The sequence below is a fragment of the Cajanus cajan genome, chromosome 1, assembly GCF_000230855.2.
Source record: "Cajanus cajan strain Asha chromosome 1, NIPB_CcT2T_4, whole genome shotgun sequence".
Taxonomy (NCBI): domain Eukaryota; kingdom Viridiplantae; phylum Streptophyta; class Magnoliopsida; order Fabales; family Fabaceae; genus Cajanus; species Cajanus cajan.
In genome coordinates, this window is record NC_138517.1 from 39651066 (window position 1) to 39795244 (window position 144179).

The window sequence follows — 144179 nt, forward strand, 5'->3', positions numbered from 1 at the left end:
TGTGGGATGAGTGAGGCAATTAACACGCATCACTTATGTCAAATATGGCAACCCTGGCATAGGGTTAATTGCAAGACTTGTGTGGATTGTAATGTGATTGTGGTTCCTCATACTAATGACCAGGGATGGCAAAAATACCCGCACCTGCGGGTATCTGCGGGTAAAATCCGTTACGGATAATAAATGGATAGGCTAATTGGGTACCCGTGGATAATGGGGACGGATAATTTTTTACCCGCTTATAAATGGGGCGGGGGGCGGGTATGATGATATTCATACCCGTGGGTACCCGTTTAATAATATTTCTTAAATATCCTAATTATCCTTGTACCACATAATCCTAAAACTACACTCTCTCATCTTATTTTCTTACAAAAGTGAGGTTGATGAAGTTACCAACATGTATTAAGCATGTTATAGAATTATGTTGGATGTAATTTGATTAATTTTCTAGCTTTGATTGGACCAATAAAATTTATGTATTTTAAGTTGTTTACTTTTGTTTGGAATTATGAGATTGAATTATTGTAGCTTTGTGATGAGACTTTATCTTACTTGTGAGATTGATGTATTTTAAGTTATTAATTATCTTACATTTTTATTATTATTTTAACAAAATTAACGTTAAATACAAGTTTAAAATTAACATTGAATTTTCATTTTTAATATTTCAATGACATTAAATATAAACTTAAAATTATTTGTAATATAATTTTTTTAATTTTTTAAAAAATTTATAAATATCCATGGATATCCGTGGGTATTCAAGAAATTCATGAATACCCACTTAATGGATACCCGCATGGATATGGGGTGGGTATGGGGCCAATTTTCATCTAGCGGGGCGAGGGCGAATTTACTATTACCTGCCCCCATGAGGCCCCATTGTCATCCCTAGATGAGACGAACCTTGGGTAAGTGATGCTACAAGGACGACCGTGCCCCTAGCATGGTATGGGATGAGTGAGGCAATTAACCTGTATCACTTGTGTCAGTTGTGGCGTGACCTTCACATAGTGTTAATTGTAAGATTTATGTGGATTGTGATCGATTGATGTAATTGTGAATTGAGATGTGAAAATGATGAATGATTGATAAATTATGATATATATAAATGCTTGTAAATAACATTTCAAGTTATGATGAATTGATGTTGTGGATTTCCTTGTGTGCTTTATATATAAATGTTTTCTTTTCTCACCGTACTATTTGTGGATGTTTTAGGTGAGGAAGATCCGGCTTTGAGTGACATCTAGAATGTCAGCTGTTGAGTTGCGGGTGTGCTCTGATATTGTGACATCGGGGCAGAAAATTCTAGGATATGGAATTTTTATATGGATTTAGAGTTGTATTTATTATTTTTAAAAATAATTTGTAAACTCTCAAGTTTTACTTTCTAAATTTTATTTTTAATTATTTTGGTTATTTATGAAGGTTTTATGTGAACCCTTTTTACCAACATTGAATATTTTATTCTTTAGTTTATTTACAAGATTTTTTTTATATATGTGTTGGGGAAGTAAGGGTGTCACATAAGGAACTTCTCATAGTCATATACATCAAAATAGGACATAAATCATACCAAGAAGTTATCTAAAACATGAATCCATCATCAATTTTACATATAATGCCTCAAAATCATCCAAAGATCATATTCCTAATTTTACTTCATAGGGTTTCCCATAAGAACTCACAGAGCACTCTAATTCATATCAAAACTTGTCTACTTTTGAAATTAAACACATATTCATACATCACATCCAACAAGGAACACAATAGAATAATCAGAAAGCAAAACAAAAAACTTTCATACGGTGCCTGTTCCTATAGGCATACCTCAAGCAAGGTATTAGGGGCCAATCCTGCTACCCAACAATTATTCGCACACTCCCGAGTGAGGTTTCTCACTCCCCCTTTACAAGGGCAAGCAGAAGATGAAGCTAGAGAAAAATCTGGTTGATCTCCTTCTCTTGGTTCTCCTTGGTCTTCAAAGAGTGTGTCTGCGAGTAGTGCCAGCGTCGGCTATTTATAGATGTTAGAAGTGGCCTGAATAGCCCATTTCAGATCCAGAACGGCCCGTTTCAGATCCAGAACGGCCTGTTCTGGATCCTTTCATCATGTGCTAAATTTGCATCTGAAATGACCCGTTCTTAAACAAGAACGGCCCGTTCTGGAGTTGAGTTTAACTCATAACGGCCATGTTTGGAACAACCCGTTCTTAAACCAGAACAGCTCATTCCTAACCAGGGTTATAGGCCATTTTAGTGGTTTGGAACGCCCCTTACCAATTGGTAACAACTCGTTCCCAACTAGGGTTTATAGGCCCTTTTAGTAGTTTGGAATGGCCCATTCCAGTTTGGGAACGACCTGTTCTAGGTTACTAAAATTCAAAATATTAGGCTTTGAGCTTTCATATAATTTGTGAAAATCGGGATGTTACAACTATAGTAACATTAAAGGTGGAGTTGGAGGCGGTGCTGCTATAAGGATTAGAGGTGGAACTGTGAGAGGAGTTGGAGGTGGCGGTGTCATAATAGATGGGAATTGTAGTGGTATTGGTGGAAGAGTTAGTGGTGGTATCAAATGGGGTGTTAGTGGAGACAACAAAGCAAACATTAGAGGAGAAGTTGATTTTAAAGGAGGACTTGGTGGAGTTGGAAATGGTGTTGCTATAGGGTTTGGAAGTGAATATGGTCGTGACATTAATAAAGGTGCTGGCAAAGTTGGAGGTGCTAGTGTTATAGGACATAGAGTTATTGATGGTGGCATCAAAGGAGGAGTTGGAGGTGAATTGGTGGTGGCATTAGGGGAGGAATTAAAGGCGACAGGGGTGGTGTTGATGGTGACTTTGACTTTGGAGATCATTCATAAATGCATCATGGAAGCGTACACTATAAATAAATCAATGAGTTTCATGATGCTCGTTCATGGATTTGAATGATTTAATGTAGTTTAAATACATAAGTCCTACCTTATTTTATCATGATGTTGTATTTTACATATTCTCTTTAGACTCAAATATAAACAAGAAATATCTTATGGATGGTGGACTTAAATATAAGCAAATATTATACCACATTTAATGTTATCACATCTAAAATACTCTTGATTTAATTGAGATTCTATTTTCAATGACTTTTTATTCTTAATATCAAGTTTTACTAAAGGATAGTATAATAAAAGTAATTATTTTTAATTAAAATTCACAAAATTAAATTATATTAACTAACTTATTTAATTAATGCATAAGTTAGTTTAAAAATATACTTATAATTGAGTTTAGAAAAAGTTTATATTAGTTCTATTATTATTTTCCTATTATCTACATGTAACTAACACTACTAGTTTTGATTTACTCTACATCAACACAAAACGTGTATATCAAAACATTGGAAGTATAAAAGCAAAGCACAACAATAAGTAACAAATACATAAAGTGTTGTGTTTTTTACTTAGGGTTGTTTTCATAAACTTGTTCAAAAACACTTTTAGGAAAAAAAAAATAAGAAGGAAAAATAAAAGAAGTTTCTCCATGATCTAAAATTTGTTTGTGCACAAGCTTATTTTTTGAAACTCTTTGATATTAGTTTCTTCAAACACATTTTTAAGTCATACATAAATTAATTTTAGTTTATGAAAAAACTTATTTAATTTTACCTTTCTATTCTTTTTCTTCTTAAAGTATTTTTGAATAAGTTTATCCAAACATGAGCTTAATACAAATCAATTGAATATGTGAAAGAACTTATAAAATAAAAACTTCAAGCCAAAGAAGACAAGTTCATGAAAATTGTACCTAATTTTATCTAAAATCTAGCTAGGCACCAATTCATAGTGATATACACTTAAAGTACAAATAGTGTATGAAAGCCTTATATAAGGTGATCCGTGAACAACCCTAGTTAACTTCTAAGTAGGAAGGTTTTTTTTTCACTCTTCTTTAGGTGATCCATGGAACCTTTATTGTTCTTAAAATCCTTATAGTGGACTTAAACTCAAGATTCAATTTTTGATTTTCTATTAAGGTGATCTTTTTTCTGATTATTGTTTGATGTACATTGGCACTTAAGGGGCATTGGTTCCTATCAAATCAACAAAGATTGAATAAAATGGATGACACATTTTTTTATAGCTAAAATGCAACTTAGTTGACCATATTTATTAAATATGTTAGCATACTAATGTTAACAGTCCTTAACATGTACCAAATGTTTGGTTATGTGGATGTACTGACATATTAGTTAATCGTCATGTATCTCTTTCTCATTTAAGGATAGACTTTATAAAAGAGGTAGCTTAGGTAAATTAATAGATTGGGAATTATTTGATGTGAATAGGATTGAAAATAAGTCAAACTTAGCCGAGCTTGATTCAACTTGACTAGAATCGGTAATATTTGGTTCAACTCAAAGCTTGACTTAGATTCAACATAAACATTTTTTTCAACTAAAACCTGATTTAATTCAAGTTCGTTAACAATTGTGCTTAATTTTATAGCTCAAATCATATGAACAAAAAGTCAAATTTTCAAATCCTTTATATATATATATATATATACCTAAACACATCAAGATGATCCATGAACCAAAAAGTTAAAGTATACACAACTCAAGTTTGACTCATTTATTTTCCAAGTTTAATTTTCAACTCAAATTAAGCTCATTTTTGTTTATGAACCAAATTTAACGACCTAATTACTGAATTGAGCTTCCAACTATTTCTGAATTGGTTTAGTTCATCATCACTCCTAGATGTGGACTAGAAAGTGATTAAATTTATTGTAGTAAGGAGGAAGGTAGTGTGAAATCTTGTTTACAATATATATATGCTAAACACATGGCACCCTTGTGCATATAAAATATAAATAAAACAATTTATTTTTGCTAATATAAAAAATATCCAAAATACATAATTCTTTATTTACAATTATTCCTTTTAACTAACAGTCCATACATGACAATAGGAGCACCATATTTAAATAAAAAAAATGTCATTACATGTTTATCTAACAAAAGGTATAATGAAGTATTCCACGTACAATAGCTGGTAGAAGAGAAAACAAATTAAACAAAGCATCAGTAAATGAGCTAAGAGCGCATGCTCTAATTAATATGCATAAGCGAAGTGCATGTTTTCCTAGTGATTAATTATATTAATTTTAAATTCTCCAAAAATAATATTTTCTTTAATTATAAATAGTGAAACCGAACACATTTCAAACAAACACATTTGAAAACAAATATATGAAGGAATCCAAAGGTCTAACCTAGATTTAGTTTGAGTTTTTCAACACTATAAAATTTCACTATTAAAATTGTTATCTTATTTATGAAGCTCACAAGTTCACATATTTTATTTTAATGATTAAAATTTTATGAGTAATAATTAGTAGACATCTCTTCACTCTAAGCACCTTATTTAAAATAATTATTTCTTTTCTACCTCGCTCTTCTATCACATCATATTACTTATCATATTTAAACTTTTTTCTTTTATTTGTCTCATTAGATGTAACAAGTTTCTTAGTGTTCACCAATCATTTTTTATTCTAAAGAGCAACTACTCATTAAGTATTTTTTTAATCAGCAACTCTCAATTTGTGAATAAAGTTATTTTGCTTGAGTGTTGTGGTTTCTGAAGAAGCTAGCTAACATCCTTATCATTAGTTTTTTTGTCATTTAAATAACATGAATGTAACAGCCCGATTTTCACAGCTTGTACGAAGGTCTAAAAGCCCAATATGGGTGATTTAGTAGCCCAGAATGGGTCGTTCCCAAACTGGAACGGGCTATTCCAAACTACTAAAATGACCTATTTTTGGTAGCCTAGAACGGGCCGTTCCCAAACTGGAACGGGACGTTCCAAACCACCAAAATGGCTTGAGAACGGGTCGTTCCAAAGTTGAGAACGGGTCGTTCCAAACATGGCCGCTATGGGTTAAAATGTAACCCCAGAAGGGGCCGTTCTAGTTTTAGAACGGGCCGTTCTAGATGTGAAATTTTACACATGACGAAGAGTCTAGAACGGGTCGTTCTGGATTTGAAACGGGTCATTTTGGCCACTCCTGATGCCTATAAATAGAGCATTCTGGCACTCCCAAAAAGCACACTTTTCATTTCTAACTTCTTTTCTTCTACACTCTCTTCCTGAAGACCGAGGGGAGCCTAAAGGAGGAGACCAAATGGGTGGAGAAGAGTTCCTGTGGAATTTTTAATAATTTTATAATTATTTCTGTTTGGAGAATTATTGGTATTATGAGATTCTATATGTTTTTACTATTTGAGTTAAGATTCTACTAAATTGATGATTCTATTAGGTTTTATATTAATTTATAAATATTATTGTTACATTATTTGGTAAAATTGATTATCTAGATATGGAATGTGGTGTGCTGCCTTCGTACAAATGTATACATTATATCTACTGTTTTAATATTGAATTGATAACATGATGTGAGTATGTTGATGTGATATGATTGTGGTTTGTCACACATATGACCAGGGATGAGACGACCCTAGGTAAGTGATGCTACAGGAATGGCGTGCCCCTAGCATAGTGTGGGATGAGTGAGGCAATTAACACGTATCACTTATGTCTAGAGTGGCACGACCTTGAGGTGGCGTGACCATTGGCATAGCGTTAGTTGTAAGATTTGTGATGATTGTGATTGTGATGTGATTGTGGTTCCTCACACATATGACCAGGGATGAGACGACCCTGGGTAAGTGATGCTATAGGGATGGCGTGCCCCTGGCATAGTGTGGGATGAGTGAGGCAATTAACACATATCACTTATGTCTAGAGTGGCATGACCTTGAGGTGGCGTGACCATTGGCATAGTGTTAATTGTTAGATTTGTGATGATTGTGATTGTGATGTGATTATGGTTCCTCACACATATGATCAGGGATGAGACGACCCTAGGTAAGTGATGCTACAGGGATGCCGTACCCTTGGCATAGTGTGGGATGATTGAGGCAATTAATATGTATCACTTATGTCTAGAGTGGCACGACCTTGAGGTGGCGTGACCATTGGCATAGTGTTAATTGCAAGATTTGTGATAGATTGGTATGATTGTGAAATTGTGGTGTGAATATGATGCATGATTGATAGAATTAGAATGTATGGATATGCTTGTAAAGACTTCATTAATTGATGAATTATGATAAGATTATGTTGTATTTTTTCTTTTGTTCTTTACATATAGATGTTTTTCTTTTCTCACCGTATAATTTGTGGATGTTTTAGGTGAGGAAGATCCGGCTATGAGTGACATCTAGAATGCCAACAGTTGAGTTGTGGGTGTGCTCAGATAGTGTGACATCGGGGCAGAGGATCCTAGGATATAAATATTTAGTTGGAGTTGTATCTTTCTTTGAAAAATAAATTTTAAACTATTATGTTTTATTTTTCAAGTTTATTTTCAATTATCTTGAATATTGAGGAACAATTATGAAGGTTTTATGTGAACCCTTTTACCAACATTGAAAATTTTATTCTTTAGTTTATTTACATTGTTACAATATATATGTGTTGGGGTAGTAAGGGTGTCACAATGAACCAAGATTTGAAGCCTTTGGATAAATTGGCACCACTAAACTACAAGAAGTGGAATTCGTCTAAAGGAAATGAGTTGATTTTCTCTACCAAAATAAATTTCATTATAGCTCATAAGTGTAATGTTTTTCTCTCTTAATTATTATTGTGTTTTTGTCATTAGCTAAAATTTTCTCTTGAAAAATATTCCAATTTAATGTGAACAAGCCTTTAAGATGTAGTTTTTTTCCTCTCTTTTAATTCTTATTATTGTCATTAGTTAATTTTGAATTCCTATAATTAGTTTTAGAACTTTATTACATGTGATGAATATATTTTGAGGTAACTTCCAAAGCCAATTCTATACTAAAGATAAAAAATAAATTTCATTTCCTAAAGTCTTAAAATCAATAGTAAGATATTCAAAATTAGTTACTGATAACACTAAAATTCGTATAGAAAATTTAATATAAAAAAAAAACTTTTGAAGCTCGTTCATATGCACTACTAGTTAATTACCATTTTAGATTCATTTACATAAAAATAAATTAAAGAAATATAATTGAAGCATCACAAAGAAAAAGGTATAATTTCCCAATATATAAAGGTTGTTTTCCCATTTTTTTTCTTCACATCTTGCCACTCAATAGCATATAGGTACTCTCTTTGACCAATTTTTTTTTTAAGTTTAGAAGAAGATAAAAGGGATGACATTTTGATTGTCATTTAAGAATATCAAAGAAGAATAAAACAAAAAAAAAATCAAATTAATATGAAAGAAAAATGAGTATGTTAGAAAATTGGGAATAATTATGAAATTCAAAATATTATTAATTCATCCACTTACTTAAGGATAACACTCATTACAATTAGTATACTTAATATATCATAATCTATATTCAATTTCAATAATTCAATCATTAAATTAAAAGTTCTTAATGAATTGATCAATTCATCAAATTTTTGCAAATTATGAAAATTATATAATGTTTCATTATATAGATTAAAATTAACGTATATGATGCTTTGTACATTAATTTGAATTAATTTAATGAAGTATCAAATAGTTTTTTATTTTAAAAAATATTTTATACTTGATTTATTCATTAAGAACTTTTAATTTAATAATAAGTTTGTAGAAATTTCAAGTAAATTACAAGCTATTGAAAGAAGTAACTCTACCAATATTCACATCAAAGAGTTATTCTTGGAATAAGTAAATTTCCCAAGAAAAAAAGTGTAATTTCCTGATATATAAATATGTTGTTTCCTCATTTTTCCTTCACATCTTGCCATTCAATAACATGCAAGTTATCTTTTTGACTCAATTTGTTTGAAGTTTTAGAAGAAGAAAAAGTTATCCAATTTGGATGGTCATTTTAAAATATCAAAGAAGTATATAAGTAAGGAAAAATCAAATTAATATGAGAGATAAGTGAGTATGTTAGAAAATTATATAATAATTACAAAATAAAAAATATTAATTGTATTTTTTTGTCTAAATAATAGCATGAAATAACTTGGAAGATTCTTAAATATTGAGGGACAAGAGGCTAAATAGATGCATGGATAAAGAACCAAAATGTTGAATATAGTAATAAGATTCATAGCTAATTTAACTATAGATATTAAATAATTATTGATTCCTAACATAAGGCAAAAGTAATTAGTTCATTTCAATCGTTGCATAAAGTTCATACTAAGCTTATAAGTTATATGTATTTGTTTTAAAAACTAGTTGCTCATAATGATAAATAACTTTTATAATGTTAATTATTACCTTCCAAATAAACATATAGAAGGATTGTGTGGCTGCTTTACTTTTGATATCTACAGACTTGGCATGGTACCAAAGGATTGATGCTAGAAGAATATGTCCCAAACCCTAACACATTAATGAGAATAAACTTCAAACTTTGTTGAAAGTATTAAACATGTTCCTATTTGTATTGATATAATATAATTTAAAAATTTATGGAGCATCTTAGGCTTTTACTCAAATAATATCACCTGAAAACAATCAATTTTGATACTAATATATTAAGACCATATATAGCTATAAAAGCAAAATATTCTATGCAATAAAGATTATCTTTTGAAGAGAGAAATTTTCTTATTATAGTACACTTGATACATGTTATATATGTGAATTAGTGAAGGAAAACAGTTGCTAAAATTTGATAATTTTTAAACCATTATCTTGAACAAAAAGTAACATGAGATGAAAATAAAGCATATAAATTCAATTCCTAGAAACACATTATTCTATTAAGCACAATTGAAATCTCATGCAAATCTTTTAAACACAACTTATATAAATTGATAAGACACAATAAATAATCTTGAAAAACTATAACTATGGAATAAAATTTTCAAGTTAACACATCACCGTGATTAATTTGCTCCATAGATAGGAAGATGTTGCTCCCATTAGAATAGCAATTCCATAAGCCATTTCAAGAAGTGAAACACAAATCCAAAATACCTGGAAAAAATCATTTTTAAAGAAAAACCCTAGATAGACATGGACACAAGCAAGGTTCTTTAAGATGATATATGAGAAGAACATACATTTTTCTGACCCAAACGCACTGACAAAGTTTGAATGCCAAATTTTTCATCTCCTTCAATGTCAGGTATATCCTTTATGAAAGTCAACAAAAGGTAAATTTTACTTTTGCATCTAGTACATATGCATATTTTAAGAAAATATAAGTTTTTTATCTTTTTACCTTGAACAATGCTATAACTATAGAGAAGAAGCTCATGAATACTATAGCAAAAATCAATGCCCTTGGAAACATAATTGGCCTCTTGAACACATACATCTGCACATTACACACATTAGCAACCAAAAGTATTTGAATTCGTAGAAAAATTGTTTTGTTATACAAGAAACAAAGATGTAGTTACTTGACAATATGTTATTTAAAGTGTAAACTACTACTTTATTATCCAAAAGACTAAAATTCAAGAATAACTTACATTCTAATAATTTATCATGAATTCTCCTAATGCAATCCAAAATCTTGTATACAAGTTTATTGTTGAAATTGTATGCTGAAAAGCTAATGTATAAGCAAAATCACCTGCATGTGAAGAAACAATGCAAGTTGAAACAATATTCCTTTGTCAAAGATAATGTACAAGGTTGTAAGCATTGAAGATCTCTTCCATCTCAATAGAGGCAACTGAAAATTTTCAAAGATACAAATTAATGTAGTCATATTTAAATAAAGTTTCAAAATAGAGGTTTTCAAGCTAAAATTTAAATTATTGAAAAGTTTAGTGTCACATGCTTTTAATTCTTAAACCCTTCCTCTAATACACACAATTTCCTTCCTAAAAGGAAACTTAAGAGTAAATTTATATATTGTATAACATTTATTGCCTAGTATTTTGACTAGAGAGTTACGACATGATTTTCATTAAATTCTAATAAAGCACAACACTAACTCTTATTGATATTGAAATAAATACTTGTAAAATTATCCCAAAAATCATGCCTTAAATAATATGAATGGAAAAATGAAGTTGAAATTTCATTTAAATGAACTCACGTTGATTGAATAAGCAGTTCCTAAAATAAAATGGGAGGAAATAATCCAAAACAATGGTGGTGAACCTGCAATCCATCCAAGCCCAAAACTCTGTAAAAGAGAATAAAACAATAAGTCTTCCTAAACCTTGTCAATGAACTATATTAATGGAAAAATTAGTCCAAAAATCATATTCTATTCATTATTATTCACTATTGTTAAATTATGTTGTGTTATATATAGTTCAATCACTAGGACATTAAAACCATGTGTAACCAAAGTAGTAACTTAAAACTCCATTATAAGAATTTCAATAAATAAGAAATTTATTATTTTGATTAAATATGTTTTGGATAGGATTCAATTTAAATATAACAAATAGTTTGATAACTATTACATTAGACAATTCTAAAAGAGTGTAGACTCTTAAATATGTGACCAACATTTTAGAGAAAAGAAAATGATTGCTAAACAAAGGCAATTCCATAAACTAATGGAAAAATATTTAAATAAAATTATAGCAGATGTATTATGACAAAATTTTATATCACTAAAGCATATACATAAGTAAAGAAACCTTATTGTGTTATGACAATTTTTTTATGTTTCTATTATTTTCTATATTAAAATAAATAATTGTGTAAATAGATATTCATATTTACATGTCCAAATTATTACTAAGTAATTTTGGTCAATAATAAATGAATTGATTGTGCCCTTAAAATTAATAGAAAAAGAAATTACATTAATGATGAGGAAAATAAAATACAAGAAATGCAGTGCATCAAAAATTTTGAAAAAAAAAACAATTTTATATGTAATACCATAATCAAACTTAATGTAACAATAAAGGCACCCATTGCAAAAGAATACCCCCTTGATGGCAATGGAAGATATGACTTGTTTATCTGCAATTAACACAACATGCAATACAAATCAATAAATTTTCTCAACAAATTAAGAGAGTAACTAATAAAAATTTCTTGTTTTCTTGACCATATTCCACAATTTTTTTTGGGATTCTTGATAAACTATGTAAAGTAATTATATTGTATAAAATAATATTTATTTGTAATATTATGTCGATTTTAAATTCTAAATTTTTTTAAAAAAAATAAGTTGAAAATGATGAATTTCAATGTCTATAATGATGAGTTTATAATGCATAAGTATTGAAACCCATTTAAAAGGAAAAACTCATGACAAGTTGATACATAGTAACTCATGTTGGAGTGCTTGTGATGAAAATCTACTTCCCAAGGATCCCTTTGGAAGAAAAAGAACCAAGAAGGGTGAAGAATGATAAAGTTTAGAAGAATTGTAAGGCATTTACCCTTATTTTGTAAGGTACACTACATTTGGAGGCCTATCCTACCTTAAGGACTCTTATTGATTGTTTTACATTTTTTCTCTTCATAGTAGTGATTGTGTAGGATATTTTTGACCATGTATTTTGATCAAGTAGTATAGAAATTTTTATCCTTGCATTTTTCTTTAAGGGTGTAATTAGTAGTTTATGGGAGGTGTAACTAGCCTCGACCAGAGACTTATTTAGGCTTGGAGGGCCCAAACATTTTTCTAGCCCATTAATGTTGGACGTCCACTTGCCTAGGAAAGTGGTTTGGATGTCCAAGCTCAATGAACAAGCCATCCAATCATGTTAAATAAGTTATATGGCCTTGATAGTGACATTTCAACAAACTAGTTAAAGTAATTATTATCTAGTAGTTGTAATAATTAGGTTAGGTAGTTGGAGTTAACTTAAATTAACCTAGGTTATTTTAAAACTAATATTAGCTTAGCTTACTCCATAAGCTTCTAGACAACTAACTAGACTTGTAGAAAGTTAACTAGGGTTGGTTAGCTTAAGTACAAGATAGCTAACCATGGTTACACTTGATCATGGTTAGTCTAGCTTGCACCATAAGCCAACCAAACTCTTATATATAGGATTTCCTTGTATTGGCTTAAATTACTTTGAGTTTTATGTGAATTATATGCATTTTTCCTAATTTTCTCTCTCAAAGCTTGTTTCTCTCCTTGAAACTTGTTCCATTTCTCTTATATCCTCTCTTAAGTGTGGCATCAACCAAGGGGGACTCTTACCCCTTCCATGTGTGTTTGAAGAAGGCTTTTAACACCTTTGGAAGCCTTGGAAAAGCTAAGAGGAGACCAAGAAAGAAAAGATCTGTGCAAGGATCTTAGAGGAGGAACTACATCAATCTAGTTTTTCCAAAGAGACTTCCATCAGCATGTGGGCACAAATACACATGGGTGCAATAGGACAGATCACTCCCTAAGTTGGATCAAATTTTATTGGGAAATTCTTGAATAATTTTTCTCCTATTTAAACTTAAAATATGTGCTATTCAAAAAAGTAGTTTTAACTAATATGCAAAACTAAGTTACATTGGCCAATTCAAAGTGTAAACCAGTGTTATTAAACTCAACGTAGACTTTTCACTTAGACCGGACCAATTAGGAATGTGAACACGTGGATTTAATAGTTGGATTATATATGTGGTTAGCTTGGTGATGACATCATCAAAACAACAAAAAAAAATAATTAAATTAGTGAATCCAATGCCAATCGAACCAACCAAGCTCACATAGGCCTAATGCCCAAAGTGTTGATCTAAATCTCTCCTTTGAAGTGTCATGTTTTTTTTAATTTTTTTAAGCACAAAATACTAAAACATGCAATTTTAAGGGATCGAACCCAAGAACTTCCCATACTTGGGCACTACAATAACCATTATTATTATTTGTTTATAGTGTGATGAAAATAATATATACATACAGACATATATATATATATATATATATATATATATATATATTATACTACTATTCATTATTATACTTTTAAATATTGTTATGTAAACTGATTCATGCGATTTAATTAGTAACAAACTAGTTTGAGTTTAGGATTTAGGGTTTAACGACCTACTATTAAATTTTTTTAAGCACAAAATACAAAAGCAACAATTTCAAGGGACTGAACCCAAGAACTTCACGAGCTTGAGCGCTACAACCAACCATTATTATTATTTGTTTATAGTGTGATAAAAAATTTGTTAAGTCAAAAGATGGTATTGGATCCCTCAAGTTTTGAAGTTCTAATGTTAACAAAAAAAATATTTTTATAAAAGAAAATGTCTTTGAAAAAGGTTATTAGACGAAGTGTAAGACCTAGATGGTCTATAAGATGATGTAAATCAGATAAGCATATAGTCTGTCTCATATACATTAAATGTTCATTATTTATTGAGACTAATGACAAAATTTGTTTTGAATGCTTCGTTCCTTAACAAATCCAACAAGAAAGCCATCTCGGAACTCATAAATTTGTTAAAGAGAAAAATCATGCTTTCTATCAAGACTAATGACAAAGATCTATGAAATCACAGAGAAAAATAAACAAAGTCACCGCTGCAGCTGCACTGCATGGACATTGCTTCTACATGCTCCATTTTGCATGAAAAGATGATAAGTAACTTCCTTGATCAAATAAGGGATATCATTTGGTGAAATGTATTTGATGTTTGTATTAAATGAGTCAACGATTACTTGCCATCGCAAGGAACAACGATGAAGATAGACAAAATAAACTTGTGAATTGGACTCAAAGTATTGCAACAATCATCTTCTCTAAGATACTATATAAAAATATTTGAAGCTCAAGAAAGAAAAAAAAAGAATATACGTAATACAAGAGACTTGTATAGAAACATACACTTTGTAAATTATACTTGTGTACAATATTTATTTTTTCTTGTAAAAGTTCATTGCTTTATATTGGTTGTATAATGTCTAAGAGAAATGAACACAACATTTCTATAATCTTCATAACCATTGTTATAAGGTTGAGCCTGGAGAGCTTATTTGTAACAAAATACTTGTTTTGAGCTTGGAGAGACTTGATTGTAAAAGAATACTTGGTTGCTAAGCCTGGAGAGGCTTGTTGTGAAAATAATATTTGGGTTGAGCCAGAAATGGCTTATTGAAAGAATTCTTATATCTTTGTTGAAAGATTGTGGAATTCAATCTAATTGGATTGAGAAACGAACGTAGTCTCGGTGATTAAGACGAATCAGTATAAAAACGCCTAGTGTTTCGTCTAACCTCTCTTTGCACTCCATCTAACTAGCATTATTACTTCACTATGAAAAACATGCAAGTTTTTAATACATATTATTCAACTCCCTTTTAGTATTTATTTTTTCTCTACAAATATATATATATATATATATATATATATACTCTAATATTCAATATTATTTTTTTAAATATTATGTTATGTAAATTGGTTCATGTGGTTTAGTTAGTGGCCTATTGGTTTGACTAATAACTTACCATCCAATACCTTGATCGAGACGATGATGGATTTGGTTCAGATAACACTAGCTTTAATAAATTTGGGCTTTTTCATAACTCAAAACCAAAAGTCCAAAAAGACAAATATAATCACGTATTAGCATATTGTTCATTCTTGTTAAAAGTTTCATACCTTGTCTATTTCAATGTCAACTAATTGATTCAAGCCATTAACATAAAGGGTAATAGGAAGGATAATTGCCATAGCCTGAAATAAAATGATTCACAAATATTAATAAAATTAGGTAAGGAGGAAAACATCATTCATTAGCCATTTTTAAGCATCAAACAAATTTAAACACCTTCAACAATCCAATAAAAAATGTGAGAGAAATATCAGATGCTTTCTCCACTACAAGGAGAGACATGGAAATTATGTTTATTACCTGCATAAACACAAACAAATTAAAAAAATATTTCAAAAAGATTCACAATATTGCAATTTTTTTCTAAAATTAAAGATAAAGGCTCAAACAAAACAATTGGATTAATATTATTTAAAGATTGATTTCAAAAAATAAAATGTTGACTTAACCGAGGCAATCATTGTGTATGGTCTGCTAAACATGTATAAAGCATCTAAGAAATCTTTGATAGAGCCCCAAAAGTTTTTAGGACTAGGATCTTGATTTTCAGATTCAAATGATTCTGCACGAGTTGCATTCACAACATAACTTCTAGCACAATCTTCACATGTGGATACTCCTTCACTGCCTTTATAACGATTCCTCAAATAAAGTTGCTGATGCCCAATGACGCGATATTCATTTTGAATTTTCTTAATTTTATACCATGAAGCTTTTGTCATGTAAAAACCTAGAATATCAAATGTAGAATGTTAGTACAAATTTCACACAATTTGAATTTTTCTAGACATGTTATTTAACAATGGATATTTATATTTATTTTGAATATCATATTAATGAACTAAAAAATCATTTTAGAATTGTATGAAATTTTGTATATTTGATCTACAAATATAACAATTGAGTCACTTAAATTTGCATTATGCTAAAAGACCTTTGATGTTAAATAGTAAAGAAATCATGAACCCTTTCTTTGTGCAAAATTTTAGACTTTTTAATCTTTAATTTAAACAAAATATACAAAGATGTTTTCTTTCGACTCATGAGATGTATTAAAGGACTACAAAAAAAATATCTGTTAGAATAGTGGATTAAGCCTAACTCAACCCTACAAAACCGGCTTGTAAGGTAAGGGTTGCTTTCCACTTATATACTATTCAATTGCCTAATCTCTAGTCGATGTGGGACTTGGGTCCTAGATCATTAAAAAGGGCCACCCACCATTTATCCACGTACCAAGCCCAATAGTGCTGGACGTGAGGGGGTGTATTGGGAAAAACCCAAGTCCCACATCGACTAGAGATTAGGCAATTGAATAGTATATAAGTGGAAAGCAACCCTTACCTTACAAGCCGGTTTTGTAGGGTTGAGTTAGGCTTAATCCACTATTCTAACAATATCATCAATGGAATGCTAATTTATTCAATAAAGATAATTATTTGATAGGTGAGCCTCACAATTGTTTGGTTCATTGTTGATTGTCTCACCAAAAACACTCATTTTTTTCCTTTCCCTCTCATTTTACTATTGTCAACCTTTTTAGTCACTACTCTATTTAAATTTTTTTTGCCTTCATAGCCTTCCAAAAAAATTTGTTTCCGACCAGGACTGCATTATCCTCAACCACTTCTAACAGGACCTATTTTTTCTCTAGGGCACCACATTTCAATTCTCAACAACCTATCACCAAGAATTAAACTACCTAACTGAAATCATCAATCGCTTACTCTAAGCATACCTCAATTTTTTAACTTGTCAACACCTTCATCATGATTCAACATCCCTCAACTTGCAGAATTTTGGAACAACACGTCATGGAACTCTGTCATCAAAATAAACATCTACTAAGCCTTATATGGTCTTATTCCATTAACGATTATGGATTATGAACCACAACCCAACCATTCAAACTTGGTCTCTAACAATCTACAACAAAAACAAAATATTCTTTGATAGTTAAAAGAAATCCTTCATCGCACATGACAAAGCATGAAGAACCAAGAAAACAAGAAACGATTTCACCTTTCAACCCAATGATTGTGTTTGGCTCCACCCTTAAACCTACCAACAACACTCCATTTTTATTTAACACTCTTAGAAGCTTGTGTGTTGCTTTTATTGTAACATTGTGTTGCATGCTTTATTAATGATTCTAAAATATAATGTTGTTTTATGCTGTCTTAAGTTGTTGTGTTGTGTTTTATGTTTTTTTATGAGAAGGGTTAATGAATCTTTATGAATTAAGGACAAAGTTGACCAAGAATGAAAGAAGTTATATAAGGTTTTAGGAATACATGATAAGTTCCTTTTCCTTAGAAATTTTAGCAAGAAGTTAGATAGAAGGGATTTAGAGCCAAAGAAATTTGATCTTCGTTTTGATTCCACCAAGAGCTTCCTTGTCTCCCCCTGAAGTTGAGATCAAATAGTAGAAGCCAATATTCAAGCTAAGAAAGCCCAAAACCTTAAAGAGATGTTGAACATTAAGAGTCCCTTTGTTCTTCCTTTCTTCCTTGATTCTTCTCTTTTTTGGAAGCAATTGAGGCAAGCAAACCTTGTAGATTAGTTCTTCTTGTATTGTTGCATGTTGATTCTTGTGTTGAGTTTAAGTTTGAGAAATTTTGTTAACGAATGGGGGGTTTCGGGTTGTAGATCCCAACCCAAGGAATTGATGAATCCTTGATAGATACTGCATGCATATGTTATTTGAAGTAGATTATGTGGTTGTGAGGTTTTTTTGTGAGACGCATGTGGTGGATGCATGTTGTGAAGGTTGGAGGAGCTAGAAAGTGTGAGCACTAAGGAGGTGCAACAACTTTCGCCCAAGGATATGGTATGCTCGCCAGACGAGCCATAAAAAATGAAGGCAATTTATCTAAGATCGCATTCTTGCTCAACAATCCTATGAGTCACTCAATAAGAATGAGTGTTCATGGTGAAAACCTTGAAGGCACACTGGGAAACACATGTTTCACTCAATGAAAAGATAGTTTTGTGAGTGGCTTAAGACGGGAGCTTGCCTAATGAAGAGACTCATAGAGATTCCAACTCTCTCGACGAGTTTTGGCTTCTCAACGAGAGGACCACAAAGGGTCCAACTCAACTAGCAAGGCAAAGATGAGCCAATAGGAGCTTATTTCGTTGACAAAAGTAGCTCGCTTAGCAAGAAGCTCAGGTAAGGGTTGGGCACTAAGTGAAACTATGCTCACCTGACGAGACACTTATTTACAAAGTTATGTTTTTATGTTGATTTTAATGGAGATTTTTTCATGTACTTAAGTTGTACATTGATTTTATCTATTATAAATTAGTATATTTTAATCATGAGTTTAAGATAAAAAGGATTTTATGAAGGTATATATTAATAAAGTTGAAAGTTTCTTATAAGGATGAATTATATTAAGGTGATGAGGAGTTGAGGTGTACAATATTGTATTAAATATGTGTTGTTTGAGTTATATTTAGTTGATAATGTATGATGCATGTTTTCTATGTTGTGACTTGAACTTAAAACTAGAGAAGAATTAATTATTTTGTGTGTTGAAAGATCTTATAATGAGGATTTGAGTTGTGGTGCTCTAAAAGCCTAAAGATGAAAACTCTTAAGTGAGAGAATTGATTTATGAAGTGGAGAGTTGTTTGTAAAAGTTGTTTCCTCTAAGTTCTTGTTTATCATAGTATGGAGGCAAGGCCAAGATATACTCATTAAGAAGTGGCCAATAGAGTAAGGCATGGAGTCATAGACTAAAACCCTAACCAAGCACTATAAGGATGCTTAGTATAAAGAGGATAGGCAGCAGGCTAATCCCATTCACATTGAGACTTGGTTTATGCATAACAATGTTGTGATAGACTCACACCCAAGTTTTACTATAATTGACAATTGTACTGGACCTTCCTAGTTTAAGTGGAAAAATTTGATAAACAATTTTTAAGTTGATTACGCCTTTTAAGCCAAACTTGTGTTGTTATGACCTTGAGATGAAAGGTATTCTATATTGTTGGTTTGATAGGATCAAACCACTTAAATTGTTCACTTATATTGTATAAGATCTCATAAGTTGAAATGTGTGATGACACAAAATGATGCTAATTAAGTTGTTTACTATGATGCTAAGGTGTATAAATATGTAAATAAGTTGTTGGATTGTGTTTCTTGTGTTGAAACATGAAATTTAAGTTGTTGTGTTGAATTTTGAGATGTTATGTAGTGAAGTATAGTTAGTTTTTCAACTTTTTAATATATGTTGTTTTTTGTAATACAAGCTTATCTTTGTTTTTTCATATGTTGAACTGTGATGATTATACTTTATATGAGATCAAGTCAAGATTAGGTGGAGTACGAGCTAGGAGTTAGATGGCATTTTGTAGTGATGTTGTTCTAATATAGCTTAATGTAGAGAGCGCTTGACCAACACCTAAAACTTTTGTTTTCAGTTCTTTTTAATTATTGATATTGATATGCCTTGTATATATGTATTCCAAATGACAATAACCCCATAAGGGGTTTTATATTTTAAACCCTTGGGAAGGTTTTGTTTTATTTCCTACACTAATACACATACATATAAAATACTACATGAATATCCAAGAACTGCTTGCATGGGAACCCAAGGCTAGCTAATTTTATGTTTTCCTTTGTTGTTGTATTGTTAAGTGCAGTGATCTACTAAGTCATTACATTTATGGTTCCTTCCAGGTCCTTCGTTGTATCGGTTTCATCATGTAAAATTTATTTTTTCCTACCTCTGCTCACATCCACGTCACCTTTCATGTGTCTATTCTCCATCATTACAATGACATTCCACCATTCAACCCCTTAACCTTTCCCCTTCCTTGTTTTTCCTAGCAACAAGAAGCACTCACCTCACTCTTCCCTCCCTCCCCCCCCCCCCCACCCCACATTCCTAATAACTTACTTAACTCCTTACTACCAACTAAAGCTAATTTTAATGTCTCCCCTCAATCAATCTTAAAGAACGCATCACTAACTATCCTCCACCAAACCTCTAAGCTCCTATCCAACACATTATAACCCTAAGATCAACCCTTAATTCCCACCTCATTTCTTAAAACCAAATCTTAATCCTCTATTACAAACACACCCCTAACCATCTCCAATAAATGCCTCAACTTCAAGTCTCAACCACCTTCTAGAGCATTTCAACAAATTTGATAGCAAAGTCAAAAGTGAAAAGGCGGGTATTGATTAGCCTAATTCCACAATAAACAACCCAACAATAGAGAAATTGAGTAACAGGCCCAAAATAATTTTTAAAAAATTGGGGAAAACACCATTCCAATCCCTAAAAGAGTCTTTTGCTGACACTTTGATCCTTGAAAGCATAAAAATTATAATAAAAAAAAAGTACCAAAAAGTGTAAAACATTACTCACTTTAGTCAAAAATTCAGAGAAAAAAAAACATGTGACTTAAATGACAATATTGACATATATTTAAGGACTAGAATGATAATAAATAGTTACATTTAAGGACTTCAAACAATTAGAAATTTTAAGGACTTATTTAGATTTTTCTTACTTTCAAAGGCTAAAGTGCTAACAACTTACACTTTCAAAGACCTAAATGATGTTTTACCAAAAAATAAAATAAAATAAAATATTTACATGGCTTAAGTGCTTCAAATAAAAGTGATATGAACCAATCTATAGGTGTACCTTTTGAATATTCTCATATGTTATTTTTGCTCCATTAATGAGATATGAAGAATTTCCTATTTTAATTTCTAGTATAACCTTAGTTTAGAGTAACATAATCTACAGTGAGGCACTTAAGACACTAAAGATAATCTCATTAGATCCTTAGAATCACACAATGGCAACTCTCATTCCACCATGTATATCAAAAGGCTAATGTGTGCAGACTCTTTAACTTGTCATAACTCATTTATAATCGATGATTTAGTTATTTAGTATAATTGTCCTTTTATGATGCCATAAGAGTTTTTTTTCACAGGGCATAGTTGCATTTTTCTTTTCTTTTTCTTATTACTTTCTTACAAATAAAATAAATAAATAAAATAAAATAAACACTAAAGATAATATGTGTTATAACCAAGTCTCTTTATCCAGTGATTATAAGGTCTACTTGAGACATAGAGTTGATCATATAATCTCAAGTTTAATTTCTATTTGTGTTAAAATAATGTTTGACTAACAAAAATCATGTCTTGCAAACATATATTAATCTTTTGTTATCAATTTTAACATACTATGTAAATTATATTTATAAAAAAATATAATTTGTGTCAATCTATCAAATAGTGTTAGATGATTTTTCTCTTCATGATATATGATATACTCTACAATCACTTATATTTGTGAAAGTGTAAAACAGATTCCTTTCTTCGATGTCAACTATTACACAAAGACTAATAGAGCAAAAGCCCTTCTTAAGATTCTTTTAACACCGAAGGATTGATAAAAGGTAGGATTGAACAATAGCAGCACAATGAATCATTACAATAATTTTTGTCCAAATGGGTGGATATAATAAACTTACTTGCATTGTAATGTTTGGCGCATTTTTTACTCCTCCCGCAACTTCCAACTGCCAATAGCATATTTCTTTCAGAAAAATGAACAAATCTTAAAATTTCAGAAATAATACACAAAAAATGGACCAATTTTCATGGCTTACCAGCAGTAACGGAAAAGGATACAGGGAAAGACCCAAGATGCATAGAAGCCATTGTCAACGCTACCTTTTTCGGTGTGCTATTGTCGTTCAGTTTCATCAAACACAAGTTACAACAAACTCCTAACTAGGGAGCATCGATCCTATCAATTAAAGTTTGAAATCGCATTATTAATAAATGGTTTAGTTTGTTTCCAAGGCATTGTCCATATATAAGTTTTCACGTCACACCTCATAATGAATTAATTAAATCATACTCCCAAACTCCCAGCATATATCCTTAACTACATTTATAATAGATAGTATTCTCTTTTGTTATTCCATATATTCTTAATCATATATTCTTAATCACATTTATAATAGATGGTATTTTCTTTTATTATCGTAGAAGTATTTTTAATTAAGAACATTAAATAAAGTTGATTTAATTTAAGTTAACTTATATTTCAGTTAAAAAAAATTTATTTTTTCCCATATATAGATTTAGAGAGAATATTGTCATTTTCAATAATGCAATTTAATATAAGTCGATAAATTAACTTGGTTACTATGGATGAGCAAACTTCATTCTAGTCACATGTAATTTGAATGGTTTGAGTCTTAAAATTAGGTTCAATATAATTTTTAGGATGGATTCAGAGTATACTTTTGGATCGTTTCAACTCATCTTTCATTATTTTAAAATGTATATTGTATATTAATAATAATAAAAATAACAGATAATACTTTGTATAACATAACATTATACTTATAAGGACATTATTTATTTTTAAATATATTATAAAATATAATTTAATTTAAGTTTTATATTTTTTTTATTTCATAGTTTAACTATACATATGTTAATGGGTTAAATATTTTTCTAGTCCCTTAAATTTAGGGTAAATTTATTTTAGTCCCTCAAATTTAAAAATGTTATTTTTAATCTTTATAATTTTAAAAAAATTGTTTTAATCCTCAAGTCACCAATAATATATTTGAAAGTGACATATTGAGACAATTTCACATTATCAATTAAATTTAATGTGATATTTTTACTAATAAAGATACTAGTAAGTAATTTTTATGAAATAATATTTGATAAATTCTCTAATAAAATTTATATTTAAAGACTAAAATAAGAGTTTTTAAAATTACATGGATTAAAAAATTAATTTTAAATTTAAGAAATTAAAATAAATTTATCTTAAATTTAAAAAATTAAAAATATATTTAAATCTATATTAATACTGATATATTAAGTTAAAACATCAATTTACTTGGTCTTATGCCGGAGTCGAATTTAAAACATCGGGTTCACCTTGTTTTGTCCTTAGTTCCTATTGCTTACATATGCAACTGAACTATCTATCTTTTATAATATATTCCTTTTGTGCCGTCTTATAATCGTAAACCCATTTTCTTTCGTATTATTTTTACTTACTTCTCTATTTTTTTCCCCATCATAACACTTATTATATTATCATTTTCTATCGAGTACATAAACTTCAAATTTATTGAATAAATATATATTATATATATATAAATATTAAATTTTATATAAAATATTTATAATTTTATGTTTTAAAATGATTTAATGATATATAATAAAAGTATATAATTACATAAAAGCTAAACTTAAAATAAATGTTAATTATCAATTTCATATATCACACTAATAATCATCACAAATATATAATAAAAATTATATATTCATTAATCATAAATTTTACCAAAAGTCCTATGAAATATTTTATAAAAATTATTAAACAAAAATGAATTATGTTACCCATCATCATGTTATCTTTACTTCAATAGAAGCAAACAATGAGAATTTATTTTTAAAATGTTAGAAAGTAAGAGAAAAATAATGTGTATTGACAATAATCAATCTTGTGAAAGTAAATGTTAACACACATGGTACAACTTGATATTATTTTTTTTTCCAAGGTTTACACAATAATGTATGCGAATTTGTGCACTTGAAGATAAAATACTTTAGAGAAAACTAGTGAGAGTTATTTATATAATATGCAAGAACAAAATGAGAAAAAAAAATAGATAAAGAAAATTTATATAAAGATAGTAGTAGAAAAAAAATTTAGTGTGTCTAAAAATTAAATTGTCAACTATTTATAGAATAATCATAGTTTTTTTCATTTGCAAATATTGATAACAAATAGTCTTTAATTTAAAAATAATTATAATAAAATTAATATAAAAATAATAAAGTCATGTGGTTAAAGGTTAACTATTTATAAATTTTAAATTATTAACAAAAAAAAATTATAAAAATAAAATACTCTTAAAATTAAATAAATGGTACTTAAATATTTTATCTAAATAAAAGAAAATATGAAATTTTCCCACAACAAAGACTATGAAAATAAAACTAAAGTATTAATTTAAAATATATCATTATCTACACAATTAAACAGCTAAAACTAAGCAATTATTTTAATTATCTTAACACTAAAATAACTAAAAAGTATAATAGTATACATTAAAAAAGTTTGAAAAGATGAAAAATTTAGGGAGGGTTAAGGCCCCTCAACATTCTTAATAGATCTACCCTAATTTAATGAAAATTATTCTAATTTAATTAGTATTATCATGTTCAAAATCTAGGTAATGTCAAATGAGGCCTTTTAACATGAGGTATTTGAGGTCATGGGTCATCCATGAGGCACTAAAATTATCGGCAATAACAAGTTTTTTAACTTGTTTAAAATTGTAAAATAGTCCTTATATTATATGCAGAGACACTGTAGAGGTGCGGCGGCTGCGGAGGCACGGTGGAAGCGGAGGTGTCATCTCCTTCCACGGTGGTGGCAGTGGAGGCGTGACCTCCTTCATGCGGTAGTAGCGGAGGCGCGGCCTCCTTCGTGTAGTGGCAGCACGGAGGCACGGACTCTTTCAAGCGATGATAGAGCAAGCGCGACTTCGTTCGTGCGGTGGCAGCGGAGGCGTGACCTCCTTCGCACGGTGGCAACATGGAAGCACAGGCTCCTTCGCACGGTGGCAGTGGAAGCGCGACTTCGTTCGAGCGGTGGAAGCTGAGGCGCGATCTCCTTCGCGCTGTGGCAGCGTGGAGGCGTGGGCTCCTTCAAAAGGTGGCAGCGAAAACACGACTTCGTTTACACAGTGGTAGCGGAGGCGTGACCTATTTCTTCACGCGGTGGCAGCGGAGGCGCGGGCTCCTCCTCCTCGATGCCATCGACCTCATGTCCCTCCCCCTCCCTGTTGTCCGCAAAGTTCAACTCTCCTAGGGCCTCTCCTTCGCCTTCTCCACCATCAACTACATCCACTACGACCAAAATCTCACCACCTCCAAATCTGGCCCTCCCCGCCCCTGGATCGCCCTTGACGGCCTTGCCTTCACACTCGCCGACGTCGTCTTCCTCATCCTCACCACCCGCCGTCCAAAATAGTAACCCAAAATAGGGACTAATCTGCAAAATACAAAAATTTTCTTTTCCAAGTTACAGTTAAGAAATCTGAACCCTAGATTATATTATATTATTAAATCTAACGGTTAAAAATAGTGTTTCATCCATGTACCACATTTTATACTGCTTCATTTTAGAATTTTTGTTACTTTTTAGAGGAAGTTTTAGGGACACTACTAAACAGATGTTGATCTAGGTATGTAAGAATTTCTTGATAAATCATGCATGGTAAATAGTCAACACTAGGGATGACAATGGGGCGGGGCGGGTACGGGTTTCATGATACCCGTCCCGTCCCCGCGAGCCAAACTCATCCCCGTACCCGTACCCGTCGGGTATGTGATTTTCATCCCCATCCCCGTCCCCGTCGGGTATCGGGTATACCCGTACCTGTACCCGTACCTGTCAAATTTTTTTATTTTTTATTTTTTTTTAAATATAATATTTTTAAATTATTTTTTTAATTATATTATAATTATAATTAGGTTATTTATTTATCTCATATTATAATAAATAATCACACATAAAAAAATATTAAAATTCTTTAATATAATTAAATTCAAAGTGGGTATTAAATTAAAAATGGAAACGGGGACAGGTACGGGTACGGGTACGGGTACGGGGCGGGTAAGTACATACTCGTACCCGTACCCGTACTCGATTTAATATATCGGGTTTTACTCGTACCCGTACCCGTATCCAGTCAAACCGGGTATTCTCCGTCAAAGTCGAGACGGGTTCAGGTATTACCCGCGGGTACGGGTATATTTGTCATCCCTAGTCAACACCATTCAATACATTAATGCATCCTATGTGAAGGATAATATTTCTTGAATATGCATGATTGAATTATTATGAGAGAGAGTTTTTTCTTTCGACTACTTAACATCAAAAATTCTAACATGAAGCAGTATAAAGAACAATTCTAACATGAAGCAGTGAGTTATGTGCCTCAGTGAGTTATGTGCCTCACTAGTGAGGTTGTAAGTTTTGTGATTTTAAAGTGTAGTGTTAAGTGGTACATAGATGGACTATAATTAGAATCGTTGCATATATGAATGAAAGACTAAAAGGCTACCATACATTTAACATATTAAAAATTAAATATTTATAGTATAAAAGAATTTACATATTTACCCTCTTGTACATTCTCTTGAATTGCACCAACTTGGATGTAGTATATGTATACCTTGCAGGAAATGACTTCACTGGTGAGATTCTAACAAAGATATTATCCTAGAGACTCTTCCTCCACCTCGACATCTCTGACAACCACATCCAAGGCTCATTCCCAAACGAACTCATGAAACTAACCCACTTCCTCATGCTTTGATTATAGAACAATGCCATCTCCAACCACGTCCCTGACATCTTATCCTCCCTTCATAAGCTCAATGAACTCAACATCACCAACAACAAACTCCGTGACCACATTCTCAATTCCATGTTTTGCAAATTTGGCAACAAAAGCTTCTCTAAAAAACACACCTTCCGAGGGTCCACACTGTTACCCAAATGTCGCACCATTGAAACAAAATCAAACACAAACATAGAATACTCTTTCTGCAATCGTTCCAACCAAGCTCATTCCTGCAAACAAGTGACATTTTTGTGACTAACTCTAAGGAAGAAAAGGTTGAGTGCCAACATGTTATGGATTGTGGTGGCGATTTGCACAATGGTGTTGGAGGCGATATTGTAACGATCTGACAGATTTCTACACTTAATATAGCATAGTTATTATGCATAAAAATACATAATTGAGTTCAAGTACTCTAAGGTTCTCATATAATAATTACTTGGTCATTTGTACAAAAAATATATGTATAGAGTGTAAAAAATATAAACAATTTTTGCCAATAAAGTAAAAAAAACATAAATCCTCTTATGCGGTCACATAAAATCCTTGTGCATATATATAATATACATCAACTAACACTATTGTAGTTCAATCACAAGGAAAAGAAAGAGTAAGTTTGTGAAAGAATTAACATAAGCAACTTACAACATATACTTAATTCACGTACAACATCAATTGAAATCATCCACCAACGATTTATAGGAATAATTGAGTAAAATTAATTAACAACTGATCATCACGTAAACAACTCAAAATATATGATAAACAACTAATCAAGTCCAAACACAGGAAAGAAATAGCTAACAATTGAGTAATTATTAAATAGACAATAATAAATGTTAAGCAACTGAACAACGAATGTATTGTCACGCATATCAACTAACGAAGATCTCCTACGATTGAGATGAGTAGTCTAAGTGGCTTGATCTTACCAAATTGCAATAGCTGGTATAAAATCAGAAATAACGACTAGTATAAAATTAGAAACAACATCTTGGTAAGGTGGCCAAATTGATTTCTTAGGTTTTGTCAATTAAACTAGAAAAGTCTAGTACTATTATCAGGATAGAATGGCTTGGATGTGAGTCTATCATGATCTTAGCATGCATAACTAAGTCTCTTATGGGATTAGTCTACCGATTATCCTCCAAATACTACATATCTTTCTAGTAATCAGTTAAGGATTCAATGCTTAACTTCATACCTTATTCAATTGGTCACTTTATATATGTGTGGCTCGACTTGGTTCCCATACAATTCCACATAAAATTTAGAGGAGACAACTCAAAATATCATCATATTCAAGAACCAACTACTCACTAAAGGGTTCTCATTTTAACCTCTCTAAGGATCACAACTTAAAACTCCATCAATGGGCTACTTTAGTTTCTAAAAAAATTTATTCTCCTCTAACTTTTATGTATCTTAGTTGAGACAAGTATCACAACACCACATGTCCAATCTATTATCAACTCAAAATATCATTACACATCATCCTAAATCAATGCATGATGAATCATAATCATAAACAATTTTTTTGTCTAACAAACCACACTCGATGCCAGTCTCTAGGCACTCGATATTATTGAGGTAGAGAGCCTTTGTCTCGCCCACCTCCAATGCCAAACTACTTGTGCCTGATGTGGATAAGGCAAAGAGCCTCTATGTCAATCACGTCTGTCGTGGCTAAACCTACATCCACCATTATTTAGGCAATGCTTCTATCTGATTCACATCCAATGCCACTAAACTTGCACTCGGTGTTGTCAAGGTAAAGAGTCATTGTCTTGGTCACATTTGACGCCTCTCAACACATGCCTAGTGTCGCCAAGTTTGAGAGTTTTTTGAGCAATCACACTGACGCCTCTCATTACCATGTCTGACGTAACCAAATTAGAAAGTTCATTACTAACTCATGTTTGATGCTATCAATCATACGCCCGATGTGATCAGGGAAAAGAACACCTAACTTGAGTTATGTTTGGCGCCATGAAAGCACGCTCAACACCATGATGATTTTTGCACTTTGAAGAATCCTTAAATTAGCTCAAACCTGTAAATTTCACAACCAAACCAACATGCATTCTAAAATTCAATACACATACAACATAAACAACTTTAAACCAACACAAAATTCAACATGCAATCAAGGATTACCAAGAATCATCAAATTCTCCTTTAAAATACCTTAAAGAACCCAAAAAAAACCCAAGTAATTCTATATTTCTTATGAATTCAATCAATACAACCCACACTTGATGTATTTAATCAACAATCATGCAATATAACTCTATAAATCATCAATCATAAACTTTCATTACCACTAGCTCCTTAGAAATCAAGGGAAGGAGGATGAAAATCAAGGTTTTCAGGTTTGTCATATGACTTTCTCAACTCAAGATCTCAGCTCCTAAAGCTTGATCTTAAATCTACCTCTATTACTCAGCTCGGGGAAGAGTTTAAAAAGGTTCTACGGAGATAGTGAGGGAGGAATCTCCCTCGGGTCCTAGAGTCTCTCTTTCTAACTTTTCTATATTTTTCTTAAGAACTAAATTTATGAAGTTCACTTCTTAATAAAAAATTTTATATACCCTTCCTTAAGTTGATCGAACTCAAGTCTAAATGAAACTATATTAGAGTCAACTTAACTCCAAGAGTCCTTTAACTCCCAAAGTTCTAAAAACAACATCAATATTACAACAAAACAACAATTATATAAATATTTCATATAATTATTCGATAAACTCAAAATCAAACAATGTTACATGTGTCATTCGCAGTGGTTTAGGGTTTAGGGTTTAGGGTAGTGGTGACTATTGTGTCTAGAGAGGAGTCTTCAACTCGATTGTAAGGAGCAAGAATGGAAAGAGGAAAAGTGAATATTTTAGTCATTTCAGTCTCTATATTTAGTAAAAACAAAAAATTAAAACATAATATTTTATATTATTAATTTATTAAAATATTGTATGTATGATAAAATTCACAAAAGTTACTCCCTCACTAATGAGGCCTTTTAAGTTACTGCTTCTTGTTATACACGTTCGAAAACAATTAAGACACTTAATTATAAACAAGCCAAAAATTTAGCCCATCACCTCACGCCTTTGCATGATTCTACAATCCAACTAAAAATATTAAAAGAATTCTAATCAAACTCAGATTGCTTAAAATTTAACACATTGAAATAAACATTACAATACAATTTAAATCCTCTATATAAAAATTATAATACTTATTTTGAATAATAACAATTTTAAAAAACAATCATTTTTACAATTTTTTCTTAAACACTTTATCTCTTTATATTATTTTCAAAATATTAATAATTAAATAGAGTAAACCATTAATTTAGTCTCTAAATATCACTCCTTTTCTCAAATAGTTTTTAAACTATTAAAAATTATACTATAGACCTTTAACTTTTGAAAACCTCTTCAAATTAGTCCCTCAATGCTTGTAAAATATATTAACTGAGGGACTAAATTGATGGATATTGAATATTTTAGAAACCAATTATATATATTTCATTCATTGGAACACAATTTTGGAGAGCAATTGATACTTCAAGGGCTAATAAATTGATAGCTTATTCATAGAATATAATCTCGTATCACAATATAATTTATCATATATTTAAAATATAATTTAAGCTTAAATATATTTTTAATTCTTAAAAAATAAGTTTTAATTAATTCTTATTAAAAAAATCCATTTCTTAACCTTCTAAATTTTATAAATAATGCTTTACGTCAAGTAAAATGAGCAAATCTTTATTTTGATCCCTAAATTTTTCTTTGATTTCCATCCTCTGAAATATAAAGTTATTATATTTTGTCCTTCATAATCATTTTAAATGTATATATATAACACTTATTTTAAAAATTTATTAAAAAAAAAATATAGAAGTGTCACAGACGGATAATGCATCACATACAAATATGGTTGTATAACATTCTAATGAAGATATAAGTAGTTAAAATAGTCACAATTGTAAAAACAAACAATAAATTCAAAATTTGAGTGACAAAAAATAAATAAATAAAAACTATTACAATGATGAAAACAAAAAAAAATACTCATTTTACAAATATTAAAAACATATTTAAACTTATAATTTATATAATAAAAATATTTTATTAATAAAATTTGATTATAATATATTTTTTTTATTTTAAAAAATTATATTCTAAATTGTTCAAACTAAAATATTAGTTAAAAATTTAATACATTATTTATACTTATATAATATATATATATATATACAATTTTTTTAACTACTCTTAGTGTCCACATGTTTTAAGAATATTATACCCTAAACATTTTGTACACGGGCATTTTCAATGACAATTTATATAATTTTTTAACTTTTTTATTTGTTTCAGTTTTCATATTTTACTCTTATTTCTAAATTGTTCATAATTTTAAAATAAATTATCAATAATTAAAAATAACTTAAACAATATAAGTTATTTTCATAAACAATATAATTTATTTAAAATTTGCATTTATAAAAATTTAAATTAATATAATTCTATTTTAAAATATACATATCTACAAGTTAGAATCCATTGATATTATACTATCAATTTAGTAAAATAACATCTTTAATAACATTTATAAAACAAAAATTGAACTAATTTAACCATCACATTTGTTAATATTACACTCAGATCAACGTATCAAAATTCAAATAATTTAAACTCTTTTGAATGTATTATCTAACAACAAATATTTAAATATCTTTTAAATATTATTTATATATTAAAATAATATAATATAATGAGCTACTCAATAATTTTAGAATATATATAAAATTTTATATACTTGATCTAATTAATATCTTAAAAAAATTATCAAATATATCACTTCACCAATTTGATATAATGATGATATTAACAAATCTTAATATTTTATTTATGTATAATTTATTATAAATCTTATTTATTTATAATACGCATCTAGTCCTTACTATACACATTAAAATAATTTTTTACCTATTTTTTAAATAAATATATACAGGTTACTATAAAAAACAACACCCCGTTTCCTTGGCTGTATTTAAACACAAATATTGCCATGCACGCAACAGAATAAGCGCTGTTCGTGTATCACTAAATTGCGTGTCATTAAGACATCCAAAATATGCACGAAAATCTAGATGCAAAATCTTTAAATGATCTAGCAACCAATGGCCTGCAATGATTAATGGCATTAATAACCGTTCAATCAATGTAGCAACACTTACACTCGGGACAAGCAAAATGTGAGAAAACTGGCCTCAACAACCAAGTTTCCCAGATCAAATATGACTATACAATGTAACATAATTTATGTCTCGATCTTGAGAAGGGAATTGAGGGAAGTACTATTGAATCGCTGAGCTAGTCCTCGAATCACAAGAACAATTACATCCCGAATGTGTCGTGACTGGACCATCAAATCTGCTTCATTATCACTGTCCACTACAATTTTTAGACGGTGTTGATCATTCCTGAAAAGCTCCACCTGATAATACATTTAAAGATCAATACAAGAAAATTAAGGATTTGATGACCTTAATTTAAATTGCATAATGATTGAGTGATATGAGTTTTCCAAGTCACCAAAACTTACATGAAAGGGAGGGGCATAACTACCACGAATTTCTGTAGTTGGAAAAGAAGTCTTAGTGGCAGGCTTTACCACCTTGACTCTTTTCCTGTTAATTTCAAGGATTCGTCTCTCATAGGTGCCCACTGATGAAATCTGAAACAGTAATTATGACAAAATTGGTACTAGCCCCTTTTTGGCTTTTCCACCACTTTAAAAATGAATGCATTAACATCAGAAGACTAAAATATAAATACCTTTTTTGAGTTTTGGTCTTTGTCACACAATACCTGTCACAGACGACAATCAATGAGCTTATGAAGGATAAAAACTAAAGATATAAAAGGGGAAAACAAATGTTAAAAGACCAAATGTAAGATGCAAAATAGCCTTTCATAAAGTCATGACTTGCCCTAATTTAAATTTTTGCTTAAAATAAAATTGAGATGCAAAGCTACCAAATTTTAGATGAGATTAATATTCAGTGAATAACATCCCAAACAGTACGAATCAATGAGATACAGGAAGACAGAAGACTCCAAAAGGGAAGAGACATGGCAATCAATCTATCCAAAAACTAGAGGTTGCTACACGGGTAAGTGTTGCTACATTGAATGACATGGCAACACTTACTCGGTCTGAACTACACAAGTCAAATGTTATTTCATACTAGACTAGTCTGGCCTATAAAATTTTTGGACTGCCATTTTTTGACTCAACCAAGCCTATGTTGAACCATGAGGCCAAAATGGCCTAATTAAAAAAATACATATAAAAAATTAAATCTATTTTTTTATACTAAAAAAGAAACAAATTATAACATGATTAATTGATACTATATCTTATCATAAAACACCTAGCCATTTTTGTGTAGTCATGAAACACCCTATCACTACAAGTTAATTACAAGTTATTTTAGCAATATTTACATATAAATTATGTTGATTCCATTTGTTATTTTTTTCCTTCAAGTTGAAAGCCCAACCTAGTTATTATATTACACTGTTTGTAATTTAATACTCAAATAACAATATGATAAATAATAATTAAAGGCTGCAAAACAAATGTAACACTATCAACAAATAATAAAATTCATACTTTCTCTTAAAATTTTGACCAACCATCATTGGAAGAGACATTATTCAATTTGAGGGAAAATATTTTTTCATCTATCCCTCACTCCTTAAGAGCTCCAAGTAATTTCCAGATAATTCTAACATAGTATGTGAACTATCCAATTTACAATATGAAAGCAGCTTACTATTTAGCCTCCAATTTAAATCAACATGATAAGCTATCAGTCATATAGTCTAGGGTAGTTACAGATGTCATGTTAAACATTCTACCCAAAATAGTAGGTAACACATTCTTTAGTTTTTCCTATTCAATTAAAAGCACTTTACTACAAACGACTAACCTAACTTTAAACTTATAAACACAAGCAAATACAAAAAAATGAAAGATTATTACTATTGCAATATTATTATATTCTATTCTATTATTTTATAGCACATTGCAAATTGATGTTAATTTAAATTATTTCAATTATTAGTTTAATAAATCAGTCCGTTATCCTATGGATCAACTAGACTTGAGGCTATTTGACTTATTGTACAATAAATCAAAATTATACACAAAATAAATTTGAAATGACTTAATTAAATTTATATTGAGGCTATTTGACTTGTTAGGTTTAGTGGGTCATACCAAAATGGTTTGATTCTATTTAGATCATCTGTTTTAAGGTTGAGTCTGGCCTTATTTTTGGACCGGCCAAATCCAAATTGACAACTCTATCAAAAACTAGTTTTAACAATTCAAATACTCGATCAATGTAATTTAAACAAGGCTTGTTCTCCAAAAATTTATGAAAGGTTTCCTTAAGAAACCAAAACAATAGTGCTAGAACTTAGACATTAAACCAAACACATGGCCGCACTTGAGTAGGGGTGACAAAACGGGTCACAATCCTCATACTGACCCCATCAAAAATTTGTGGGTCAGGCTAGGTATTCTGGTCCGCCAACCTACCGAGCCAAATAGCAAGCTGACCCAACAACCCCTTTTTTTTTTAAATATTTTGTTCATTTATTATTTTTAATATAAATTTAATTAAGTCATTTCAAATTTATTTTGTGTATAATTTATGATTTATTGTACAAGTCTGTTGTGCATTTGATTTATTTTATTATATGTAATTCGAGATTTTTTTATTATTTAGGTAGACTGATTTATATAGATCCTTTAGATATGGAAAAAAAAATATGCTGGAAGACTAACTTAAAATAAATATACAAACTGTTTTTTTTTTATCTTTATTAGCAAGCCAACAAGCAGGTCCGCTAACCTACCCTTGAGTGGGAGTGGGCCAGGGTTTATAGCCAGTTTTCTACTGACGGCCAACCCGACCCACTCTATATTTGGCGGACCAATGGTGGGTTGGGTCTAAACAGGCCAGACCAGACTAGCCCATTTTTCCATCCTTACATTTGAGTCACCATCAAATTATTTTTCTTCCTGTTTAATTAACTTTTAGACATTGTCATAGCTATATAGGTTTCTTGTTCTAATAACCACGTATCAACTTAGTCAAACTAGAATTTCCAAACACAAGTCAATAACTAATAATTTAAATACATATATCACAAAGTTTTTATTTTATTTTATTGTTATACCTTGTGATGGAGTAGTTAGAACAAATAATCAACAAGAATGGCTAACAATACACAATCTGACACTTTTCACTGTTGACTAACACTTATTATAAACTATTAAATCTTCAATAGAGGTTCATTAAATGACGAGTGGACATACAAAATCTTGGGATTCCCAATAAAATTCAGCTAATAATGCGTTCAAGAAAGCGTATTGTAACTAGCATTTCTCAATCATCAACACATTTTCATATTATTGCAATGACAATAAAACCGAATTTATAGACATATCCCACCTCAAACTTCACTGATCCAAGATCAAGGTTCTGTTTCACTTCTTTTAGAACATCAGGCTCTGCATTTAAAAAACATTCAGATAAGTTCAGGGTGGAAATTCATTAAAAAAAATGCTAGAAATGAAAAGAATTCCAAACTATCCATATCCACAAACCAAAGAGGCAAAACTGCACCACACAGTAGAACACATAGACAAGAAAAGATATGCCCAAAAGGAAACACCGTCAAATTTTGAATAGTTGCCATTGCAACTATAATAAATGACCAGATTGGGTCATACCCCATTATTAGGAATATCTATACATAGCCCATGACACTAGATTAACACCGATGAATGGGTTTACAAATACCAGTCGCTTAATTTATCTAAGGATTTTTGGGTCAACCTGAACCAGTGTAAAAACTTAATGCTTTGCTCTCCTGCTCTCTGCACTTTACAATATTAATCACTGCATCATAATTGTTGTACACAGTTGTCTGCACTCAGCTCACCAAGATTGTCAAACTCAAGATTCTACATAAAGTCGTGAAGTTTCTGGGAACTTGACCCGTCAGTTTGAATCGTAAACTTGTAAGAGTTTCCTTATTATAAAAATAACACTAAAAAACCCATCAATAACATATATATGTATAACATAATATACTTAATAAAATAATAATTCGACATTTCAACTCCATAAAAAGGCAAAAGTACTAAACTACAATAATAAAGTGTTATAGTACATTAGTGGTGAATAAGATTAAACCACGTACATGATCAAATTATATATAATTTCATAAAAACACAGTTCCTAAAGTGAAATTATTTCAAAAGGAGTTAATTTCTTCAAATCATATGAACCATGTAAAATACTAACATTGTAGAGTCAAAAGGAAAAAAAATTACATTGATTTCAAATTTCTTAACTCGCTTCTTGACTAGAGTTTATAAAAGCTTACACGAGTTTAAAGGATTTACTTAAAAAAGAGTTTACTATAGAGCTAACTTGTTTTTTCTACTTAGGATGATAAACTCAGAAGAGCTTGACAACCTTGCAGCTCACTACTGACTTTTGTTGAGAAAGAAGAACAAAATAGCAAAAACACATGAGGAATATGATTATATGAGGCTTCTCTTCACAAACAAGAGATCTCAGAAACAAAACTCTAATCCTTGGCATAAGAGACTCCCCTTTACCTATAATACTCATTACACAGGTTTAAAGAAGGAAAGAAACTAGATGTCTAGAAGTGTTAGGAAGGTATGTTAATGAGAGAACACGAAATCCCACTTAGTTTCAAATTTAAATATGATAGGAGTTGAATTAAATCAATATTCTTACAAGAAAGCATTAATATAGGCTCTGCATATCGGTCCGTATTCAAGAGAATATATAATACAGTTATATATATCATTCATATATTATATATATAGGCTCTTAATATATTTACTGGAGACAATTCCCTATGGTAACAAGTGATGCAACTTCCTAGACATAACTACCATAGTTATTAAAACCAAAGCGGACCGGCCTGACATCCAGTTCAATGATCAGTCCGGTTTAAAAAATATTGCAAATACCATGAACACTAAATAACATTGAAATATGAGATAAATGATCGTTGTATTTCCTAAATTCATTAAATGTCATTATTTTCAACAGCTCGAACTAAAACTTTAAGGTTGTGACAAAAAACTTCATTTTTTCATCTAAATAAATGAAATATAAAATAGAATGTTGTGGAGAAGAAAAGAAGAAACATCAGAGGAAAATGCCACCAGAAAATTGCCAGAAAACTTTTGGTGGTGGAACTAAAGTGGCAACCAAGGTTTCTAAAAAACAGTCCACAACTGCAATTTTGGCTAGAAAGTCAAGGTTTTTCATGTTGCTGCAAGTGCAACACTAGATATGAATAAATATAACGAAACCACAACCACAATTGAAAAACTCAGTGGTAACAGTAACGGGAAAAGTGACTAGAAGCACCAGAGGAGACAACACACCAGATGAGAAATTAAACCATAGATGTCACAGTAGAGGAGCAAAAAACCAACACAGAAAACTTGGAAGAAAGAGAATGGCCAGAATTAGTGTTTTAGAATGCTGGAAAACAGGGTGCAGAAACCACAGAAGAGAGAAAATACATTAAAATAAAGGATTCCCAAATTTAAAAGGAACTTGGCAATGGAACTGTCATTGTGATAGGACAGGTCAAGGTAGATGGTACTTCTCTAATATCATGTTTAATTAAGAGGGGGGGATTTAGAGTAAGATATAACACAATATTCTAGACAGTTTAGAGATTGAGAATGTGTAGAGCATAGGTTTTGCATATTATCCATAAATTAAGACTCTTGATAGACTTAGCAGAAACTATTCTCTAGGATAATAACAAGTGATGCAACTTCCTAGACACTAGTATCCATGAACACTAAAACCATTGAATAGTCTAATACCCATTTTTCAAAGGGTCCAATACTCTGGATGAGTTGTCAAACATTTACTGTTTGTATATCATTTTTAATGAATTCATAAACATTTAGATAAAACTAACAGCAAATATTTCAACATACCCTGGATTACTACATAATGTCAAAGGTAATTTAATTATACAAAAACTGTTATTAATTAGATAGAGAATTTCAGCTTACCAACTGCAATTGGCTCTGTGGATACTGAAATTGATTGTCCCTCTACTCCATCCTCTCTTACAGGAGTATAGATAGCCACCAGCCTATAGCCAACATCATCAACATTCGCTTCATACATTCTGCCTGTTTCTCCTGTAATTTAATCATTGAAAATAAAAAGCAGTTGGCTTAATGAAGACAGACAACAAGTAATGTAAGTAATGATGTTGAAAGCAAGAGAAAACTGGATCTATATGTATATTATGGAGCATCACTGAAGCACGGGTACTCCTAAAGTAATGTCGTACACGTACCAGATACACCATGAGTCGTGGGTACATACCAAAAACATGTTAAAAGAATAAGTACTGAAGTTGAGTAATTATGGGTACTATTTGGGCATGTATCAACTATCAGGCCTATAACCCGGGTCTAATAAATAAAAATATAATCCTTTGGTGAAAAAAATATATCTTTTATATATCCTTCCTTTTATATATGGTGAGAATAAGTGACCAATGGCATAAGAGACTCTCTGTTCTTGACTCCCTAAATCTATACTGTGTGTACTAAGTATAATTCATTCCAAATCAGTTTTGTGAGGCATTTGAAAAAGATTAAGATTCATTGCGAGTATTGTGGTCATGTGGGATGTTTGGAGGGAGCCAACTAATAATGGTGGTCGGTTAGAGTGTTGGGAAGCTACTTGATGCATTCTAGGAGGGGGAAAAAGAGTGCTAAGTGAAAAATTGTGAAAAAAGGGTTCGATTGACTCTCATTATTATTTGCTTCACAGTAGCCACAATGTCTGTGACTGTAATAGAAGTTTTATTTAAGTTTAAGCATTTAGCATACCTGGTATAGAGATCAGGTCAGGACTTCCAACCATTGATCTAAGCCACTGAACTCTACTTTTCCCTTCCTTCCCACCACTGTAAATGCCACGAACAGCATAGAGATTGGTATGAAATCCCCTTCCCTCAATCTCCAGCTTGTGTATTCTAGGAATCCCTGAAAATGCACAACAAAAAACTTAAGGGAGAACCAATCACACAAAGAAATGGCAATAATGTTCATTAGATAACAAAACTACAAGTATTTTAGGATAGGATGAAGAATCACATGATTGGGCATCAGGCAGTGCGATTTCAATTTGCAAATCCATTGTGTATTTCCTATGAGAAAGGAAACCAAGTCTTTGATGCAAGCAACATGAATGCACATTAAGTATTTTAGAATTTAGAGACTTAGCTGGAACTGTATGTGTAATAAGGAGCTTAAAGCACTAGAACAGTCACTATCACATTCTGATCATTATGTCTTCCATTGACATCATACAAGATAAACCAAATTCCACAGTCACCTAGTAAATGTTCCAAACCAGGCATGTGGATATTGTTCCACAGGGGGAATCCCAGGCAATTGTGGTTTGACATTCAAGGAGCTATTCACACACTGCCACTAATCCAGTATTAAATAAGAAGCAAAACAAACCGCGGTTGATTGCCATTTTCCTATTGGGAAACTTTAGCAGAGTGATTTCTATACCAAGTGAACACTAGGTAAACACAGGTTGACATGTTCACCAAAGCTCCTGGTTGTGATCAGGTTAATTATATTTTGAACAAGCTGAGCATGATAACTGTGCAACAGCTTGAAAAAGTTCTATAATAAAATTATATTTAGGTTTATTAAGAAGGGCTTTGTTCATGCTACATTTGCACCTCTTCTTGTTCTTTTCATATAAATACATGATAGGAAGCTTAACACATCGAGTTAGTGCATCCCATTATCCCTTTATATACTTCTCTCTGCCTAACTGCCTCTTAGTTGTTGTAGACATACCAAGAACACCTAACTAAACAGGCAGATTAAAGCCATATTCTTTCTGGCTGAAAATGCAAAGAGGAATAAAATTGTAAACAAAGAATGCTCAAGTAATCAAAGTAGTTACCTGGCAATACAGGTGTTGTCTCAATGCATACTGCCTCACCTGACCTTCCAAACACATCAGTTACGATACACTCACATTTCAAATGATGACCAATATCCTCTAGCCGCACCTTATAGGAGCAAGAACTCTGATTAGGTAATGAATCATAAGAAAAACTGTCCCCAACTTCTGATGAAGAAAACCTGAAATGATGTTAATGTGAAGCATATAATCAGCACTTATTAGAAACATTGTTTAGTTAGCAACTAGCATTCTCATGATCATAAAAAAGAACGACCCCAATAATTGTTACATTGTTAGATACAAAGGCAATCACCCATCAGCTTCAGCATTCAGGAGAATTAGTCATTGACATGGGACAGACTTTACTGACATGGTCAATAGTATGATCCTTGACGCCCCACACTCTTCTAAATTACAAGAAACTAGAATGAATTTTAGACACATGCATCGTACGGAAGCAGTAATAAAAATTAACTTTCATGTTTTCTATTAATTTTCATGTGCGATAAGTGTTTTTATTCCTCTTGAGCAAAGTCTTGGATTTGAATCTTGTATATGTAACCTGTTCAAAGAGCTAACCCCACCATGTTATGGATGTTCCTGTTTTAAACAATGTCTCTCATAGAGTTTAGAGGATACCCATAAGTATAATTTAGATAAATACAGTACTCACAATCTCATGATATCCTAATTAAATTATTTGGGCTTGGATCGATTAAGCAAAGTCTTAGGTCCAAGACTTGTGAATGAAAAAAAATATGATTAGATTGAGAGGCCCCATTAAAGGTAGCTAACCAATTTCTCTGACAAAGATTAATCATCGATAAAATTGGTAGACATTTCACACCTATAACATTGTGACCCAAAATAAAATCTATTTGCGAAAAAATTAGGAATGTTAGGATTTAATGATTCAGAATAAATTAGGAAGATAAAATCCTTGGATTAAAGATAGAATTAGTTAATCCCGAATTCATGGGATTTTTTCCTTTTTGTAATCTTTCCTTGAATGTTTCATGGGATTCTTGCTTCCTAAGATTAAGGAATCAGCCTTTTATGTTTAAGTAGTACCCCACTATTATTGTGGATTATTCAATAAGAGAATATTTTCCTTGTTAGATATAATTTTATCTTATAGTCTTTTATCTTATAGTTTTTATCTTATGGGCCTAGGCCCACTACTTTGTATTTAAACACATCTTTTGCTTTGCAATACATAAGGAATATGTTCTCTTCATTCACCATCACTCTCAACATGGTATCTAGAGCCTAATCCTTGACCTCCCGGTGGACCCACTGTTCATCGGTGCCCGGAAAACGTGTCTCATTCCGTTTTCCGGCTACCCACCCTGTCGTGTCTCATTCCGACAATTTTTTCCTTTTTTTTTTAGGGTTTTCTTCGTCACTGCCGCCGCTGTCCACCGCCGCCGCCGTCGACTTTCCAGCCGGCGACCAACCCACCCAGGTCGCCCTGCTCCGGCGACTCACCCGCCACCGGTCGCGCGGCGAACGGAGATCGCACGCGCCCTCACGCGCCGATCTCCTCCTCGCGCGTTTTTCTCTCTCCTCCACGCCGGCCGCCGCGCGTGGCGGCGCGTCCGGCCACCTTTCTGGCAGCGACCACCGGCACCGGACTCGCCCAGACCCCCTCTACCCCGATCTGTGATTTGTTTTGTGATCGGCCATCGTTTGTCACGGGTCTCTTCCTTTTCGGGCCGTTTTTTCTCTCTCCTGTTGTTGTTTCTCTCTCCTATTACAGCATCTATGTCTTCCTCTTCCGCTGCTCGGCCTGACTCTGCTATTTTCACTAATTATGTCAATGTCCCTCTTTCCATTGACAAGTTAGATGGCACCAATTATGATACTTGGGCTTCGGATATCAAGCTTTGGCTTAAGGGACAGGATTATGTTGCTCACCTTACCCAGACAGCTACTTCTGTTGATGAGAAAGATCGTCCTCGTTGGTTGAAAATTGACGCTCAAATTTGTAGTGTCCTTAAGTCGACCATTCATCCCTCCTTAAAGCAAATTTTTCGTGCCCATGAGACATGTGTTGATTTATGGGAACAAGTCCAAGTGTTATACATCAATGATACTCAACGTCTCTATGGTGTATGTCAAAATCTCCAGAATATCATCTCCCCCCGACGCCTTGATGGTTCCATGGTTGAGTATTTGGGCAAAGTTCATGGCCTCCTACATGACTTCAATGAACTTTTGCCTCCTGCTGACACTCCTGCCAGGGAACTAGAGCAACGCCAAACATTCTTTATGTTGATGGCACTGTATGGGCTTCCTGATGAGTACTCTTCCATTCATGATCAGATTTTGGGATCTCCGACCGTGCCTACCTTGAACTCGGCTTGGTCCACTCTGTTGTGTGTGCCCTGCAAGTCTTCCCCTGACATACCTTCTTCATCTACCACTGGCGACTCCTCTGCTTTGGTTTCTCAACGTGATGATCGTCAGCGTTCTCGCAAACCGGGCAAAGGTCGTCCCAAGTGTGATCACTGTCACAAACTGGGTCACACAATTGACCGTTGCTATGTCTTACATGGTCGTCCCCCTCGCCCTGCTAGTGCTGTTGCCCACACTGCCTCTCCTGTCTCGACTGCATCTGGTGCTAACCCCTCTGACAGTTCTGGCTCTGGGCCCCCAGCTCTCTTCAATGACTTCCTTAAATGGTATGAAGAACGTCAAGCTTCCAATTCCACTGCTTCTGTTGCGCACACAGGTCCTTCGTTTGTTGGTCTCACTCACTCCACCTCTCTTGGCCCTTGGGTCCTAGATTCTGGTGCTACCGATCATATTTCTGGTAATCGGTCTCTTTTCTCATCTCTTTCTACCTCTGCTTATTTACCCTCTATCACTATGGCTAATGGTTCTCGCGTCACATCTCATGGTGTTGGTACTGTCCATCTTTCTCCTTCTCTCTCCATTGACAATGTCCTTTATGTCCCAGAATCTCCCTTTAATTTATTATCCCTTAGTCGTCTTACTCGTTCTCTTGATTGCCTTATTTCTTTTACTAAAGATTCTGTTTTCTTACAGGACCGGAGTTCGGGACGGATGATTGGCACCGGATGTGAGTCTCATGGCCTTTATCACCTACGCACCTCTGCTCCTGTTGGTTTGGTGGCGGATTCCCCTACCCTCATCCATGCTCAATTAGGTCATCCTAGCCTTGCCAAGCTTCAACATCTTGTACCACGTCTGTCTAAGTTATCTCAGTTGTCGTGTGAGTCGTGTCAGTTAGGCAAACATAGTCGTAGTTCTTTCTCTCCGAGTGTTCACAAACGAGCATCGTCTCCTTTTGCTTTAGTTCATTCTGATATTTGGGGGCTGAGTCGGGTCCCGTCCACTTTAGGATTTCAGTATTTTGTCACTTTTATTGATGATTACTCTCGATGTACTTGGTTATTTTTAATGAAATCTCGTTCTGAATTATTTTCCATATTTCAATCTTTTTATAATGAAATTCAAACTCAATTTGGTGTTTCTATTCGTACTTTTCGTAGTGATAATGCTCGTGAATACCTCTCTCACTCCTTTAAAGTCTTCATGGCTTCCCATGGCATTGTTCATCAGACTTCTTGTGCATATAACCCTCAACAAAATGGGGTGGCTGAGCGCAAAAATAGACACCTAATTGAGACCACTCGCACCCTCTTACTCCATGGTCACGTTCCTCAAACTTTTTGGGGTGATGCTCTTCTCACTGCTTGTTATCTCATCAATCGAATGCCATCTTCTGTCCTCAACAACCAAATACCTCACTCTATTTTATTTCCCTCTCAACCTCTCCACCCCCTACCTCCTCGCGTCTTTGGATCTACGTGTTTTGTCCATAATCACAGTCCTAGTCTTGACAAACTCTCCGCTCGGTCTCATAAATGTGTCTTTTTAGGGTATCCTAGGTCTCAAAAAGGGTATAAATGTTTCTCACCCTCCCTTCGTCGCTACTTAATCTCGGCCGATGTCACCTTTCTTGAGTATTCTCTCTACTTTTCATCTACTTCCTCTTCTCCTACACCTGTCCTTGCCCCTTCACTCTTACCTCTTATCTTTGATACTCCTCCTGTGTCTGCTGTGTCACCCGACCCACCACCTCCGCCTCCACTTCAAGTTTATCATCGTCGGCAACGCTCCAGCCTTCCCATTGGACCCTCACCCGACTCTACTTCGGTGCCACCTCCTCTGTCTCCTCCGGCCCAACCACTTGAGTCTGACCTCCCTATTGCCCTTCGAAAAGGTAATCGTTCTACTCGTAATCCTTCCCCTCATTATATTACTCTGAGTTATCACCGGTTATCCCCCTCCCAATATACTTGTCTCTCCTCTCTTTCTTCTGTGTCTATTCCTAAAAATGTAGGTGATGTCTTGGCCCACCCTGGTTGGAAACAAGCCATGCTTGATGAACTGTGTGCTCTTCAGAACAATGGTACTTGGGATCTTGTTTCTCTGCCTCCTGGGAAGTCTGTGGTTGGATGTCGATGGATCTTCACAATCAAGGTTGGTCCTGATGGCACCATTGATCGACTCAAAGCTCGTTTGGTCGCCAAAGGTTATACTCAAATTTTTGGATTAGACTATAGTGACACTTTCTCTCCTGTTGCCAAGATGGCTTCTGTCAGATTATTCTTAGCCATGGCTGCTCTTCGCCGTTGGCCTCTCTATCAACTGGATGTTAAAAATGCCTTTCTTCATGGGGATTTGCTTGAGGAAATTTATATGGAGCAACCTCCTGGGTTTGTTGCTCAGGGGGAGTCTTCCGGTTTGGTATGTTGTCTCCGCAAATCACTTTATGGTCTTAAGTAGTCTCCAAGGGCATGGTTTGGTAGATTCAGTACTGTAGTCCAACAGTTTGGTATGACTCGAAGCGAAGCTGATCATTCGGTCTTTTATCGACATTCCATTGCTGGGTGCATCTACTTGATAGTGTATGTTGATGATATTGTTCTCACTGGTAGTGATCATCATGGCATTTTTCAGATAAAACAACATCTTTGCCATCACTTTCAGACAAAAGACCTTGGTAAACTTAGGTATTTCTTGGGGATTGAGGTAGCGCAGTCTACAAATGGAATTGTAATATCTCAAAGAAAGTATGCATTGGATATTTTAGAGGAAACTGGGCTAATGAATTCCAAGCCCGTTGATACACCTATGGATCCTAATGCTAAACTTCTACCAAGTCAGGGGGAGCCTTTCTCAGATCCTGAGAGATATAGAAGACTGGTTGGGAAATTGAATTATCTCACGGTAACACGTCCTGACATCTCTTTTGCGGTTAGTGTGGTGAGTCAATTTCTCAATTCTCCATGTGCAGGACATTGGTATGAGAGAGAGAGATGAAAGAGAGTTTTAGAGAATTCAGTAAATTGTATTATTGATTTAATGAAAAGATGTCTGCAAGGATTACAATAAGCGTATATATAGACATAACCAACTTCTAACTAACTATATCAGTTAACTAACTTCAGTACACTTAATAAAGGTGTTTATTATTCTATTCTCTAATATACCCCCCACAAGCTCAAGGGGGATGAAAGATAGTGGACGAGTCAGTCACATTGAGCTTGGACCTAAGAAACAGGAACCTCTTGGGCGACAGTGCTTTAGTTAAAACATCTGCATATTGATGCTGAGCAGGTATGTGGGAGACAATAAGAGCTTTGCTTAACACCTTCTCTCGAACAAAAAAGATGTCAAGTTCCATATGCTTAGACCTTGAGTGTAGCACAGGATTGTGAGATAAAGAAACAGTACTTTGATTGTCACAAAGTACTTTGGGAGTATTAAATTTGACTTGCAATTCCTTTAGAAGGGATTGAAGCCATAAAACTTCCGTAACAGCTTGAGCCAAGGCTCTGTATTCAGCTTCAGTACTTGATCGTGCAACAAGTAGTTGCTTCTTTGACCACCAAGATACAAGATTAGGACCAAGATAAATGCACGCAGCTGAGGTAGATCGTCTATCATTAGGATCAGCTGCCCAGTCAGCATCAGTGAATGCAGTGAGATTAAAGGAATTAATAGATGTAGCAGGTGTGAACAGCAGACCATGACCAAGAGTGCCTTTGAGATATCGAAGTATCCGTTTAACCACTTTCCAATGCTCCTCCATTGGTAAGCACATAAACTGACTTACTTTATTAACACTAAAAGCAATTTCTGGCCTTGTAATTGTGGCATATTGCAGAGCACCAACAATGGATCTGTATAAGGTTGGATCATCAAATAAAGTGCCATCCTTAGAGAGTTGTTGACCACCAATCATAGGAGTAGATATTCCTTTACAATCCTCCATTTTAACTCGAGTGAGAAGATCCGTAATATATTTGTCTTGAGATAACAACAGTCCACCTTGAGGAGTAGCTTTAACTTCAATACCCAAAAAATAGTCCAAGGAACCAAGATCCTTTAGAGAAAAATTGGCATGAAGCTCATTAACCAATTTTTGCAACAAGTCTGACGAAGTACCTGTAAGAATGATATCATCTACATAGACTAACATGTAGACAGTGGCTGTGGACTGAGAGAGAATAAACAGACTTGGATCACATTTGCTTTTGGTAAAACCCAATTGAAGTAAAACAGAGGTTAGTCTGTCAAACCAAGCACGAGGGGCTTGCTTTAGACCATAAAGTGCCTTTTTTAACTTACAAACAAGGGTTTTGTTTCCAGATTGAACAAAACCAGGAGGCTGAGACATATAAATGTCTTCCTCAAGCACTCCATTGAGGAATGCATTGTTAATGTCCAGTTGCCGAAGAGGCCATCGAAAGGAAACTGCCAAAGAGAGAATAGTCCGAATGGTGACTGGTTTCACAACTGGAGAAAAAGTCTCTGAAAAATCAATACCAGGTTGTTGATGGAAACCTTTTGCAACAAGTCTGGCTTTGTATTTGTTGATAGAACCATCAGGATTTTCCTTAATTCGGAAAACCCATTTGCAACCAATGGGTTTCCTTCCAGGAGGGAGATCAACTAAAGTCCATGTTTGATTGTCATGAAGAGCTTTAATTTCAGCTTTCATGGCATTTAACCAGTTAGGGTCAGTGAGAGCAGCTTTCACTGTCTTTGGTTCTGCATTAGACAGTAACAGTGTGGGAGTGATTCGAGGTTGAACAATTCCATTCTTAGAGCGAGTAATCATTGGATGAACATTGAGCTGCCTGGCAGAAGATGAGTTGAAGGGATAAGCAGGAGCAGCAGATGATTGGTGCTGAGAAACTGAAGGTGAAGGTGAGGTAGCAGTACCAGCACTCGAATCAGAATGCAAAGTGTTGAAACTTGAGGAGTCTGAGTTGGTGTTGAATGCAGACTGAGTTGGTATTGACAAAGAAGGATTGTGAGCACCAATTAAAGAAGGAATTGTTGACACCGAAGTTGCAGGGTTGGTAATTTTGGTCTTGAGAGAAAACAGATCATGATAGGGAAACCGCATTTCATTAAAAATAACATCCTTGCTGATGTAAATTCGACCAGACTTACTTAAGCACTTATAACCTTTGTGACTAGGAGAGTATCCCAAAAAGACACACTCCTCGGATCTAGGTTGAATTTTGTATTGATTATAAGGTCTAAGTAGGGGAAAACAAGAGCAGCCAAAGATCTTGAGAAATTGGTAATCAGGATTCTTGTGGTAAATCATTTGGTAGGGTGATTGAAAATCAATTGAGGAAGATGGTAACCTATTGATTAGATAGGTAGCAGTCAAAAATGCATGATCCCAAAATTTTAATGGAAGTGAGGCATGATGAATCATAGCTAATCCAAGTTCAACAACATGTCTATGTCTCCTCTCAACCATGCCATTTTGGTGATGAGCATACGGACATGTGAGCCTATGAATAATCCCTTGTTGTTGAAGATAGGAAACCATAGGACGAAATTCACCACCACCATCAGTTTGGACAGATTTCAAAGGATGTTGAAACTGTTTTTCCGCAAGAGCCTTAAAATTCAGAAAATGAGAGAACACATCTGATTTCTTGTGAAGAAGGTAGATCCACATATAACGTGTACACGCATCCACGCACGTTAAAAAATAAGAATAACCACAACTAGATTCTAATGATGCAGGTCCCCAAACATCAAGAAAAACAAGTTCAAGCGGTTTAGAATAGATAGTTGTTGAAGATTGAGATGGAAGTCTATGAGATTTTGCAACACAACATGAATCACAAAAATCAGAATTTTTATTAATATGAGGAACATGAATATTACAAGATTTTAAAGCTTTAGTTAGTGCATCATGATGAGGATGCCCTAACCGCAAGTGCCATTGTTTGTAAACTGTGGGAACAGCCCCTTTACATGTTTCAGACAGAAAAATACAAGGTTTAGAAACACTGGAAATAGAATTTTCTGGAATATCATCTTTTGGTGATTCACTTTTTGCTAAAGATGGATGAAACCGATAAAGCCCATCTTCACCAAGTTTTCCTTCAAGAAGAGTCTCGTTCAAATCCTGTGATTTGACAACACAATAGTGAGGATAGAATACAAAATAGACATTATTGTCTTTGGCAAATTTGGAAACACTCATTAGATTTTTGGTTAAATTGGGAACAAGGAGAAGATCTTTTAAGGACAAAAGAGTAGAGGAACGAATAGGGGACCGAAACACATTAGAACCAATTGAGGTAATGGATGTACCTTGGCCATTAGCCATAACAATGTGCTCAGCTCCAGTAAATTGAGCACTTTGAAGTAAATGTTGTGGATCGGGAGTAGCATGGTGTGATGCTCCTGAATCAGGAATCCAAGTTGTGGCTGTGTTCAGGACAGGAACAGGTCGCTGTGAAGAAGAGGCAGAGTTTGAACGAGCTTGCTGAGTGGCAGATGGAGTAGCTTGAAATGCAAAACCAGGTGGTATGAAGCCAGAATTGGGAAAAGTCGACCCAAAAGTCGACCCAAAAGAGCCACCTGATGGATATGTAGGCCACTGTGATGATCCTGGATGTCCAAAAACATTGGAAGATCCAGAAAAAGGTTGAATTCCAGTATTAGGAAGAAAGCCAAAGTTGTGAGAGCCATAGCCGGTTTGAGGTCCAAGACCAAAGCCAAAATTCTGAGGAGCATAACCATTCGGAGATCCAAATCCAAAAGAAGTGAAAGGAGAAACATTAGGACCAAATCGTTGATAGCAAGTTGAAGCTTCATGTCCTCTTTTATGACAAATCTGACACTGAATTGATGATCCACGGTTTCTGCCACCACGTGAACCACCACGACCACGTCCTCCATCACGGTTTTGACCAGACAAACCCGTATTGTAGCCACCCTGAGAATCAAAAGCTGGGTTCTGAAACATATTCTGCTGAGAGCTTGGCATTTGGGACTGCTGGAATGCCAGATTCGCACTTGGAGTTCCATTGACAGCTGAGGTAATTTGAGCCAGATTTATTGTCAAAGGTTCTTGAATTACAGATGTTTTGACTTGTTCCAACCGCGCTTCTTGAGCAAGAATCATGGTTTCAATTTCACCAGGGGAGAGGGCATCATCACGACTGACAAACGCTGTGATTGTGGAGATTAACGAATCATAGTCACTTGGAAGACCTCCAAGAATGCATTCAGCATGCTCTCTGGAAGAAACAGGACTTCCAATTGAAGCAAGAATTTCAATTATAGTGCTTATTCGAAGGAGATACTCAGAACAGGTCCTGGTGCCTTTCTTGATGGTACGAAGTTCAAGTCGGAGCTGTGTGGCTTTAATTTTGGTGAGAGAGTGAAAATGCTGAAACACCATATCCCAGACCTGGTATGAATGACTTGCTTGGATGGAATCAGACAGGGTAGTCAAAAGCCAAGAGAACAGAAGAGAGTCCTTGCGATCCCACGTGGTGTATTCAGGGTTAACATTATTTGCATCACGGTCTTCACTGGTGAGGAATTTCATCGGAATTTTCGGATTAACAACAAACCGCTCAAGGTCATGAGCACGAATTACAGCTGTGACCTGTTGCTGCCAGGTCATGAAATTTTTCTCATCAAGTTTACAGGTTACACTTTGAGAAAAAGTGTGCGAGACAGTTGAGGAAGCCTGAGCAGAAACGGAAGCCATTGAACAAACGAAAACAGAGATGGAGACAAACGCGCAAGATTCTTCAAGAATCAACAAAGAACAGAGACGACGAAGAGAGGAAAAGAGACGCAGCCAAGCGCGACACGATCAAGCAAGAACGGCGCAATCAGGAACAAGGAATCAGCCAAAACACGATGAACGAGCATCAACGAAACGATTCCGAACACAGAAAAAGAGGACGACACAAACGCCCAAGGTTTGCCGTCGGAAACAATGAACTAACAAAAATTGCAATCAATCGCAGTCGTAGCGCGATGCGGAAGCAGGTACGAAGAACAACAAATCGTCGTATGCAAGAAGACTATCCGGACCCTAGCTCACGATGATACCATATGAGTGAGAGAGATGAAAGAGAGTTTTAGAGAATTCAGTAAATTGTATTATTGATTTAATGAAAAGATGTCTGCAAGGATTACAATAAGCGTATATATAGACATAACCAACTTCTAACTAACTATATCAGTTAACTAACTTCAGTACACTTAATTAAGGTGTTTATTATTCTATTCTCTAATAATTGGAATGCAGTCATCCGCATTCTGAAGTATATCAAAGGTGCTCCAGGAAAAGGTTTATTATATGGCTACAACAATCATACCCAAGTTGTGGGATACTCAGATGCAGATTGGGCAGGCTCTCCCTCTGACAGGAGATCCACCTTAGGTTATTGTGTCTTTATTGGCGATAACTTGATTTCGTGAAAAAGTAAGAAGCAGAATGTAGTGGCAAGATCTAGTGCAGAAGCAGAATACCGTGCCATGGCCTCTGCTACGTGTGAGCTTATTTGGCTCAAACAGTTGCTTAAAGAACTGAGATTTGGCGAAGTTACACAGATGACTCTCATATGTGATAACCAAGCTACCCTGCATATTGCCTCAAATCCAGTATTTCACGAGAGGACCAAACACATTGACATAGATTGTTACTTCATTCGTGAGAAGATTTTATCTGGGGACATTACTACTCAGTTTGTTAACTCTACTGATCAGTTGGCAGATGTCTTCACCAAATCATTACGGGTCCTAGGATTGATTATATTTGTAACAAGCTTGGTGCATATGATCTATATACACCAGCTTGAGGGGGAGTGTTAGATATAATTTTATCTTATAGTCTTTTATTTTATAGTTTTTATCTTATGGGCCTAGGCCCACTACTTTGTATTTAAACACATCTTTTGCTTTGCAATACACAAGGAATATGTTCTCTTCATTCACCATCACTCTCAACATTCCTAAAGAGAATTTTTCCTACATATATCTACACTATATTAACAAAAACTGTTAGTATCTAAGTGGATAACTTATTCAAAAATGGAAAGACATCACTGCACATAGTGATAATTTCTTTTACCTACTTATTTGGCAATGCTTTTAAACTAGCTCTTCGTAAGTACTTAAAGTTTCTTATTACATGTTAACTAATACAAATGATTTTTTTTTCTTTTGATTTTGAGCATTCAAAAAATTTATTATTCATTTGCTTATGGTAAAATATTGCATAGCTATTCAGATAATTAATTTTGTGGGTTTTTAATACTTTTTAAAAAAGTATTTTCAAATGTTTGATATAAGCCACTCCCAAGATTTGCTATCTAGTTACAGTAAGGTTTGTTGTGCTCTATACTGCCATCTGAGATTAATTATGGTAAAGGAATCTTGGGAAATAAAAATTAAATTTGTTCATTGAGAAAGTAGAAGTATGCTGCATCAATGTAATGAATATTACCATACCATTGGTATCTTATATCTTTCTTGTACTTGCTCCAAACATGTTGTTGAGTCTCACTATTTGGAATCACTTCAACAGCTGTAAGTACGTCACCTTCAACTGCCTTTCCTGTCAGAGCAAGCATCTCCACATATGGAAGCTCTAGTGGACAACGAAGGAAAGAACAACTTTAAAATCTTGCAGGACAAAGGTGCTTCACTATTTAAAAATAAATACAATGTAACAGGCTTACACAAAAATGGGAGATGGTTACCTGGAAAAATAATGTTAGTTGGATCAGATAATATGGGTTCTCCCACAACTGAATCTGAACGAACGGGTGTATATCTGGCGGAAAGGATGAAAATGTTAATATATAGAATGAAATACAACTATAACTTAATTGTTTTCCCTGTTGAAATTATAGGGTTAGGGTGGGGAAGGAGGAAAAGAGACAAAGGAAGTCCCAATAATAAGATATTTAATGAATATGGTAAATAATGATGTGATACAATAATACAATCATCCTCTTTACACTAATAATTAGTTCAAACACCACTGTAACAATACTCGCACAGGCCCATCCCTGTGATAGAATGAGACTATTAACCCTAATTAAATTAAGAGTAACAAGTTAGGGAACTCCTAAAAACTGCTTCCTCCAACAATCAATCATCTAAAGCAACAAGGAATGAATGATGAAAAACCATTTCTTCTCTCAAACTTTCATGTTTAAGTTTAGAAAAACTAATATGATTAGCATGGCATTCAATACACTATCTTCATGGTCAAAAATAAAAGGCCAAAAGATAATATAGAATAATTACCCAAACAACAAACGATAATTGTAATCTGAATCAGTAACTTCGTAGATTTTAGAATTTGCCCCATTAATCAGTTCAATGGTCCCCTTGTTATTTTTTCTATACCAGCTAAAGAGACTTTCTCCTTCATGTCCACCAAAATATTCACCTTCTCCAGAATAAATTCCCGAGGACAACTCTTTCACATGTACATTAGAAACTACTGGAGGAGCTGCAAATTATTAAAGGAGTGAGAAAATAAAATGTGCTAAATACCACACATTAATTGTCAATAAGGGAAACAAAATGGCTAATAGAAATGAAAATTTAAAACATAATAAAGCTTATCACATGTGCAAATGATCACAAATTACAGTGGGCACACCCTACATCATATGTATAGGTGCTGAGCTGTACACATCACCCACAACAAAAATTTCAAACCATGAGATGGAAAGCTATCAAGTATCAACAGACAGTGAAGAATGAACTTCTTGCAAAGAACTGCAGAGATACCAGGGGAAACTGGGGTACTGCAAATTGCAATCAATGGCTCCCCACATTTGCCATCTGCACGAGTAGGCATCCAATACAAAGCCAAGTAAGCTCCAACATCTTTAAGTAATGGTTTATATGTTCTGCCATGACAAGGAAAATAATAACAAAATCATCAACTACAGTCTACAGATACATTTTCTCATAAAATACATGTGAACAACAAATCAGTACTTACGGCTCTGTCCCACATATTACAACATCAGAAGCATTAGATATATCTAGTAGTTCAGATCCTTCAAGTTTATGATTTGTCCGATACCAAATATACTCTCCAACCCCTTCATGTCCACCAAAATATTTTCTCAGAGGTATAAGTTCTATGTCTTCACAGCAGTCAGGAATTACAAGATCCATTCCCTTAGGATCCGCTGCATGCAGTAGATGGTAAATAAATTATATTAGAAATGCAAAACTATTTCATAAAACATTATAGAATTCAAAAAATCAAAATTATACCTCAAACAAACTGTTAAAAGAGAGAGAACCAAGAGGCAATATGAGAAACCACGTTATTTCAAAGAAGAAAATACTATATTTAAGGGGTGTGGGCTAGAAAGTAAAGGGCTGGGGCACAGAGACAATTGCTATATGTTTGATTTTAGATATGGTAATAGGAAAGCATAAAGGAAAGGACATAGTATAAGACAAAACTCAAACTTTCTTACTCAGGAAACTAGAGAACAACTTTTTGTCCTCTGCAAAACATTACCAAACAAAAAAAGAAAAGAATAACCAACACACTTGGTCACTATTTTAGCCCCCTATCGGATCAAAACTGCTGCACAACAGTTATATTAAAAAGGCTCCATGACAAGGATTGTTGTATGAGACAAAGATACAACCAAATTTATGGATACTGTCATGTTGATCAGGTAGGATATCCTATAGATCGACATTCTACTACTGGACATTTTATATTTCTTGGAGGAGCAAGAAACAAAATGTTATTACTTGATCCAATGCATAAGCTGAATATTGAGTTATGTCCTTGGTTACTTGTGAACTTGTATGGATTAAAAACTTTTTCTAAGAGAAAAAATTCTGTGAAGTTAATCCAATGAAATTGTATTGTGATAATCAGGTTGCCCTACATATTGCATCCAATCCAACGTTTATGAGAGAACTAAACATATAGAGGTTCACTGTCATTTTGATAGAGAAGTTGTCCCAGGAAATTATTACTAAATTTGCCAACTCCAATGAACAGCTTGCAGATGTTATGACTAAGCTGTTGAGGATTTTTTATGTTCCAAGCCTCACGAATACAATTTGTATGCTCTAGCTTGAAGGGGATTGATAGAATAGCTTGTCAAGAAAGCTTCTTAAATATTCGGATCAGTGGTGATAGACTGACTTTTCTCCCTAAACTTAAATCTCTTTTATTCAAGTAGGTATAAACCCACATTCTAAGACCAAAAGTCTCTTGTCTAAAATTGATGACAAAGATGTTTTAGTTTATATATGCCAAGGCAATTGGCATCTATAAAAACGTTATTAACAAATAAAATCAAGTAAACATGTTTGTTGGAAAGTCACCTCACTTGTGATAACCCCTAGCCTGCCATAGTTGCAGCCTCTTTGAGGGCTGCCTTAATTGCAGTCTCAAGGGCACTGTTTAGTCCAACATCAACTAAAGATATGGTTTAAATAAAGCTTATAAAACTTGGACAACTCTCACCATACAAACTAGTTTTGTAGAATTGAGTTACATCCTAAGCCCCCAAATTCTAAAATGGTATCAAAGCCTAAAATCCATTGTGCCAATTAAATAGTAGAAAACACAATACTTACAATGGAGGAGTACATAGAAAGAACATTTAACCAATACTTGCATAGATCTCAACACAAACAACAATGAACAAAAGGAATTTATTAACCAAGAGAAGAAGATAACCGAATTCAGAATTTGCTAACATTGTCGGTGAAAAATCTCCAAAGAAGGCTCTCCAAAAGTATGCTATAGTAGTTAGTACAATTAGTACTATAGATGCACTAAACCAATATTATCAATATAAGACTCTAGGGAGTCCAACAACACTCACAACCACATGTTTGCTTGGGATCATTCCCAACATAAACAGAACAATTACATTGCCCAAGGTACTTTTGCCAAAAATCATCCATCAATCAAACAAACATTTGCTGGACTGGAGAATTTAAAACAAACAAAGCATAACTTATTCAAAAATGCTTAATATAATTGATAAATGATCAATTTCAGTGAAATTAATATAAAACCATTTCCCAAATGAATTAGCTATTAACTAGATGAAGCAGGTTAATATTTGGTAAAAGTAATTACATGGCACTGATAACACTGGTTGTATCTTAAATTCCACTTATTAAACTAGGGCCATGTTATTTAATGTACTTGAATATGAATAATTTCTTATTATTGAATCTGAATGAGTACAATAAAATAAATAGGCATAAAATATAATCAATCCCTAAAGTTTAGAGATTTAGATAAAACTGACTAAGGAAACTAAACTAAAACTTAGGAGAAGATAAACTAGTATATCTAAACAGAATTATCTTAACACTCCCCCTCAAGCTGGAGCATATATATCATATGCATCTAGCTTGTTACATATATGTTATCCTAGGACTTCGTAAAGATTTAGTAAAGATATCTGCAAGTTGATCCTTGGAGCAAACTGAGGAGGTTTTGATGATACCAGAGAGAATCTTTTCTCTGATGAAATGGCAGTCAACCTCTATATGCTTTGTTCTCTCATGAAAAACTAGATTAGAGGAGAGGTATAAAGCTGACTGATTATCACAAACTAGTTCCATATGACCAACCTTGCAAAACTGCAACTCTTGAATTAAGAATTTTAGCCACAAGAGCTCACATGTGGTGTGAGCCATAGCACGATATTCTGCTTCTGTACTTGATCGTGCAACAACACTTTGTTTTTTACTCTTCCATGAGACAAGATTACCACCCATGAAGACACAATAGCCTGATGTTGACCGCCTATCACTTGCATCACCTGCCCAATCTGCATCTGAATATCCAACGATGTTTGTATGTCCTCTATCATTGTAAACAAGTCCTTTTCATGGTGAGATAATTCAATTTTTCCACTAATCTCCGATATCTCCCTGGGTCAGAATAAGGCTCCCCCTGATTAGGCATAAGCTTCACATTAGGATCCATGGGAGTGTCAACTGGCTTACAATCTGTAAGTCCGGTCTCTTCTAGAATATCAAGGGCATATTTTCTCTGAGAAATAACAATACCGGACTTTGACTGAGCGACCTCAATCCCGAGAAAATAACGTAGGGGACCTAAATCCTTAGTGTTAAAGTGTTTAAATAAGTGTTGTTTCAGAGCCTTGATGCCCTCCTGATTATCACTTGTAATCACAATATCATCTACATAAACAACAAGATAGATAAATCTATGTGTCGATGAGCGTCTAAAGAAGACAGAGTGGTCTGTCTCGCAGCGGATCATTCCAAATTCCTGTATAACTTTGCTAAACCGACCAAACCAAGCACGAGGTGATTGTTTGAGGCCATACAAGGACTTTTGCAATTTACATACAAGACCAGACCCCCCTTGAGCAACAAACCCAGGAGGTTGATCCATATAAATCTCCTCCTCCAAATCACCATGTAAGAAGGCATTTTTGATGTCTAATTGAAACAAAGGCCAATGCCTCATAGCAACCATAGCTAAGAGGAGACGAACTGAGGCCATCTTCGCAACTGGAGAGAAGGTGTCGCTGTAATCCAAACCATATACTTGCGTGTATCCCTTAGCCACAAGACGAGCTTTCAATCTATCCACCTGTCCATCAGGGCCCACTTTAACATTAAATACCCGCCGACATCCAACAACATATTTTTCAGGCAGAGGTGGGACAAGTACCCAAGTGTGGTTGGAGTTTAAAGCTCTCATCTCATCAATCATTGCTTGTCGCCATCCTGGATGAGTTAAAGCCTCCTGTACTGTCTTGGGAATGGTAATAGAGGAAATAGCAGAGACAAAAGCATAATAGGTAGGAGACAAACGATGATATGAAAGAAAGTTATAAATAGGATAAGGATTACAAGTAGAACGACTACCTTTACGAAGAGCAATGGGCAAGTCAACTGAGGTAGGTGGGGCCAGAGTAGGTGAAGAGACTGAAGCAGGAGTAGAATCACATGGCTCAATTGAAGAATCATTGGGAGGAACAACAGTATGTGATCAACGCTCATAGGTTATCCCAAATCGGTGTAGAGGATGGTCAGACCCTGGTAGTGCGGGAGGATCTGGTGCCTCTAAAGTAACAAGTGTGGTAGGAGGCACACTATGATCAAAATGCGGAATAGGCAATACCTGAGAGAGGAGATCTGAGTCAACCAGAGAGACATCTGTGACAATAAAATATGGTGTATCTTCAAAGAAAGTAACATCTGCACTGGTGTAAAATCAATGCGTAGCAGGAGAGTAACAACGATACCCCTTTTGGACACAGGAGTATCCTAAGAACACACATTTGATGGCCCGAGCAGACAACTTAGCACTTCCTGAGAAAAGATCATGGACAAAACAAGTACAGTCAAAGACACGAGGATGAACAGAATAAAGGAGATCCAATGGGTATAATAGGGAATGAGGTACTTGATCATTCAAGACAAACGATGGCATTCGATTTATTAAATACCCTACAGTGAGGACAGCATCGCCCCACAACTTTGGGGGTGCATTGGCATTCAATAAAAGAGTACGAGCAGTGTCCACAATATGTCTATGTTTTCGCTTAACTACACCATTTTGTTGAGGTGTATAAGGGCAACTAGATTGATGTAGAATGTCATGGGAAGCCATAAATGATTTGAAGCAATCTGAAAAATATTCTTTAGCATTATCACTTCGTAAAATCCGAATTACTTTACCAAATTGAGTTTTGATCTCCGAATAGAAACTTAGGAAAATATTGAATAACTCAGAATGATTTTTCATTAAAAATATCCAAGTACATCTAGAAAAATCATCAATAAAGGTGACGTAATACCTATGTCCTAAAAGAGAAGGAATGCGACTAGGACCCCAAACATCAGAATGAATAACATCAGAAGGAGACATAGCTCGACTATTAATACTATTAGGAAAAGAAGATCTAACATGTTTCCCTAATTGACACGACTCACACTCTAAGGACACCAACCGTGAGAGATGAAATACCATTTTCTTTAATTTATTCAAGCTTGGATGACCCAGGCGACGATGAATTAAACCAGGAGACTCAATAGATGCACATATAGTAGAGGTAGAAGGTTGAAGGTAGTAGAGACCATGTGATTCAGATCTGGCTCCAATCGTCTGTCTCGTACTCTGGTCCTGTATCAAGAAAGAATCAGAAGTGAAGGTTATGACAAAGTTTAGTGACCGAGTCAACTTACTTATAGAAATCAAATTAAAGGGACATTCAGGAACTAGTAAAACAGATTTTAATGGTAGTGATGGGAGAGGTGATATTTGGCCAATACCAGTGGCTTGAACTTTTGACCCATCTGCAAGAGTGATATGATGTGGAGTTTTAGGTGATGATAGGTTAGGGAAAAGGGAGACATTACCAGTTAGGTGATCAGAAGCACCGGAGTCCAAAACCCAAGGTCCAATAGAAGTAGAATGAGAGAGACAAACTGTAGAATTACCAGTATGAGCAACAGTGATGGAAGAGAAGGCCTGTTTAGTTGCCTTCAATTGAAGATACTCTTGGTAATCATCGGTAGATAATGTGATTGGATGATTGCCCTCCGATTCAATCTTGAGCTCTGGAGCCTAAGTTGGAGATTGAACCACATTAGTTGTCTTGCTCGGAAAGCCATGCAAGAAATAACACCTGTCTCGTGTATGTTCATCTCTCTGACAGTAGGTACAATGGAGGTTTCCTCTACCCCCTTTACCACGACCACGACCTTGACCACGCTCTCAACTTCCACGGTCAGCTGTACTAGAGATAAAAGCAGAGGACTCAAATTCTGTGAGGATTTGCCTCTGGTGAAGGGACCCGAATCAATCGATCTATGAGTTCTTCTACTATAGGAATGACAGGATTTGTCAAGATTTGATCTCGAACAAATCCATAATCATTGTGGAGTCCTTGAAGGATAAACACCATAAACATATTATCAAGTTTGTTTAATATTTGTTGAGGATCATCACTAACCAACATTAGCTTGAGCTCATCAATAGTGGATTAAGCACGATTCAAATATGTTGGCAAATCATTATCAACCATACGAAGAGTTGCCAGACCATGAACCGACTCGTATATTCTTTGGATGTCATTGGCATAGACATTTCGAGCCTTCTTCCAAATATCATAGCATGTCTTGTACGGACGAAAATGCACCATTAATTTAGGCTCAATGGACTGCCACAATAGAGATACAAGTTGATAATCGGCCCGTTGCCATTCATCTCTCACCTCTTTATCAATTTCGGACGCCCTTTTAGTAAGATGATCATAGAGGCCCTGACCTAAAAACCACATTTCAACCATAGTGGACCAATCCAAATAATTTTTACCATTAAGCTTTTCAGATGTAATAGTAGGTGATCCCGAAAAGGCAAAGGAGACCAGCCCCCTTTTGGAAGATTCAATTTTTGGATTCTCCTTAGAAATCTCTGCCATGAAGAGAAAAAGAAGAAAAACAGCAAACAATCAGTCACGAAACTCCGAGGTAGCACCCAATCAACCACGGAACTCCGAGGTAGCAACCAAACCACCACGAAACCCCGAGACAGCAACCAAACAGCCACGGAACTCCGAGACAGCAACCAAACAACCACGGAACTTCGAGACAGCAACCAAACGACCATGAAACTCTGAGGCCGCAACCAAACGACCACCAACAGACCACCTAGAGTGTGACCCACAACCTGAAAAGGGTCAAAACGGGAAGAGGGAGGGCTTGCGAGTCCAACGGAGTGAACCGCGTCGCAAACAGAGGCTGGGAGGGCGGCGCGTGAAGCCCACGCACCGGCGAGCTTCTTCAACAATAACCGCGCGTGAGAGCGCGTGAGATGGCAGCTGACGGTGGCTCGCGACAGGGAGGCCGATCGGCAACCTCTGAGTGTGCAGGCGGTGTCAACTCCGACAACCGCGAACAAAACTCGAAAACCCTAGAAACCCTAGATGTTGGCTGCTGGATTAGGGTTCCTGGACCAGAGTGCTCTGGTACCAACTTGAATATGAATAATTTCTTATTATTGAATCTGAATGAGTACAATAAAATAAATAGGCATAAAATATAATCAATCCCTAAAGTTTAGGGATTTAGATAAAACTGACTAAGGAAACTAAACTAGAACTTAGAAGATAAACTAGTATATCTAAACAGAATTATCTTAACAAATGTTAACAAAGTAGCTACTAAAATCATAATCTGTCCAATTTCACAAGCAAAACAATCTTACAAGGAGAAATCAGATCAGACACTATGCTCTTTGGGTTGCCTCTGATTCCATCTTTGCGTACAGGTGTATAGATTATTTCAATGCACGTACCAACATCCTCAAGAGTCAAATCCAAAAAGTCTGCTAGTCATAAAAATTAAGCATTTACTATTGCCATCACAAATAAATAACACTTGGCTGATAAAACAACAAACAAAAGTCACCATTGCTACTTAATTTCTCTCGTACACCATTGTCCTTTACCCTAAACCACTCATGGGTACAATCTCCTTGCTCTCTGAAAAGCAAGCAACAAAATTCCTTGTAAGGGTAAGTAACTAAGTGGATAAAATCAAAAGGACTAAAAGTGGAGAGACATGAAGTTATAAGCAATGGATAACAGAAGCCTGACCCCCCACTATACACAGCATTAAAGTTCAAGCGCTGCCCTTCTATCATTGATCCAACAAATTCCAGCAAACGACAAGTTGGGGGACCTAAATTTGCAAAGTAAAAATAGTTGTATCATTAAAATTGTCTAGCCCATAAAAAAAATTGTCTAATAAAACCTGTATGTCTTTATGAACAATATAAAGACTCAAGAGCTCCCCAAGAAAGTAAGAAATGCTTAGTACCAGGTATTATAGGTCCAATTTGTTCAGACAGAACCATGGGTCCACGAGCCCAATCACTTCGGATAGGTTCACATGAAACAGAAATAAAGGAGCCAATGTCATCAATTGTGGGCACATACGTTGCAGTGGTGGCACCCACAATTTCATTTTTTGAGCCATCAGAACCAGTCTGCATAAAGCCATATATGATGATCAACCAAATATTTAACTGACTAAAGACAGTAACGACAATAAAACAAATTATGGAGGAAAGTGCTATTTATTTTGCAATCATATGGCAAACACAAGGAAGTTTTTGTCTGTGGACATGCTTTATTAGTTTACAATAGTATAGATACCCTCTATGAAGTTCAGATCATATATATTAAGGCAGTTTCTAGACTACCAACATTGATGACTGTAAGAAAAGCTGTTTTTTGTTGTATCTATTTACCTTATGCAGGTGTACTAGACTGTTGACTCTTTTTTCCTGTGTCACTGTATGTAAATCTTGCTCAGATCAGCTTAACGTATATATATATATATATATATATACACACACACACAGATCTGCTGAGTGTGAAAAAACAATTAAGCACTTTTATCTTAGGGGGCATTTGATAGGAGAAAAGTTTTTTCATACTCAAAAATCATGATTCTTAGGAATTACAAATCTTGGGAATCATGATATCTAAGAATAACTAAAATCTATTTGATTACTCATACAAAGTTCCCGAGAATTAAAGACTTTCATGTTTTGTTACAATAGTATATTCCTAATTATACAATATTTTTTACAAAAATATTAGTTATTAAAATAAACTCATTATATATATTTATTTACTTAAATCTTATTACAAATATCACATTAAACTATTTTAAAAAGTTGAAAACTTATAGATAAAATTATTTAAATACAAAATTCAACAAAAGAAATAAACAAAGAAAAATGTTACATAATAAAAAAGGATAAAAATATATTATTTCATTTCATTCAAATAAAAAATAAATAAGTAAAAAGTGTTAACAAATACTATTAACCTGTAGAAACAAAATAGACTTTAATAATATTATTAAAATTGACAAAGTCAAGAAATAATGAGATACAAGAAAGAGAGAGAGAAATAGGAATATGGGAGGGAGCAAGAGAGGGAGAGGGAGAGGGTGAGACTAAGAGTGACAAAAAGAGAGATAGAGGGAGAAAGAGAAATAGAAGGTGAGAGAGAGGGAGAGTCAGAGTGAGAGAGAGGGAGAGGGAGAGGAAGAGAGGGGGAGTGACAGTGAGAGTGACAAAGAGGGATAAGGAGAGAGAGAGAGGGGAAGAGAAAGAGAGAGACAGATTTTGTTTTAAAAAGGGATACTATAATCTTTTTATAAACATAAAATTTTCTCCCAAACTCGAAAAACTTGGATTCCTACCCCCTTCATGGGAATGTTTTTGTAGGAAAGTAGAATAAAAATGGTTATTGGAAAACTATATTCCTGAGAATTTTTTTTTTTTAAATAGTTACCAAACAATGGAAACCAAGATTCCTGATTTAAGATTCCCAGGAAAATAAGAAACATTTCACATACCAAATGCCCCCCTAGTGTTTCAACTTTCAACAACCTAAACTTCTCAATCCTTGGATAGACAAGGTCCATCACCAATTGACTTGGGTACCTCAAAACACATTTCAAGTAATGGTTTTCTTTTCACCTCTATGTCTTCACCCAAATTCATCTAATTACCTTAGCAAATGGAACTAAGGTTGCTTCCAAAAGACTTGGTCAAGTCTCCCATTCTCCTTCCTTGGACTTGAAGTTTGTCCTATAATTCTTAAATGTCCTTTTAATCTACTTTTACTAAGTCAATTACCGAATCAATAAAATTGTTCTATAACATTTGATGTTGATTCTTTTATTATGCAAAAATGTGGTATAGGTTGACTAATTGGCGTAGGACATGAATCTAGAGGTCTCTACTACCCTCAAACAAGTCCTTCTACATCCTATGTTGTAGATTCATCTCTAAAGCTCCTTCATGATCACTTAGGTCACACATGTGCCAAAGTTGAAGAAAATTGTCCCTAGTTTAGACAAATTACAAATGTTAGATTCATGCAATTAGGCAAATATGTTTGGTCTTCTCTTCCAAAGAAAACTTAAACAAGTGGTAACTATCTTTTATACCATTCATTCAGGCATTTGAGAACCAAGTCATGTTACTTCTTTCGGGTTCAAATATTTTGTCACATTTATTGATGAATATCATCAATGTATTTGGGTATCTCTACTGAAAGATAGATTGGAGCTTTTGTTTACATTCATGTCCTTCAATGAAATCAAAAAAATAATTTGGGAAAATAATTAAAGTTTTTGAAGGGTCTATGCCAAATAATATTTTCTTCTAATGTATCTTTTTATCCTCTCAAGGCATCTTGCATCAATCCACATGTCCCTAGTGAAAAAACTTTCTAACAAAATTAAAGTTACAAAATGATTGGTAATTTAAAGTTTAATTAGAAACATAAACAAAAGTTCACTATAGTCAATATCAATAAATGTAAGACAATATGTTACTAGTTCAAACATTCACAAAGTAAAACATAAGACTAATCATTCCAAATTAAAACTTGAATTCACATCAAAGACTTAGACAACACAAAAAGTTGAGATTACAAGTACCCTAAGCCAACGGTAAATTGAATCTCCCTCTTCACCACCCCAATACTTTTTTTCAATTCTTAGAATTGTTCCTTCAATAGCACTTCCAACTATGTGTAAAGAAAACAATCTTGGGCTTCCTGATCATCAAGAAACAACTTCACTATATAAGAATCAAAATATATAGTAAATAAAGCATCACTAAATCATGTGACCAAAAAAGTAAAGCAATTCTTGTCTATTACTGTTATCAATCATACAGTGTGGATGAGATCAATTAGTGAGATTGGAGAGATGGCTTGGTCTTATTTTTATTTACAATTTGCAGATAATAATTTACGATTAGAATGTATGCGGAGAAAACCATGTGACTAATAAGTCAGTACGAGATATATTTACACTGTCAATTACAAGTGAAATATTGCCTAGATAAGACATAATCACTAATCACATACGACTCAGTAACAGCTAATGCTACTCAAATTCATGTACTTATTTTAACCATTTTTTGCTTGACATTCTCCTTATGTGGGGAATAGTTCTAGTATTTGTTTGGAGGATAGATGATTGACACAATATAATCCACCATTTTGCTTTCTTTACAATCCAGTACCACTTTCTATCTTGCATACTGCCCTAATATCCTTTTATGAGATCCAAATGATTGTGAGATTCAAATTTTGTTTCCCGTTTTTTTATTTTATTCTTAGTTTTTTAATGCTTGTATTCGGATTTTAGATCATTCAGGATCCTTTTGCACTAATTTTTTTTTTTTGTTTCTTATTTATCACTCTTCATTACATTATACCGTAATAGCTTCTTTTTTCCATGTCTAAGCTACTTTGATGGTCAATGCTTTTGTTTGGACACTGGAATTTGATATAGTAGGATTAACTCTTTAGCGACTTGCACAAATAACAAACCAAGACACCATTTTCCCCAATTTTGGCATTGAGCTTCAAAATTCGTTAGAAATAATGTAAATAGGATAGTTAAGGGTTAATTACACTTTATACATGATTGTCCAGCTCACAAAGCTTAAGCAAGTTTATGAGTCAAGAGTCAAGGGTCAAAAAAAGGGCATAAAGGGACTACACAATCCAAGAGAGAGGGAACCTAGGATGTTGTCAAAGAAAAAGAGAATTGGCCATAGAGATGTTCATCAGTCCAGATCAACCCAACGAACCTGATGATCAGAACCAAACCAATTAAATTAGTTCAAGTTTTTTTTCCAATTTGGGTTTATCCCAAACCAAACCAATTGAAATTCAATGTTGATTGGTTCGAGTATCGGATTCATACTTATGAGACCCAAACTAACCAAGAACAAACCAACAATTTATGTATAATTATTTTTACTATTTTTTAATGATTAACATAGTAAATATGTAACTTTGAATAGTTGGACAATTAGGTGTATGTTGGTGGATTTGGCTTCTATTAGACAATTTGGTGTATCTCAACACTTTAGTTTGTGCCCGACATTTTGCTTAAATTTCATCCTAATATTATAGATGTAGTAGTATGATTGAATCAATTATTCGCGTATGTTTTTTATAATTTATGTTATTAATTAATTAGTGTAAGTCAATTACACTCAAATATGTAATTTACATTCTTTTATGACAAGATTATCTACCAATTTAGAGACAAAACCATATTACCTTTTTTTTCATTGGATATCCTATGACCCAAACCAACTAGTGTGACATCAGGTTGGTTTAGTTCAGGTTAGGCAAAAAAAGTTCAAAAATCCTAACCAACTACAATTAATTGGTTCAAATTTTATTTTACCCCAAATCTGAACCAACCCAACTCATGAACACCCTTATAATTGGGTATAGGACCCAACTCAACTCCACAAAACTAACTTATAAGAAGATAATTGCCCAAGCTTTATAAGCTCTATTTAATCATATTTCTAATCAACATGCAACCAAACACCACCCTTGATGATGCAATTAAGGCAGCCTCCAAAAGAGACCATAACTAAGGTAGGCTAGGGGTGACCATAATTAAGGTTGTTTTCCAACATTATTCAGTCATTTTATAGAATACTGGACCATTTCTACCACTAGTTAAAATGAATCAAGCTTCTCCCATAAGTTGAAATGAGCTTATGCATAAACTAAAACATAGAAACTCTCATTTAGTTTCTGCAAAATCTGATTTTTTCTTATCCATCAGTTAATTTTAACTTATATGAGAAACTTAATTACTTTACCTTTTTTTTTTCTCTTCAACAAGTGCTTATTAAAAAGTTTATCCAAATAGAGTCCAAGTGATGTTCCTTATTCATTGTAAATACTTTGTAGGTAGGTAGAAAGGAGCTACAAACCAGGTATCTTATTAGAAAGAATAACAAATTTCTACACTCAATACAATGCTTAACTTGCAGAACTGAGGTTCTCTCACAAAAGATAAGATGCAATCCCTCTCAACCCCTCTTCCTATTTATTTATATACAACTAATGGTCTGCTAACATACCCACACTCAATGGGCCTAAGCAGTTGCCTGCCCATTCCCCGTCATTCTAACATAATTGCTAACTGACCCTATCAAAAGGATAGAGAGCTTTCGCAGTATTTTCTTAAGCTATAGTTTGGTATATTTGAAAGGAGTATAATATCAGAATTTGTAGCAATAATAATCTCCCTCCATGTATTTTATGGAATAGACTTGTTTTCCTACAAATAAATATTTCAAGTTTTTCCTACATTAGACTTGCAAAAGGATTGTTCTTTACTTCAAACTTAGTATGTAGTTTCTTTGGTTTGTAACTTATGGAAGATTCTTGATCTGCATGTTTTGTATCTTTTACCAATAGGTACTTCTAACAACAAATATCTCTAGTACACGTCATCAATGTGAACACCGTTTTATATAATTCAAAGAATAACACCAAATTCATATTCATATTTTGCTGCATAGTCCCATAAATGTGTTACCAGGGCGAATGCGCTCCTGGCCCGTGCAAATTCTTAGTCCACCTACAACACCATCATCACGCACTGGAGTACACTGGAATGAGATGAATTTTCCAATGGCTTCTTTGGTAATACGATACTGCAGTCCTGAAACCCCTGGAATCAAAGAACCTGAATCACCCTCAACCTGCACAGAAAACCAGAAGACATTTAGAACATATTTATTTCTATTTAAAGGGCATTGTTACTAAAAAGATTTTTTTTCTACTTTTTTCCAGTAGGTCAAATCTACACCTACTTTCCAACCACTTTTACTTCAATTAAAAACCTCAGAAATCAATCAATTAGATTCTTTTCCATTAAATGCAACAAAATCTAGGGCCAAAATGAAGTAAAACACATGAGACAAACAAGTTTACCTAGACAGTATATTATGGGGCTTTCACTCAATCATGAGGAAAAAGTTGAACATCCATCCAGGAATTGTACACCCAGCATTCACTTGAATATGTGATTAATTACGAGTAAATATAGCTAACTTTACTTCACAAGTTATTAAGTAAATGAGCATGATTATATACAATTATCGATGAGGTTAATATTAACTACTTTTAAGGCACGATTAACTATTAACTACTATAAGTCATTTCAATAACCTCATGATATTATTAATCACTTGTGAGGCAAAGTTAGACATTTCAGTGGCCTGATGACACTATCAACCACATATCAATATTCAATAATCAATCATTGTATACAATCATGTTCATTTACTTTGAACTAATAGTAAGACAAGGTTAATCATATCTCCTAGGATTGTTGCTTAGAGAGAGCCTTCAAGACTAGTTTGTCATCTCTAGAAATCCTTATATGATCAAAACTAATTTCCTATGGAACAGATTGACAAGTTCAGCATCATGGTCCAACAAGTCGGTATACACAGCTAAGTTTACTATCTTCATATAGTTGTAAGCTGCATTTATTTGTTGTGTAGACATCTATGACAATTGTCATTACAAGTAGTAATCATCAAGACATTGCACTAGTAAACCCACTATCACCATATATTAAGAAATTTACATTTTTACTCAACGTGTCATATATTATTATTTTTTATCATTTTAAGATGACAACATTTTTTTTGTATGAGTTTAAAAAAAGTGTTGTTAATTCAAATAAATGAAGAAAAAGATTGTTATAAATCTTTAGTAAAAATTAACACAAAAAAGCAATGACAAAGTCAAACATTGTAGTATACACAGCAAAAATGGTAAGGCTGGTATAGTGAATAAAAATAGAATTCATAGTTGATAATTATATTTAGGTCAAAAGTCAAATCAGGGACAGTCCTTAGCCAATTATCGTTGGGCTGTGGTGCTTATTTTGTAAAGTGCACCATGCATACATGAGCAAGAATTTACATTGTTCCTAAGGATTAAACTCCCATAACATTAATTAAGTAAATTAGACATAGTTGATAAGTAATATTGATGTAAGTACATACCTCATGAATATACCAACGGTATATACTTTTTCCTTCATGACCTCCAACATATCCATACGATGCTGTCAAAATTCCATCTTCACTGTAATCCCCAATGATAGATAAGAAATTCAAGCTTGGGGGAAGAGCTGCAAGAAAACACAAAGGTTTATGATAGATGTTGATTTGAGAAGAAATAACTGAAATTTGAGGGAAAATTCAATTTATATAGATTGTGAGATTTATGTCAACAAAATTAGGCAAATTATTTATCATTAATTGTGCAGATTTGTTGGTCCTATAAACCAGCATATCTTGCATAATTGTATAGCTGTAATTATACTAGTAATTAGTTAGTCAAACTGTAGGTTAACAGTTAAGCAAGATTTAAGGCTACATATCAGATTGTATCAATACTATTTAAATGAGAATTCTCCAAAGGAGAGCAGACAGTTTTATGCACACATTTTATATGTTTAAGATTACATTCTTATTACCAAAGGGATTTATATTCAATTTATATTCTGAACAGAACAACATAGGGAAGTGAAAAGAAACAAGTACACCTACTCTCAACTGCTTTATCAGATATTACAAATGCTGGTTCACCAGAATCACCATCAGGAGTCATGGGTGTAAATTTTGCCACAATGTAATAGCCAACAGCTCCAAGAGGTATGCGGAATGCCTGAATAGGTAAAAACCCAACAAAACAATTGAAAACAGATGAAAGAGGGGGCAATGATGCCCTGTAAAAATCATTAAGTAACTATACAATCCCCCCAACAGGATTAAAAAAAAAATAATAATAATAATAATAATAATAACCTACTTTAGCAATTTTGGAAGTACTTAATGCTTCAAGACTGTTTTCATCAAAAGTTGACGAACATGTTTTATACCACTGAACTCTGCTAGATCCTTCAGTTCCTCCGGTTACAATACCAGTTGCAGTGACCTTGCTATTCTCTCGTAGATCACCAATTATTTTGACATTTATTACTTTAGGGGGTGCTGAAAATGAACAAGCGTCATAGCCATTCAAACTGACAGTATAAATCAACAGCATTTGAATTTTTTAAATCATCACCATGGAACATTTCTTGGTGTTACCAAAAGAATGGAAAATAACTGAACACGTAAGCAACACAGTATGCATACAATACATTTAGATAGAATTTAAAGTGTGAAAGATGGAAGTCTTCTTTTATAGGATGGAATCAGAAAATTCCATAAAGGGAGATATGGAATTGAGAACAAACAATATAAATCACAAAGAGCACAGAGAAGAGAAAAATACAGACAAATCCCTTATAATAGAAGGATTAAGCATATCAATACTCTGAGATCAAAGCAAGATGAATAACTCAAACTCTCCCAGTGGCTTGAAATATTATGTAGAGTCTCAGGATGGTTTTATAAATTCAATACACCCCTTCATGTGAGAGTTGTTTGTGCTTGATATGTTAATGTTGACTCAATCTTAAATATCAACAAGGATCAAACTCCTGACAACTGTAGACAAGCTTTCATACAATGTCAAAGGTCAATTCTCTTTAAAGCTTTGGTTGTTTGGTGGAGGCCTAGGAATGGGCTTATACCTCTAAGAATGAGAAATTCGTACGTGACAAAAACAAATACCATTCAAAGATTATAATGATAAAAATATGCCGGTGCCACATACAAAAAAATGGCACCAGATACTAGTAAAATATTATATAATGGAACTGACAGAAAACAGAACCAAAGAACAGAAGATATTGCTAATACTCATCAAGGTACCTTGTTTCACAACAGGAGACATTACTGACATAGATTTTCCTTCCTGACCTGAAAGATACACATGAATATATTATAGAAACAAGTCACAAGTATTTGGAAAAGATACACTGATGGAAGTCTGGATGCTAAACCTTCAAAATTAATGGGAATGTAGACAAAAGCCAAACAACAACCAACATCCTCTTTGGTCAAGGTATACTCAGATGTACCTGCTGACACTAACAAAAAGCTTCTGCATAGATTTTCCACAATGAAACAAGAGTAAAGAGCTTAGTAAAGTGCAATGAGGGATGAAAAAAAATAAAATTTTAAACAAAACAAAAGCAGGAAGCATCCCCAAAGCACTGTAAAAAATGCAATTCTAATTTGCAAAAGCACAAATCAAAAGTCTAGAATAAAGGAATTTATATTTTAACTTGATGCTTCCATGCCCTTTAGTAAAGTGCAAAGAAGAGAATACAGACCCAGAATCCCTGTTCTCCCGTAACCATTCAAACTTGCTGGGGCCCTCCCTTCCACCAAAATAATCCCCAACTCCTTTGACGGTACTTCCCTCAACAGCCTCTCCAACTATTTTAACATTACTGACAGAAGGAGGAGCTGCCATATGATAAAAATAGACAATCAGAGAACAGTTAGACAGTAGCATAAAATTGAGTGGTTCAAGAATACTGGTGCCTCCATGATCCCACTTCTTCAATTTTGAATCATTGCAACTTTATAACCTCACTGTCATATAATTAATCCCGTGTTGACAACATCAACCTCCAAATTCAGTTGCTTCGATCATAATGAGACATTAACACATCAAATATATGTGTATCTTTGTTCAGCTATAAATTTCCAAGATTTCAAAAGGCAACACATGAAAAGAGTGTTCAGAACCATAATTAATAAACTAATTAAAGGAGTTCTGTAGAAAATACCCAAATTTCCCAACCAAAACATCAGCAATCTCAGGTGAGCAAATTTTACAAAATATACATGCTGAAGCAAATAACCAAAAAACTAGATGATGTGATAAAATAACAAACAACATATCTCAGAAACAATAAACTAAAGGCCTAAATGGACATTAAATCCCTTATGTTTGGACTATGAGCAATTGGATGGAAACCAATGCCAAAAGGGGAGTAGTGTCACTAGTGCAGCTAGTGAAAGTGTGTGGAAAAACAAATAGGAGGGGAAACAAAGATTGCAGCAGCCAAATTTGGTGCACATCCAATAGCAAGGAAGGATTCACAGTACAGAAACCTTTGGAGAAGAAAACAATACATAATTAGGAGGGTAAACATAGATTCCAATAGCCAAATTGAGAGCAAATCCAAAAATAAAGAGTTACAATACAAAGACCACTGGAGAAGAAAACAATAGGATTGGAACTCAGCAATGGAAATGGAAATCGAATCAGGTCAAGTTGGATGGAACCACTATGACACCACACTAAAACATAGTACTAGGCAGAACTTGTGTGCCACTATCTCTTATCCATAAGAGCATCTCCAATAGTGCACTTAAAGTAAAGGTTCTTAACTCAATCTTAGTGAACCTACCATGCCACATCAGATTTAAGAACTTTAACAATGTTGGGGTACAAACAAAGTCTTGTATCGTTGGATCGTGAAGAGATATAAAGGTTTATAAAACATTCATAGTCTTCATTGATATTAAGCTTTTTGTGAGAAGAACAAATGTAAAACCGTAAGAATTTAGACTCAAAGTAGATAATATCATACCAATGTTAAAACGTGTGTGTGAACCCCTGGTACCTAATAGTGGTATCAGAGTATGATTTGACTAGGTGACCAGCTTTGACAAGTATTAAGCAATAGAATTGGTTATCAACACAGAGTGAATTGATGTAGAATCCAAAAGTGGGATCATCCCTTGTATCAAAAATCTCCCTAGAGGTGTGGAGAGCATATCATGTTGAAGGGCAACGACGGTCCAAGTAGGCCACCATTGAATACTCATGGGCAAAAAAGACTTTCACTTGAAAGAGAGTCATACCATGTGAAAGAGACTCGCACTTGAGGAAGAGTGTTGGAAAGTTCAAGTGTGAATAGAGTCTCACATTGGTTAAAGTTGGGCATGTTAAGTAGTATATAAGTGAGAAAGACTCACCTACCTAATGTATTAAGGTTTTGGGTTATAATGAGGTGTCAAACTCACTTGTGTGGTTTACTCACTACCTATTAGTGAAGTTTCCCCAGTGTTCAACTCCCTAATAGACTCTTGGATCTCAAGTCAATTCCATTGTTTGATAGGGAATCTCACTCTTGGATTCACCTGCCAATTCTATTGGCCAAAAGGGTTATTAAATAGCTCTAAGAACTTAAATAGGTCTCATATATTATCTCACAAAATGTTTTCTTAATCATAAAAATCAGTTGCTTATATAAAAGTCAGTTATTACAACAAAAAGCCATGTCAGCCTCCTCTAATGGTAATCTTGAGTAAGAACCAATTAGTACACTTAAGAACCTGACAGGAACTGTCATTTGAGATGCACTGGTGTAATAAAAATTGAACCAATCGAGGAAGTAAATTAACAAATCAATGGCAAACTCAAAGTTGTTAACAATAAGATATCATAATTATCATTGACCATATACTAACAAGTAACGAGAGCTAGATTAGTATTTTGGCAAAGGCTATCAAGCATATTTCAAACATAGGTACAAGAAAAGTAAAGAACATAAATATGGACAAAATTCAATCCTTACCAGCTTTTACAAAATCTGTATATTTGTATTGAGGTTCTCCTTTGGCACCTTCTTCTGTTACTGGTGTGTACATGAAAACTAAACTTGAATCAACATCATCAATAGCTAGTTGATACTCTTCATCTTCTGCCCCAACGATGACCACAGGGCTGCTGTTCCACTTTCTCCGTAACCAACTAAAACAAGAAACAAAACAAGAATAATGGAATAGCTGCATCACACCATTTTTATAACAAAAAATATTTTGTACATAGTCTAATGCTATACATATGATATACAAACAGACACATACAAAATACACGGAATGTCATCTCACCTAGCAACACCTTTTCCTGGTGTTCCACCACACCATGCAACCTTAGCACAACCCCTGATGATACTTCCTTCTTTCAGTTCCCCGTGCACTTCAAGGTTTACAACCTTTGGGATTCCATTCCCTGGAGAAGTAGAATGAAAAATTATTAATGATGCATGAAGAATGAACATATTAAGAGATTATTAAAAGAACAGGACATTGACATGAAAACCAGAAATTAGACAGTTCCTTGTTCTCTGGCCAGTAAATAAGAAAGACAGACCAATCAACAATAATTCAATGAACTTCGAACAGTGTATACAGCATACAAAATTAGACAGGCAATATTTTCTTTGCATTTAATGAAGGGGATATTAATTAGGATATCACACAATCAATACAAACAAAATGTATAAAATGGAGAAAGGCATGGGGGATTATTTGTGATTGCAAAGTGCCTATTATTAGCTAGTAGGCTACTACGCTCAAAGGCAAGTTGCATTGTATAGCTATACATTTGTTCGTACTCTATGGTAGTGAATGTTGGGTTTTAAAGGGACAATACAAGTAAAAGGTGAAAGTAGCAAAAATGGGTGTGTTAAAATGAATGTGTAGACACAAGAAAGAACAAGTTTTATTGTATAGATATACATTTGGCAATACTCTGGTAGTGAATGTTAGATTTTAAAGTCAACAAGGATGCTTCAAAACATATTTGGAAAATACATACAAATAATTACATAAAAAGAATATGCATGATTCAGTTTCAAACAACAATAAGCAGACAGGAATATGAAGAAGCCTACCTCGTGAAACACGGGAAGAAATGGCAAATATAGGAGGATAATCCATTTCTCCTAAAGTGGGAGTGCATTCCACTTTCAGAACTTTTCCAATGTCACCATGCTTTGGCCAGTAAATCTAAAAATCATATAAATATCATGAACACAAATAACATGCACAAATATACAAAAACAAATATACTAATCAGTGATGATGATGTAATCAACACATTACCTCGTTGGTAGCATCTGCAATGGGGACAAAATTAGAAAGTGATATATCACCACAAAACCATTGATATTTTAAAACTAATGGTGGGTCTGTACTAGCTGCACCATCATGAACAACTGTGAAATGACAACAACACACATCCTCTTCCACAGGTTTATCTATGAAGGCTTCTTTGAGAAAAAAACCCGGAGGAATACAATCCTTCCATTTCTCAACTAAAAAACGGAAAGTTGAATCTGCAGCTTGCTCAGGGCGACTGAACTCCCAACCATCTCTAATGCACAAAGCTGTATGTGCAGGATAACGCTTTGCTAGTGTCACTTCCTCACGAGAGAGATCTGCAAAACTTTTCATATTCAATAAATAAACTATCTTAATACATCATATAAGAGTTCAAAGATGCCAACAGAAATCACTTAAAGAAAAAACATATGGCAGTAACTCCTTAACCTATTGTAAGAATTATGTGTCATCAGTCCAAACAAAAAATAAATATACCAAAAGCTAAGAATAAATTTATCACTCATACCTCTATCATTGTATTTTTTCAAAGTAGGTCCAACTAGCAATACTGAGGCTGCTTCCAAATGAGGCATCTTAAGTATAGGATTTTCCTCCACTCGCAAATGCTACAGTAAAGTAAAAATCATTGAATGTAACATCAACCAGTCTGCATTCATGTATGCACCCCACACATGCAAATATATTATTAACTTAAGTTACTTGAAATTGGACTTTTAGGTTTTATTATTATGCTCATCCAATTTTTAAACTAGTACCTTGTTGGAAAGTCACCTTACTTGCAGTTGGAATTATTTTTATTCTTATAAGTGGGAAGATATTTTATATTATTTATTTATTTATTTATTTTAATGGGAAAAGAGAAATTGGTCGGATTGGCCTGATCCAATGAATTTTAAGAAAGGAGTCAGGCAAAGTTAACCCTATCAGCCTCATTTTGCATTGTAAAGGGTTAGGAGAAAAAAGGGAGAGAAGGAAGAAGCTCTGAGGAGAAATGTTCAAAATTGTCTCAAGCTGCACCAAGATTGTTCTGATCATCACAACAAGGTACGGGGAGGGAATGAGTGATTCATGTGTGGGATTGCAAGAGAGAATGGATAGTGGGAGAAATCTCTAAATTCTTAAGATTTCCCAATTTCTATTTTGATGTTGCAATTGACGATTTAATTAGATTTTGTATTAATTTATGATCATGATTCTCGTATTGTTGTTAAAATTGAGGTTCTAATCGATAATTGAGTCCCCTTGGAATATCTTTGTGGGTTAGGTTTTATTAGGAATTTGGGTATTGTTAAATGAGATGCAAACTCATGAAATTGATGATGTATGTTGTGTTTTTGTGTGAAAATACGCATTTTGACCGATTGAATTAGTAAAAGAATGATTGTATGCTTGATCTAGAATTCATTAGTATGTACCCAGTAAGTTAAGGTTCTTGTAGATTGATGAGCATCCTTAATTATGTGAATTAATGAGTAATTGTGACATTTTACTTATGGATGTACCTTAGTATTGTTATAATAACTTTCTATGTGATTAACCAAATCAATTTTCGTTTATTGGATTAGAAAGTAGACACTTGGAGTTATAATTTAGACTCTAGAATCGTGTAAAAATGTTAAGAATTAATCGAGTTATAAGTTCAATCTCCATGCCAATGCGCGAGATATTAAGTTTTGCGTTGTTAGCCATGCGATGTGACCTTAACAACATTTTTGGGCTTCGTAATCTTCACAAAAGTTGTAACCTTAGATGTTATCTTTCCAATGGCATTGGAATCACTCAAAAAGGATGTGTATAACTCAAGTTATGGTCAAAATAGTGAATAGAGGTCAAGCTGTCAAGATTTATGGTGTCAGGCACGAATTCCTAGCGTCGAGCACAAGAGACCCAATACTCTTTGTGGCTCCTAAGCACCAGGCAAAATTATAAATTTGTTGGGCGTGAATTTGTGGTGTGATATATGTATTGATGTGTTTGAAGATGATTGTGAGTTGTATGATGTCCTTGATGACAATTGTATGAATAGATATAAATGATGTGTATTTGGCTAAGTATAATTGAGTAATAATGGTTTGTATTTGGATGAGTGATACGCAAATGTGGTTATATGCGACTCTATTGTTAATTGTGCATTAGCATGGATGAAAATGAGGAATGGATGATGTAACATGGCATGAGCATGGGTGCATGTTGCATACACATTTACCCTGGCCTGTGTGGTGATTAACAGGGGATGTATCATTTATACCCTAGCCTGTGTGGTAATTAACAAGGAATGCATTATTTATACCCTGGCGTGTGTGGTGATTAAGAAGGGATGCATTATTTGTACACCGACCTAAGTGGTGATTAACAATGTTACACCGGTCATTAGTGATGTAACAATGTGGCCATACGTGGTGGTGCCTGAGGAAATTGGTACAGTTCGCCCATTGTGCAACGCTCTAAGTTAATGCTTCTTAAGGGGTTGCATTGCATATGCATTGATTTGGGCATGAGTATGATGCCTAGTCGTAGTGTAATATGGTGGTGGTGATAGTAGTTGATGGATTTGAGAATTGATAATAAAAATTGTGATTGGCTAGTAGTGTAATTGTATATGGGCTAATTTTGTATTGGGTTGAATGCTTTCTTGTGTTTCATATATGAATGCTTATTTTTCTCATCCGTATACTTTGTGGTTTTGTTTTAGGTAATGATGATCATGACAAAAGTGGCACTCAAAGTGACGACAGTTAAAATTATGGATTGCTCTGATAGTTTAACATTGAGACAATGAGATTAGATTAGGAGTTTATAACTTATCTTGATTTACTATTTCTTCCTTGTTTAAATACAATTGTAAGCCTAATATTTTATAATTTTGTTTTGAATTGATTAGACATTAGAGACGGTGGATATGTGAACCTATTTTACCTGAGGATTTATTGAAATTATTTCTTTATGAATTGTATCACATGTTGGAGTAAAATGGGTGTCACAGCAGTCACCCCTAGGTCACCTTAGTTGCAGACTCTTGGGGCTACCTGAATTGCAGCCTCAAGGGTGATGGTTTAATCTTACACTGACTAGAAATATATAGCTTACATACAGCTTATAAAACTTGGGCAGTCCTCACATCCTCACCTTACAAACTAATTTTGTAAAATTAAATTATCGTCTAAGCCCAAATTCTAAGATACTATTAGAATCATGTAAATATAGTAACTATGTATAATAGGATTAATTAGATTGATTCTATATTTATGTAAAAAGCCAAAAATAGGTAACTGAATATTCTGTAATTATGTATCTTTATTATAAATTCAATAGCTCCACTATGCTCTAAATACATAGAATTCATCCTATGCTTTCTTGTTCAACAGATACCAATATTGTGAAAGTTTCAAATTAGATTGCATAATTACCAAATGTTTCTAATTGCTCCCCCACATGACCAGTCTATCATATTGAATTTCTACATCATACAACTAAATTAATGGATACCTAACATCCAAGGCACAAATCCAATTAGAAACATTTTGGCAATTGTAAGAATCCAAAATAAATTATAAGTTTAATTTCAATACATTTTGGCAATTGTTTAGACACTCATAACTCTATTTCTGGATTCTGTTTTTTCATAGGACATTCTCTTATTGCCTGGAAGTCCAAGAAACAAAACACGATATCTTGCTCTTTAGCTGAGACTGAATATCTTGAACTGGCAGCAGCCATGCCAGCCACTAAGGAGCTTCAACGGCTTACTTGCTTTAGGAACTATGCCAGTCTCCTTTTCATGACTATTTTGTATTGTGATAGCCAAAGTGCATTGCACATAGCTGGCAATCCAATGTTCCATGAACGTACTAAGCACTTGGACATTGATTTTTCAAATAGTGCACTAAAAGAGTCAAGCTGGCTTAATGTGTTTATTGATCATCAGTTCAGCTTCTCAAGTTGCTGATATTTTCACCAAGGTTTCTAATCCACAGGTGTTTCAAAATTTGATTACCAAGCTTGGAATGGACCGTCCAGCTTGTGGGGGTATCAGGAAATAAAAACAGTGAGGCTGTGCATAAGGAAGTGTCAGATGGTGCTGGTTTAGATGATGATTCGGCTACTTAACTATAGTTAATAGGGGCAGTCTATTACAGGGTAAATTAACCATGCTGTGTTTAGTAGAGCTATACCAGCTTGCAATAGAAATTGCATTGTATTTTCAAGCAGTAGATTGATAATGGAAAAATAACACTCAATTTATATTTGACAGCTCAATATGTACTACTGCCTCACTGTTTTTATTTCCTGATATAATATATGCTTTGAAGAGATAACTAGACATCTCCCACAATGACAGATAATTTATCAGACTAACACAAAATGATGAACTATGTCAACAAGAAAGTCTACTAAAATAAAGTATGATGTCTGATCATTTACTTAGGTTGGGGCCAAATAAAAATAGCTTCATACTGACCTCAAGAACTGGTAAATATGGGAAACCCTTGAGAGTAGAAATTTTGTTTTTGCTGGCAGCTAAGACCTGCACCAAATGATTATATTCATACATAATTCAGATAAGCAAACGTATACACAAAAACACACAGAATATAGTCAATACTCCATAAACTGAACAACCTGTAGTCGAGGTTGGCTTGCCATAGTGAGAGATTTCAACTTATTCTGAGCTACTGAGAGGAACTGCAAAAATGAAGCATAACAAATACAAAAGTTTTGATGAACACTGAAGTTGAAGACCACAATAAGATTTAAATTAAAAATCAGAAAGATAGCAAGGTTTTTTAAGCTTGCCTCCAAATTAGGAAGCTGAGGGAGACTCGCCAATGATGTGATTTGATTTCCAGCAAGATAGAGTTGCTGCACACAAGTTAAGGATTTCACACCACTATTATTAAATAAGTATTCACATCTTTTAACTATCTTATCTCAGCCATAACAATAGCATCCACACATAAGAAATAAAATAAAATAAGAAGAGTGCTAACAGCACACTCTTACACACTCCTCAACACTCACTCACTTTTATTGGTTAAAATTTATTAAAAACTACAAAAATAGGAGAGAGAGAGAGAGAGAGAGAGAGAGAATCATTGAATAGAGTATGGGACCTATCAAATTTTGTGTTTTCCAATAAAATTAAACCAGTTAGAGAGAATGTGTTGAAAAGAGTGTGCTACTAGCATTTCTCATAAAATAAAATAAAGACAACATACCTGCAGTACTTTGCAATTCTCAAGAGGCTCAAATCCAGGCCCCTTAAAATCGTTAAAACTCAAATCAAGAACCTGACAGAGTAAATAGTTTAATTCGATCAGTCTGTAAATATTCTATTTGAAACTATTCAAACATAACACCCAAATGTAAATTATTATATTATATTATATAAAACCTTCACTCTCGTCAATATTTCTACTCCTTCCAATGTAGACAAGAGATTGTCTCGAAGATAAACAAACTGTCAATAAGAATCATAAGTTAAATGCCATGAGTTATGAAAATCCACAAAACAAAACAAACGAGGGTACAACAAAATACAACATGAAATTCTCTCCTTTACACCCAGCAGTGCTTGGAACAAACAATGGCAAACCAGAAATTTTCATTTTATGATGTTTAAGAACAAAACTAAAGCCTTTGACAGAAACAATAGCAGCTGAACCAACATACGCTCAGTTGTTCTAGTATTTCAAAGAGGGCAAACATTAGGGAAATTGAATGCCTAAACCTATCTAACCACTTAATATAATCATAGTTATCAATCTTAGATAACAGTGCACAACACCTGGCTCTGAAACACTAGCAGAAAGCAGATTAACTGCTGCTTTAAATATTATAGTTATATAATACAAACTAAATAATTTATGCTACACATAAAAACTCAAAAACACAAAAAATAAAGAAATTCATGATAAATAATAGGTCACAATTTATACATACAAACAATCACCACAAATCTAGGAGTAATAGGAACATGGTAATGAAGTCAGAAAACAGAAAGATGATGATGAAATTAATAAGGAAGGATCATGACAAAATAGACAAAAATTTGCAAAATGCAAACTGGGAAGTCTAAAGGATCAAGAAAAAATGGAACACAAGAAATAAAGTTTAGTGGCTATGCACTTCAGTGAAAAACTTCTACACTAACTACCAATCAGAAATCATAATTAGTATGACTTTTAAGATAGTTATTGTAAAAGTCAACAAACTTACCATACATAGTTTGTGATTGGATTACAATGTAATCACACTGTCAGTACACAGCCTATTTTCTTCAAGAAAATAGTTTAATGACCAAGAAACATAAGTATAAACACTTAACACCATCAACTAATCAAAAATCACTACTGGTAGGACTTTTAAGATAATTATTATAAAAATCACTAAACTCATTATGCATAATAGTTTGTAATTGGATGATAGTTAAACTTATTTTACTTTGTCAATGTACAACCTATATGCTTAAAGAAAAGTGTTTAATGGCCATATATTATAAATGAAAAAACTTTTACACTATCAAGTGTCAACCAATCAGAAATCATTGTTAGTATAAATTGGCTTACTAAATGTCAAGCACCCTATGAACGCCAATGTCAAACTTGGGCCAAGTCAAGGGAGCCCTTATCCTATCCTAAGAGATACAAAAGGTTAGTGAGAAAAATAAATTATGTCATTGTCACTAGACCAAATATTATTTTTCCTATCATTTTGGTAAGCCAATTCTTAACTCCTTGTGTCAATACCATTAGGACATGTTAATCAAAATCCTTACATACATGAAAGGAGCCCATGAAAAGCCATGTTGAATGAAGACAAAGGTCACACTTAGATAGTTGGCTACTCAGATGCTAACTAGGCAGACTCACCTAGTGACAGATAATCCACCTCAAGCTATTGTGTGCTGATTGGAAGTAACCTAATATCTTGGAAAAGCAAGAAGCAAACAGTTGTAGCAAAATCAAGTGCTGAAACAAAATACAGAGCCATAACTTGTAAGCTCATTTGGTTGAATCAACTTCTAAGAGAACTAAAAGTTGAAGAAGAGATGCAAATGACCCTAATATGTGACGAACAAACCACCTTACACATTGCATCCAATCTTGTCTTTCAAGAAAGGATCAAGCACATTGTGGCAGACTACACTTCATCAGAGAAAATATAGAAATCATCACTAAGTTCATCAACTTTAACAATAACTAGCAAATGCCTTCACTAAATCACTGAGGGACCCAAGAATTGTCTATATCTGTAACAAGTTATGTGCATATGATCTATATGCTCCAACTTGAAATAGTGTTGAAAATAAAATATTTAGGGAATATCTTATATTTTAAGAAAAACTAAATATTCCCTCATCATGCACATTTAATGTATTTCTTTTATATAAATAAACCTTCAAAGTAGAATTAAAAAACACAAATTTTGTCATACATCTCTATTTTTCTTTCCTCTCAATAAATGCCATAGCACATGAAAAGCTACTAATTTGGCCACTATTGAAAATCACTCCACTATTTGAATCACAAAGCAGCCCAAGCCCAAGGCCCAATCCGTCACTCTGTTAGAGCATGTTAATGACTGCTATGAATAAAATATAAGTTAAGCATTATAATGCAAACACTTCTTTCCTAAAGAGTTTGAGGGCATGTTTGAATAAACTTCTCTAAAATCACTTCTAGTAGAGAAAAATAAAAAAGAAAAATAAAGTAAATTTATTCATAAGCTAAAATTTACTTGTGCATACACTAATATATAGAAGCTTTCTCATATTAGCTTCTCTAAAATCATTTTTTAAACTTATACATAAACCATAAACTAATTTTAAATTTTTTTCTATTTTTTTTCCTATTTTTTCTCCTATAAGTACTTCTAGAGAAATTTATCCAAACAGACAATAAGAGTTGAACACATCTTTGACCCCAACACCTCCCTAACACCCCTATATAATAGGTGTCAAACACTTCTCATAAAGTGTCCACTTAAAAAATTATGTGACACAACATTTTAAAATCATTTAGAGTGGTCAGGCTTGAAATGTGACATAAAATATTAAATAAAAAATGTCTATCAATTTGTTTGTCTAAAGTTTGTTAATCACTATCATTAGATAAATATACAACAAAATACAAACCATGATCATTATTTTAGATCTTTTGGTGTGTCACTTATATTTAACATCATGTGATATGTGACACTAGACACAACATTTGATATATATTTATATTAGTGTCTCAATGCCCTATATTTGTTTACATTAGCCATGTCTATGTTGTGTTTGTGCTTCATAGTTAATACATGATGAAGCATCAAGAAAGTGGTGCAATTTACTCAGCTTTTATTTTTTGCCAATGAATAGTTTGCCCTACTCTGTTTTCCAAAGCAGACAGCAGAGGGATCTCAAATCCAAAATATAAATAAGAGAAAAGGAAAATGGTCAAAAATAGTCTAAGCAACTAATAGTAATAGAGAGCATGTCCATGTCAATCTATTTAAATGCAGATGCTCATTTGTGATATAGGACTTAAATTAAATGTGACCATTACCTGGCATATATTAAATTTTATAAACACATTGCCACATACAACTTTGAACATATTCTCTAAATGAATAACGAGCAAAACATAAGATACATTTACCTCTAAGTTTGAGGATAAGTTTAATCCACTGGCATTGAGACTACGAACTCTATGTCCCCTAAGATCCAGTCTCTGATAAAGTATCAAGATGGGTCAGAAATTAGAATTAGATAATAATGTAAACTCCATCATAGTTGCTCAAGATAAAATACAAGTTTAGCTTCAAATAAACATAAGATACCCGCAACTCCCGCCACCCCAAAATGGAAGGGGGCAATAAAGTAGGGTGAGTCCATTTTATGCAACCTATACCACTCCAATACACCAAATGACCAAACATCAACTAGTATTACTTACTAAATAGTGAATAAAACATACGCCGGGTCACTTTCAAATTTCAACAAGCGTGATTGTGCCCGCTACTATAAATCCTATTCCCCCTACTCACATTCCAATAAATCATTGAACTATACAAATCCTTCTATTTCCGGCAATTATCACACTTCCACTGTTCCACACCTATGCAGCTATAATTCCCTCTCTCCCTCAATCATTCCACTTGCACAAGACAGTCAACAGTAGTGACTCACTAGTGAGATCCTAAACAGTGAACAAAAAGTGCTGCCATAATCTCAAACCTTACCAAATCATCATTGGCCTTAATCTCAATCTGCGGAAGAACAATAAACCTCGAATCCCTGCTATCAGGAGTCCCCCCTCTCCTCCTCCCAGACAGCGCAGAAGTCCTATCCTGCGACGTCGACAGAGACCCCGCCTTCAACCCGCTCGAAACCGTCGGCGACGAAACCCTCGAAACCGCCCTCCGACCAGAACCACCACTGCTCCCAGTGCTATCCACCGAAGAAGAACTAATCCTTCTCGAAACAGACAAAGCCGAAACCGAAGCCGACAATGCCGGCTTACTCACCGGCTTCTTCGCAACCTCCACCTTACTCCCACCGGCAGACCTCGAAGCCGAGCCCGCAGGAGAAGCCACAGCCGGCTTCGCCGCAGCACCGGCACGCGAAGAAGCTACAGAAATTCGCCGGAGCTCCGGGAGCGACCTCCGAGCAGGTTCCGCCGCCGACGATGCGCCGCTCTTAGCTCCGGCGGCAGAATCGCCGCCGGTTTTTCTTCTTCCATCGGAGATCGACGCCTTCTGAAGCAATCCTCCGGTGCTGTTCCGTCTCGGCGCAGAAACCGCACTCGCGGAACCGCCTATTGAACCCGATCTCCTCGTCGCCGCAACCGAACCAGTACCCGAACCGCTCCGCGGTTCAACTTTCCTCTTCGCGGAAACCGAGCCGCCAGGTTCCGCGGCGGTTTTCGCAGCTCTTCTAGAAACTTCTGGAATATTCTTACTCGAAGGACTCCGTAGCGTTTCCGGTGTCACCTCTTCGCCAGATTGCTCCGACGACACCTCCATTTAACTCGCACGAACTGAAAAACAAGAATAGAAAGTCTCAACTTAAGGAACTAAACTAAACCACTAAACGCAGCGCTTGAAGCGTTCTAGCTTGGATCTAAGTGCGAGGTGGCAAGAAAAGGTGAAGTGAGAAGCAGAATGTGAGTGAGTGAATAAAGAGTGGTTGCTTCACGAGCTATACCTAGAAAATGTAGAGATCTAGAAGTAGAAGAAGGTGAGTTAGAAGGAGAGTAACATTTTTTGAGTAGAGAGAAAAAGAGGGAGTGGGTGGTGGGTTGCAAAAAGCGAAAGGGGTGAGAGGGACAGAGGAGCTGGAACCAATAAACGTGAGTATAGAAATGGTGCAAAGGTGGAAAGTGACCCTTGTGGGGTAGGGTTCTTAAAATTTTCAAATAAAATTGTCGATAAGAACCGCGAATGAAAGGGCGCGGAAGAAGCGATTTGGGGCCGTGGAGCGTAATTTGGTCTTAAATTTAGCTCATAAAGTACTCTTTTTTGTCCCTCTCGACTTAGGTTGGCTTTGATTTTTTTGGTTCAATAATTTTCTTCGCTGTATTGGTTAAAGTTTGAATTTAATACAAGACTTAGTATTTGTAATAATGAAGACAAAACATTATCTGTCTTCTGTTAACTCTTTTTTAAGTGTCTTGATTTTTGGTGGAAATCGTGTGTGGCTTTCAAAATGTTACACGTGGACGATATTTTAATTTTAATGTATATAAAGTTATAACATGGTTAACATGGACCTTCCAAAAAAAAATTAATGAATGAAACTTAGTATATCTCTAAAATCAAGATTATAAATTATATTTGAAATATATAAATATATATACAATTTATTTCTAAAAAATTAAATATAATATTTGTTTTCGGAAAAAAGTATATTAAGAATTTAAGCCACTTTCGAGAAGTTTTCTGATTTTATATACGAAGATGTATCATTCAAAAAAATCTAAAATATTAGTACCAGCATTAGTGCAAGTAAACAAAAAAAATGATAAAAAATTATTTTATTATCAAAACTAAACTTGAGATAAAAAAATATATATATATTCTTAATATGATTTTTATTGATGTCATCACATAAGATACTCTACTATTTTTCACATTTTATAATGAATTAAATAATGTAACATATAATTAAAGTTAATAGATTATTATTAGTAGAATTAATATTTGTATTTATCTTATAAAATAAGTATTTTTTAAAGTTAGATATAAATTTTTATATGGTTGTAAGTTGATTATATAAAATTTTATCTTTCTTTACAAAAAAAATATATATATGAAATTAATTTAACGGATACATTACTAATACAACGCTATACCACAAAATGATGGCATTCATATATGAAACTAGAAAAAACATCATATTTTAAATATTTGTGTTTTAGAGACATCTCAAGGTCGGTTGCATGTTGGCGCATGTTGGCGCATGTCGGCTCCGAGCAGGAATAAAGTGGAAATATTGTTTGTATCCAACATTCAACATTATGATTCAAGTGAAAAGTTAGATATAACTTGACCTTGATAAATGCGCCATAAAGTAACATTTGGGCATTATGAAGCAATAAAAGCTCTTGGATACATTTAGTGAGTTAGACATCATGGAGGTCCCTCCTCCAAGAGGATGGAAAAACTTAGGGCTAGACAAATATGATGGGACATCTAACTGTAATGATCATGTGAACCTATATGTATCTCAAGTTAGCAAGTTCACTAATGTGGATGCGATGATGTGCCATTTATTCTCTACCTTTTTAAAAGGTGCAACTTTGAGGTGGTTCACTTATTTACCTTCTTGGTTAGTGAGTTCCATCCAGCTACTCGTCTCCCAATTTACCACACAATTTGGTACTAGTTGCCCACATGTTATGACCTTAATGACCCTTGTCAGCATTAAACATTGAAAGGATGAATCTCTTAGGACTTTTATGTATAGGTCTAGAAAAGTAGCTTTTGAAATCTCTATCTAGTCAAAGAGGTCACTTTACATCATATGCTATTAGCCTTAAAGTTGGGTCCCTTCTTGGATACTCTATACAAAAAGTCGTCATTGTCCATGGAGGAACTCCAAAGAAAGGTCGTCAAGTATATGCAAATGGAAGAGCTTGTCAAGTTCCAAAAGTATTATAGGGAAGAACACAACAAAGGGAAAGCAAAATTCCAAGGAGATAAGAGAAAGTGTGACCAATCTCAAAGAAATCAAGAACATAAATAACTTCAATATTCTCATTACTGTTGAGCTTAGGAGAGCTTAAAGAGTTTTGATGATCACAACATGAGAACAACAACTTGGAGCACAAAAACAAAGTCAAAGAAGAGTCAAGAAAATGCTATGAGTTGGAGCTATGTAATAGAACTTAGGATATAAATTGTTGTGAATGTGTTTCTATATTTTGTGTGCTTAGTATGCTTTGTGCATAATCAAATCTTATCTAAACCAAGTAGAGAGTATATGATGATGAGTTAAGAACATTGGAAAGTTATTTTGAGTCTTAAAATGAAATTTTAAGAACTAACTCAAAATAATCGATTATTGTTAAATATAATCGATTATTTCAGCAAATAGGCTAAGTGGAATGTCTTGCTGTAATAATCGATTATTTGCCGAAATAATCGATTATCCCAGGAACAACTCTCTGGAATAATCGATTATCCAGCTAAATAATCGATTATATTGTTCTTGGTTGATTTCCATAAAATCTGAAGAACAAAATAATCGATTATTCTTTAAAATAATCGATTATCTGTGTCTGAAACTTTTATAAATAGTTTGAACTTTGAGAAACTTCAGACATGAGTTAGAACTGATAATCAATTTGTGAAAAACGTTTTTGTGAGTCTTTGTGACATCTTGGAGAGTTTTCTTTGTGAAATTCAAGAGTGAAAACGTTTGTGAAAAGCTTTGTTAGAAGATCATCATCATCATAATCTTGAAAGGGGAAGATAAAGATTTGTTCAAGAATTTCAGCTGAATTCGTTCCTTTTATTCTTTGTGAATCTTTGTGGAAAATCTTGAGAAGGGTTTCTCAAGTAATAAGGTTTCTTGTAGTGGGTTCTACAAGGGGTGCTTTCTTGGGGTCAAGGAAGTGGTTATCTTTAGTATAGAAGTATATGCATGTGTGTTTGCTTGTAAACCTTCTTGATTAAAGATAGTGGAACAAATCTTAATCAGGTGTTGATTAAGGACTGGATGTAGGTCACATGTGGAGTGGTTGAACCAGTATAAAAGACTTGTGCAATCTTCTTCTACCTTATCTTTTACTTTGAGTAATTGCTTAATTGAATATTAAAAAAGATAAAACTTGATTAACAAGTGTATGTGAATCTTGATGGTTTAAATCTGTAATTGAACATTATTGTTGAACCTCATTATGTTGTAATCAAGTGAGCATATTGCATTCATATTTTTGTAACAAGTCTTTAGAAGAGCTTCATTTGGAAATTCTGTCATAGAAAAGTTTTGATTGAAATTAAGATCCAAAATACTCTGATAAATTTTTAAAGGGTCATTGAATCCAATTCACCCCCCCTCTTGGATTGTGCCATTCTTTTCTATCAATTACACGCCCTTAAATGATAGTCAGCCTCAAATACTTAATGAAGCCATGAGTAGCGATTTGACAACTCCTATAAAATTCGTTCCTACTCCCCAAAAGGCTAATATAAGTAAATGTATCATCGCAATTTTGGTCATACTAGTGAAGAATGCACAACTTTGAAGGACAAAAGAGAATAATTGATTCATATTGGACATTTGGAAAAATATGTGAAGACTGAGAATAATAGTCGAGGACGAGACCAAAGGTACGAACATCGGGAAAAGAGCCAAAATCGTACACATTGAACCCAATCAAGTCTAAAGGCAAGTTGGCAAAAAGATCCCCCAAGTTTCCGACCTAGGGGAGTAATCAATACTATAGTCAAAGGATTTGTTGGAAGTGGGACAAGCAATTTGGCTAGAAAACAACATCTTCGTTTGGTTAAATCGGTAAAAAGTATAGTAAGCCAACCTCCTTTCAGGAGAATGTTGCTGATAACCTTTACAAATGAAGATTTTAAAGGTTTGGATCCCTATCAAGACGATCCAATGGTCATCATAGTGTAAATGGATAACTTTGCCATAATGAAAACCTTGGTAATGAAAATTCCTAAGTCGAGCATTAAACCTTATAACAATCAACTTGCTGGTTTCTCAAGGGTACGAGTTGATACTCGAGGGTATGTTGATTTTTATCTACTTTTAGTGGTAGAGAAAAAATGAAAAGGATGATTAACATGCATTTTATATTGGTCAACACTAGTACATCCTTCAACGTGCTACTTAGTCATCCTTCTTTGAATGAATTAGGAGTTATGGTCTCAACCTAGCATCTGGCCATGAAGTTTCCTTCATCAATAGGGAAAATCACGATGATGCATGTTGATCAAAAGATGGTCGGGGAGTGTTACGTTGCTAGTCTAAAGGTAACTCCTTTGGCAAGTTAGGGTCAAGCCGACCACCTTCCAACCTAGACATATCCATCCACCTTGTCGAATGCTTAGCATAAAATTAGTTTTGTGGAGCTAGATCCCTAAATTAATAATGAAATCCACATAAAACCAATGAAGGAAACAAAAAAATTTCAATTAAGAAGTAAGGAAGGGCAATGTACAAGCATTGGAACCTAATTTAACGATGTTGATAAAACGTCTTTAATTGACATTTTGAAGGCAAATACATAACTTTTTTGTATGGATAGCGTCTGATATGCCAAGTATTGATCCAATCTTTCATTGTCACCGGCTATCTATTTGTAAAAAATCTCGGTTGATATCTCAAAAAAAAAAAGAAAAATGGAAGAAGAGAGACAAATGGCTGTAAAAGTTGAGGTAGCTAAACCATTAGTAGTCAAATTCATTTAGGGGGTCTAGTACACAACTTGGTTGGCCATTGTGGTTTTAGTCAAGAAGAATAATGGAAAGTGAAGGATGTGTGTTGATTATACAGGTATTAATAAGACCTGTCTTAAGGACACTTATCATTTACCTAGTATAGATTGATTGATGGATGGAGTTGTCAAACGTCAAGTAATAAGTTTCTTGGACGCCTACTCTAGATATAATAATATTCCTATGTATCCACCTGTTAAAGTAAAAAATTGGTTTTATTATTGAAGAACCCAACTTTTGTTAACATGTGATGTCATTTGGGTTGAAGAATGAAGGTATCACTTATCAAAGGTTGATGGATGAGGTGTTTCAAAAGCAAATTGGCAAAAATCTAGAAATGTATGTGGACGACATGGTAGTAAAATCTAAAAGTATGGTCGAGCATATGAATGACCTTACCAAGGTATTTCAAGAGGTAAGAAAGCATAATATGCAATTAAAGTCGAAAAAGTGCATGTTCAAGGTAAAGAGTAACAAGTTTCTCATATTTATGCCAAAAAGTCCAAGTAATGTGAAGGAGGTACAATGACTCACTAACTGGTTGGCGTCCCTGTAAAGGTTCTTACTATGTCCCACTTAAAAGATCAAGTCAGTGTCTACTTTGCTAAAATAAGAGAATTTTTTTGAATGGACCCCAAAATGTAAGGTTGTTTTAAAGGGACTAGAAGTGACCTTGTTGACACCACATATTTTGACAAAACCATAATCAAATCTGCTTCTTCTTCTTTATTTAGCAACTTTGGATGAATCTATCAGTGTCATTCTCACATAAGAAAAGCAAGGACAAGTTCTAATATATTATATAAGCCAGATTCTTCAAGGGGCCAAACAATAATATCAAAAGGTTGAGGTTTGGGCATTAGCCCTAATCATAGCAACATAGAGATTAAGGCCTTATTTCTTAAGTCACCAAGTAATTGCTAAAATGAACTACCCTGTTGCTAAAATTTTGAGGGAACCCTAGTTGGTTGGGCACATGATATCATGGTCATTTGAGTTGTTCAAGTTCGATCTTATTTATCAACCACGATGATCAATTCAAGCACAATGTTTAGCAAACTTTCTCACTAAGATGATTGGGAGACTGTAACAATATATTGGACATTATTAATTTGTAGATGGCTCATCTAATGAACAAGGTCGCGGGGCTAGAACACTCCTTGAAATATCCTTAATCTTTTTTAATTATTTAACATTTTAATTTTACATCTCCTACATAATTTAACATTTTTTTCTTCTTTTTTCACACACCTTTTTCCCTTCCCTTTCAGTTTTCATATGCACCCCTTATCCCACCTCCACCTATATAATATTTAGTTTTAATTTTTTTTTACATTACTCTTTTTCATCTCACCTTTTTTTGGTTTTCACATGCACTTAGTCTGTAAAACTGGTGCGTCATGGCGTTGTAAGCACATGTGACTTCCTCAATAGTCCCAAAGGTGTTGAATTAGACGCATGTTTTTTTCTTAGAATACTTTCTCCACTTTTACACTTCAAAAAACCTTAACATTAAATTTAGTGTTTCAAGAAATACTTTTCAGAATATTAATGTCAATATTTGAAAAAACACTTTCCAGAATAGTAAAATTAGTGTTCCAAAAATATATTTCAAAAATATATTTTTATATATTTTTAAAAATTACTTTTCAAAAGTGTATTATTTTACATGTTTCTAGAAAGTTCTTTCCAGATTAGTAAATTTAGTATTCTGAAAAATATTTTTCAAAAGTGTATTATTTAACATAATTTTGAAAAGTTATTCCTAGAATAGTAGATTTAGTATTCTGAAAAGTACTTTTCAAAAATATGTTAAAAACATAATTCCAAAAATTACTTTCTAGAACACTAACTTCACTATTACAAACAATACTTTTTAAAACACTAAAATTTCTAGACATGTAAATGGGAGTAAGAACTCGAAGAAAAAACGCATATTTAACTCAACACCTTTAACACCATCGAAAAAATCACACAAGCTTATAATGCTATTGTGCACCAATTCTACATCTCGAGTGCATATGAAAACTAAAAGAAAGGAGGGAGAGAGCAATAATGTGAAACCTGAAAATGGAGGAGAAAGAAAGTAATGTAAAAATAAAAAACATTAAAATTACTTATTCAAATAGGTGGAGAGTAGAGAGAAGATAAAGAAGTACATGTAAAAACTAAAAAGAGAAGGAAAGAAGGTGCTAGAGAAAGAAAGAGAAAGTGCTTAAATTGAATATTAGAAATGTAAAATTATAAATCTATAAATAAAAAAATAATTAAGGATAATGGAAACTTTTATTTTTTAAGAAAAAGGAAAAAAGGTGCATTTATACAAAACGGAGGTATATATATCAAGAGTCAAATATTTTTCTAATTAAAAATTATGTGTACAAGATGCAACTAAAACCAATGTTTAATATTGAGAAAATAAATTTGAAGTCCAACTCAATCTATAAAAAAAAAAAGATTATAAGGTAAAAATTGTTTTTTACCTATATACTATATTATGATCATACTACTAGTCAATATGAGATCTTCAATAATCTCTCACATTAAATTCTGAAAATTTTAGAATAATTTAATAATAGCCCAAAAGTGAATGACTCAATAAGTCCAACAAGAAAAATGTTAAAGAATATATTGCTAACATTTGCAAATAGTCCAATAATAGCCCAATAGTATTTGCAAATACTCAACATTTCCAAATAGTCCAATAATAATGCAATATTGAATGATCCAATAAATTTAACAAGAAAAGTGTTAGTGTGTTGCTAACACACCTAAAAAATACTAGCAACATTCTCACATCTATTCTTTTAAACACACTTTATCTAATTGACCAAATTTTATTAAAAAATACAAAAATTGATGAGACTCACTCTATTTAATAAGTCTCATGTTAAAAGAAGTGTGTTACTAGTATTCTTCAACCCAATACTTACTAGGGTAGTCTTTAATACCATTTTAAAGAAATAGATTTGATGTCTAACACTATAACTCAACATTATAAAACCAGTTTATAAAGTAAAAATTACACTTTATTTATATAATATATTTTGATCATACCACTAATGAGATCTCCAACAATTACATTAAATGGAAAGGAAAAATTATAATAAATGAAAGTGTATCGTGCTTAAATTTGATACCGGGTAAAAGATGTAACCAGAGTAATAATTAATGGGGAAAAGAGCATTTTAACCTAAATTGATTCTTATTTAACAAGATTGCGAACAGTAAATTTCATGTATAAACATAAGAACAATGGTACACGACACCAAAGGAAAAAGACCAAAATTTAATACAACTCAAAGCTGGTTGCTGTCAAGATTACTTACCAATCCGAGAATCAACAAACAAGTTAATATCAACGAAAAAATTCCGACCAAAAATTTCTGTGTAACCATTTGTCATTAATTAATTCTAAAATATTTGATTCGAAACACACTGCTGGGCATATCAAGCAAGAATTTCAACCTCTGCAATCTGTTAACCACCACATTACAAAGAAATGTCACTCTAGTGTGTAATTCTCAATATGTCTTGGTTGAATTGCAAGTAGGCCATGAAACAAACCTGGCAGATGCCACACCTTCCAGAAAATTGAAACTTCAGTCAAGGATAACTTCCTTTGGAAACAAGAAGGAGAAGATGGTGCTTCGCAACTAGCTACATCAAAATCTTGCTTGATTCTTCAGAGGTTGCAGGTTGCTACTTGCGAATGATGCTCATCAGGTACCCCGTTAAAATAATACTCATATTGGACAAGGATTCTTGAACAAAGCAGATAACATCCAACTCGTGAATTCTTAACAGTCATTCCTTGGCTCCAGAAGAACATAAATATCGCAGCATATATTCATTGGAGGAGCATGTATCTGCAAGATCCTGATGTATTCTAGTGATTGCCTTTTGCAAGGATTTTAATGATGGTAACAGATTTCTAGAGTTCTGCTGAATAGAATTTCCATGGGCTTTGCAGAGCTCCTGTCACATCAAAGATGAAAGATCATTTTATAAAACTACTATGATCTCGAGCAAAATTATGAAAAAATTAAATCTGAACAGGTAAAGAATACCTGACACCATCTAAGTATAAATTCCAAATGTGGGCAGTTTTCTAGAAGATCCGCAAGTGCCTCAACTAATCGCTGGATATATCTGTAAGGGATTGATGTGGCAACCGCTGGAATATCTGCTGGACTAACCGAAAATATACATTTTTTAATAAAAGAATCCTCATTCAGACGAAGGCTAAGAATCAAGGCTTTACTTGGTTGATTTTCATGAATAGCTTCTTCAACAGCCTGTTCAGCAATGCCAGCCGAAGTTACTAACGGTATCAGAAAGGAAACAGTGCAGTGAAACGAGAACATCATATACAGCTAGATGGAGTGAAATTAAAATTATATATGCAGCATTTTCAACCTATTCAATGCTAATTTCGAATTCTTGATTTAATGGTTGATAAGAACAGAACGGAATCTAGGGCATTGTTATCTTCGTCTATATCTGGTGCATAAATTCTACCAATTTCAATAATTTGTAGAAAAACAAAATTATACTTCTCGAGTTTTATGGTAACTGTTGTGAATAAAAAAACAATAGTGCGAAAATTCCACATTATAAGAGGGAAATTGTATCATCCTCTTACATGCTGCATATGTCAACTATCAGTATAACAATACAAGCAACAAAAATATTGGAAGAAAAAGTGTTTACTTATTTTTAAAGCTAGCGTTCTCCACATCATTTCCTACTACAGAAAATAGTTTCTACAATAATCTTATATTCTTTGAAGTAAATAAAGTCCTAGTTCTTTCAAGAAGATGTAATACCTCTGGTGTAACATTAATATCTAGGTCAGTTGGATCAAATATGAACGATTCATCAACAGAATAAACCAAAACTCCCTCAGTTGTTGCTGCAACAAAACTCCGCCCTGTTGGCGCAATTCTCAGGCATTTTGTCTGAATAACAGGCCTTCCACGATTAGGCATAGATCCTGGCAAGTCTAACCCTATTTTCCCTCGTGTTTGTTTGTCAACACCTTCTTCAATGTCACTATTGTCATCATCGATCAAATCTAGTGGGCCAGCTTGTGTCATATTCTTTGAGTTTAAAATGTCAAGCACTCCATCTAATGAGAGATTGAGAGTTATCTGGAAACGTCGAAGCAACACCTGTACAGAAGAAATTTGAATTAATAAACAGAACTATACTATGATATGTAAAAATGTAGGACAGAACAGTCCATTTTAAATATGCATCCACATTGAACACCTCATAATGAACAATATAGACACACAAAGGATCTTCTAAGAGAAAAGAGATTTCAGAGAATAAATAAAACTAAAAGCCTTACTCAATCTTTACATAACATAGATGGTTTTTCCCATAAAGAAGCATTAGACATAAGAACATAGACCAGTCAAAGCAAGCTTATGGGTATGGACTAACACAACATCCTTAAAGATGCACACATTTAGCTCTAGGCAGGTACACCACATAATAGCAAAGACAGCACATTGTCAGAGCCTTGGCCTCTGTATTCAGCAAAGCCAAATCCTTCAAATTGAAACATCAAACGTTGCTTCAGAATAAATGGCACACCTAATGGCTAATGCACATACTTTTTTAACAGCAGCTCCAAAGAAGATGACAACTTGCAATACCGAAATACGAAATGTTTGATGTTTGTTTTGTGCCACTTCTGAACTTAAATTGTAGATGACACACACATGAGGAAGGGCAGTGTCTAGAAAGCTCATATATGACAAAATTCTGAAAACAATGGACATAGAACAGAACATGGCACAGCCAAAATACGTTGTATAAAACTGTAAAATTAACTTGTTTTGATAATAGAACCACATAAGTTGAACATAAACTTAAGCATGGCATTAGACTACGCCAAAAATCTTAATATGAGATTACATATAATTTCAAAATTCAAGATTTGCAGGCTGCAAATGAAAATTAACATGTAAATCCAAATTAAAATACAAAAATACGAAAGTGAAAAGTTCAAACAATCAAAATTATCAGCAACCAGAAATATTGTTCGAACTAAAGTGTACAGCACATTGTTTCTTACGAGGCACGAGAAACACCGGAGAATTTTGGGTATTGTCACCAAGAATGAGATTGCAAAAATGTTATAATTCTTGTCACACAGGGATAATGCTTGGGGGAAGGCTCAAAAACAGGGACTAATGCGAATGGAAGCTTGTGAGCTAAGAGGGAATTGCAAGAAAGGTTACAACAGAGCATGAACTGGGAAAGAGACTATCAGGCAGAGGATAAGACAAAATTGTCTTCCTTTGGTCACCCAAAGACTGGGTCAAGCTACAAAAAAAATGAGGGGGAAATGCTAATGGTTGTTTCAAAAGACCCACAACTGGAAGATCAGGAGACCCAGAACTATTAGATGCCTGTGTGACTGTGCCCATTACTGTTTGAAGTAAAATCAAAGCAAAGTCCACCACCAGCGGTGTCACAGTTGTTTGCCATCTGATAATTGAATAAAAAACTAACATTACCAGGATATGTTTCTGATTCTGACATTAATATAGCTGCAGTGAGGTTGGGAAATCCTTTATAGCATCCCAAAATTTTCAGAATAAATTAATAAGGGTTTTTTCTTTAAAACAAATAATTATCTAATCAAAATAGATAAAATTTAGGTGCTGGGTAATTGAGAATATTTTATTTTCTAATCCAAAAAGGAATATTTTGAAATTAACTAATTAATTGGACACTTAAGTGTTATTGATAAGACTTTGGAGATATAAGTTTCTCCTAGTGTAGAGTGTTGTGATGGCTTAACCAAGTACAATCTCATAGGCAGACTTCAGGCAAGGATAAAGTGATTTAACTGGCGACACATTCCTATAATTTACTAGATTTTTGTCCTTGCATGAGCATAGTATACTTATTGTGTTTGAATTATGAAATTGATACACATTGAGATGTGATGCATGATAATTCTATAGAATGTGACTTGATAAATATTGTCTTGATTACTATAGGCTTTGGATGGGATAATTGGTGATAAATCATATGTATGTTCAACATTATGTTTATTGTATGTGTGGCTACCCAACCATTTCATACATAGTAGCCATAGTGAGATGTTTCTCACTCATATTTTCTTTTGTTGTGCATGTGCATGTGAATTTAATTATGAAAGAGTTTAAGTTTTATGATGGGAATGCTTTATAGGATCTGAATCAGGACATTAATTAGGGATTGTTTTCCATTGTTATTGTATTAGGAACTTAATTTCTTTCCTTAGAAGACGTTTTAGCATTAGTTAATATTCTTTGTAATTGCTTTTAATTTTAGTCTTGTTATTTGGAGATTTGAATATGATACATTTATCCTTAGTTTTCCGTTCAATTAATGAAGTTTTTTAGACTTTTTTTTTATATTATTAAATTTATACATGTGAGGTAGAGAGTGTCACACCTTTTGCGATAACCAAGTTAAGAACTGCCATCTAAAAACAGACTAAACCTATAAAGAAGCTTTGAATTTTCAGATAGATTTGTCAAGGAGAAAACTTGAATAGTGTTTGAGTAAGAAACTAAATGAGGGATTTACAAGAGGACAAGACAGAATAATAGACACAAGTGGAAGCAAAAAGGATTTTAACTGATTTGCCTCAATTTAATGAGAAACCTAGGTATCAAACAAATTAATAATGGGGAGTTATGCAAGGTAGAAAGATTATAACAAGAAAAGGTCCCCAACAAGATAATACTTTTTCATATGTCCTATAGCTGACCAATTGACTCCTCATCATCTATTCTTTGTCTTGAACGCTATGATTTGGAATAGAAAAACATGAGAAGATAGAGAGGAATACTTGAGAAGATTGACATAAGGAATAGGCACCCCTCCAATTACACTGGCTATGGAGATCTTATTGATGATTGGATCCTAGAAAGAAGTCTAGAGAAGACAAAGCGGTTCAACAGCAGAAATGCCGTAATGAAAACTACAAAACAAGCAAAACAAGTCTGCAAAAGAATTAATGTAGTGCAAATGCCTGGTCACAGCTCAAGGAGAAAGAGGTGTATCCATGTATAGTAACAAATTGCCAAAAAGGACAAAAGTTTTCAGCAATCATGGATTTTAGTAAATATCACACAAGTGAACCAATTTTTGAGCTAATCAGTTCACTACAAGAGTGTATCAACTTTTTGAGCTCATTAGCCTCTCATTATTTCTGTATTCATTTAAATTAAGGGATGATGAGGCTCAAAAGTCTTCACTCAGCAGCACCTAAGCTACATGACAACACAAAGGAATTCTCAGTAGGGAAGGAGCAAAAAGATATGCATCTCAAATTTTCAACCTATTCCTAAAGGGCATCTTGCAAGTTGCAATAGTACATACTGAGCCCCATGCAGCATTTAAGACTTGCTATGATAAAGAAGAAGCCATTAACATTATATATCAATGTGAATGTATATCATTATAATACAAATGATTGCAAAAATATTTTATGCTCTTTTCATGTTTATGAATTATCTAAATATAAAATATAATTTTAGTCCCACAAAATATGGGGTTATATTTTTTTGGTTCCTCAAATTTAAAACTTGAGTTTTTAGTCATGTAATTAAAAGAAAAAAATTTGTTTTACTCCTCTATATATTTTTTTTGTCTCTCAAATTTAAAAATTTGTATTTTTAGTCCTTAAATATCAAAAATTATTATTTTAGTCCCTCTACTCAGTTATGTTATTAGTAGCCCTCAGGAACTAAGATAGTCTTTTTTTGAAATTACAGAGACTAAAAAGATAAATTTTAAATTTAAAGGATAAAAATAATATTCTTTGATATTTTGGAACTAAAAACACAAGTTTTAAATTTAGGGGACCAAAAGAGTATATACCCAAAATTTGGAAGACTAAAAACATAATAAAGTCATTATCTAATTACCCCACATCCAAAACAAAACCACTTAACCTATAACATGTTGGACTCAACCAAAGAGCAAAAACTCAGGATTTGCTGTGAATCAATATAGAAGCATTCTAGAGGATAAAATTTCCAGAAATCGATTAACAGTTGATATGCTGTGACTTCTAAATAAGTGAAAATCAACCACAGTGCAAGCACGCCAACCTGATCTGCAACATCATACATGCAGATGTATCTGCTACTTCCTCCAGCTAATATGTAGCTTCCATCAGCTGAATAACACAAGGTTGTGAAGAACTTCCCTGAAGTTGAGTTAGCAGCTGATCTACGGTCAGTCATAAGACGCCCACCAGCAATATCTCTAGAACCTTCTATGGTGTACATCAGCAAACCCTCTATTGGGTCCCAAAAATGAATTTGCCCATCTAATGTGCTGCAAGCTATCTGCCTTCCATCTGGACGATAAGCTACTGTAAGAACATCATGCGTGTGAGGAAAGGTTTCAACTGCTCCTTTTCCATCAAAGACATCCCACAACCGAACAGTTTTGTCAAATGATGATGAAGCCAAGACAGCCTGCAAAAAATGAAAGGGGATGATGCTAAGATTTTTCTGTTATAGCAAATGTAAAAACCATAAAAGAAAAAATACAAACTTTAGTAGTTCCCTTCATAATCATATCTCATGAGACAATAGTATTTAAGTTTGATAATACTATAGGCTTAGAAAATAATATTATTTTATAAATTGCACACAATGAACCATGGCTTCACAGATATTTCTGGTACAGATGTAAGTACTGTAGCAGCTAGCAACAGAAAATTGGAAGCAACTAAAAGTACCATAGAAGATATTACGTTAACTTATGCAAGCAGGCAAATATTGGTGGTATAAAATATTTTTAAAATATAACTTACATTTGTAGGAGAAAACATCAGCGCATGAACAGGAGCTTCATGGCCACTAAGCACATCCAATAACCGACCCGTTCTCATTGACCAAACAAAAATCTGTTACACATTTCATTAAACAAAAAGGGTGAATGGTAAAATAAAATAATGACATAGTCAGAAACAACCTAATTTGTGTGAAATTATACCTCAAAGGAATCTTTAGTGCCAGCACATATCACTTCACCACTTTGATCAGCTGTCAGAGAAACAAACTGCCTTGAAGAAGGGGTTGTAAATGTCCTAAAATTCCGGTAACGTAATAAATCCCATGCTCGAATGGTCCCATCAAGTGATGCACTAAGCAGGCAATTGTTACTTGCCATAAAATGTAGAGCCGTAACAGCATTTGTATGCTCAGAAAATGTAACAAAGCAAAAGCCCGAGGAAAGAGTCCACACCTGTAACACACAAGAACAAAAATTCACTCATGAACATTCAATTTCCAATCCAAGCCCCAGTCCAATACACATTATCAGAGGCGCAACACAAAGCACTCAGTCAAAGATGGATCAATTTTCAAACCAGAAAAACATGCCAAATTCATTCACCTTCACTTTATTATCATCTGCTCCAGTAGCAAGGAGTTGCGAGTCTGCCGAATATGCAACACAGTTCACATCAAAGTAATGACCCTGCTGCTTCAAAATGTAGCTCTCGGACCTCCACTCCCACACCAGAAGCTGCCCCAGTTTGGCACAGCCAAAAGTCAACCAGTTCCCAAGCTCATTAAACACCGCAGTGGTAATCTTCTCCCTCGATATAGACAACAAATGAATGCACACAAAATCCGGCATCTGATACAAACCAAACAGGCCATTAGAAAATCCAACAACCACCATATCCAGCCCTCTATGATAATCACACGCCGTCACCTTCGCCGATCCCTGCATAAAACCATCCTTCCTCAATAACTCCCACTTCCCTCTACTCAAATAACCCTCATCACCATCCTCAACATCAATTTTCTTCCTCTTCCTCACACCATCATTCTCACTAATCTCCAAATTCCCATCCACATCCCTCTCCGGCGTACCCGGAGACGGAGGCTCGGAACCCTCACCATCACCCTCACCCTCACCCTCACCATCAAAACTAAAACCCCAGCTAAACAAATAACAATCCATAGTAACGGTATAAGCCTTACAAACCCTATTATCATTCGAATTGACACCGAAGAACGACCCTACAACAGAATCCCTATGCCCTAGGAGCATAAAAGGCCTCTTCTTAACACCCCTATTCAGTTTCTTCAAACACAAGATTCTCGCGGTTAGGTCCTTGGACCCGACGAGTAGGTACTTCGAGTCGGGGCTCCAATCAATGGCGGTGACCTTCGCGTCGAAGTCGGCGAAGGTCTGAACCAGCTCGAAGGGGAAATACTCACGGCGGAACGCCGGCGAGCGCCAGATCTGGACGAACTTGCCGGCGGCGACGGCGATGAGGGCGCCGTCGGGGCTGAACTCGACGGCGGCGACGCGGTGCTTGAAGGTAATGTGGTGGAGGAGGATGCGGCGGCGAAGGTTGATGAAGAGGCAGCGGTTGCGGTCGTCGACGGCGAGGAGGAAGGTGGCGTCGGGGGAGACGGCGATGCGGGTGACGTTGGAGGAGGATTGGATGGGGAGCGTGGAGGTTTGGGACTTGAGGAGGTCGGTGACGGCGACGCGGTTACCAATGGGGGAGAGTAGCAGGGTGTTGTTGGAAATGACCGCGTTGCCCCCTCGGTAGGGGGCTCCGAGGAGGTTGTGGAACCTGAAGTTCATCGCTTTGGGGAAGTGTTGGGGAAGTGAAACGGGTGCGTTGCCTGCATGAACTGGTACAGTGGCGGGAATGGGGGTTTATGAGTTTAGGGTTTTAGGGATTCTCTGTTGTTTGTTGTTGTTAAAGACGAATCCAAACGGTAGCGTTTTGGTGTATAAAGAAGAACAAAAATAATAAAAGAGTAAATAATCACTTGGAAGGATTTTTTTTTTTTTTTTTTGTAAAGATAGGAAAATTTAGAAGGATGGTCCTAGGTTCTCATGTTTCTAACTACCATTACCCCTCCCCACCCAACTACTAGGCTAACCCTAATAGTTAAAGGATTAATCACATAGATAGTTTGTTATTTTTTTCTTAAAAAGTATTTTTTTAATGAAATAAATAATTTTATCTTTTCTTATTATAGTTATAGTGTTTGCCAGAGATGCTTATTTTAAAATTAAGTTTTTCTTTTTCATTATACAAGAAGTATTTTTAAGTACTTTTCAAAGAGAAAAAAGTTACACCAAAAAGTGTAAAAAAAATTTATACCACTAAATAATATTGTATATGATAAGTTTGTTAATTTTTATAATAATTATTTTAAAAATCACACTAATAATAATTTTTATTGGTTAATAATATCAAATTTTTTATTTTAATAATGTATTATTGTTAAATTCTTTTTATTTATAATATATCTCTTTCTTAAAGTAATATTTTTTAAAAAAATATTTTTTTATAATTATTATTTTTAACCCTCAAACTATTATAATGAGAAATGAATAAATATATTTTCTCTTTAAACTTTTCTTAATTTTAATCTCTAAAATAAAATTCATAAACAAAATAAATATTGATGATAGAGATAAAAAATGTTAACAAGAAAAAAATGTTATGAACTAAAATTAGTAAAAAAAATTGTTTAGATAATAAAAATATTGTATTTTTAAACATGAAAATTTTAACATGAAGTACCAAATCATGTGGTATACTAATGAAGCATTAGAATATATCATTTGATAATTAATTTAATATTCAGTGGATAAGATTCATTACCAACAACTTAGAGCTAGAATTTTTATATTTTGCAATGTAGTCCTAGTATAAAAACCAAAATTGAGTTTCAATTAATTAATACTTTGTCCGTTGAAAATTCCAAATGAGTGGCAATTAAGTTCATCTCATGTTTGAAGTGGGAATGTACTAGAGTTGTTAAAGTGGGTTTTGATCCGTGGGTCAATCTAGCCCACCTTAAAAACGGGTCAAATCAGGTAAAAAATTGTAAAAAAAATCATAATGGGTCAAAAAGTGTGACTCAGCCCACTTTCGACCCGATTCACCTGGACTGAACCCGTGGAGGACCGGGCTGCCCACCTGACCCACTTACATCCCATCAACCCAACTCATTAATAACCCACTTAACCATTTATTATTATATATGTATTATTTTAACAATATACCATTGTCTTTGTAGATAAAGATAAAGTCAATGTTAAACAACGTGAAATTATTATAAATTTATCTACTAAAGCCTCCAATGAAATTTAATATTGATGAATAATCACTCTCATGAAAGAATTTTTATTTTATTTTTTTGGTTATTTAAGGTTGTGCACTTTTTAACTTAAGTTTAATGTTGCATACATGATATTTGGTTTGACAATTTTTATTTTAAATCATAGATTATTATAGATTGAAATTTATTTTAAATAATAATTTAAAAAAAAACTTAGGTGGGTTGGTGGACCGACCCATTTAACCCACCAATCCGTAGTGGGCCAAGCTAGGTTAGAAAATTTTGGAGTTTAGAATTGGTGGGCCGAGCCGCGTCAACCCACTTAAAAAGTGAGTTGAGGCAGACCGGGCCAAACGAGCCAGATTGACTTGTTTTGACAACTCTAAAATGTACCATCAATCCTAAAAATATGTTGTTGCAATTTGATCTTGAAGTTTAAAAATTTGTATCACTTTAACACTTGCACAAATTCCATCATCCATAATTCCATGACTCTCAATGCTACACACATTTGGGACTTTGTCGTCTGCTTGTTCTCACTATTCCAACATGTGTTGTGTTTGGAGAATGTTGTTTTCCACTTTATCACCACCATACACTACTAGTTGAAGCTCCACCGCATCATCGCCACTATGTTCTTATACCTAACCTTCTAGCTCTACTACTTCAATGCAAACTTGATGCATAACAAGACCTAGTAGCTGACCCATCGCATGCTTGGTCGATCACTAAACTCGCGCAGATGTATTGACCTCTCTGTGACGACTTTTTAGTAAATCACCAAATTCAACTCCCATAATGAAAAATTTGTATTTAATTTTTATGAGGAGCCATTTTACAAATACTAACAAGTTGCACAACCTACTACTACCGGTCAAAATCAACCTTCACTAATGTAGCATGAAGTCATATACTTCTTCATAGAAGCATTCTTTTAAACATGTATTAAACATAAGTCCTTTATGACAATATGGTTCACAGTAAATTTATTCATTAACATTAAATGGTCACGTTTCATCACTTGTAACCTTTGCTACAAGCTTCACCAAATTCCACCAAGAAATTCAAGTATGTCACTTACTCTTATGTTATTTATATATAAAACAATGAGACAAAATCAAAATTAATTTAACAAACAAGTTAGTGTACATAATCTTTAAGAAGGTACAATGTTATGCAATGCTAATTAATCATCCTTTGCTTAACTTATATGGGTACTTTGCTAGGAATTATAATCTAAGAAAGTTCAAGAATACGATAAAAAAAACTTTTAACTAAATGATTGTAAGTTCAAAAGTATAACAAGTCATCAAATTCAAAAATACATCATTCTTATGTATTGCACACATCTATTGTTCCACCAACTAAACACCACCTATTAATTAAAGTGGTGAAAAAAACCACATCGGAGCTATGCCCACAATTCTTCATGTTTGAAAATACTATGAGCATAATTACACACATTAAGATACATGATAAAGAGAATAATACAAGAAAAAATGTTCAAATTATTGGGCAACTTTTTGTTTTGTACATTATTTAATAAATAATGAACACCACAAAAAAATGTTAAATCAATTAAAATATTATTTTAAATGTTAATTATCATAATAATTTATTACTATCTTAATGAGAACAATGGTGATAGACAACAATAGTAACAAGTGATGACAATGTTGGGTGACAACAACAACAACAACAATAGTGATAAGAACAAGATGGTGACAACTAATAGAGGCAATGGTGGTGAGTGACATGGTGGTTGGCAACAATGGTCACAGGTAGCAATGATGGTGGTGTTGGGCAACGATAATAAGGTTTGGGGTTGTGTTGATATAACACCATGGTAGTGAATAACAAAAAACTTGTCTAGTGATTTTCTTAGTAACAAAAGCTTGGACTTTTATCCGGTCCTTCTTCGCCTTTTTTTATCCTATCTCATGACCCTTTTGTAAACCAAACACGAAACAATTATATTTGTCCTATCTAATGTTATAATTTTGAGCGAATCAAATAGAACTTGTGTGTGTAGGGCAAGGTTAATGAACACTACAAAAATGACTCATCAAAGAGTTGTAGTTGACTAAAAAGGGAAAGAAATTTTGCTTAACAACAATTGAAAATTAAAGGAAACTTTGCACGATGTGAGGAACTAAAAAAGATGAAGGTAATTGAAACCCTCGTAGAGTTAAGTGTATAGCGATATGGGTGAGAAATCATGACAAGTTAAAGAATATTAAATAAAACCCTAATAGACTTAAGTCTGGAGTGAAATTAGGAACAAGTTAAAGTGCAAAGACTTTCAAACTAAAAGTCCAAAAGGAAAAAACAATTACAAACAAAAGAAAATGACTTTGAAACTTAACATCGTGGACATGGATAAACTAATTAATGTTATTAGCTTTTTTTTTTTTGTAAATACGTGGACGAACAACAAAAAAATTAAGTGAGAGTGAAATAGTATCACTATGTGTAAGTGAAAACATTAACATGAAAGTGAAAGCAAAATAATCAAGGTGAGAAGGTGAAAAAATAATATTAATAGGAGAAAGTTTCACCATTAATGGTTGTCTCTGAAGTCAAATGAAGGGAAAACCTTCAATAATTTTTTGACTTTCGTGTGCTTTATTCAACCCTAGTTAAATAATTGTAGTTGGAAACACCTTTTTTCATATTGGATCAATAATCAATACATGAGTCATCTATTAAGATTTTCACTTGTGTAAATTTCACAAGAATCATGTGATTTCTTTGCCTTGTTTCATTTGCAAGTTCTTAAGAATTTTTTTTAATGGTTATCTTGTAGCAAGTTTTTGTAAGATATAAAAGTGTTATCAAGTGTTTTCAAAAAGCTGAGTTTATATGTTTGTTAATTATATGTTTGTAAAAGAAAAAATTGTTGATGGTGAAAATTCTCAACCAATTTGGTTGGAGATTAGATGTAAAGTACAATGATATGGTTTTACAAAAATATATTCTTTTTTACTCTTCTCTTTATCTCTCTAAACTACATTTTTAGCATAATATTAAACACTACTATACACGAGACATTATATGTCAAATATTTTTTATATATGGGTTTGAACATGATATAAATCCTGACGACATAGAATGTCCACACATTCTATGACGAGTCAACAAACAATATAAAAAGCTTACTTTTTATTTCGGTTGATTAATGTTTGTCATAATATGAGTACTAAATGTAATAATTTAATTATATTGACACCCACATTTTATAATGGGTGTAACTACATGTGACATGGAAAATGCACCTTTCATATCAAGTGTGATCACAATCGTCATAAAATGTGGGTGCCAATGTGTTAGAATACGTAACATTCTATGACAGGTATTGTCACATCGTCATAAAATGTGTTTTTTTTATATCTTATTTGATTTTTTTTGAAATTTTCCAAATTGCACAACAAAAATACATTTCAAGTAGTTCAATACATCATATTGTTGTCTAGTCTAATACAAAATTATATAAAATACAATATATATCATTTAAATTAAAATAATATACAAAGTAAGTTGTCATTAATGTTAATAACAATAAAGCTAAAGTTAACAATAAATGTCTCTAATTAATAATAACAATCAACAATTATTATAAGAATATATCAATGTTATCAAATAATAATGAGACTAAAGTAAACTAGCCAATATACACAAAGAAAATTAAAATAACACACAAAATCATAAATTAACCCTCAAATTGACTTGAGAAAAGTAAATGTTAATCTTTTATGGATATTTACCAACTTTACATCTGCATATGAAGTTTGATTTTTGATACCTAATTAAAATTAATTCAAAATAGATATAAGTTAAATAATTAAATAATCATTTAAAGTAATTAATTTGATTTAAAAATATATTACCTCTTTTCATAAGTCCCTATTGTTGTTGGTAATAATGGTGAGCATGTGAATCATCACATAATAACCCCACTTATGATTACCAGACTGATTTGAACACTATAATTTAGTGAATATAAATCACAAATAAATCATAGTTAGAATATATTTTAATTCAACTACAAGTATTAAGTTGACAGATGACTTATTGTCAAGGTAATATATCGAAGTATCTTCAGAGCTATTAGAGGAACCTCCACAAATAAATGATAAACCAAAAACAGTTAAAAATAACATTATTAGTTGTTTATAAAATTATAAAAAGAACTCATAAACATTGAAAGTAAATACTCACGAGTCAATGCAATGATTATATATTAATTGTGTAACCATTGTATTCAATCTTAAATGAAAAACCAAGGTTCATTTAATCCTAACAACCATAATATAATTAAATTAACTAAACAATGTGTATGTATGTCTCTCTCTCTCTCTCTATATATATATATATATACATATATATATATATATACATATAATGAGAGATTCAATTACTCTGAGAGTAAGTCTACTTATACTTACTTTACTCAATAACTCATGTTTTATATCAATTTTCAATAATTCAACCGTTGAATTAAAAATCCTAAATGAATAAATCATGTTTGTAAAATTTTAAAATTATTTAATACTCTAATTCATTAATTTAAATCAACATATAAAATAACTCTATGATTATCTATCAATTTGAATTAATGAAACGAAAATATTAAATAATTTTTTATTTTTTTTAACTTTGCAGACTTGATCTATATATTATAAACTTTTAATTTAATGATTAAAATGTTAAAATTTGATATAGAATATGAGTTGTTGAATGAAGTAAGTTTAGGTAGACACACACAAACACACATAGACACACACACACACAAACACATGTAGACACACAACACACATAGAAACACAAATGCATGCACAAAGACACATAAACACAAACACAGAGACACACACATAGACACAAAGACATAGGCACAAACACACACACATAGGCATAGACACATAGACACACACATATATGGACAGACACAGACACACACATATAGACACACAGACGCAGACACAAAGACACACAAACATAAACGCATAGAGGCACATACACACACAAAGACACATAGACACAAAGACATAGACACAAACACAGACACATATACACAAACACACACATATAAAGACAGACACAGAGACACAAACACTCACCAACAAACACACACACAGATAAATATAGACATACACAAGTACATGCGCACATACATACTCAATTAAATATTTTTCTATTAGAAGTACTAATAATACATTTTTAATAAACATAAATTATAATACAATTTTTAATAAGCATAAATTTATAATTTAATTCAAATTAATCACACACACCATATAATAAAGCATTTAAATATTTTCTATTAGAAATATTAATAATACATTTTTTAATAAGCATAAATTTATAATTTAATTTGGATTAATAATACAAATTTTAATAAACACAATTTATAATTTAATACAATTATTTAATTTATATTTTATTTGACTAATGTAATATTTCACATTGTCTAATATTATTACCAATCATGGGAACCTAAAATATATATAAGTTAATATTTAATATTCTACAAGGTACCTAAAAAGTCATACTCTATTGGTATATAAAAATTCTAAGTTATAATCTTAAATAAACCTAAAAAATAATTTGGATTTAGTTCACTACAGTATTCATAACTTATTCTTTTTGGGTTTATATTTTCTAAATAAATATCTACTTAAATAAGCCCAAAATATATTATGGTTTTATTGAAATAATGACAAAGTTAAATAACAAATTATACCAATTAACACTTAAATTAACAATCATAAGAACTAATAAAGCTAGTCTAAATTAACACTCAAAACAACCTCAACCAGTCCCAAACCAACCAATTTCTATGTGCACATAAATTATCACAACATCAATCCCAAAATAACTATGAACCAAACACCCACAAAACAGCCCTAAACACCTACATAACAACGCACCACTTGGTTGCGTCATTTAAATGAGCATTTGTCATGCTTCATCAAAAGACCTTGAAACCATCACTATCTTATCAAATCATCATCCAAAACAGTTCAACATCGTCAAAACAACAACAACAACAACAATAAAAAGTTGTATTAAGTAGTTAAATACAACAAAATAGAGAACATAATGAACATGGGATGAGATGTCTGAACTAGAGGAAGACATTGGGAGGGACAAAAATGTCATCAATGACGATCGCTACAATGATGTTAGCAAAAATGGCAGTGGTTCGGAGTGGATGAAACTAGAGTTACGAACTAGCATTGACACAACATCAATGAAGAAGATGATGAACAAGAATAATGACAAGAGCGTGAACTGATATGGCCTTAATGAGACCATTTTTTATGCGAGTGGTATTTTATCTATTATAAAATGTTTCTTTCTATGACAAATAAGTTATCACCTATAATAGAAATATTGGAATCAAAGCTTGACCAATACATTTTATGATGAGTGTTGACTTACCCGTCATACAACACTCTTTGTAAAAAAAATATATATGACGGGTAAAACATCACGTATCATAAAATGTTTTGACATAATTTTAACTATACTCTTACCATTTGCATAACAAGTGGAACAAAACTTTTTATATGGAGGCATTGATGGATTAAAACGTTTATATATAAATTAGTATTTTAGTTATATATTATATATGATAATTTTTTTATCTAACTAAAATTCAACAAATATTTTTAATATTTAAATTATATTATAATAAAAGTGTATAAATAAATAAATATTTTAAATATATAAACTAAATTTTAAATTAAAAAAATAGAGTTAAATATAGTAGACTGAAAGGTTAGAAGATTTTTTTTAAAATACTATCATAAAGATAAAAAGAAAATATAATTTTATATAATTGAGAGAGAAATATTTTTAGTTAAAAGATAGTGTAAATTCGTATTAAAAAAAGAGAAGTAAAAATAAAAATATTAATTAAATAAATTAATATAATAAAATTAAAATAAATTTGTGAGACAATATTTATAACAAAAATTATTTTTAATCCCATTTAAAATTATTTATAATTTATAATTATAAATATACTATATTTATAAGTGATAAAAAAAAAGTGGGAACAACGTCACTGATGGATGTTCCAAACAATTTGGTAGCGTAACACAACTAATTAAGGACCATCAAGAATAATTCATACATAAATATGAAAAAATATATTTTAATACACGATAAAAAAAAGGTTCATGAAAAAAATCCATACATTATGACATGATATATCATTCTTTTATTAAATAATAGTTAAGTAAAGGTAAACACATGCAAATATCTTTTATTTACAAATATTATTTCAGATTAATTGAAGATGAAGTGCAATAATAATAATAATAATTATTATTGTAATATTTTAAATTTTTCATGCCATATATATATATATTCAATTTTATTAGCATTATCTTATTCTTAAAATAATAGTTTAAATTTTTAATTGCAAGATTTTTTTTAAATAAACAGATATCATATATTAATTTTTAGTACAATGTTTTGATTACATTATTATTACAAAATACATTATTATTATTGTTATTGTTGCTATTATTACAAAATGTAAATATTTAATTTTGAAATATTACATGTTTAATTTTGAATTTTTAGAATATATCATATAACTAAAATAATAGAAATAAAGTTATTTTGAATTTCTAAAATATATATTGCAAGCAAGGTAATATAAATACAATATAATTAGGAGTGTGATTTTGTATTATTATTATTATTATTATTAATGAGGTAATACATGATACATATACTAGATGTAATCATTTCTTTGATTTTACGGATAAGGGATAATATGAAGGTTGCAGTTTTTTTTTATTATTGCTTATCATTTATCAACTAAGCATTACATAGTAACGAAACTAAGAAAAGGAAATGAAACTAAAGTTGTTGATGCATAACCAGGTAATTATTACAGGATTTATCTATAAATAGGAATTGATTGTTGAGGGAACGGAGAGCGAGAGAAAGTAAGATGGCAGGAGAGTGAATTCGAGAGAGAGTGAATCTAAAGCGTAAGAAAGAAAACGAGAGAGGGTCTTGTTAAAATATTTTGGGTAGCTTGGTACAAAACAATTTTCAAATTTTATATTTCTTCAAATATTAAGGTAAGGGGAGGAGACCTTTATCTTTTTAAAATTTTATATGCTATTATGTTTATTTAGCTATGTTATATTTTGTGTGTATTTACTTAGTAATGTATCCTAATTAACCTCACTTACTTGCTTAATCTATGATATTTTTTACTCTTAATAATTAATAAGGTGTTCCTAGGTTAAGTTGTTTAATTATTTTTTAATGCTCATCACTGTCATTTACTTGATTAGTACTCTTTAATATATTTCATTTATGTAAACTATATTTTATTAAATTCTAAATAATGAAAAAATACTCAACCTATTTATCGTAATTATTTTTATATTAATATTAACTATAATATAGTTTTTTTTAAATATCTTAAACTCATCTTGTTGTTATTTCTTCATGCATTTATAAAGATAAATATTATTCTATGGCCATAAGAATGAAAGTTTGAGTTAATTTATAGTTGGAGGTTTTACCTTGGAGATTTAAATGAGTAAAAATTTAAGATGAATCAACCTTTAGTTATTTGTTATTATAAGGTTCTTTTATCCTGACTAGTCACTACAAATATAATTCAAATTTTTATATCAAGAAGAATTAATATATATTTATTAGTATTAAATATTTCTATGCATTTTATGTAATTGTTGATATTTAATGGATAATTATTCTCACTCATTATGTTTTTTGTTAAAATATGTAATTAATTATAATAGAAAAAAATTAGATGGATCTACCGGCGATTTTAGGCCCTTTCCCTTTGGTCATATCCGTAGTATTCTCTAGTACTAATTGGAGCGTAGATGTTGCGAATTTAGTCACTTTCAATGGGGTGGCAGTGTCATCCTTCACATTTTCTCTGAATCAAGAAGTTCCCACAGTGATTGACGACCCTATAATAATGACTTTTTATCTATCCAGCCAATCACGTTAACCCTATCGTAAATCTGTATCAACTTAATATGTAAATATTGTAATAGATATGTAAGAAATAAATAGTTTTAATCACGCACGTTTTTATAATTTTTTTTATAGTATGTAATGTAGTTATAAGCTAATTATTTATAAACAAGTTCACAAAATCTTCCTTTGTTTTTATGTATAATATTATTAAAGATATACTTGTGTTAACAATCTATAGTAAAATATATATGTAAATATATATAGATATATAATATTGTGTTTAATATTTTATAAGTTGAGCGTTTCAATAATAATAATAATAAACCTCTTTATGGAAAGCATAATTCTATAATTTTTTAGTAATGATAATTCTGTAATTTTAACAACATAATTACAAATTAGCATTACTGCTCCATAACTTTTTTTTATTTCTCATCTATTTCTATCTATTATATTTTTTCTTTTTTATTTTCACCCACCATATTTCCAAATATTATTTCAGATTAATTGAAGATGAACCTTTCTGGAATTTTGGCCATTTTACATACCCATGATTTTTGGAATATACTCGCTGGTGGTGTAACACCCCATTTTGCAAAACAGGTTATTATTATTATTATTATTATTATATGGTATTTGGTCAGAATTATTTTTATATCTATAAATAAGTATTATTTTGTACATTTTAAATAATTATTGTTTTCGATAATTATTTTATATGTATTAAATAAATATTTTTATTAATATTTTAAATAATTATTTATATGTTTTAAGGGATAATTTGGGGGTTGATAAATTATATATTTTATTATAAAATCTAAAAGGTTGATTTTATATGATATTTTAATATTAAAATTATATTATTATATTTTTGGTTGGAAGTATATTATTATTATAGAGGAAAAATATTTGATATAGTATTTATTTTATTTAGTTATTTTGGGGAAAAGAGAAGCGAGTCGGAAGAGAAGGAAGATGGGTTGGGTTGACCCAGCCCAGTGAATTATTTCAAGAAAGGGGTTAGACAGAGTTAACCCTATCTACCTCATTTGCGGTCTGAAGGGTTAGGAAAAAAAGAGAGGAGAAACAAAGAGCTTTAAGGAAGAGTGCTCAAGAGCAATCTCAAATTGCATCAAGAGTATTCTGATTAACGCAACTATGTACAGGGGAAAAATGATTATTTGTATGCAAAGTTACATGAGGGAATTGATTATTTCTATTTGAGAAATTGATGATCCCATTAAGTTTTGCATGTATTGAGGATTATGAATATGCAAACAATTTGTAAAAATGATGATCTGGGAGAGAGAATGAAATTATAGAGAAGTTTCCGTGAGTTAGGTTTTGGAAAAATTGGGGATTTTACTATTTGAGTTAAGATTCTATTAAATTGATGATTCAATCGGGTTTCATATTGATTTATAAATTTGGTTGTGATATTATTTGGTAAAATTGATGATCTAAATGATAATTGAATTCATTGGGATGTGCTCTGTAAGTTAGATTCTTGTAGATTGATAAACACCCTTAATTATATGAATTGATGAGTAATTGGGAGATTTTTTCTTGTGGTCGTACCTTAGTATTTTTGTGGTATCTTTTTGTGTGATTAACCAAATTATTTTTCTTTTGTTGAGTTAGAAAATAGACATTTGGGGCTATAATTTAGACTCTAAAATCATTAAAAATGTTACAAATTGATCGAGTTATGTGAGTTATAAGTTCAGTCTCCATTATAGTGCGCGAAAGATTAAGTTTCATGTTGTGAGCCATGCTAGGTGACCTTAAAGGCATTTTTAGGCTTCATGTTCTTCACAAAAGTTGTATATTTGGGTGTTATATTTTTAATGGCTTTGGAATAACACAAAAAGGATGTCTAGAACGCTAGATATGACTATTTTAGTGAACAGGGCTCAAGCTGTCAGCGTGGATTATATATGTTGTGGTTTTTGACATTTTTAGCTAAGTAGATGATTTCTTAGAATTTAATGTCTTCATAAGAGTTGTAGATGATCCGCTTATATTTCTTTTGAGATAGGTTTGAGTTTATTTGGATGAGTATAACTCTTTGTGTGTTATTTTCTTTGACAATTGTCAAAGGGAGACGTATGTTGTTTTGATGTTCTAAGGTGTTATCATGTGAATTGAAAAATTGTTTAAAGTAGTATGATACTAGGTTGTAGAGTTAGTTCATATTTGTATAATGATGAGATGTGGATTCATGGTGAATTGCTCGAGGGGTATGTGAACCATTATTTTGTGTGGACTTTTCTATATTGTGTATGTGATGTGGAATTGAGTTATGAACTGTGGTGTGATGTCTTGGCATAAATATATACATATTGTTAGAGCTGTCAAAACGGGCCAACCCGGCCCATGTGGGCCGGCCCACCTTGACCCACTTTAAAAACGAGCTAACCCAACCCGGCCCACTTGTAATTTTTTCAAAAAAAATTTGGCCCGGCCCGGCCCACCACGGGTTGGTGGGTTATACGGGCCAGCCCACCAGCCCACCAAAAATTAAAAAAAATTATTAACAAAATTCAAAATTTTAAATTAATTATAAATTAACATAATAGTCATAAAATTAACATCATTAATAGTTATAAGTCATAATTCATCATACAAAATTAAATACAAATCATGATAAAAGTTTAAAATAAAAATTTTCAATATATCATCATACAAAATAAACTACAAATCATATTCAAATTTTTATTGAAAAAAAAATGGTGGGTTGGTGGGCCACCCGGCCCACCACGGGTTTAGCCCGGGTGGGCCGGGTCAAAGTGGGCCGGGTTGAAATATACCCACCTACTATAAAACTTCAATTTTTTTGGCCCGGCCCGGCCCGTTTTCAAGGTGGGCCGGGTTGGCCCACGGGTCCCGGCCCACTTTGACAGCTCTACATATTGTATCTATTGTTTTAGTATTGAATTGATAGCATGATGTGGCGAATGGTATGTTATGACTTAATTGTTCAATTAATTATGATGTGAGTATGTTGGCATTAAATGAGATGTTGTGTTGAATGTGAATATGATATGATTGTGTTTCCTCACACTTGTGTCGGCTTGGCACGACCTTGGGTAAGAAATGTTACAGGGGTGGCGTGAGCATGACATAGAGAGGGATGTGTGAAGCAATTAACACATATGTTGGCGTGGCACGACCTTGGGCAAGAAATGCTATAGGGGTAGTGTGAGCATGACATAGTGTTAATTGCAAGATTTGTGATGATTGTGAATGAAATGTAATTGTGGATATCCTCACACATGTGTCGGCATGGCACAACCTTGAGCATGAGAAGCTATAAGGGTGGCGTGAACATGACATAGTGTGGGACGTGTAAGGCAATTAACACGTATGTTAGCGTGGCACAACCTTGGGCAAGAGATGCTACTAGGGTGGCGTGAGCATGACATAATGTTAATTGCAAGATTTGTGTGTAGCAGTTAGTACTTATGTTGGTGTAGCACGACCTTAGGCATGAGATGCTACAAGGGTGGCGTGAGCTTAACACAATACAAATTATATGATGTGATAGATTGGTGTGATTGAAAATTGTGATGTATAGATGACGCATGTTTAATAGAATTATGATATGTACAAATGATTGTAAATATTTAATTATGTAATGAGTTATGATGAGATTACATTGTGGTGTGTCTGTATGTGTTTTACATATAGATGTTTTCTTTTCTCACTGTATAATTCATGGATGTTTTAGGTGAGGAAGATCCGGCTATGAGTGGCATCTAGAATGCCAACAATTGAGTTGTGGGTGTGCTATGATATTGTGACATCAGGGCAAAGGATTTTTAGGACATGAATTTTTATTTGTATTTGGAGTTATACTTATTCTTTTGAAAATAATTTGTAAACTCTTATGTTTTATTTTCCAACTTTTATTTTTAAAATATTTTGGATATTGAAGAACATTTATGAAGGTTTTTATGTGGACCTTTTTACCAATGTTGAAAAATTTATTTCTGTAGTTTATTTACATTATTACAATATATGTGTTGAAGTAGTAAGGGTGTCACAGGTGGAATTTTTTCCTTGTCACTCTTTCATTCTTTATTTGATTTAAAAATAATAATAGGAGAGAAAACAATGAAAAGAAATTAAAGAAATATGAAAAGGAAGAAATGTGAGTATAAATGAGATGAGTTTTAGGTTGTTTGGTACAAAAGAAAATTAAAATATTTTTTTTCTTATTTGATTGAGTAAAAAAGTAGAAGGAAGAAAAAGTACGTAAATAAAATGATATAAATAGTCTTAATAGAAAACATGTGTAAAGATAAAGATAACGTGATGTTTTTAATTTCACTAAAACAACTTCCTCTCCTCCTCATCCAAAGTGGATAGATTACAAAATTAGTGATTCACTTTTTTTTTGTTCAATTTTGTTTTCTTTGGTTTGATTGTTGTATGTCCTTGCCATTATAATGAGTTGGGATAACAAATAGGTCAATTTCTCCAACAAACAAGTAATAAAAGGGAGAATTAAACAACAAACAATTTAATTTTGGTTTTAGGTTGATGGATCATGTTTTAAAACTTTTCTTATTGCTTCAATTTATCTCCCTTTTTTTTAATAAAAGAAGGAATTCATTAAGACTGAGAGAACATGTGATTAGCTTCCATTTGGTATAAAGTATATGGTCTGTTTAAGGGAAATTCCCAAATAAATGATATCTCAAACGATGGGGAGAGGAGATTACAGGGATATCCTATTTGACCTTAAACATCCGACTAGTTGCACTATATGCAGAGGGATTGAGAAGCTTCACTTCATTGATGTTTTTGCTTAATCCCTTTTTCATGGTAGAAGAACCCTTATCTTCAATTTCCTCGTAATTTTCTTTTCTGTTTTAATGAATTCCTTCTAGTATTTTTCCTTGTTTCATGGAGGAAATTGGAGATAAGGGACCCTCCATAATGAAACAAGTAACAATAAATAACAAATAAAAAGCAAAACATCAATGAAGTGATACTACTCAATCTCTTTGTATATCTACTAGGGAATGCTCCTCAAACAGACCACTTACACCAAATTGAAGCTAATCACATAGTCTTGTGCCAAATATCTGTTGTGTCGAAGAAACATCCTTAAAAATATGGTTGTTACACAATATGTTTTTGATGCTGACAACTTAAATCTTTGTTTCATTGTACCTCTTGGATTCTTCTGGTTGAAGCTGATCATTCTTCTCTTCCTCAAGATTTCAGGATTTCTTCAATTTTCAGCAGTACGTTACCGTCTGTACAATTGGAAATTCATCTCTTTCCAATGAGCTGGTTACATCAAAATCATCCATGATTCTAAGGAAAAGCAAAAGTAAGATATGATAGAGTTGTTATTGCCACGTAAAAAATATTTTTGTTTAGTTCAATATAACAAGAAGCGTGATCTTTTTTCTTTAGTTGAAGTTATTTCTTATATTCTTTATGTCCATGGGAATTTATATTTGCTTGTCTCCATTTTCTATAGTTTTGTGCTGGCTAGCTACATATGTTATATTCAAGGTTTTGAAACCTAAATTGATCCTTGAATTAATTGATTGATCATTAAATTGAAGGAATGGGTTCATCAATGGTCATATGCATTAACCTATTAATCTTGCAAGTATTGGAGGCTTAGGTGATATGGTCCATTCTAAGTGATTCTAAATATCACAGGTTGAATGACACAATCAGGCAAACAAAGTAGCTGAAGGAATTGCGGGTCAACAAGACGGAAACTTAACATTCTTTAGAAAAAGGTAATTAACAGATTAACCTCTCTGTTCCAGTTTTTAGATCACTGGTTACGATATTCTATATTGGATATTGGACAACTTTAGTGGTTTCCACTTCTTAATGTTGTCAAAATAGAATAGCAGGAGTTCTTTTGCTATATAAAAAGAAAAACATGAAGAAAAAAAAAGGCTGGAGTTACTTAAAAAGCAAGAGTGGTGTGGTAGAGGTGTTATAAAAATGAGGTATCAAACTACTTTTATCATATGTTGATTGCCTCAGCTTCGAACTTTCTTTACTGTATATCTGTTTATTTGACTCCTGAAAGTTAATGATATTTTCCATGAGGCTGATAGAAAAAAGAAATTGTTGAAACTTGAAAGACAACTGCACATGGATCCTTGAGGAAATAGGTTTGAAGAATTCAAAGCACAATGACACTGGTAGGGATCCTGATGTCAAATTTCAACTAGAACAAGAAGAGCCTCTGTCAAACCTGGGAAAACACAGAAGATTAGTCAGAAAAATAAATTACCTTTGTCACATTGAGACATCTCGCAGTAAGCTATCAATTATGATGGCCATTTGGATGCTATGATCCATATTCAAAATATATTAAAGGAGCACCAGTAAAAGGCCCACTAAAAAGGGCATACTTAGAATGTCTGGTGGATATTCATATTATGATCGAGTAGACTTGAAAATATATGGGAAAAATTAATATTATTTTTTATGATAATTTTACTAGGTGGATACAATATAGTCTATTTCTAACATTGTATTTATAAGGAAATAATCCCATCGTTATAGGAAATAAAAATGTAAAAAAAAAAAAATTACAGGGAAAATATTATGCAACATGATACACGTAAAATATTCAATCATCATATTTTTTCACATATCTAATACATATTCTGACACTCCTTCTCAAGCCAGTGTACGAATATCTATAGTTCCCAGTTCAAACACTTTTGGTTAATATATCTAAAAGTTGTCCACCAAAAGGGTCATATCTTGCCGCTATAATACTATTCAATGCACATATTTTTATGTGCTTCATCCTATCACACCAGACCATATTATGAACAATGCTAATGGTAGATTTGTTATTTTACATTATAGAACGTCTTTTCATTTTGTGTTTGCACAATCAAATGAAGATATTTTGAAAAACAAAATGACAAACAATCACTAAGGTGAATTTATTCGCTCTCCCTTGGGTGCAATTGTAATTCCATAACTCGATAGTGCTAGTAGCAAGTTGTTAATCCTCGAGAAAAATAAAAATAAATTCTAAAAAATTTAAATATAATATTTATTTAGAAATTATATTTTATAATTTTAAAATAAATTATTAATAATTTAAAATTGTTTTGTACCAATATAAATTATATAATATAAATATAAAATCTAATTTATATATTCACTTTTATATATTAAACATGAAACTATCTTATTGATAATATTTTTGAGATTTTTTTTCAATAAAAGAATTTTTAGAAAATTTTATTTAACTTTATATCTAATTTAATATTTTATTTATTATATTCATTTATAAAATAAGTTTTTATATTTTTAAAATAAAAATAATGCATATTTAATAATAATATTGTTATAATATAAATATTTCATCATAAATTTAAGATATATTTATATGTTTTAAAATATATATTTATATAAATTAAATATAATTTATGTATTTAAATATAATATTTATACTTATATATAATTTCTTATAAATTTTAATTATAATAATTTTTTTGGTCATAAGTCTATGGCGGGAAGCTATGTCGCGTCTTTTAATTTTAATTTTTAAAAAATCAATAACAAGAAAAATAATAATAAAAAGAGGAAAAAAGATTTAAAGTGATGCACACTTTCTCTCGTCCTCGCTCGACTCAGACACTCTACTGCCTCATTCTCGCCGGCGATTTTCTCTGCTCCGCCGCCCGACTCTTCCCGCGATCACTTCAACCACAGCCGCCGGTTCGTTTCTCATTCTCTCCGTTTCTGTCTCTGTCTATTCAATTTCTTCAATTTTCCCGCACCGCATGATCTATTCTCGATTCCCGTATGCATTTCCGTAGCGAATCGGAAAAGCATTTTTCGTTGTTCTTTTTGCAATTCATACATCAATGATTCGAATCCCACATTCAGGGTTATTCAATTCTTTAGCCTTTATTATTTCTTTCTATAAAACAATGGAGCTTTAACAGTGAATCGAAACTCGCGATTTATTTTTGCTTTTGTTTCGTTTTTTCTCTCAATCTTTATAATCTCGTGTTTTCCTAGTTATATGAAACTGTTTGTGATCCATTTTTACTCGTACTGGATTGCTGAACTAGCTCTCGTGTTTTCAATCTTTCAATGTTTATAACCGGAAGAAAAGGCCAATCGATTTTCACGGTGGATGAACAGGACATATACTGGTGGCTGTGCTAAAGAAAACTATTCTGGGTGGAAGATGTTGGCCATTTGCTCCTGTGTTATTACTATTATTATTAGTCACTGTTGTTTTATTAAAGAAGGATTTTCTTTTTATTAGCAAAGGAAGACACAAAATACATTGGGGAACGTAACATATTCTACTAAAATTTAAATTTAAGACTACATATCAACCATAGAAGATAGAACATGGAAGATCTAGTGAACAATCTAGACCATTTATACATCATTTGCCAAATTTATCCCAAAATCAGCCAGCACCAAAGAGAAGCCACAAACTCAGCATACGTAACCCCATTACAAACTAAACACCCAAGGTATGCCTTTGAAGATATTGGCATTTCTTTATAAATGCATGTATATTATAATGATCAGTGGTTGGGTTGTAGAGCGTGCTAAATGTCAGCATTCAACAACATCAAGAAGAAAGTTACTGGCCTTAGAATGCAAAATGCTATAAAAGAAATGAGCAGCAATTCCATACTACATCTGCTGAAATGCGCACAAGAAGAAAGAACTTGTGAATCATGCATATTTTCAACATGTCATTTGTATTATTCCTACTAATTACTAGGTATCACTATCAGTTTGAGTCTATAGTTATTTGGATAACTGCAAATAAACGATTGGCATTTCCATGGTCTTAAGCGTGTCTAGCCCTAGGGATGATTGCAGAGTGTATGGCCTGATGTTACTGAAGTAATTTTCATGTCTTTGATAACATTCATATTGAACAGTAATTTTTGTGGATGCAGATTGGTGAAAGGTATAAAGGTACTTTGATGGACTGTTACAAAAAGTAACTGCAAATGTTTTTATTCGATAGCATATTTGTTGGTTGAAACTATAGATTATAGGCAAAGGGAGCAAAAAAAGCATTTGGAATGATTTGCTATGGCCCAGCAGTCATCTAGGCTCCAGCGTTTGCTTACTCTCCTCGACAGTATCCTCCATATCTTCCTTATCTTTACATTTATTTGACCTATTATTTAAGTTTTTCTGCATTTTCTTTAACAAAACTTTTAAAGCTGGGTCAACCCAAGCAACAAGGTTGACTGCTGCTCGTCAGATAGGGGAAATTGCAAAATCACACCCTCAAGACTTGACCAGTCTTCTTAAGAAGGTATCAAATTTGCTAAAGTTCTATTCACACTGTTTTGTTGTAATATGCTTAGTTTATATCATATTTATGCACTGTCTTCATTGTATGTCAATTATGCTAAGTATTGTGGTGTAAACCACAAAATTAGTTATGAACTCATGCTCTTTCATCTGTTTATCTCTCTGATTAATTTTTTTTTTGTTGGTGTATGATTTTATGGTTAAATGTTGAGATAATACCACTTCTTGGCCTGCCCCTAATAGTTAAAGCTTTTGGAATAATTTCTTAACATGTTTATATAGCCTCTTTAATACAGTAAACAATCTTCAAGAGCTTAATGCTTGCTTGCTGCTCCTTTTTTTCTTCTTCTTATAATAATATTATCTAAAATAAAATTTCAGCACAAGCAGATGACTGCGTACTCTTATAATAAGGGCATGTTAGAGTTGATCTGCATCTATGAACTTGATCTTAATTTAATTTAATTTCAACAAGATGTTTTGAAAGTTTATACAAGATAAATATTAAATACTAATGGTTGTTTCTTTTATCTTTCATCTCTTATTTTATATGTTGATAATGTGTCAAATATTTGTCCAATTGATTTTAACACCCTGTTTTCTTGTGATGCTTAGGTTTCTCAATATCTGCCCAGTAAAAATTGGGATACTAAGAGTAGCAGCTGCTCATGCAATTGGGTCAATTGTTGAGAATGTTAAGCACATAAGTTTGACCGAACTTTTTGCTTCTGTTGTTTAAAAAATTTCTGAGAATGGGATATCTTTTAGCATTGAGGGTCTGTGTGCATGGCCTTATTTACAATAAAAAATTACAGGAAGCTCATTTAGAAGTTTGTACAATAAATTGTTCTTTGACGTTTTTTTTGTTGCATAAAAAATACATTTCTATTAGAGAAAAAAAAGAAGGTACACCAGGGGGCTGAATCCTACACAATTGAAAATAGAAAAAAGATAGAAAACATAAAAATAACTGGAAGTGCATCACTAGGCTTCCAAATCCTTTACATATAAAAACCAGAAATCTCTTGAAACAGCAGTGGGCGAATACTGAAGAGAAGGATAAGGAAAATCATATGAAACAGATTTAAGAGCAAAGGGACACCTTTTTAGAAGTTTTGGCTTTATACTTCAATCTGTTTCGCCAAAGAACTGCTTAAACTGAACAGTGAACACTGCCATAGAGTTCTACACCATTGTTTTTACCCAATCCTTTTTACTGATCCACAAAAAACTGCTCCAAAGTAAAATGCATCTAGAGAGTATTATGAACTGATAAAATATATTTTAATATTGTTTGAAAATAGTTTTCCCCTTATTTTGTTACATTGAATGTATTTTTTGAAAGATATTTACTTTGTCCCTTGACAGCTTTGATATGAACAAGGTACTTGAATTTGGAGCATTATTAGCATCGAGAGGACAGGTAAAATAATTTCATGTTACGAACTATGTCATATTTTTTATTTTTGTGGGTTAACATACTCTCTATGCAGAGGCACACACTTGGATATTTTACCACTTGATGCTGATATGTTGAGATTGTAAATGTGTAATATAGTATTCAGTTCACTATCAAAATGCCATATTAATTGCTTTCCTAAACATGCACAACTTTATAATGCTAAATCTGTTTCTTCCATCTTATAATTAATATAGATAGATCTTAGAATTTGGATGTAGAGCTTAACTCTACCCTACAAAAAACAAGTCTATAAGGTGAGGATCTTATAAAATATCTTGTTTGATTTCAGGAATATGATATTGGAAATGATAATATAAACTAAATTGTATATTTAATATAAAAGAATATGAAAGTATAATACTCTTATCTCTCAAAAGAGAGTAAAATAGTTTATATATTTTAACATAAAAGGGGAGAGTGGTGTAATACTTTTATCTCTCATGTGAAAATAATGTAATTTACTCTATATTTTAACATTTTTCTTATTAATGTATATTTTAAAGATGTAATAAGAAAAAATAACTGCTCATTTTGTTAATAATAATGATCTTTTTTAATTGAAGAGTATTTTATAGTCTATGTTATGTGACTTAATGATCACCAGTTCTGGAGCTATTATATATGCCTTAGTGGCATTTTCAGGTGTGTGGATCACTGGATCCTGTCCAGTAGGAGAGAGATACACATAGTAAGGGTTAGTGTTAAATTTTTTATCAACTATTTTATGTTAGTGTATCTCTCTTGTTAGAAAATTCCTATGTCAGAGAGGATAAACACAAATAATGTTATTGTTTTTCTTTTTTTGAGGTTTTGGTCTCTTTGGTATATCTAAAAGTCTAAAACTGTGAGAAGAAAAATAAATCCTAAATTAAAGGTGATCTTATAAAAAATTTAACCATAACCAAAATTAATTGGTTTTATAACAATTGGTTAATTAAAAACTATTACAAAAAATTAACTTTTATTTTTGAAGTTAAAATTATGTTATGTATACTTTTTGATCGGTCAAATATGATTGGGTACAATTTTTATAACCGGTTAATTTTAGTTAAGATTCTCGATTAGTATTTTGTTAGGTAAGAGTGCCTTTAACTTGTGAAACAAGTACCCTTTTACAGGTTCAAAGGGTGAAATCATTTTTTTTAGAAAATCAAAATTTTATTTAATTAATATTCAAGCATAAAAATGCAGAACAATTTCAAGGATACACGTTTTCTTGGAACTAGTAAACACTGAATACTAGAAAGTTTTATCACTAATGTAACGGGACTATGGATTTGGTCTAACATGTCATGCTTTTCCTTTATTTTTATAATTTTTAAAAAATATTTTTATATTATTTTTTCTTTTAATTAATACTTTTTTTTTTATCTTAATCAATTATAATATATATCCTCATATTACTTTTTTCCTCATAATTAATATTGTTCTCTCCTAATCAATTATAGGGTATGTCTTTTAAATTAATATATTTTATCAAATTAAATAAATTTATTTAAATAAAAATATTTAATATAAAAATAATTAATACATAAAATAATATAAATTGAGTCTTATATAACAAACAAACAATGTTAGGTATTATAAATAGGAAGAAGAAGAATGGATGATGAAAAAAATTAAATTAAAACACTGATCAGTCTATAATGGAAGAAAATGGAATTACAGTAATTATATTGTCTAAAAGTCTTAATATTGGTTTTGAGTTCATTAAGGAAGAGTAATAGGATTTTTGCTGTTTTCTTTGTATTATCATGTATTTTTGAGTATAAAATATTTTTTTTTATCATGTTTATTTTATTTTAGCCGGTAGTTAACCCAATCTATTGTGGAAACCAATTATTTAGAATATTTGATAGATTGGATTATATAGTCTGACCACTCAAACACATTGAAACTCTCTTGTAAACACAAGAGAACCAAAGATATTCAAAACAAAAAGAGGGAAGAAATTGCCACAATCCATTCCCTCCACAGAGAGAGAAAGAAAGAGAGTGAGTTATGTAGACCCCTAAAATTGTCCGGGTCGGAAATAAAACTCGAAGACCCTCAAAGATCGAAGGAAAGTCAGCCAGAAGGACTCCTAGAAGACCATAGGATGGCTATCTGTAGATTTAGAGGTCTCAGAGTAGCTTAAAATAAGGAAGTGGAGGGAATGAAGCCCAATACGGCCGTACTAAACTTAATACGGCCGTATTGAAGCTTCAACACGGCCGCAGTGAACTCAATACGGCGTATTGAAGTTTCTGAAACTTCAATACGGCCGTACTAAAATCAATACGGCCGTATTGAAGCTTCAATACAGCCGCAGTGAACTCAATACGGGCGCATTGAAATTTCTGAATTTCAATACGGCCGTATTGAACTCAATACGACCGTATTGAAGTTCAAAAATTTCAATACGGCCGTATTGAATCTGTAGCCCGTATTGCGCCTATTCCCTATAAATATGACGTCAATTGGACGTCATTCCACACTTTGGAACATAGTTTCAACCTTCTCCTTGAGTATTCTGGGGTTTTTGAGCAGTGTTCTGCCCTAGAAATCACTCGGAGAGTTGATCCGACAAAGTTCTTGAGCCCCGAGCCATTTTGCTTGAGGATTGAACCTAGTCGAAGGGAAATCCTCCAGATTTCCGTAGTCAAAAAATTATAGGAGGGAGCGAGCGGGCTTGTAGAGCGAGGGAACGCCAAAAAGCTTCCCAGTTTTACGAAATATATAAAAGCACGCTTCAAAGGTTTCTTCTTAAAGTCCTTCCTTTTACTGCTTTCTGTGTGCATATTTAAACTGTCATCATGTAGATAGTTAATTTATAATTGCTTAGAATAAATAGGGGTAATTTAGTAATTTTACACTGTTATTTTAGAAATAATTTGTCATAGGGAACCCGAAAGGGGCGTTGTGGGGTGCTAACACCTTCCCCACACGTAACCGACTCCCTTACCCAACTCTGGTTGTAATGGCCGAAGTTGATTTATAAAATCAATTGCCTTATCCCTTTTTCCAATGTTTTGAGTAAAACATTGGTGGCGACTCCATGAACCCTTTTACTACGAAAACCACTAATCCATGGAGGGTCCCGCTTGGGATTAACATGGATTGGTGAGACATTTAATAAATAAATTGGATAAGATCGACAAGGTCTCAGTTTGAGAACAAGTCGTTCTAATAATCCAATACATTTTCAAAACTAAAATAAAAGCGAGCTCGACCGTCTTCGCGACCGCCGAGGCCCGTTTGGGCCGGTGGCGACAAGTTAGAACACCGTCTTCACCTTGGGCTTTCTTGATTCTTCGAAACCACACTTCGATCCGAAATCCTAACCTAAGATAACGTTCCTCAATGGAGCTTCTTTCTCGTTGATCCCTTTCCAATCCCATAGTTTTGGGGAGGCGTAATCTTTTCGTTTTTCTCTTTTACTTTCTTTTTCACAATTTTGGAACTTCTTTATTTTCTTTACTCTCTAGTTTGGACGCAAGCCTTTTCATGAACCATTTTTTTTTTCTTAATTTCATTTTTCTTGTTTGTTACTTGTATCTGTTTTGGTTGTGCTATTTTTTTTTGATCGGTTGGAGTTTTGAAAATAAGAAGACTGAGGCGCTGTGTTAACGGTTTAGTGTGTTGTTGAAGCAATAGAGAATTGTGGTTTATTGGCTGCCCAATTGATCTCTGAAATCACGCATCTCTCTCTTGATCTCGACATGGAGTCGAAAAACCTTGGGAGGTTTACGTTGGGGAAGCAGTCGTCACTGGCACCGAAACGCCGCAACGAGGAAGCGGAGCTTCAGAATGAGGGAGACGCCGTTGACCAAAGCGTGAGGTTGATGTATTCGGCATTTGAAGGCGATGTGGATGGTATTCACGAGGTGTTGGAGTCTGGGGTTAGTGTCAATTTCAGGGATATTGATTATCGCACTACTCTTCATGTTGCCGTGTGTGAGGGATTCACTAAGGTCGTTGAGTTTTTGCTCCAGAAAGATGCCAAAGTTGACGCCAAGGATCGATGGGGAAGCACAGTAATAACTACACTTTTTTTTTTAATTTTTGATTTGGTTTAGTATCGCAAGTGATTGTGAATTTGTGATTTGATGTTTGGCTATTGGCATGTTTTGGTTGTGTTGTTAATTCCGGTTTCGTGTGTGACAAAATGGCAGGGCTTCTTGAGTTTTAAGGCAAGGTTTTTCAATTTCTTTTCAGTTCTACAACTTTAGCCTTCAGAGCACCTTTTTTAACTTCTCTTACTGAAGAATAAGTTCCAAGTTTTTTATTAGTTTCATTATTTTAAAAAAATTATTTTATTGTTTGAGCTTGAGAATTCTATCATACATTCTTTTGTCTAAGAAAGTTGTGTTTTCACATAGATGATTAGGCGCTTTATAAAATTTATAATATTATTTTTTCCATGGTTAAAGTATTAGCTAAATAGTTCTTCAGGAGACTTGAGAGGGTGATGCAAAAATTAAAGCCTTGTTTGCAATTGTTTAGAAGAGTGGAAAAAATATGTTTATGCCTTTTAAGGAACATAGTTGTGAGAGAGAAATAGGGAGCCCACAAGAATGAAAGATCAACCACAATGAAATGAGGGCTAATATATCCAGGCCGGGTCCAAAACTAAGCCTGAAGGTTAGATGTAGAACATTATTTCATAGGGGATAGTCACCCAAGTAATCAAGTGATCTAACTGTCATTATTTAGGCCTTAAAAGGAATTTTTTTTAAGTAGTTAACTAGTTAGGTAGCTATAAATTGAAGCAGAGAAAAATGTAAAGGAAATCAGTTAACTGGTTGCAAGAAAGGGTCACAAGAAAAACAATTAATATGTGCCTCTATAAAAACAAATGACGGTAAAAGTTAACTCATTTTCTGTTTTGAAGTTGTTTGCTATGCCATATAGTGTGTCTTAACTCTGTTTAGAAATGTTTTTCTCAAGTTTGTTTTCAATTTTCACTCATTTTCTGTTTTGAAGTTGTTTGCTATGCCATATAGTGTCTTAACTCTGTTTAGAAATGTTTTCCTCAAGTCTATTTTCAATTTTCCTTTCTTTCCATTCTATAGATTTTCTGTTGGAGAGCTTGAAGTTCTATCTTGAGTTGAGACAAATTTCTATTGTATAAAATTAGGTTTGTATTGTACAAAATTCTTAAAACTACAAGGCTTGGCTGATTGTTCGAATACCTTGTGTTGATATGCTTCTTCAAGAGTTAGGGCTTGATAAAAAGAGTTTGTTCTTTGGTAAATGGTAAAACAAATTGAGTGCTTGAATGCTGCTTATCTCTTGGTAAAATGTAATAGCAAGTCTTTGCAAAATTGATTTTATTCAAAATTAAATTTAAAGGAATGTGATTTATTTTTGGACCTTTTATTTAAAAGGAAGTTAGGTAGGAAAATTTAGTATAATATTTTTATCGAAAACAAAAGCTACCTAAAGTTCCTTCAACTCAATCAATTTATCAACCTGAAATCAAATATACGAGTTTTGTTTAAAATCTTGTTTTGTATTTCAATGGAGAATTGCACATGCATGTACTTACTGGGATTTCTCTACCTATTCTCTCTGAATTAAGATGTTCCACTCAAGCTAAGAATATGTCTAGAACATTCTTTTAAAGACTTGGACAATCCTCTTCCTTCAAGCTAGTATTGGATCACTTGAAAATGTTCACTCCTACAAATAGCGTATACTAGATCTGTAGTTCTAGGTGTAAGATGTGTTTGTTAAAATGCCTTACATTGGCTAGGAATATGGCTAGACTACTCCTTATCGCAATTTGTCAATCATCTTCCCTTGAGTTGGCTTTTTGGGAGTGAGTTAAGCTAAATTTGTTTCTAATGCCATTCATTACCAGATTTCCTTCTTAATTTTTTTTATCAATATTATTTCTTAGATATTAATAGCCATCTACTAGCTTTTTCTTGCTTTTTAAAGGATAGGAATTTGGTCCCCCAAAAATTTGAACCAAACAATAATTGAGAGAGCTGTGAAGGGAGATGAGATGGAACGCATGAAGGGTGAGGCTAATCCAGCCCTGAGTTAATTTAAATCTTGCAGTCTATTTATGCTTATAACTTCTATTATAATTATATTGTTTTAGCATTTGTGAAACTTGTGATGTGAAAAGAATGATCATAAAAATATATAGTATGAAGTTGAAATAGCCTGTGGCTGCGAATAGAAATCCAAAAATGATTGCAAGAAATGTATATTTGTTGAAGCATGTATTTGACAAGCTAAGTCAATGATGATGGATGTATGGTTGAAGGTATAAGGTTTAAGGTTGTGGCTGAAATATTTTTTGACTTTTGAGTGGTATCCTGTTTCACAGTGGTCAATCATTGTTACATATATACATATATACACACACACATATATATAAACATATATTATATTATGGTTGGAAGAGGAGTGGGCTTACTAGGCTGCAAGTGTATGAAAGCCAAAGGAGGAATAAGGGGTAGAATATGTTGAGAGAAATTTGTGAATAAAAACCAGGCTAGCTGGTATACTTGGAGTGAAAAAAAGAATAGATTCTTGTATAACATCAATATGCAAGGAAGAGGAAAGATAAAGTGATGGAGCGAGAGGAGGGAGAGAGTGACAATTGAGGTTTAAGGAGAGGTTTGGATGAGGGTTCTGCATACCTGCTGTATCTATGTGCATGTTTTTTGTTCTACAGTTTTCTTTTTAGGATTTTACCTCTATTATAAGGAGCTAGACTCCAAATTTTCTTAGTTAATCTAATTCTTGTTTATGTCTTTTGGTTGCATACCCCAACTTCCTTTTGTGGTTCAGGATAAGTATTTTGAGTCTAGAAAACATAGCACCAAAAGCATTATTAAGAGGGTGAGGTGATAAAATATTTTTATGCAAAAAATGGTTTTCTTTAAGAATTGGTTATATGAGATCAGTATTAGTTTAAAGTTATTCATAAAGTTGCAATTGTATAGGAAAGACAAATGGCTTTTAGAAAGAGTCCTTAGAATAATAAGAAACCTTTATCATATTTTAATACTGTTTTGATTGAGAATTGGTTAATACATCTAAAGTTTATTTGAATTTAGATAGGAATCTACTTTAATCATAATATAAAGTAACTTTAAACTAAAATCCATAATAGCTTGGAATTGTTATTTAAGGAAGTTTTAAAACACTAAAATAAATTGACAAGTTTTTCTTTCTTTCTCTCTATCTTTATTTTGAGGATGTTTGGATACAAGCTTAGAAGAGTTTTTGTAAGCTTCTCTACTGAAAAAGTTTTCAGTAGTGAAACCCTTAGAACTGCTTTTAATTTGTTTCTAAAGTATTTGAGCAAGCTAAATAAATTTCACTATTAGCCATGGATCTTTTTTTTTTTTAAAAAAAAATTTAATTTTTTTTAACCTTTTTATAGATTAGAATTAATATTATATCATTGCTGAATCCTGATTTCTCACAGGAGATTTCTTCCCTAAAACAATTTCCTTTCTTATTTGTGCTGACATGTTTCCCTCATTGTATTTTAAGCAGAAAAAGAGGTTTGATGGTTCATCGAGGTCCTAAAAAATTACTGCATTTTATGGCTTGAAGACACCTCCTTATGAACTTGTAAGTTATTCACTCCATTTCTTGAATCATATTTTTGTTTGAAGATAATTATACTGTTTTGCCCTATATGCTTGAATTAGTTGAGGCATCTAATTGAGCAATAAGCTTATCAAAGGAATAATTGCATAGGTAGTTTAAATGACTATTTCCACTTAAGCCATTATAATGATGAAGAAAGAAACCAGGAATTGAGAAAAAGAATATTATATTTAACCAAGGGATGACATTACATAGAAGGTTGTGTTTATGATGAAACAATTACATCCAACTTTCGATGAACTCTAAAATGTAAGTTACCCTTTTCCAAAAACTATTTATGTGAAAATTTATTTCTATTGGATAATTTCTTTTTATTACAACCATTGTGTTTATTCAACACCTTCAATTAATTTGTCTTTATCATGGATAAAATGGAAACAAGGAAGAGGAGGTATTTATTCAACACCTTCAATTAATCTGTCCCTCATCTCGGTTAAAATTGATTGTGTTGGTATGATGATTATTTTAGTCGACAAATGATGGAAGATGAGGTATCCGATCTTTTTATTCTTTACCCTAATGTCGAAAAATTGAGACGGTGCTTATTAGATATATTTTGTATTGATCATGAGAACATATAGGGCATGAAAGTCCTATATATTTGCTTCTATCCCTCATTTCGGTTAAAATGCATTGTGTTGGTATGATGATTATTTTAGTCAACAAATGATGGAAGAGGAGGTATAAGATCTTTTTATGCCTTACCCTGATGTCGATAAATTGAGACTGTTATTAGATGCATTTTGTGTTGATCATGAGAATATACAAGACATGAAAGCCCTATATATTTGTTTCTGTCTCTCATCTCGGTTAAAATTGATTGTGTTGCTATGATGATTATTTTAGTCGACAAATGATAGAAGAGGAGGTATACAATCTTTTTATGCCTTATCCTGATGTCGATAAATTGAGACTGTTGTTATTAGATGCATTTTGTATTGATTATGAGAACTTATAGGGCATGAAAGCCCTATATATTTGCTTCTGTCCCTCATCTCGGTTAAAATTGATTGTTTTGGTATGATGATTATTTTAGTCGATAAATGATGGAAGAGGAGGTATACAATCTTTTTATGCCTTACCTTGATGTCGAAAAATTGAGACGGTGGTTTTTAGATACATTTTGTATTGATCATGAGAAAATATAGGGCATAAAAGCCCTATATATTTGCTTATGTCCTTCATCTCGGTTAAAATTGATTGTGTTGTAATGATGATTATTTTAGTCGACAAATGATGAAAGATGATGTATATGATCTTTTTATGCCTTACCCTGATGTAAAAATATTGAGGCAGTGGTTATTAGATACATTTTGTACTGATCATGAGAACATATAGGGCATGAAAGCCCTATATATTTTCTTCTGTCCCTCATCTCGGTTAAAATTGATTGTGTTGGTATGATGATTATTTTAGTTGATAAAGGATGGAAGAGGAGGTATACGATCTTTTTATGCCTTACCCTGATGTCAAAAAATTGACATGGTGGTTATTAAATGTAATTTGTATTGATCATGAGAACATATAGGGCATGAAAGCCCTATATATTTGCTTCTGTCTCTCATCTTGGTTAAAATTGATTGTGTTGTAATGATGGTTATTTTAGTCGACAAATGATGGAAGAGGAGGTATACGATCTTTTCATGCCTTATCCTGATGTCGAAAAATTGAGACGGTGGTTACTAGATACATTTTGTACTGATTATGTGAACATATAGGGCAAGAAAGCCCTATATATTTGCTTCTGTCCCTCATCTCGGTTAAAATTGATTGTGTTGGTATGATGATTATTTTAGTTGACAAAGGATGGAAGAGGAGGTATACGATCTTTTTATGCCTTACACTGATGTCAAAAAATTGAGGCGGTGGTTATTAAATGCAATTTGTATTGATCATGAGAACATATAGGGCATGAAAGCCCTATATATTTGCTTTTTTCTCTCATCTTGGTTAAAATTGATTGTTTTGGTATGCTGATTATTTTAGTCGACAAATGATGAAAGAGGAGGTATACGATCTTTCTATGACTTATCTTGATGTCGAAAAATTGAGATGGTGGTTATTAGATGCATTTTGTATTGATCATGAGAACATATAGGGCATGAAAGCCCTATATAATTGCTTCTGTTCCCTCATCTTGGTTAAAATTGATTGTGTTGTTATGATGATTATTTTAGTTGACAAATGATGGAAGAGGAGGTATACGATCTTTTTATGCCTTATCCTGATGTCGAAAAATTGAAACGGTGGTTATTAGATACATTTTGTATTGATCATGAGAACATATAAGGCATGAAAGCCCTATATATTTGCTTCTGTCCCTCAGCTCGGTTAAAATTGATTGTGTTGGTATAATGATTATTTTAGTCGACAAATGATGGAAGAGGAGGTATACAATCTTTTTATGCCTTATCCTGATGTCGATAAATTGAGACTGTTGTTATTAGATGCATTTTGTATTGATTATGAGAACTTATAGGGCATGAAAGTCCTATATGTTTTTTTCTGCCTCTCATCTTGGTTAAAATTAATTGTGTTGGTATGATGATTATTTTAGTCGACAAATGATTGAAGAGGAGGTATACGATCTTTTTATTCCTTATCCTGATGTCAAAAAATTGAGACGATTGTTATTAGATGCATTTTGTATTGATCATGGCCATGAAAGCCCTATATATTTTCTTTTGTTCCTCATCTCGTTAAAATTGATTGTGTTGGTATTATGATTATTTTAGTCGACAAATGATGGAAGAGGAGGTATACAATTATTTTAGGTCCTATCTTGATGTCGAAAAATTGAGACGGTGGTTATTAGATACATTTTGTATTGATCATGAGAATATATAGCGCATAAAAGCCTTATATATTTTCTCCTGTCCCTCATCTCGGGTAAAATTGAATGTGTTGTAATGAATATTTTAGTCGACAAATGATGGAAGAAGAGGTATACAATCTTTTTATGCCTTACCCTGATGTCGAAAATTTTGAGACGGTGGTTATTAGATACATTTTGTATTGATCTTGAGAAAATATAGGGCATAAATGCCTTACATATTTGCTTCTGTCCCTCATCTCGGTTAAAATTGATTGTATTGTAATAATGATTATTTTATTCAACAAATGATGGAAGAGGAGGTATACGATCTTTTTATGCCTTACTTTGATATCGAAAAATTGAGATGGCGGTTATTAGATACATTTTGTACTGATCATGAGAACATATAGGGCATGAAAGCCCTATATATTTGCTTCTGTCCCTCATCTCGGTTAAAATTGATTGTGTTGTAATAATGATTATTTTAGTCGACAAATGATGGAAGAGAAGGTATACGATCTTTTTATGTCTTACCCTCATGTCAAAAAATTGAGACGGTGTTTATTAGATACATTTTGTATTGATCATGAGAACATATATGACATGAAAGCCCTATATATTTGCTTCTATCCTTCAACTCGGTTAAAATTGATTGTGTTGGTATTATTATTATTTTAGTCGACAAATGATGGAAGAGGAGGTATACGATTTTTTTATGCCTAACCCTGATGTCGATAAATTGAGACTGTTGTTATTAGATGCATTTTGTATTAATTATGAGAACATATAAGGCATGAAAGCCCTATATATTTGCTTCTGTCCCTCATCTCGGTTAAAATTGATTGTGTTGTAATGATGGTTATTTTAATCGACAAATGATGGAAGAGGAGGTATACGATTTTTTCATGCCTTATCCTGATGTCAGAAAATTGAGATGGTGGTTACTAGATATATTTTGTACTGATCATGTGAACATATAGGGCATGAAAGCCCTATATATTTGCCTCTGTCCCTCATCTCGGTTAAAATTGATTGTGTTGGTATGATGATTATTTTATTCGACAAATGATGGAAGATGAGGTATACGATTTTTTTATGCGTTACCCTGATGTCGAAAAATTGAGACAATTGTTATTAGATGCATTTTGTATTTATCATGAGAACATATAGGGCATGAAAGCCCTATATATTTGCTTTTGTCCTCCATCTCGGTTAAAATTAATTGTGTTGGTATTATGATTATTTTGGTCGGCAAATGATGGAAGAGGAGGTATACAATTATTTTAGGTCTTATCTTGATGTCGAAAAATTGAGACGGTGGTTATTAGATACATTTTGTATTGATCATGAGAAAATATAGCGCATAAAAGCCCTATATATTTTCTTCTGTCCCTCATCTCGGGTAAAATTGATTGCGTTGTAATGATGAATATTTTAGTCGACAAATGATGGAAGAGGAGGTTTACAATCTTTTTATGCCTTACCTTGATGTCGAAAATTTGAGACGGTGGTTATTAGATACGTTTTGTATTGATCTTGAGAAAATATAGGGCATAAAAGCCCTATATATTTGCTTCTGTCCCTCATCTCGGTTAAAATTGATTGTTTTGTAATAAGGATTATTTTATTCGATAAATGATGGAAGAGGAGATATACGATCTTTTTATGCCTTACCCTGATATCGAAAAATTGAGTCGGTGGTTATTAGATACATTTTGAACTGATCATGAGAACATATAGGGCATGAAAGCCCTATATATTTGCTTCTGTCCCTCATCTCGTTTAAAATTGATTGTGTTGTAATGATGATTATTTTAGTCGACAAATGATGGAAGAGGAGGTATACGATCTTTTTATGTCTTACCCTGATGTCAAAAAATTGAGACGGTGGTTATTAGATACATTTTGTGTTGATCATGAGAACATATATGGCATGAAAGCCCTATATATTTGCTTCTGTCCCTCAACTCGGTTAAAATTGATTGTGTTGGTATTATTATTATTTTAGTCGACAAATGATGGAAGAGGAGGTATACGATTTTTTTATGCCTTACCTTGATGTCGATAAATTGAGACTGTTGTTATTAGATGCATTTTGTATTGATTATGAAAACATATAGGGCATGAAAGCCCTATATATTTGCTTCTGTCCCTCATCTCGGTTAAAATTGATTGTGTTGTAATGATGATTATTTTAATCGACAAATGATGGAAGAGGAGGTATACGATCTTTTCATGCCTTATCCTGATGTCGGAAAATTGAGACGGTGGTTACTAGATACATTTTGTACTGATCATGTGAACATATAGGGCATGAAATCCCTATATATTTGCTTCTGTCCCTCATCTCGGTTAAAATTGATTGTGTTGGTATGATGATTATTTTATTCGACAAATGATGGAAGATGAGGTATACGATCTTTTTATGCATTACCTTGATGTCGAAAAATTGATACAATTGTTATTAGATGCATTTTGTATTTATCATGAGAACATATAGGGCATGAAAGCCCTATATATTTGCTTTTGTCCCTCATCTCGGTTAAAATTGATTGTGTTGGTATTATGATTATTTTAGTCGACAAATGATGGAAGAGGAGATATACAATTATTTTAGGTCTTATCTTGATGTCGAAAAATTGAGACGGTGGTTATTAGATACATTTTGTATTGATCATGAGAAAATATAGCGCATAAAAGCCCTATATATTTTCTTCTGTCCCTGATCTCGGGTAAAATTGATTGTGTTGTAATGATGAATATTTTAGTCGACAAATGATGGAAGAGGAGGTATACAATCTTTTTATGCCTTACCCTAATGTCGAAAATTTGAGACGGTGGTTTTTAGATACATTTTGTATTGATCTTGAGAAAATATAGGGCATAAAAGTCCTATATTTTTGCTTCTCTCCCTCATCTCGGTTAAAATTGATTGTATTGTAATAATGATTATTTTATTCGACAAATGATGGAAGAGGAGGTATATGATCTTTTTATGCCTTACCCTGATATCGAAAAATTGAGACGGTGGTTATTAGATACATTTTGTACTGATCATGAGAACATATAGGGCATGAAAGCCCTATATATTTGCTTCTGTCCCTCATCTCGGTTAAAATTGATTGTGTTGTAATAATGATTATTTTAGTCGACAAATGATGGAAGAGGAGGTATACGATCTTTTTTTGTCTTATCCTGATGTCAAAAGATTGAGACGGTGGTTATTAGATACATTTTGTATTGATCATGAGAACATATATGGCATGAAAGCCTTATATATTTGCTTCTGTCCCTCAACTCGGTTAAAATTGATTGTGTTGGTATTATTATTATTTTAGTCGACAAATGATGGAAGAGGAGGTATACGATTTTTTTATGCCTTACCCTGATGTCGATATATTGAGACTGTTGTTATTAGATGCATTTTGTATTGATTATGAGAACATATAGGGCATGAAAGCCATGTATATTTGCTTCTGTCCCTCATCTCAGTTAAAATTGATTGTGTTGTAATGATGGTTATTTTAATCGACAAATGATGGAAGAGGAGGTATACGATCTTTTCATGCCTTATCCTGATGTCGAAAAATTGAGACGGTGGTTACTAGATACATTTTGTACTGATCATGTGAACATATAGGGCATGAAAGCCCTATATATTTGCTTCTGTCCCTCATCTCGGTTAAAATTGATTGTGTTGGTATGATGATTATTTTATTCGACAAATGATGGAAGAGGAGGTATACGATTTTTTTATGCCTTACCCTGATGTCGATATATTGAGACTGTTGTTATTAGATGCATTTTGTATTGATTATGAGAACATATAGGGCATGAAAGCCCTGTATATTTGCTTCTGTCCCTCATCTCGGTTAAAATTGATTGTGTTGTAATGATGATTATTTTAGTCGACAAATGATGGAAGAGGAGGTATACGATCTTTTATGCTTTACCCTGATGTCGAAAAATTGAGACAATGGTTATTAGATACATTTTATACTTTATCTTGATGTCGACAAATAGATATGGTTATGATTCGATGTATTTGGTATTCATGGTTGGAAAATTTAGGTTGTTAAATCCCTATATATATGACTTTGTCCCTGAACTCGGTAAAATATAGGGTAAGAAAGCCTTATATATGTCCCATAGATTTTCATGCATAGCGATGTCAGACTTGACATCATTTGATGTTCCATTTGCTTGCATACCTTTGGGAATGCGGGGTGTGGTTCGTTTGGTGGTGTCGAGTTTGGCGCACGTGAGGGTGTATGAGTGGTATTTGGGATGCTTTTGTTGGCTGGCTCCATGCTTGTGCATCGAACGGTTGACATGTATCCTTTTTCATATTTTCCTCTGGCCATTATGGCTTTGGGGACATGCTTGGTTCCTGCATTTCCTATCTATTAATTGATATTCATTTGATTTGGAGGGCTTACTTCACCCACACCTATTCTTGGGTTTGTTGGGGATTTGAAAGTAGTGCATTTGATGCATGTGTACAATTATGTTCCTGTGCCTAAACCTGGTAAAAATGAATTATATTTACTTGATCAATATTTTATCGACAAACGGTGAAAATGGTATATGATCCTCTGTGAACATGCCTAACATTGATGTCAAAAAATTGAGACCCTTATTATTACATGCATTTGGTATTGTTTGTGAGAAAATATAGGGTGTGAAAACCTTATGTATTTGTCCATGTCCCTTACTTTAGGAAAAATCGGTTGCATTTAAATGTTGAGTCTTTCAGTCGACAGATGATGAAAAATGTATAGGATTTTTTTTTATACTTGACCTTGATGTCGACAAGTAGAGATGGCTATGATTCGATGTATTTGGTATTCATGGTGGGAAAATTTAGCGTGTTAAAACCCTATATATTTGACTTTGTCCCTGAACTCGGTAAAATATAGGGTAAGAAAGCCTTATATATGTCCCATAGATTTTCATGCCTAGCGATGTCAGACTTGACATCACTTGATGTTCCATTTGCTTGCATACCTTTGGGAATGCGAGGTGTGGTTCGTTTGGTGGTGTCGAGTTTGGCGCATGTGAGGGTGTATGAGTGGTATTTGGGATGCTTTTGTTGGCTGGCTCCATGCTTCTGCATCGAACGGTTGACATGTATCCTTTTTCATATTTTCCTCTGGCCATTATGGCTTTGGGGACATGCTTGGTTCCTGCATTGCCTATCTATTAATTGATATTCATTTGATTTGGAGGGCTTACTTCACCCACACCTATTCTTGGGTTTGTTGGGGATTTGAAAGTAGTGCATTTGATGCATATGTACAATAATGTTCCTGTCCCTAAACCTGGTAAAAATGAATTATATTTACATGATCAATATTTTATCGACAAACGATGAAATTGGTATATGATCCTCTGTGAACATGCCTAACATTGATGTCAAAAAATTGAGACCCTTATTATTACATGCATTTGGTATTGTTTGTGAGAAAATATAGGGTGTGAAAACCTTATGTATTTGTCCATGTCCCTTACTTTAGGAAAAATCGGTTGAATTTAAATGTTGAGTCTTTCAGTCGACAGATGATGAAAAATGTATAGGATTTTTTTTTATACTTGACCTTGATGTCGACAAGTAGAGATGGTTATGATTCGATGTATTTGGTATTCATGGTGGGAAAATTTAGGGTGTTAAAACCCTATATATTTGACTTTGTCCTTGAACTCGGTAAAATATAGGGTAAGAAAGCCTTATATATGTCCCATAGATTTTCATGCCTAGCGATGTCAGACTTGACATCACTTGATGTTCCATTTGCTTGCATACCTTTGGGAATGCGAGGTGTGGTTCGTTTGGTGGTGTCGAGTTTGGCGCATGTGAGGGTGTATGAGTGGTATTTGGGATGCTTTTGTTGGCTGGCTCCATGCTTGTGCATCAAACGGTTGACATGTATCCTTTTTCATATTTTCCTCTGGCCATTATGGCTTTGGGGACATGCTTGGTTCCTGCATTGCCTATCTATTAATTGATATTCATTTGATTTGGAGGGCTTACTTCACCCACACCTATTCTTGGGTTTGTTGGGGATTTGAAAGTAGTGCATTTGATGCATATGTACAATAATGTTCCTGTCCCTAAACCTGGTAAAAATGAATTATATTTACATGATCAATATTTATCGACAAACGATGAAATTGGTATATGATCCTCTGTGAACATGCCTAACATTGATGTCAAAAAATTGAGACCCTTATTATTACATGCATTTGGTATTGTTTGTGAGAAAATATAGGGTGTGAAAACCTTATGTATTTGTCCATGTCCCTTACTTTAGGAAAAATCGGTTGCATTTAAATGTTGAGTCTTTCAGTCGACAGATGATGAAAAATGTATAGGATTTTTTTTTATACTTGACCTTGATGTCGACAAGTAGAGATGGTTATGATTCGATGTATTTGGTATTCATGGTGGGAAAATTTAGGGTTTTAAAACCCTATATATTTGACTTTGTCCCTGAACTCGGTAAAATATAGGGTAAGAAAGCCTTATATATGTCCCATAGATTTTCATGCCTAGCGATGTCAGACTTGACATCACTTGATGTTCCATTTGCTTGCATACCTTTGGGAATGCGGGGTGTGGTTCGTTTGGTGGTGTCGAGTTTGGCGCACGTGAGGGTGTATGAGTGGTATTTGAGATGCTTTTGTTGGCTGGCTCCATGCTTGTGCATCGAACGGTTGACATGTATCCCTTTTCATATTTTCCTTTGGCCTTTTTAAATTTGGGGATATGCTTGGTTTCTGTGTTGTCTACCTATTAAATGATATTCATTTGATTTAGAAGGTTTATTTCACTCACAACTATTGTCTGGTTTCTTGGGGATTTCAAAGTGGTGCACTAGATACATGCTACGTGTTTATAGTAATGTTCTTATCCCTAAACTCGATAAAAAATTGATTGCGTTTACAAGTTGAATATTTTAATCTAGAAATGATGAAAAGTATATATTATCCTTTTATTAATATGTGTAACCCCGATGTCTTTGTGTATGTGTTTGTGCTTGTGTGTGTTTTTATTTGTGTGTCTGTGTGTGTTTTCTGTGTTTTGTTTAGATGTGTGGTTGTCTATGTGTGTGTTTGTGTGTGTGTGCCTTAGTGTGTGTTTGTGTGTCTTTGTGTTTATATGTGTGCATGTTTGTCTTTGTGTATCTTTGTGCGTGTTTTACTTGTCTAAGTGTGTGTGTGGGTCTAGGTGTCTTTGTGTGGCTATGTGTGTGTGTATTTGTGTGTCTACATGTGAGTTTGTGTGTGTCTTTGGGTTTTTTTTTTGTGTATGTGTGTTTCTGTATGTGTCTATGAGTTTCTCTGTGTGCATGTGCTTGTGTGTTTCTATTTACTTATTTATGTGTGTCTATTTTTGTGCATGTGTCTATGTGTGTGTTTGTTTGTGAGTGTGTGCTTGTAGGTGTGTGAGACTATATTTGTCTATTTGCCTCTATGTGTGTCTTTGTGCTTGTGTGTTACTATGTGTCTTTATGTGTTTGTGTGGCTGTGTATCTTTGTGTCTATCATTGTGTGTCTGTGTTTGCGTGTGTTTGTGTTTGTGTGTGTATTCGTGTATATGTCTATCTACGTTTGTGTGTGTGTGTACTTATGTTTTTCTGCTCGTGTTTATGCATGTGTTTTTGTGTATGTGTGTTTGTGTCTGTGAGTTTCTCTATTTTTATGTGTGTGTCTATATTTGTGTATTCATGTGTTTGTCTGTGGTTGTGTATATGCCTGTGTTTATGTGTGTGTATATGGCTTAATGTGTGTCTTAGTCTCTCTCTTTGTATATATTTGTGCATGTGTATATATATATGTCTATCTTGGTGTGAGTGCACCTGTGTGTGCTTGTATGCCTCTATGTGTGTTTGTCTATATGTGTGTATGTGGGTGTGTTTGTGTTCCTTTGTCTTTGTGTAAGTCTGTAAGTTTCGATGTGTGCCTTTGTGTGTGTGTCTTTTTGTGTGCATGTGTGTGTTTGTGTATGTCTTTTTGTGTATGTGTGATTATGTTTGTGTATGAGTGTATGTATGAGTAATTTGTGTCTATGCGTGCATGTGCCTATGTGTTCCTTTTTGTGTGTTTATGTGCTTCTGTGTGTGTATTTGTGTGTGCCTGTGTGTGTTTGTGTCTATATATGCGTATTTGTCTTTTTGTGTGTGTGTTATTGTGTAATAGTGTGTGTTTGTCCGTGTATTTGTGCTTCTGTGTTTCTTTATATTTGCGTCTGTGCCTCTATGTGTGTGTGTGTCTTTCTATTGGTGTGTAGATGAATGGGTGTATGTGTGTGCTTGTATGTTTGTCTTTGTGTGTGTCTATTTGTGTGTTTGAGTCTGGGTGTGTGTCTATGTGTATGTATGTATGTCGGTGTCTTTGTGTGTGTGTGTGTGTTTGGGTGTATGTGCATTTGTGTGCGTCAAGGTGTTTGTGTTTTTTGTGTGTGTGTTTATGTGTGGTTGTGTCTGTTTGTGTGCTTGTGTAAGTTTCTCTATGTTTATATGTATGTGTGTGTCTACATGTTTGTGTGTCTGTTTGTGTGTGTTTCCATGCTTGGGTGTATGTGTGTGCTTCTATATGTTTATCTGGGTGTCTATTTGTGTGTGTTTCCATGCTTGGGTGTATGTGTGTGCTTTTGTATGTTTATCTGGGTGTCTATTTGTGTGTGTTTCGTGAGTCTGTGTGTGTCTATGTGTGGTGTGCTTGTCTGTGTCTTTGTGTGTGTGTGTGTGTGTGCGTGAATGTATGTGCATTTGTGTGTGTTTGGGTGTTTGTGTTTTTGTGTGTATTTATGTGTGGTTGTGTTTGTCTGTGTGTTTGTGTGTGTTTCTCTATGTTTATGTGTGTGTATGTTTGGGTGCCTACGTGTTTGTGTGTCTTTGTCTGTGTCTATTTGCATGTGTGTTCTTGTCTGTGTGTATGTGTGTGAATCTATCAGTGTGTTTATTTGGGTATGGCTTTTTGTTTGTTTATTTGTATGCGTGTATGTCTGTGTCTTTGTATATGTTTTTGTGTGTGTCTGTGAGTTTGTGTCTATGTATGTGTTTACGTGTTTGGATGTATGTGCATTTCTGTGTGTATGTCTGGGTGTTTGTGTTTGTGTGTTTGTATTTTTGTTTTTGTGTGTGTTTCACTATGTTTCTGTGTATATCTATGTCTGTGTCTTCGTGTATCTATGTCCATGTGTATGTGTGTCATTGTGTGTGTGTATGTGTGTGACTGTATTTGTGTGCTTGTTTGCTGTTGTTTTGTGTGGCTCTGTGTTTATGTTCATTTGTATATGTGTGCATGTGTGTGTTTGTGTTTTTGTCTATGTTTGTGCGTGTCTGTGGGTTTGTGTATGTCTTTATGTGTGTTTATGTAGTTTTTTTGTGTGTATGTGTTTGTGTTTCTATGTGTGTGTGTGTATTTGTTTGTGTTTCTGTGTGTCTATGCACGTGTATTTGTCTTTTTGTGTTTATGTGTGTGTTGTTGTGTTTGAGTTTGTCTGTGTGAGTAGGTTTATGTTTATGTTTTTGTGTGTGGTTGGGTTTGGGTGTGTATGTGTTTGTGCTGGTGTGTGGTTGGGTTTGGGTGTCTCTATGCATGTAATTGTGCTTGTGTGTGGTTGGGTTTACGTGTCTCTATTTATGTGTTTGTGCTTTTTTGTATTTGTGTCTGTGAGTGTCTTTTTGTGTAGGTGTTTGCATTTAGGTGTTTGGATATCTTTGTGTGTATGTGTGCATACGTGTGTTTGTCAGTGTGAGTTTGTATATCTGTAACTCTGTGTGTATGAGTTTTTGTGTGTTTGTTAGTGTGTGCCTGTGTTTATGTGTCTCTATGTGTGTGTTTGCATGTGTTTCTTTAACTGTGTGTGTCTGTATGTATGTGTGCCTCAGTGTGTCTGTTTGTGTGTGTTTCTCTTGGTGTGTCTATATTTCTGTCTGTGTTTATCTTTGTGCGTCATTGCATGTGTTTTTGTTTCTAAGTGTGTGAGTGTCTAGGTGTCTTTCTGTGTCTCTAAGTGTGTCTACGTGTGTTTGTGTGTCTATTTGTGAATATATGTGTGTGCGTTCATAGGTTTTTGTCCATGTGAGTCTTTGGATTTGTGTGTTTGTGTTTGTGCTTATATGTGTATGTCTATCTAATCATATGTGTTTGGCTGTTGATGTCTTTTTATTTTTATATGTTTTTGTGCTTATATGTGAGTGTTTGTCTGTGTGTGCCATTAGGCATGTGAGACTATGTTTATCTGTGTGCCTTTGTGCTTATGTGTGTGTTTGTGTCCTTATGCGTGTTTGTGCCTATCTCTATGTGTGTTTGTGTCCATGTGTGTGTTTATGTGTGTATCCGTGTGTGTTTGTCTACATTTGTGTGTGTGCATGTGAGTATGTGTGTGTTGTGTGTGCGTGTGTTTGTGTTTGTGTGCCTGTGTGTGTTTCTCTATTTATGTGTGTCTTTGTGTATTCGTGTGTTTGCTTGTGGTTGTTTATGGGTGTGATTGTTTTTATGTGTGTGTCAGTCTCTTTTTGTGTGTATTTGTATATCTTTATGTGTGCATGTGTTTGCCTTAGTGTTTCTTTATGTGTATGCACTTGTGTGTGTTTGTGTGCCTCTATGTGTGTGTCTTTATTTGTGTGTCAGTGTGTACGTGTTTAGGTGCGTGTGTTTATTTGTGTGTATTTGTGTTCATTTGTGTCTGTTTGACTGTGTCTTTGTGTGTGTCTCTTTGTTTATGTGCTTGGATGTATATGCGTTTGTGTATGTTTGTTTCTGTGTGTGTCTAGGTGTTTGTGTTTATGTGTGTTTTTGTGTGGTTGTGTTTATTTGTGCGTTTGTGTGTGTTTCTTTGTATCTATGTGTGTGTGTCTCTCTGTGGCTGTGTATTTATGTGTCTGTGTCAATGTTCATCTTTGTGTGTGTATGGATGTGAATGTATCTATGTGTTTGTTTGTCTGTTGTTTGTGTGTTGCTTTGCGTTTGTGTATATGTGTGTGTTTATGTCTTTGTTTATGTTTGTGTGTGCCTGTATGTGTTTGTTTGTTTGTTTGTGTGCCTCAATGTGTGTGTGTCTCTATGCTCGTGTGCATGTTTGTCTATTTTTGTGTGTGTGTGGTTGTCTCTATGTGTGTGTCTTTGTGTCTATGTATGTTTATTTCTGTGAGTTTTTGTGTGTGTCTATGTCTGTGTATGTGCATCTCTTTGTGTATGTTTTTGTGCATGCATGTGTTTGTTTGTTTGTCCGTGTATTTTTGTGTGCGTTATTTGTGTGTCTCTGTGTGTGTGTTTGTGTTTGTATGTGGGATGTGTATGAGTTTGTGTGAGTGTTGTTTGTGTTTGTCTATAAGTTTGTGTGAGTGTTGTTTGTGTGTTTCTATGTGCCTTTGTTTATGTGTGTGTGTCTGTGTGTCTCTATGTTAGTGTTTGGGTGCGAGTTTCTTTTTGTGTTAATGTGTTTGTTTGTATGTGAGTGAGCGTGTGTCAAAATATGTTTGTTTGTGTGCCTTTTTGTGTGTCTTTTTGTCTATTTTTGTGTGTTTATTTACCTCTGTGCGTGCGTCTGTTTGTGTCTTTGTCTATGTTTATGCATGTGTCTATGTGTGTTTATGTGTATGTGTTGTTAAGTGTGTAGTCTAAGTTTTAGTCCCACATTGTTTAGCTTGTAATACTTGCCTTCTCTTTATGCTATATATATAGAGGCACCTTGTAAGGTTCTAATGCATCAAAATAAAAACTCTTCCTAGTGTAA

General features: G+C 33.3%; 3 protein-coding genes and 1 long non-coding RNA gene across 6 annotated transcripts; 1 reads left to right on the forward strand and 3 right to left on the reverse strand.

Annotated features, from left to right (window-relative positions):
* Positions 1–7513: 7513 nt before the first annotated feature.
* Positions 7514–22524, reverse strand: LOC109789231 (naringenin 8-dimethylallyltransferase 2, chloroplastic). The gene is made up of 12 exons (XM_083068885.1): positions 22199–22524; positions 22061–22108; positions 15991–16271; positions 15758–15841; positions 15589–15663; positions 11903–11986; positions 11165–11189; positions 10629–10837; positions 10272–10367; positions 10111–10182; positions 9929–10024; positions 7514–9424 (listed from the first exon to the last, which is right to left on the reverse strand). The coding sequence occupies exons 1-12, from the start codon at positions 22293–22295 to the stop codon at positions 9245–9247; spliced, it is 1347 nt and encodes a 448-aa protein (XP_082925011.1). The 5' UTR covers positions 22296–22524; the 3' UTR covers positions 7514–9244.
* Positions 22525–32157: 9633 nt separating this feature from the next.
* Positions 32158–84519, reverse strand: AIR9 (Outer arm dynein light chain 1 protein). 2 transcript variants are annotated; one of them, XM_083060342.1, is made up of 37 exons: positions 84359–84519; positions 83395–84191; positions 82812–82883; positions 79565–79630; positions 79389–79460; positions 78967–79032; positions 78793–78855; positions 78632–78697; positions 74678–74777; positions 74152–74486; positions 73941–74055; positions 73156–73276; positions 72840–73015; positions 70578–70713; positions 70245–70345; positions 70114–70161; positions 69164–69345; positions 68902–69019; positions 68353–68480; positions 66870–67035; positions 63942–64060; positions 61296–61464; positions 61073–61157; positions 60885–60958; positions 60682–60801; positions 53434–53626; positions 53217–53338; positions 52725–52932; positions 52172–52245; positions 51921–52059; positions 40089–40270; positions 38990–39145; positions 38156–38287; positions 35523–35581; positions 32830–32862; positions 32597–32728; positions 32158–32488 (listed from the first exon to the last, which is right to left on the reverse strand). In XM_083060342.1, the coding sequence occupies exons 2-37, from the start codon at positions 84175–84177 to the stop codon at positions 32312–32314; spliced, it is 5088 nt and encodes a 1695-aa protein (XP_082916468.1). In that variant the 5' UTR covers positions 84178–84191; positions 84359–84519; the 3' UTR covers positions 32158–32311. The 2 variants fall into 2 exon arrangements, with proteins under 2 accessions (XP_082916468.1, XP_082916478.1); XM_083060352.1 differs by having other exon boundaries at positions 83395–84519.
* A 7811-nt stretch (positions 84520–92330) lies between these two features.
* PWP2 (periodic tryptophan protein 2) lies at positions 92331–100871 on the reverse strand. 2 transcript variants are annotated; one of them, XR_003803059.2, is made up of 8 exons: positions 99538–100871; positions 99136–99387; positions 98954–99046; positions 98241–98612; positions 93942–94286; positions 93183–93410; positions 92680–93090; positions 92331–92589 (listed from the first exon to the last, which is right to left on the reverse strand). XR_003803059.2 is itself a non-coding variant. In XM_020348139.3 (7 exons), the coding sequence occupies exons 1-7, from the start codon at positions 100747–100749 to the stop codon at positions 92920–92922; spliced, it is 2673 nt and encodes an 890-aa protein (XP_020203728.2). In that variant the 5' UTR covers positions 100750–100871; the 3' UTR covers positions 92331–92919. The 2 variants fall into 2 exon arrangements, 1 of the variants encoding a protein (XP_020203728.2); XM_020348139.3 differs by having other exon boundaries at positions 92331–93090.
* Positions 100872–118851: 17980 nt separating this feature from the next.
* Positions 118852–121209, forward strand: LOC145953953 (uncharacterized). The gene is made up of 5 exons (XR_014431169.1): positions 118852–118955; positions 120170–120188; positions 120272–120357; positions 120443–120537; positions 121152–121209. It is a non-coding gene; the product is annotated as an uncharacterized LOC145953953 (long non-coding RNA).
* Positions 121210–144179: the final 22970 nt, after the last annotated feature.

Coding starts and splice junctions, on each gene's coding strand:
- AIR9 (XM_083060342.1), bottom strand. CDS start 84,177: ATGGAGGTGTCGTCGGAGCAATCTGGCGAAGAGGTGACACCGGAAACG. Junction 78,856..78,966: donor CTCAGCTTCCTAATTTGGAG/GCAAGCTTAAAA, acceptor TCATTTTTGCAG/TTCCTCTCAGTAGCTCAGAA. Junction 67,036..68,352: donor ACCGTTGGTATATTCATGAG/GTATGTACTTAC, acceptor TTTTCTGTGCAG/GTTGAGGGTGATTCAGGTTC.
- LOC109789231 (XM_083068885.1), bottom strand. CDS start 22,295: ATGAAACTGAACGACAATAGCACACCGAAAAAGGTAGCGTTGACAATG. Junction 10,838..11,164: donor TGGGCTTGGATGGATTGCAG/GTTCACCACCAT, acceptor AAGAATTAAAAG/CATGTGACACTAAACTTTTC. Junction 10,183..10,271: donor TAGTTATAGCATTGTTCAAG/GTAAAAAGATAA, acceptor ACTTTCATAAAG/GATATACCTGACATTGAAGG.
- PWP2 (XM_020348139.3), bottom strand. CDS start 100,749: ATGAACTTCAGGTTCCACAACCTCCTCGGAGCCCCCTACCGAGGGGGC. Junction 99,388..99,537: donor CAGATGATAATAAAGTGAAG/GTGAATGAATTT, acceptor TGTGTGTTACAG/GTGTGGACTCTTTCCTCGGG. Junction 94,287..98,240: donor TGTATGATGTTGCAGATCAG/GTTGGCGTGCTT, acceptor TCTTCTGTACAG/GTGTTGCTTCGACGTTTCCA.